The 144,179-nt window shown below is 43.3% G+C and overlaps 2 protein-coding genes across 4 annotated transcripts; one reads left to right on the top strand and one right to left on the bottom strand.

Moving 5' to 3' along the window:
- The first annotated feature begins 30,219 nt into the window (after positions 1-30,219).
- On the top strand, positions 30,220-86,713 carry ARHGAP20 (Rho GTPase activating protein 20). Its single transcript, XM_058800160.1, has 15 exons — positions 30,220-30,318; positions 40,238-40,323; positions 57,972-58,142; positions 63,201-63,350; positions 65,193-65,234; positions 66,140-66,224; positions 68,838-68,915; positions 72,399-72,465; positions 74,393-74,575; positions 78,674-78,852; positions 81,783-81,944; positions 82,928-83,037; positions 83,269-83,458; positions 83,907-84,018; positions 85,614-86,713. Exons 1-15 carry the CDS (start codon positions 30,220-30,222, stop codon positions 86,711-86,713), a joined length of 2,814 nt encoding a protein of 937 aa, XP_058656143.1.
- Positions 86,714-112,243: 25,530 nt separating this feature from the next.
- On the bottom strand, positions 112,244-127,666 carry FDX1 (ferredoxin 1). 3 transcript variants are annotated; one of them, XR_009275992.1, is made up of 5 exons: positions 127,449-127,666; positions 121,706-121,830; positions 118,777-118,906; positions 113,036-115,295; positions 112,244-112,607 (listed from the first exon to the last, which is right to left on the bottom strand). XR_009275992.1 is itself a non-coding variant. In XM_058824663.1 (4 exons), the coding sequence occupies exons 1-4, from the start codon at positions 127,616-127,618 to the stop codon at positions 115,181-115,183; spliced, it is 540 nt and encodes a 179-aa protein (XP_058680646.1). In that variant the 5' UTR covers positions 127,619-127,666; the 3' UTR covers positions 112,244-115,180. The 3 variants fall into 3 exon arrangements, 1 of the variants encoding a protein (XP_058680646.1); XR_009275993.1 differs by having other exon boundaries at positions 112,244-112,574; XM_058824663.1 differs by having other exon boundaries at positions 112,244-115,295.
- Positions 127,667-144,179: the final 16,513 nt, after the last annotated feature.

Genomic DNA, 144,179 nt, shown 5'->3' with positions numbered 1-144,179 from the left:
GTTGTGAACTTAAAACTCCAGAGTATGAATGTTCCTTAGAGATGCTGAATTAACTACAAATATGATAGTCCCTGCTTTTTCCCTTGATTTAGCTTCAACATTGACCTTCATTCAAGAATAAGGGACCAGATGTACAAAGGGGTGAATATTTTAATTCAGAATTAACTACTCAAAGAAAAACCCCATAATTCTGAAATCCTGTCATTTGGTTAATGTTGCAGAATATAATGAATTAATATCTTAAGTTAAAGATGAATTCATCACCAAGAAAAATTAATCAAAAGCAATTTAAGCTGTTATGCTAATTTTCAAATCTCAGTTGGCTTGTGCTATTCCAAAATCAGTATGCTGCTTAGCTCCAGAGCTGGATGAAGACTCTTGGGGAATGGCATGAGCTTGTTTGGAGCTGGCTGCTTTGAGCACTTTACAACTTTCAGATTCAATTATCTGTATTTTTGGTAGCCAAGAGGCAGTCACACTTCAAATTGTGAATTGTCTGAATCTGAAAGCTTTTCTTATTATATTTGGTTTGGTCACTAGGTATCTGGGAGTGTTGCAGAAGGTGTTATGGTACATTTTTATCCAAAGGTGCTTGCAATCCCTTAGCTTGACTTGTCAGCTGGCACACAGCAATGAGCTGAGTATTGAGAGCTCAGTGGTCTCTGCTCAGGACAATGGTTTCTTTACCCACCCATGGTCACAGGTCAGGGTAGGATCATTTTTATTATGCTCTATGATTTTATATGACATTTTCTTATGTCCTGTGACTCTTACTCCTTTTGCTTCTGCACAGGGCTGCTTAGCAGACCTCTCAGTCTGCATTTCTCTCTGAATTTGCCTCTGAAAAGCAAGTAGCCTGCTGTCAGAAAAGACAAATCACTGCAAAGTTGATGAATAAGAAATGTGAGTCAAACCAACTGATTTGATTTATCTGGCTTATCACAGTGGCTGCAACTTTGGGGCTGACTTTAGACATGACTCACATTGTACTTGCAAAATAGCTGCCTTAAAAATATTTTGATAGTGTATCTCAAGTAATTGGCAGCATTTCTGTTAATGCTATATGCTGTGCATGCCAGCCAACCTTTAAAAACACAGCTCAGGGCAGGTGGAGAGGAAAAAGAGAATTTGCACTAATTTTGCCAAAGCTGAAATACACGACAGGAGCTGACACAAACCCACTGATCTGCCTGACCAGCTCCTTGTCATGCTCCACCTTGCCAGGACATCTTGTGCTAGAGGAATCCAGTCTTGCATGAGGTGGGGGCATTTTGACAGTTAACAAATGGCTGATTAACACAAGCTACCTACCTAATTAATCATGAGCCTCAAATTAAATGACTGAGGGACTGATTCAGGTCAGGAGCTGTGCAACTAAATGAAGGTTATTGGGGTTACAGGCGCTGATTTGCAGTGGAAACTGTTCATCACCAGAGGCTGGAAATCAGCCTGGTGTTTGAGATCCAAGCATATCACTTTGCCAGTTAGAACAGTTTTTCCAGGCAAACAAATAAAATTTAAAAATGTGATGATGAGGATGGTCTGCAAACAGTTATCATTGGTGTCCAGTGATGTGAGCTGCTGCATCTGGGTCCCTGGAACGATGCTGACTGGTGTTCCATCAAGATCTGATGTCCTGATCTTCAGTAATCTTCATTATCTTATTTTACAACCTCATCTGGCGTTGTGCGGCTCCTTGAGCCTAATGAGAGAATTGTAAGCTGTGAGGGGCTGACTGCAGGCAGCACACCCACGGGGCACTGTGCCACCCTTGTGCTCTTCCCAGGCAGGTTCTTTAGCTAGTGTCTGAATTTCATAAGGGAAAAAAGGAAAATAAAATGTCTGGTCTGATATTTGGTAATCTGTTGGTCATGCAGAAAATGATGAAGAGTTGAAAACTTGTCAATATGCAGATCTTACTACAGTGTGACTGTATGGCTGGAAAACTGTTTCTGTTTTCCATAATCATTTCCCTCAAGTGTCCTCAGCCTTCCAACATCTCAACTGTTTGGGAATCATAACATGTGAGTTGCTTGGGCAACCAAAATCTGCCTGAACCCCTATATCCAGCTGACTGGAAGACTCCACATTTCAGAACATGGATGAGTCTTGGAAAGAAACGTTGGCTGAATGTGACACAGCTTCCCTGTCATGGACTCTAACAAGGCACTCACAGTAAGCTGAGAGCCATGTACACCAACCACCTCTAGGTGAGGACATGGAATTGAACTATTGCAGTACACAGTGGTGGTAGGGTTTGATACTCTTGACACTATTTGGCACGATTCCCCTGTTTAGGATGACATGGGTCTGTGCTACAGGCATGAGGAGACTCGGGGACTGAACGAGGTACATCAGCAAGGTGTGCACTGTCGAAGGAATTGTGCTCTGGAAAGGAGCAGGAGACAACCTAGCAGAGTCCCTACCATGAGATCCCTGCTCCTTCCCTCTGTTTCATTAGAGCTCAGACTAACCTGCAGGAAAGGACCCACTCTGTCGTGCTGCCCAGTCCCTCTGCTTGCAGTGCTTTCAATGCATGTGGGATTTTGTCCATCCTCTTTGAGAGCTCTTCTGGACTTAGCTTGGACCTAGAGCTCTTTGTCCTGCTGCCATTGTGTGCCCGACCTCCATGCCATCCTCCTCACACTTGCCTGTTCTGGTGAGGAAGCATTGGCCTCATTTGAGAAATGGGAACAGAGATCCTGTGTCACCAGAAGACACTGAAAAATCTCTCAAAGAGTAGGGCACTAAGTGCAAGGAAATACTGGAGACTCAAGTATGACCTTTCTTAGATTCTGCTCTGTGCTCAGAAATGAGACTTCAAACTCTGTAGGAAAAGGCATTCACCATTAGCTTCACTGAAGCTTCTAGGAGCTTCATTCAAGATTTCATTGGAACCAAGGACTTACCCAGTGAGATCAGTAATAACCAGCATCTCTGCATAAAATGGATCCTAAAGCATAGTTAGATATATCTTATACAGCAATTGCATGTTTTTCTTAATTTACATTGGATTTTAAAAGCACAGCTGGATTTGTGAAGAGAAAATCCTGCAGTGCCTACATAGGATGGTACAGTGCCAGGTGGCACTGCTGATCCTGCAGCACATCCATGTTAACACAGCTAACCTTATAATCTGTATCCCCAGATGCATCACACACCCTGCCAGACTCCTGTCTGATTATTCTGTCTCAAAATCACTGCCATTTCGTTACTGATAGGTTGAATGATCAAATAAATTTGGCAGATAGTGGATAGCATTTTTTCCTGACAGATTCAAAACTAGTTGCACATGTCCTTTCCCCATAAACTGTGGGCTATCTTACAAAAAAAAAAACAAAAGGCAAGTAGATGAACTTTTTCCCAGGAACATTAAAAAAAAAATTGTTGATATTTTCTACCATGAACTGTTAGACTATAAGGAACAATGAATAGAACACTTAATCTTGGGAACAGAGGGCATGAGCAGCTCCCCTAGTGCTGGACTGGACCTTCATGGTTTTCAGGACATCTCTCCTGATGGTTCTTTTTTGTAGGTTTAGAACTCTAAATTCTGATTTGGTTATTGTATGCTGGAAGGTTTCAGCACATCCCCTGAAGGTACCAGAACTCTTCTCCTCTCTGATTTTCAGAATTGATGTCATTCTGCTCCTTCTTAATTAATCTGACCTGTTGTGCTCTGCTACTGCTTTTGCAGTTAGGGCTTTAACCACTATTAGAAGCATGATGAATCATTTATCTTTTCCTGGAAAAGTACTTGAATCTTCCACAGAATTGTCTTCAGTTCATCTTGTCCCTTCCTGTCCAAAAACCGGCATATGTTTCTGCTGTGCTCCTCGGCTGGAAAGCGTTGTTGAGTTCAGGACTGACTTGGTCTGAGCAGTTCTAACTGCTTATAATGCTCAGAGTTGTTATAACACAATGTTCTTTTGAAAAATAATTGTTTTCCCTGCTTTGTCTGAGAAGACATGCAGCGATACCAGGAAAAGTGTGAGCTCCTTGCTCCAGGTGTTTGTCCTGCCAGAGCGTTTCAGCTAGGCGGGCTGAGGGCCCGTGGCAGCAGGTTTTGCATGAGCGTGGCACAGATGGTCCTAATCCAAAGTGCTTACAAGCTAATTGCCATGTCTCTGTACTCATTAGCGTGCGGGCACTTTTCCCAGCCGTGGTGCCGGGCTGTACGTGTGCCTGGCCAGCTGATCCCCACAATCACAGCGGCACTTCCCCGCTTCCCCTGCGGCGCTGGGCTGGAGCCACCAACCTCCAGAGCCGTGTTCACAGCTCCTCCATGTCCTGGGGTCATCTCCTGCACACAGAGCTGCCACACAGAGCTTCTCCATCCCTGACCTCTGCCAGCTTCTCCTCCTGGGAGCGGTGACTCGGGCAGCCACAAGGATGGACTCTGCTGCACTTGCTTGACCCTGCTGCCAGCAGCAAGAGGCACTTGAGGACTTACCTAACAGCATGCAGATTAACCAGGAAATGTTCTGTGCTGTTACTGACCCAAAAACATTCATGTTTCTTTAAGTGGTGGTAGCATCACATAATAAGTGAACACACACCTAAAAAGGCACTTCTTTCCCCATTTGAGGAGAATTGTTTCCCAAGACTCACTTGCCCTCCTTTTGTGGCTTCCTCTTGCTAAGATGGCTGTCCTGTTTCTCTCTTGTTTTGCACACTTCTGATTTGCTTTCTCTGAAAAATATCTGCAAGTAGTTACATGGTGCTAATATATATCCACCAAGGGATGCTGTAAAATCTTTAAATGGTGATCGGGCGTTTGGCAGGCAGAAGGTGAATTGCTCTGTCTTTCCATGATCTCACACGTCGCATGAAGGGTGAACAAGGAATTTTCTAAACTGCAAAGTCCCAGTGCTGCTGTCATTCAGCAAATGTTTGAGGCACACACTGAACAGCTCCTATTTTTACTGGAAACATTTCACTAGAGCAAAAGGGAGTTGAAAACCAGAATGCCATCCTGTTTCTCAGCCCCAGAGGTGGAACTCTTCAGGTCAGGCTCAAGCAGTTCTGGAGGATGCTATGGTTGGGGAAGTTTGCACTGCTGTGCTGGGAGGATGAAATTCACTCCTAAGGACAGGAATTTTTAGGATGTGGTTAGCACCAAGGTCTTATGTCTTCCCTTTTTACTGACCTGTTCCACCCTGCAGGAACAGAAGCTATCCTTCTTCAGTGCCTTCAATCTGAAAAACCATGTTAATAGTATGTAGAAATAAATAGCCTCTGTCTGTGTTAGACCAGAAAGACACTGCCACACAGGCTGTGGTGCCCTTGCTGTCACCTGTGCTACTAAGTATCATAAGCTCTCTAGCCTCCCCAGGACCAATAAAAAGGAAAAAAGTGACACACAGTTAACTCTCTCAGTCTTTCCAGTTTTAGCTGCTTCTGTGCAGAGTGATTTATCTTCTGTTTTCACCTGCTCTGAAATACACTAGCAAGGAGTGAGGACAGAATGGCTGCTTTTCAGTGCTTGGGGCTGGAACAGCTTTATGTTGATGCTGAGCACGTTTATGTTAATAATAATGACACATAAGACTCGTTCCTACAGAGAACCATGTCCAAATTAATCTCATGCATACAAAACCAAGGGAATTACTCACCATGCATAGCCCACCAAGATGATTAGAGAGATGGAGCTCCTTTCCTATGAGGAAAGGCTGAGAAAATTGGGGTTGTTCAGCCTGGAATAGAGAAGGCTTTGAGAAAACCTCATTGCAGCCTTCCAGTACCTAAAGGAGGCCTACAAGAAAGATGGAGAGAGGCTATTTGCATGGGCATGTAGTGACAGGAAAAGAGGAAATTGCTTCAAACTGAAAGAGAGTAGGTTTAGATTAGACATGAGGAAGAAATTCATGACTGTGAGAATGGTGAAGCACAGGTTGCCCAGAGAGGTTGTGGATGCCCCATCTCTGGAAGTGTTCAAGGCTGGGTTGGATGGGGCTCTGAGCAACCTGTGGAAAATATCCCTGACCATGGCAGGGGCATTAGAACTAGACAATTTTTTCTTTGGGTCCCTTCCAACCCAAACCATTCTATGGTTCTTTGAGGAGATTAAGGATGCATGTATCTGTGCAGAAGCAGGACTAGGCTGGCAGACAGCAGGACATGTTGCAGTTGCACACTGTGTGGTGATGCCAAACCCCTGTGTGCCACCCCCAGCCTGTGCAGGCCCTGTGCAGGAGCTCCTCAGGTGTGGTTTTGCTGCACAGAGAACAACCTGCCCCAAGAGCCTCCATACAGGGTTTGCATCCAGCATCTCAGGAGTGACAGCCCAGCCCAGCTGACCTCCCACTGCAGATGGCTACATCCCAAAGTGCAGCTTCCCTACCACCAAAGGAGAGCTTTCACCTGCTTCCAAAAAGCTCTGTTCTGAGCCAGTCTGCTACACCTTTATTGTCCCTGTGGAGCTGCACATGCTTCAGCAGTTTCTGGAGCTGTGCAGGGCAGAAGCTGGGACTGGAGAAGCTTTCTGAGAAACCTTTGCTTGCTGGAGTGGGGAAGGGGTGAGAAGGGGGCACAACAGATCACAGGTTAATTCCTGGGGCTTGCCTGAAAGTGATTCCCCAGAAGGAAGGAGAAAAAAAACCCTTGCTTTGTCCCCTTTTTTTTTTAATGTAATCTGGTACATAGCAGTACATACCAGCATCTCATATTGTGGGTTGCTTCATCCACACTAAATATCACCTCTTTTTGCAATCTGTCCTGACATATTTCTCTCAGATTATCTCATTTTGCTGTGTACAAATGCATCTGTGCCTGTACCTAAAATTAAAAAGGAAATATGATAAAAATGGGTTATTCATGCCAAAGCAACCAGAAAGTAAAGCTTTTCTTTAGTGTCTAAGCACAACATTCCCTGTAAGTATCTTTGGTACTAGAAAGCCAGTTTATTCAAGTTAAATATTGAATGTGGGTCACAATTCATCAAAAGACATTCTTAGCTTCCAGTCCATGACTGTCTCTATAGATGCCTAGTGAAAAACATCAGGATGTGCTGAAACCCTTCTGAAAACTTGCATAATTTGGGAATAAGTGCCTTTTGTGCCCTTGCTGCTTGAGTCTGAAAAACCCGGAAGCATGGATGGCAGTTTTTAGCTTTGTGAATCAGTTTCTGCATGGATGTCTTTAGCAGCCAGGGTAGGGAAAGCCTTGAAGGACTGGGTGCAGTGGCCAGCAGCTATAGTAGTCCCACACTACACAATCTGTAGTATCACCGACATGCTCTGCCAAACCCCCGCGCTGCAGCGTTTCCAAGGAGACATTAGACCATGTTAGTGTCTCGTAGGAGTTTGAAACCTGCTCCATCTGATATATTATTTAATATTTCCATTAATAGACCTCGGGGAAACTACTAATTTCTGGTCGAGCTTCTCTCAGGTCAGAGGCCAATAGCTACCCTTGCACATGAACAGGAGTTTTGGTGCTCACATGTGAAAAAAGTGGGAGAAAGTAGAAAAGAGAACTTGAAAATACTTTGAGGTTATAGAGGGAACTTGCAGTGAAATTCCCAAGCTCACTCTTTGGTTTGCAAGGGGCAGAAATGGGAGCAGAGACTGTCAGAAAACTCAGGGAAACAAATGGAAAAAATGGAAATATTTTGTGTTTTGTAACACTTTAGTAATCATGTGTTTTGGAGAAAAATGCATTGAAAGCAGAATTTTGCTACTTAAAATTCACATTTTTTTCTTTCTCTACAGGGACATCGCATTGCATAGTCATGAGCACGGAATATATAAGGGACAAGCCCTGGGCAGACTAGGAAAGCTCTAGTCTGCCCTGGGCATGTCCCTTGTATATTCTGTATATACACTCCTCTCCTGGGCCCATGGGGAGAGATGAGTGGAGCAGCACTGCTCACCTTCATGCTCTGAGATGCTCATTTGTTTTCCCATCTATTCTTGTCCTCCAAAAAATGTGACTGTGTCAATAACAGTTTCACTAGTAAGGCAGTAATGAAATACTTACTTTGGCCTGGATTTTGACCCTGAACCCCTATAAAATACCAGCGAGATCTCAGAACTCCTCTTCTCCATTGTTACATGACTTCCCTGGGGATCAGACTGGCACACAAGCGGTAGTCAGCTATATTTTGCAGCTAGAGACATTTAATTTTACAACTTTCTAATTAGAAGGATAATTAAAAAATTTTCAAGACAAGGTCAGAGAAACATCCGTCAGGGACAGTCTGGATGTCTTGCAGCCTGTCTCAGTGTGGGGTTTGGACTGTGTGATGTCCCAAGGCTCCTTGCAGGCTTTCACACCTTCTGGCTGGAACAGTCGGACGCAGCACCCTGCCTCACCAGCTGTGCTGTGGGAGGCTTCTGCTGACAGGGAAAACGGGAGCCTCTCCAGGTGTGAGAATGTTAAAAGCAAATATAATCTTGCATTTGAAGTGACAGAGACGAATGCCTTCCCACCCTTGCCAGAACCACTCACGAGTCACCTCACCGACATTAATTTTACTCTCACTTCGTGCTGGAGAGCCAGACTGGGTTATGGATGATGACTGAAGAATGTTACTGTCCTTAGGAAAGCATTTGGGCTGCATGCTTCTGTTTTCCAGCCTTGTGAGAGGCTCACTGTTGCTCCCCAAATTCATCAGACCTGATGAATTTGCTTACTGGATTAGTGGACAAGGGGAAACAGTACAGTTCATCCAGCTGCCAGGGGTGCATTTAATACTGCATTGCGCAACAGATTGATTTGCAAGGTCAGAAAGCATGGCAGAGAATAGGCAAGAAAATGTTGAAAGGGATTAAAAAGATGGCTTAAGGGAAGAGAAAAGGCAAAGCCATTAATGAGGAAAATTTTAAGCAGTTATCTTTACTGTCGTATGGCTCTGGGTTTTTTTTTTGTGCCAGTTCTCTTGAAGAGGATACTTGGAAAACAGTGAAGGGGGAGGATGGTCCAGCCTGGCAGGATGGCAAAGGATGCAAATGCAGAGTTGAGGTGCCTTCCAGCATTATCCTTTCTGTCCTCAGGAACTGGGTACCAGTTTGCATCAGATTCAGACTGAACGCAAAAGCAGAAGTTGATGAGCAAAGGAGTCATCCTGCTTCTGTGAGAACCCAGGCTCTTGTTTGCACACACAGCAGGACCGAGTTTTCCCCCTTTGCTTTCACATTTTCTCCCCAAGATCCCCTATTGTTTGAAAAAAAGATATGGAAATACTGGATTTCAGTTCAGCAAACAGATAAATCTTTCCCCTGGTGATGCCCAAGAGCTGGTCTTTGCCACTTGCATGGCCAGGCCAGGCAGTGCTGATGTGCTGGAACTTGGAGAGACCCTGCAGAATGACCCTACACAGCTCCAGATCCTCTGCTTTGTAAGAGCCTTTGAAAAATTGGTTACAATGGGTCACTTTGAACATACCTGGGCTGTAGCCCTCTTTGAGAAGTTCTGAGACCTTCTTGGCTTGAGGCAAAAAGGTGAAAGTGTAGATTATTTTCTGCATGAAGTGATTAGGAAACATGGCTGCGACAGCATTGCGTTTGGAAACTTAGGGCCTTTTTTCCCTGCTTCTTCCTGGTTTTCAGATTTAACACATTTTCTTTTTTCAGCTCTATGCTAATTAACATCAAACTGTAATGAGATAGAATAATTTAAAAAATAACTTAAACGAGCCAAGAGTTATAAAAATAACAAATCCTGTGGGTAGCATCCAAAAGACTTTCTATCATGCTGACTGATTAGAAGACTCACTGAATTGTCTGTATGGAAATTTTGTGTCACCAATCCCTGGCATTCAGAAATTTTGAGATTTTAAAATTATCAGGCTCACATCACTTCTATTTGCTTTTTGACTGATTTTGTAACCTCTGTACTGCAGGCTCCTTTGTTTCAATATGAGGATTTTTTCTGAAAATTCAAGGAATAGAAGCTTTTTCAATTCTTAAAGGCAAGCTGAGATTCTCTGATGTTCACTGGGTTTCAAGAACAGAGGTCTTAAAATATTGCAGATGTTGGGCATGTCACAGAGGTTATAAGGAACTGTAGGAGTTATTTATTTTCAATATGAAGAAAATACACAGATTTCAGTTTCAAAAATTTTCCTTTAAAGTGTTAAGACATTTTCATCAGAAATTGGACTCACTGTGTGCTGTTGGGCTTTCACTAGACTGGTGGTGCAAGGTGGACAGCCTGGTTGGAAAAGCAAGCCACACAACATGATTTTTCAAGGGTTGCATCCTGGAGGATTTAAATTCTTCATTCCTAAAATGACTGGAAAGGGTCTGATCCAGGTATACCCATCACTGCCTGTCATACACACTGGGACGGTGCCCCATTTGTCTGGGTACAAGGGGTGTTTCCACCTCCATCCCACTCCACTTGTCTTGACTCCTGCAGGCCAGGGCTGGGCTCTCTCAGCAGTCATCCAGATGGGGCCAGGAGATGGATGCCAGGGAGAGCTGGACTCCCCAGGGAAGTGCTGGCAGCACTCCATCGTGGGAGCTGGACCCCACTGCAGCACTGGTTCCTGGGCAGAGAACTGAAGCTCTGCATGGCTGATGCCTTTGGGAAAAGGGATGTCAGGAGCACTGATGCTGCAGCACACATTCCAGGAGACCAGGTCTGCTCAAGGCCCTGCTGACTGCAACCAATACCTCGGGTATTAAGAAGAACTGGGAGACAACCAGTTTATCTGCCAGCTTCTTCCCCCTGGCTGGAGACACCTGTGGTAAGCCATGGAGAAGGGTGCTTTACAGAAGCAGCCCCAGTAGCAGTTAAACTGGCCACAGACAAGCTTTCTTCCAAAGTTCATCCTTCCCATTCCAGAGGGTTTACTTAAGGCAGGGAATGACTTGAGCAGACAGGCAGTGCCTGAAAGCTCAGGAGACAAGGAGAAGTGACACAGGAGGGACAGAGCTGTGTCATCATAGCTGGTATCAAGCATGGCTGTGGCCATAGCTCAGCTTTCTCTATAATGGCGTTGTTTAAAAACTGTGCTCAGGCCAGGCTCTCCTTGGTTAAGAGCAGCCAGATGGACACCATAAATCAGCTGGAAAACTCTGGGCCAAACTCCATGCTCACACTGATTCAAACAGCCCTATTTAATGTCACAAATGGGATTTGTGGAAAAGGAGCCCAAAGCAGAATTTGGCCTTTCGTGTTTGTTTAGATTAAGAAATTTGGACAGTAAAAGCCCACTTATATTCTGGCTAGCAGGGTGGGTATCAGAGCACTCGAACAGTGGGAAGCCCAGACAGATGGTTGCATGAATCACAGAGAGGCAGGTCTGATTATCTTGATATTTTCCATGAGATAAAGCGGGGGGATGTGGTGCCATATGGTGGAATATGGCTGAGGGACTCTCAGCAGCTGGGCAGGATGTGAGCACTTTCCAAGGCAAGTGGAAGAGTTCTCAGAGGGTCAGACAAGGAAAAGGTCGCTTTCTGGGACAGCCAGGGATGCTGAGCCACTGGAGCAGCAGTGTCCTGAGAGAAGGATGAGAGAATAAAACCAGACAGGATGGTCAGTGCAAAAGCACTGCAGCATGGAGGGAAACAGGGAGGAGAAAGGTAAATGTGTGAGGGCAAAGAAAGAAGGAAAGAAGTTTTGCATGGAGGAGGAGGGAAGGGAAGCCAGTGGCATTTTTGGGGCTGAGTGCCTACAGAGAGGGCAAAGGGAACAGGAGACCAGTGCTGCTGGTGTTCTCTGTCTCCAGAGGCTGCTGTTGTTTTGCTGAACCTCACAGTTATTTCTTATAGGGTACACTAAAATAAAAACAGCCTAGGATTTGCCAGTCCATCTTATCCTGAGGACTGCAGCCAAAAGGAAATTGCATAAAAGAAGTGAATTTCCACAGACATCTTTAAAAAGTGACCTTGTGCACAGTCATTTAGACTCACTTCACTTTCATGAGCTATTGGCTGGGATTGCTGGTCCAAGGCTTTCTGTTTTGCTTGCCGCAAATCTATTTGAAGAATACCCATTTTAAATATGCTACCTAAAAGCAAGGAAATTTACTCCTCTGAGGTAATCAAAGGATACAGTGGATTTATTTTTTTGAGCCCAAGAGATGCAGGACACAGCGGGTTTATTTTTTTGAGACAAGAACTCTCTGGCAGACAATGCTTAGGGGCCTGCAGGTGCACCAGGACAGTGGGTGCCTTTCACACAGAGAGTGTCAAGGAGATGACACAGTGCCACAGGACCTACCAGAAATAGCTCTCCACATCAGTAGCAAATCCAGATTATAGTGCTAAAAAACATACTCAAGAGGTTAAAAAGATTTTAGCTGCAACTCATTGGATAACCAAGGGTGCAAGGGGCTGATCCAAGGTCTGGATACCCAGAGTGGAGGCAGGGGCTTGAGATGCAGGGAGATGTGCAGTGCTGTGTCGCAGCTTGACCACTGTTTCCCAGAGAGGATTATTTGGTGTTTTTTTTTTCCCAGTGGCTGGCAGGCAAATCTCACGTGTTCAAATTGGGGAAGTGTCATAGATGTTGTTTGGGTCTGGTCAGGAAAATGAGGAATGAGCTTTCTTTTGTTTGGGTTCCGTGGTTTGCTTGAAGCCAGCTGTGTGTTTAGCAAACCTCAGAAATGAGGGTAGATACGTCAGTGAGCAAGTGGAAAAGTACTGGGGAGGAAGTGTACTAGGGCTGTCTGGAAGATGCCACATGGGCTGGCTGGACCAAAGATGCCACATGGGCTGGCTGGATCACAGGCTGGGTGAACCAAAGCTCATGCCCTGCAGTGCTGGATCTGGCTGTGGTCACGAAACCCAGGGGACACAGCGTGTGAGCCCTGGTGACACTGCAGCAGGGCCCCCTGCCTCCAGGCCTTCCAGCAGCAGGAGCCAGCCCAGCCTGGCAGGACAAACTGGAAAGGCAGCATTGGAAACCTCTTTAGGGGGCAAAGTATCAATAACTTGAGTAGTAAGGAAACAGCAGACTAGATGACTTGCTGGAAGTAAAATGGGACAAATAGTTTCAAAGCAGGTGCCTAACTTTACTCATCCAGCATGCAGCTAGTTGCTCTGATTTATTAACATTAGCTGATGTCCAGCAGTACAATTCCAGAGGGAAGCCATAATTCCCACCTTCTTTATAAGTCTCAAAAAGCTACTGGGAGTACATGTGCAGGCAGCACAGGGTCAATTTTCAGAGTGAATTACATGCTGCTGTTTTATTCTAAGAATAAGAAAGAGACTTTACATTATTTCTGTCAAGTCATTGCCCCATAGAAGGGCTGATTGTCTCTTGCATGCTGAGGAAATAGCAAATGTCTCTTTTTTTCTGTCAGAAGATCAAATAGACAGATTGCACAACAGAGGAACTGGACCCTTTGCATGGAGAAGTAGCTGTGTGAAGTAAGTGACAGCCTTTTGAGTCAGCAGACAGCTTCATCAAGAAATACAGGGTATATTTGCAGGGATGTAAAAGTGCCAGTGTGTGGGCAGACTCTTACCAGAGGCAGGTAATATGAGAGGCCCAAGGGAATGGAAGTAGTGAGGGATAACCTTGTTATGCTCCCAAGGTGGGGCTCGTGTCATGACACATGATGTGAAAAGTAGGAATGATTAACTGTGGATGTAAAAAGGCAGGATTTAGGGTGAGAAAAGGGAATTGATATCAGATTTAGTGTATGAGGCACTTTCACAGAATGGCTCTGTCAATTTGTTAGCCAGATCAACGTATGATTTCTTACTTCAGAAATGTTCATCTCTGCTTGACACGCCGACGCAGGGATGGATGTCAGTGAAGACAAGAAAAAGGACTGCTTTGCCTTATCTGGCCTCTTTTGCAAATGTCTTACTTTCAGCAGTTTATAGCTTCCATCTTGTCCACATAATTCAGAAACATCTCCAGACAAATCCTGACTTCAGAGGCCAAGCCACAAAATCCCTTTCCAGTCGTGACCTGGTATGCAGCAGAGCTGTGAACCAGTCCTCTTGCTGTTGCTATTGCCAGCAAAGGCGCAGTGAGAGGCAGAGTTCTCCTCCCAGGAATCCTTTGAGCTCAGGGACAGGCATTTGAGGGATTTTGGCACACTCCCAGGTGATGGGGTCTTCATGCAAACCAGCTGTCTGCATGTGCTGTGCGAAGCTGAACTCTGGGCAGCAGGACTGAAACGGTTTCTTGGAAAGCGATGTGGACTTGCTACTTCCCTGGAGCTGCTATGACTGCAGTAGAACAGCATGTGTGCTCTGATCCAATGGCAATTACCCAGTCTCAAAGCAGAGGTCATGGTCATTAATGCCAGGGACCCTTTCTGGCCACAAACAACACAGTAAATAACAACATCCATGCAGCCTGCGAGAGGAGCACGGAAAGCACAGTCCCAGGTTTGATCTTCAGGATGCTCAGCCGCACCTGGGGACTGTAGCAGCTCTTTCCCAATCAAGCTGCTCTCCTGCTTGTACCACCCATGAGCTGGACTCATCTGTCCTGTGGAGATAAAGTTGTGTGGGTTATGAAGACCATACAGTTTGGATTTTATGATCGCAGACATCTCCAGCTGCAGGAGGGCAGGATACAAGCTCTCTTCCCAGCTGGAAGCAGAAACCACCTGCCTGGCTCCTGTTCCAGCTGCCTGTGGACAGGCTGAGCCAAAGGAACATGCAAGGGCTTGCTGACAGAGTAGGGCAAGGGCTTGCACAGTGGGACAATGCTGCCCCACAGGTGGCCAGAGCCCTTGGCTGAAAACTGCAAGATGAAACCAGAGCAGGCAGGAAAACAATGGACAGGAAAGTGATGAATCCATCTAGGTGTCTGTGCACATGAATGTGTGTACATGTGGCTGAGGAAAGCGCAGAGCCAGAAATGCATAGAAGCAAACCCTCCAGGACGAGGACAGGTTATAGAGCCTCTCTTTGATTTACTCTAAAGGAGGCCTTCCCATTATGTCATGGGGGAAAGAAAAATGTTATTACTGTTTTATGGTGATCAAGGTAAAAATGTGTTGATCTGCCACTCTTTTGATCCAGAAAGCCTGAGCTGGTATGGTGTGATACTGAGTTTTGACAGATGAAAAGAGGGAAAATGAGCAGTGCATGAACACACTGTGCTAAGGAGCAGTCACACCTGGAAAGGACAAGGGAAGCATTCCTTTCTTTTCTGATGGTGGCAAGTGGAAAGCTCACTATAGACAGGCACAGACAGAGATGTCATTTGCAATCACCTTGCCCATGGATGACAACAATCATAAACAACTGGAAAATATGTATTTCATTAGGCTCACACACAATTACTGTCTATTTTCCACACAATTACTGCCTATTTTCTTTTCTACATTTGCATATTCATTCCAAATCCTTTCATACACAATTTAACAGATAGAAAAGAAACCCTCCCTCAAAATTCTTTGTTTTTACATAAGAAGTTAAACTGTCAATAATAATCACCATTTCCAAAGACAGCTTAAGCAGCAGAAAACTTGTGGAAGGCCATGGAATTTACTTTTTTTGTTGTTTGTTTGAGCCATATTCTTATTTAATGAGAAATTTATAGAGTATCAGTTTTCTATAAATATGTTTTCGTTGTTACCTTGTGAGATTATTTCCCCCATCAGCCATCACTAAGGTGGGAAGGGGCAGACCACAGCATCCCTGGTTTGGGCTGTTCCTGCAGGTCTCAGGATAGGCAACCACAATATTGCTGGGAAGGTGCAAAGGACACTTGAGACTCCCATTACTGCAGTGCTTGTGAGATGCTTTATTACCAGAATACTTGATGACTTGACTCTTTCTGAATACTAGCCAAGACAATGCATCAGAAGGTGCATGGATTTTCACAGCTTCTACCCATTCAGCTGCATTTTATTAATTAGGCTGTATTTTAGCAAGTTTTTTAACTAAAGTGATGTTCAGAATCTGCAACATTTTAAAGCTTGGCTTGTTTGAGATGGTTTTTTACATTTTTAATAATGAATTTAGTGAGACAGATTTCTCTCAAACTTGAGCCTGATTACCCCCAATTATTTATCCTACCTTGGACATTGTCCCTTCCATTTTCAGCTGGGCACCACTGTTTCCCATTTGGCTGCCTCTGATGGTACCATGTGAGCTGAGCTAATTTATCCAAGTGCTATGATTTCAGAAAATAGTATTGAGTTAATTTAGAGGCTGACTCAGCAGTTTTCTGAGGATAACTTTATTTAGAGACAGTACCTGAATTGTCCATCCCTGAGGTATTGAAAAGTTGCATCTCTTTCACAGGTGGCTCGTTGCACGTCCCAGCCAAGCCCAAAGTCTGCCTGTCCAGGCATGTGGCATCGTCATCAGTGTCACATCTGGCTTCTCTGAAAGTGCAGCAGACTCAGTCGAAAATATTTCTGGGACAAACTTACAAAAATGCTGATCTGAAGATAGTTGTTAACCTTGCCCTCAGGACAACCGACGTAAAATCATGGTTTAGAACTTGTGTGTAGCAAAAATCCCACAATGAGGAAAAGAAACAAACTGTCTCTGTCCTGACATTTGCTATGATTATTGCTGCAATGCTCTACAACACGGCTCTCACCTTTCCATACCAAGTGGATGCCACAAACTCTAAATCAAGTAACATTAGCTCTAACATTTTGGCTATTATAGTAGCAGACCAAAAGATTTATATTTTGCTCAACATAAAATAGTTACAGCTTGTCTCTGCTGAGGAGAAAGTCACAAGTGGAATTTGGTGTCATTAAAACAATTTCTTTCTCCTTAAAACAAACCCTGTTTGTTATGGTGATTTAGCTCAACCTATCTCTTGTCCTTACCACCTGCTGCTTAGAGATGCCTAGTCAGCTTTTGGCTGGCAAAATAAACTTCTCTAGCAAGTCCCACCAGTGTTCTCATTCTATCAAGTCAAAAATAGACTCTATATGAAGAAATTCAACTTCAGACATATCAGAAATTTGAGCCACCCACCCCCTTCCAAACAACAAGTTCATTTTTACATTATATACTGAATACACATCTTTCATTTCCTCAAGGAAATATATCTGTAATATTTCCAAAGGCAAAAAATGTATACACATATACATCTTCAGGCTTATAGAAACCTGAAACTCCAATGTATTAACTTGTCCTTGTCAGTTCTCTATCACGTGTATATGAGCTAATTTTGAAGCTTGTTCTCATTGCAGTCAGTAATAACCTATGCAGAGGTAGCAGAGTACACCCACAGTAATCACAGAATCTGCAAAGAGAAAATTCTTTAGTAGAGATAATACATTTAAACCTCAGGAACCTCCATGCTTATGTACTCTACATTTTCAGAGATGTAAATATACCTAAGAAGGGACAGAAGGGTATAAAGGTTGAAAAGGGAGTTACCAAATTTGGACTAGTCTTTTCCAATGTGTCAACATCCAAATGCTTCCTGCTTGTCACCCTTTTTCCCTTCTTGTAGGGGATATGTGAAAATAACTGAAAGAATGGAAGTAAATGGGAAAACGGAGAGAAACCAGTGCAACAAATCTCTCCCAAATCTCTCACACATGCCCCCTTCTCACATCCCATGCATTGTGTTCTCAAATTGGCCAAGACTTGGTTTACTGATTAAAAGCTACGCCTCTCTGCTAAATGGTGATGAGCCATGGTGTGGTGGTAAACCAGCTCTGTGTATAGAAAGTTCTTGAAATCATTACTGTGTTGGCATCCTTCATGCATTTTACAAGTATTAGGTCTGCAATGCAAGTTATGAGAGAAATCTTTTTTTGTTTGTAAAGTAGTAAACATCTGGGGGAAAGGATAACCTTCTCACTGAGAACTAATGACAAAATAAACAAACAGCCTAAACCACATGGAAAAATAACACAGCTCCCTTGCATATGTGCTCTACATTATAGGAAGTCTAAATGCATAAAAAATGATTGGTCAGGTATGAAACAAATGTGTGTATGTACCTCCCTTTCCTCCACATTAATACAACACTAAGATTGAAAATATGATCATGAAACATCAACAGAGCAGCGGAATTATGTGCAATAAGCCACATGTGTTTCTAAATGAAAGATCTTGCCAAACAGTCTTGATTACATTTTATGATGGTGTTTTACTATCACTGGACAAAAGCAATGACGTAAAGGAAACATTCTGGGATTTTAGGGAGGCAAATGATAGGGTATCTCACACCAAAGAATAATAATCAAAACTGGCCTGGAAATGAACATTGTCACATGGATTAAAAACTGGCTGGAAAGCTACAAACACAAAGCTATGAGGCATAACAAAACACTTAGTAGAAAAGCCTCATGATCAGCCAACCTTCAATTCCTTTTGCAGAAAAGCAGGACAGGCTAACAGCCAGGATCAGTGGTAGCCAACCTGCAGGTCAGGGAAATGTACAGAACAAAGTCTCTGGCCTCCAGCCTGCTTTCTGCTGCCAGCTAGCCTCAAAGTCCTCCAGACACAGGCAGCATGTGAGAACCACTGAGAACAAATGACTAATGCTAGCAGTTATTCAGAAAGATGAACAAACAACAAACAAAGGTGAAACAAGGGAAAACAATTTGGTTTGCGCCTGGGAAAATATCCCTTGCTGTAGGTAACTGTAGAAGGCAAAGGGGGAGAAGTAATATTGTGGCAAGAAAACTTAAACTTTGAGATCAGACAAATGAAGAGTTCTTGGAGGTTTTTGGATACCACCATCCTTGTCATCCCTCATGCAGGGCAGCTAAGACAGAGATGACTTTTTATCAGCCACAATTGCTCATCTGAGCTGCACTTCAATTCTCATTTTACTTTTATTGCCATCCTCTGAAATTTTCTACAGTATTGTGGGAGTATTTTGCTCCAGTAACTCTATGGTCCCACTCATAAATGAACATTACAACTTTATTGGTAAGCATCATATGAAAATGCTGACCACAGCTGATATAATGCTCCAGTTTACAGGGACTGTGTAAAATTGCAGTGCTTTATGCAGAGAGCTGAGTGGTTTGTGGGCCAAGAAAGCTCCTGGTTCAGATTAATTCCTACTTGAGAACAGCAACTGCTAGTAGACAAAATTATATTTACTCCAAATTGATCAATATACAGGCCAGAAAGAAAAAAACTTTTATAATGAAAATCCTTCCATAATGTGATTTAGGTATTAATTTAGCAGCAGAGTATTATTATTCCTTAACATGGTATTTATTTTACTGACAGATTTTATAGTATTCAAAGCCCTGAGTAAAAGAAGGAGCTCTCAGTGATGACTGTTAGCTTTCTGGTGTGACTGTCTGGAAGAGCAAACCATTTGTTATCCCCATTGCCATGCTCATAGCTCATTACCTAACACTCTTAGGACAATTATACTTCCATCCATATATGCTCACTAGGCAGTAAAGCAGCCAAAGCCACAGTCAAGCTCACCTTATTTCCTGCAGTCTTTAAGACATGGAGCTTGAAGAAATACCTTTTTGGGTTGGGTGAATAGCAGCTGGAGGCAGAGCTGAAAACACTAATCCTCTTTGCTGAGTGCCATTCGGTCTATAGCGAGAAATGCAAGGTAGCCATCCCAGAGCAGGGGGGATGGATGCAAGGGGGGACAAGGATGGAGCATGCTAGTGGGGGGAAATACCACCAGCAGCACCCTGTTTTCAGAGGGTTTGAGAGAGGAAGAGACAGACAGCTGCAATATTCTGGAATATCTCTGTCATGTTAATGAGTCTGTAAATAACATGAATCTGCTGGATAGAGTGACGGGCTGTGGTTTAAGAGACTGGTTTTTATGTCACAACTTCAAGAGCTGGCATTATAGCTTCAGGTCCAGACTTAAGAGGCACAGGGGCAGCTCCTAAGCCCTGTGTGCCACCCCACCAGTTCACAAAGCACCCACCACATTTCCCAGCAAAGCCCTGCAAGGCTGTAGCACAGCTTTGCATCAGAGCGCTGGCCTCCTCCCTTGCCCAGCTCTGGGAAGGGGTCTTAAATGAAAGGCATCTTTCAGGGGGAGTAAAAAGCTTTTCACACTGCTGGGGTGGTCTGGAGGGGCTGGCAGCAGATGGGAAGCAGCAGGGCTGTGGTGCTTTGGGATCCACATGGTGGAGCAGCCAGGGCTCCAGAATTTGCAGAGTAAACTATGCAGGAGGTGCAATGCGGGGCTTTTGTTTTTCTGCCTATGGAAACTTCTGAAACAAAGAGAAAGGGAGAGCTCTTGCACTGATGTTATTCCAGGAGTTTCCACTGATGATTTGCAGCCACATATCAACCTCCTTTCTGCACCAGCTCCTCCTCAGACACAGCGCTACCCCAGAGGTTTCATTAACATCAGATCACAAACCCCTGTTAAAGAAATATGATTTATGAGCATCTTGAGTGTGAATGCAGAGGTGGAGGTTTCCTGGACTGTTTTTAATGGGTTTGCATTCAGGTGCAGGAGAAGGAAAGGTAAGCTAGAAAAGGCTTGGAATGTTGATGACTTTGTGGGTGAAATAACCTTCCTCTAGCAGCTTTTTACCTTTCCTCACCAATCCAGTGAGGTAACTGTAAAATTAGGGTATCCAAAGAAAATTGCAAAGCATTAAAAAAAGCACAAAGTCAGAATATATTGTAGAATGAGTGATCATGTGATATCCATGTCATCTCAACCTTTTGAAACCAGCAGAATTGTCCTGGGGACATAAAAATATGTGTCATAATGTCATACTGCAAAACACTGGAAATCCTGCAAAACCTAGAGTGCACATTTTTACACATTTTAATTTCAGTTCAATTGAAATGGACTTTTTGCTGCCTTGGTTACTGAAATTGGCCTGATAAGCACAAGACTCGGCCAAACCCCATAATTCACTCATTTTTCTTGACAGGCCTCTCAGGATCAACAGTTTCCACTGACCTGTAAGTCTTCAAGCCAAGAGCAAATTTCTTCAGTGCAGAAATTAATCTGTGAACCTTGAACAGCAGGAGAATCAAACTGATAGTCCTGTGATAACTACTTCAGATTTCTTTTTAATAAATGCCATATTTATTGATTTAATAAATAAGTAAATAAGTGCTGTCCTTGAAAATAATTTTAAGCTGTTTTTTTACATTTCTTTTTTATTTTCATGATCAAGTACACATCCCCACAGGCAACTATGCTTTGACAACTGCAAATACATAAGATGTGAAGCTGGTAGGCTTACCATGCTGCCATGTTCCATGAAGATAGTCCAGGAGCACCTGACAGTGATTATCTGTGCTGCATGCTTTATTTTCTCAGGAATGACATTAGCTTATATCCCAGTTACAGTAAAATAATTATAAGGTGTTTCTGTATTGAAGTTGTGTGCAAAATGTAATGCGTGGCACTGCTGCATTGCTGATGCTGCCCAGCCCCATGTCAGAGAGCTCCCTTGAGAGAAAACTCCCTGTGAGAACTAGATCATCTAAGTGCAACATTTAAAAAGAGTCATGGGGGAAAAAAGCCATGCTCCTTGAAGAAAATCATGACTTTCAGTGAAGTAATTTTAAAATGCAACACCCCTGATGCCCCCTCTCTCTGCATGTGGCATTTCTTGACTCAGAGCTCCGTGGCTGCCAGCTCTGGGCCTCTTCTGCCTCCCCATCTCCCTCCACCCCTTCCAGTCCTCTCTGCTGTTACTCTGGCCCAGATCCTCTGCATTCACGGCAATGAACATTTTCACTCTTCCAGCTTTCTGAAGAATCCTTCTCCCAAAATGTGTTAACCATTTTTTCATATTTTGGTTTCCCTACTTTAGGTTTAATATTTAACAAAGTTTATGAAACAGTCTTTTGTTTTGAAGGATCTGGCATTTATGGTGGAGACACTGAAACCCAATGACCTTTAGGGTCCCTCCCAACCCAAACCATTCTATGGTTCTATGATAACAGTAACAAAGCTTTCTTTTTCCTTAAGCTGGAATCCTAAAATAATTCAAGCCCACTATTGTTCTGCAGCTTAGCTTTCCACCCAAATGTGTGCACCTCAGTAGCAATAAACTTTCTGTTAATTTGAAAGCAATAACCATTTAGCTTTGATTTGTAACCCGGGCCCATGTCCTGCTGATTCAGGAGAAATGCTGGGTCACAGCTTTCATATTGAGAAAGAAGCGTGATAGGAATATCTGCTGGAATCTCGTCTAAACTTGAACTATCCAAATATTTTAATAGCTTTGTGGATATTTTCTGAGTTCAACAGTTATAATGTCACTTAAGAAATGTAAAATTAATGTATTTTACTTTGCTAAATGGCTTTCCATATCATGGAGAATAAGAAAATTTTTTTGTAAAATATTAAGTATGGACTGCCAACCTCCCCATACCTCTCCCCACAGCTACACCTGTCTTCAGTTAATAAAAAAGCAGGGAAACATTTGGGTTGGAAGTGGGGTGTGAAAGGAAGAGAAACATGTGCACATCATCCTTACAAACAAAACACATCCTGCTTTGGAAATGATGATTTAGAAAGGAAACGTATCAAAACGGAAAGAATTCAGAAAACAAGATGGATTGGAGGATCAGGAATCATGGACTGCAAGGAAAGCTGGAGGATTTGGTATTGTTTAGTCTAGAAATAAGGGTTGTGGGGACATAGTGTCCAAATATGTAGAAGGTAGCTCTAAGGAGGAAAGAATAAACCCTGTTCATATCCCCTGGGGTTAGGACATGTTGTCATAGGCTTAACTGAGGAGGAGATGGTTTCACCAGGGAAAATAGTTCCCAGCTGAGGTGACAACAAAGAGACAGGCTCACAAGGGAGGCTGCACATCCTCATCACCCCTCACTTATAAGAACAAGTGATTGAGAAAAGACCGAGGGAAAGCTGCCTGATGATGAGGTTAAGTGATCTTCTTAAGTCCTTCCTAAGTCTGCTTCTTAAAATTACCACGTTGGAGTTGGGAGGAGCTCGGCTACACTCTGAAACCATTGGTTTTTTTGTTTAAACATTAGGATGCTCTAAGTAGCAGCTGTGAGGCAGAGTGACTGTGGTAGGAGCCTGGCAGAGATTTTGAGCACTCCTCTGCCTTGCTCCTGCTGGCCTCCCCTTTCTAGAAATTACATCCTCTTACATTGCAGTGAAAGTCAAATTCCATTTGGAGGTTGACGGTCCTCATTGTCCATATCAGACAGAAGATCCAGGGATTTCAGCCCTCAGTGTATTTGGTTTGTGTGGCAAGGTTTTGGTATTGTGTGTGTGGAGGCTATGGGGGTGGCCTCTGTGAGAAGCTGCCAGAAGCTTCCCCCGTTTCCAACAGAACCAATGCCAGCTCCATTCAGACCCACCACTGGCCAAGGATGAGCCCATCAGTGACAGAGAAGAGCAATGGAGTGGCTTTGTAAGCACTTAGTATCCAACCAGGGTCAACCTACCCCACTTTTGTATCAGACCATTTAATCTCTAAAATGCTGGGGCTGCTGTTATGGCTGAGAAAAGCAGGAGAGCAAAGACCCTGCTCAATGGAATGCAGTGAAGTCTGGGCTCCCACCTTGGCTTACAGAGGCTGAAGATATGTGCATCAGCTTATATGGAGGAATTCAACACTCTTTAAGAAAAACAGAGCTTCCTTTTGGATCCCAAGTGAGTGGGAGGATGTCTAGTTCATTTTTTATTCATCTGAATCACTTTTGAAAGCATCCTAGTCTTGCAGTGAAACATTTTGCAGTGCGTTATGAAAGGACAACTAAAAATCTTGTCCACCTTTTTTTTTTAATGTCTGTCATTCTCAGAGTGGCAATCCTACAAGCTATTAGTAAAAGGGAGTCCTCTATGGTGAATGGAAAATAGTAAATCCAGGGTGGGATCAGAAGTACAATACAATCCATCAGCACGTTAAAAACACAAACTGACAAAAAATACAGCCCTCAGGGTTCTTAAACACACTCACAGTAAAAACTGTCTGGGTTATGAATTAGAGACAGAGAAAGTGATGCCTGAAATGGATACAGAGCAAGGAAGATAAGGTGACAATTTTTATGGATGAGTGTATATTACACTCGAAAGGGTCCCCTGTCCATGGGAGCTTCCTTCATGTTTCCTGAAGAGCCAATGTCAACAGTCAACTTTCTGCTTGCAGTAAATTTAAGTCCCATCAGCCATAAAACAAAGATGCCCTATTCTTAGTGCAACCTCAACAACTTCCCGTTCTAGTCACTATAAATGTTTCTGTTACGAATGTATAATTCTCACCAGTCCCCTATATGCCAACCTGACTCATGTTACCTAATTTATCACTCTGTGCCTCAAAGCACTGAAGTGGGGATTTGGCTGTCTATGTGGCCAGTGCTTTGTGGAGCTCCAGGGAGTCTGTTGGCAACACCTGGCTGTAACACAAAAAACAGTGCAGGTTATTTATGACCTGTATGCTGATAACTATGTTTCTCAACTGCAATTTTGGGACAAGCATCTGAAAACACCCTCCCCCAGCAAAGTTTAGGTGATAGAATGTCTTTTCTCAAGAATATGTTGAATATGAATAGAAACAAACCCTGATGCTGAGTATCACTGTGAATGCTGAGGACCGTAGGTTTTCCAGGACTCAGGGAGTGTAATGGGATCACTGAGATTCAGTAAGGCTCAAGCTTATACTGAAGAGTTGTGCATTCTGCCCATATCTGAACACTTAGTAGATGTTTCCTAAGGTCAGCCTCCTTTGTCTCAATGGAACCTACCTTTTGTACTCAGATTAAGCTGTGGTTCCATTTCTGTGCGTTCCCACCACTACCCACCTACCAGAGAGCAAAGTTAAACAGCTCCAGGCACAAGTGCTCAGATTAAGTTTGGAAATGTTGCACACAAAGGGAAGAGATTAGGCCTTATCTTAAATGAAATGCTATCCTTTCATGTCTGATACTTAGCTCTCCTGAGGTCCTTGTGGATGTATTTCCCGTTACTGACTTTCAACTTTGCCTCGCAATTTGCAATTGAAAGACTGAGCACTGGACCAAGACACTAAGAAAATCTTCAGTGCAGAGAAACCAAAAATAAACAATCTTATGACTGTATTAGTGTGAATGAAAGAAATAAGGCATAAAAAAAGAGAAGGAAGATATAGGAAAAACAGGGAAAATGTGCATGGTAGGAAAATTCAAATGTCACTTGCTTCTGGGAGGTGTTAATATTGGGCCATATACACACTGAGATACTTATGCCAGCCATCTTTGCTCACAAGCATAGTACTGGTTCAACTACACTGATTAAAAAACCAAACTTAATTAAATCAGAGCAATGTTTGCATGCAGGAAGCATGCAGCCCTTCAAAGGCAAATTTCCCTTTGATGTGCTGGACTGAATTTCACAGAGCATAAGGCTGAAGGGAATATTAAGAATTGGTAGAATCGTTGGCTGGTTCATCCATAAGGCTGGGACATAAAAGTCTTCCCTGGGCATTAGATGTAGCCATGGGAGGATGGCCCTAGATGGCCCTAGATGGTGATCCCATGTGGAGCACCCAAGCTCAGACTCTCCCTGTACTGTGCTGTGCCTGTTCCTACAGCTGAGCTGTCAGCTGAGCTCCCCATTCAGCTCCACACTCATCCCTGCTGCTGGAAACACACCCCATGCTGCAAACTTGGACTCCACATTCACGTGGGATCACCTGTACTTCTGGGATAGAGAGAGCAGGAAGGTCTCTATTTATTTGACAAGCCTTGGCAGAACAGCCCAAGCGAGGTGTTTCCCAGCCCTTAAGGAGCCTTGAGGCAGAGCATCTGGCACAAAAGGCCCTGTAAACTTTACTGCTTGGGAAGGGACAGGATGGGGTGCTTCCTGTTAACGTGATACTATCTGCACAAAACATTAATAACTGCTGTGGCCTGAATCCCAGGGCGTTCATGAATTCCACTTAGCAGCTACTCACATTGCATTTAGCAGTTTTATTAGCAGTTTGCTATCAAAACAGAAGGGCAGAGCTTGGTACCCGGGACACCTTCTACCCAAACCCTCTGAGACCAGAGCACAGAGGATGCTCTCAGGTCACCACAACTTTTTGGGAAAGGAGCAGCAATAAACACCATGAAGATGAGCAATGAAGGATTCACACTGTAGGGCAAATACCTGCCTCTAAAAGCTCCTGTGCTGAGTTCCAGCATCCATTCCATTCATCCTGTGTTCTTCTCCAAGTTTTCATTTCAGCTCAGCTTTTCTCCATCTGAGTAGCTCCAATCTGTCCAGGATATGGTCCTATTTTAAGCTGTTCACAATGCACGAGCAGCACAAGATTCTAGGTACTGGGATATTAAAACAGAAAGTCATTGCATCAGATCTCATTGAAATACAACTGCCCCTGGAGATTCCAATTCAGATCAACTTCATGTCTTTAATTGCATGGGGCACTTGTGTGGTTCATAAAATTAGTGTTCAGGCAACTGTGCCCTTTTGGGGCAGATTTGATAGAACCATGGGTTTTTAGTGCAGGTTAAGTACTGTTCATTCATTTATAGCCGCACATAGTTCCTCAGATATCATCATTTTCTTGGAAGGGAATGTCTGCTAGTGCTAATGTGCTTGGAAAGCTCATAAAACCCAGAGGTAGCAGCAGCCTGTGCATCTTGCATTTGCTGACAGTTCACTGTGGGTTTCTCTGATGTGGCAGATTTACAGGGGTCATATTTCCACCTGGATGAGCTTGACCATAAATAATTCTCCCATCTTGTGTACAAACGTGATTTTCCTACAACACCCATATATTTCTCTGTCCCAATTCTCCCCCTGTCTCTCTGGTATTTTTCTTCAAACCACACCGTGGTCAAGGCAACAGAAAGAAAATCTTTTTATTAACATGCATGTTATTTTCTGAGCCTTCTATGTCTTTTTTGAGGGGGGTAGGGCTCAAGCAGGATTTTAGCTGGTGGTGATAATGGTGCAGTTTAAGGCTGATTAGGTGCAATTATACACCTTGTCTTTTCATTGTTCAGACCAACTCCGGCCAGAAATCCCCAGGCTCATGTTAAAACCCTGATAGCACGAGGAGCAGCACCTAGTAGGTGCCCCACAGCCTGGGCAATGTCGCAGTGTGCCTGCTTTGCGCTGTGGGGTGGCTTAGGCAGCAAGAGCCCTGTCCTCATGCCTGGCCTCACACCAGCCCATGCGGGATTTTCATCATCCTTGGACAAACACTGAGGGAGAGCTGGGTGATTTTCCCACTGGGAATCTCTTCACAGAGGAAGGTTAACCATCAGGCAGGGGCAGTTCTGGGAATTCTGCACAGGCTGCAATTGCATCCTGTCCCCAGCCTTGATCATGCCCTCAATTTTCAAAGTTCTCTCAAATCCAAATGAAATCCAAATGAAAACCAAAAAAAGTCATGATCTGCCAGAAAGAAACTCTTGGTTAAACTCTGAACAGTCTTTAGGGAAAGCCTATTTTTCCTGTTTCCCATTTTTGGCTGTTCTTAGCAGGTTCATTTACTTTTACCCTTTGAGATTAATCACGGTAAGGCACGAGATCCACTTGCTGCTCATGTCACACAGGGCAAGGAGCTCCAGGCTGCCTGTAGATTGCTCCTGTAGTCTGCATGCTTCCTCCTGGTCATTTCTGCTCCAGCAAGGGAGGCTTGTAAAACCCTCCCAGTCACTCCTGCCCGTTCACACCTCCTGCTCCAAACTTCCTGTCCACTTTTCTGCCAGAGGAGGTTAAGGAAAGGTGTGGAAACATTGGATGCACAGAAGAACTGAAGCTAACAAAAACACGTTGTCTGTATGTTTGCATATGTAAATATATTTGTGCTTCAAAGAGAAGAAAGCTTCTCCATCTTGGTCACAAAACAGCAAGATTTTGATCTATTTGCCTCTGTGAGAAGGTGAAAGTCAATATTCAATGAAGACTGTGGGAAATGTGCTCATGGTAGTAGATAAAAGAACACCTCTGTGCACGTGCAAGCATTTTGGAAAGCTTATGCAACATTTCCTTTTCAAATAAACAGATACATACAGCCCTGTTTCCAAAATGTCACCGAGAATATCACTTGCAAATGTTTTTGGAAAGGAGGTTGCCAAATTGCTAAATATATTCTGTGCTTAGAATAGGCATTTTGTACTGTTTCCTTTCTACCCTGATAAATCTTTTCTAAGCCCTCCCACAGAAACTCAAAGACCTGCCTGGGGACAGCATCCCGCTGCGTTGGGTGCTTGTCCCCACGTGTAGAGCTGGGTGCTGTGCCAGGGGAGGCCCATGGCCCTGCTCATGTCCACCTTGGTGCCAACCCCTCGCAGCACCGGCACCGTGGAGGAGCATGAAGGAGGAGAAGCAGGGACATGACCAAAGGGGTGGGAGTGGAAGGGCAGGAGAAGCTGTGAGAGCACCAGCACAAGCTCTGCACTGCATGGGGATGGTGCTCCCAGCTGGCCTGTGCCAAGGCCCAGAGGGGCAGAAACCAGCTGACATCATGGCTTTCAGAGACTCACGCTTTAAAAATTCAGAAGGCTTTTTAATATACTAGTCTGCCTCAGTGATGAATGGCCATCTGTCTGTAAATTAGTACAGGTAGCAAGAATGCATCATTTCAGGGTTTTTACACTTCAGCTGAAAGACCTTACACATGCAAAGAGGAAATGGTGCAACTCATGACATGTTAGCACACACACTGCATACAGACCTCTGCCCTACCCATCCACTGCTTTCCCAGGGATATCAGGGACAGCCTGCTGGGCTTTCTGGAATCAGACAGTGTCCTCCAAGAGCTATTTCCTGGTGGTCACAGGCATCTATGATTTTCTTTTTATTGGTCAGTTGTACAGTAGGGAGAAAAAGTCAGGTCAGATCCACGAAACCCCAGTGCTTCTGAGGAGGCAGAAGAACTCATTCTGCATTCCAGACTTAAATATTTAATCTTTCCTTACTTACATGATTCCACTGACTCACAAAAATAAGGGCACAAGGAGAGGGCAGATCTCAACATCAATCTCAACAAAGAGATCACTGAAGCACTATTACATTGACATGCTGAGCCTAAATAATGCATCCAGGGTAGCCACATAACATGGAACCAAATTCATAATTTACGACTATTTTATCATATATGGCAAGAGCCACCGCCACCAAGCTGCAGAAGCAGCACATTCATTCGTGCTTCCAGGAGGAGAACCAGATTGGGTTCTCCAGATGTAAAGTAATCTTGTTAAAACTGAATCTCTTCCCAATCCAATTCACCACGGGGATGTAAAAATTCATCTTGCAGAAGGAAAGACAGTGAAATGCTGCACATGAGATGGTAGGGTCTCTGCTTTTCCTTTTGTGATCAACGTGGGAGAAAATGCATTTAGAGTCTATAACAGCTAGAAAGGCTGGAGATAAAAATATCCTTCACAACACGTAGGAAGGGTTGAAAAGAACCTCCTGGGTGATCAGGAGTAGCCCCTCACTGCTGAAGACACCACATTTAATGAAGGTATACAATAATGGACGGCTGTATCAAACCACCACCATTTGGAGCGCTACACCTTCTGCTCCTGGCTGGCAGGGATCCTCCTCCCCTTCGGATCAGTACGATCAGTACGCTTTCTTCCCTTCACCAGCTGAGATTAATTTATAGCCTACTTACAACCATTTGTTCTTGAGCCAACACCATCCATTAGTGGAACTAGCGGTCCCTCCTCCTTATTGCTCACGGCTTCCCAGAGCACGATGGCATCCCCTTGGCGATGGCATCCCCTTGGCACTGGGAGCGCACTGGGAGCGCACTGGGAGCCTCTGGTGCCGTGGTCGCCGGGACCCCCAGAGCTGCCCCCAGCCCACTGCTCGCTCCTCAGACGGGAGGGCTCAGGGGAGAGCCATGCCTGGCGCTGAACCGGCTGTGCAGGGACATACGGGGCACCACAGTTCTGGCAGCACCCGCGCCACTCCTCCCGGGACCGCACAGCAGCTCCCGGTGCTCTGAGCCCGCACCGCCCACCACAGCGCCCTGTGCCCACAACACCCGCGCCACTTCGGGCACCGTGCAGCGCGCCCCCAGCGCTGTGACCCCCGCCATGCCCCGCAGAGCTGTGTCCCTGTCACACCCGTCCCGTTCCCGGGATCCCTCAGCTCCCGGCTCGCCGCCGTCCCCGCGCGCCCCCGGCCCCGCAGCGCGCGCAGGCGCGGGACGCGAGCGCGCGCACCGCCGCCCACCGCCCTCCCCGTCCGCCCGCGCCCCCCGGAGGCCGCGCATGCGCGCCTCCGCCCTGCCGCTGCGGGACCCCCCTGCCCGGAGCGGGCCCGGCGCGGCGGAGGGGGCGTGGCCTGCGAGGGCGTGTCCATCGGGGGCGTGTCCCGCGCGCGGGGGGCGTGGCGCGGCGCGGCGCGCCCTGTCCATGGTGCGGGCGGCGGCGGCGCGGGTGTCCCCGCGGCGGGAGCGCGGCGGCGCGGGGCTGTATGGACGTGATGTCCCCGCAACAGGAGCACCTCGGCCCGGCCCGCTCGTCCTCGGTGAGCGGCGAGACCAGGGGCTTCGCCGCCGCCGACAGCAAGAAGGTGAGGCCGCCCCCGGAGACCGCACGGGAAAGCGCCCCCCGGTCCTCGCCCGTGTCCCGGAGCTTCCCGCGGCGGGCACCGCCGGTCAGCGCGGCCACACCGCGCGCTCCGCCGCGCCATCTCCCCGCGTCCTGTACGCCGCCGTCGGAACCGGGCTCGGGGGAGCCGCTGGCGGAGCCGGGGCTGTCGGCGGGAAGGGTTCGTGCTCCCCGGGGAGCCGGTAGTGCGGCGGTGCCCGGTGACCGGTGGATAATCGGGCACCTCGGGGGTGGCTGCACGCAGGTCCCGGCAGCACGGGGAGGCTGCTCCGGGTGTCCGGGGTAGGTCCGGAGCGCCGCTGCTCAGCTGTCCCGGGCAGCTCGGAAGGGTTTGCCGGGTGCTGTGCGGTGCGGGCACGGGGCCTGGCTGCAGGGATCTCCCGGGCAGCTGGCGCGGAGGGTGCTGCTGCACGGATGTGCGGGACCGATAAAAGGGTTTGCTACATGGATCTCGTGGGGAAACCTAAAGGACGTTTTGCTGGATGTATTTCTGGAGGTTTTGCTCGGTGGATATCGGAGCTGGGGAATGGTTTGCAGAGCGGTTATCCAGGGGATCGAGGAGGGATCGGCTGCATGTGTGCCTGGAGAGGGCGAGGGAAGGGTTTGTTGGAGATGAGGGTGTTTGGTGGCTGCTCTCGCACGTGCTTTGTGCAAGAGGAATATAAGAAGCTCCCTGAAGAAGCACCTTGTGCACGGTGTATACAATTGGTAGCAGAGGAATCTCATCCCGTCTTCAACACTGGTTGTAAAATCTGTTTGATGTCTCAGATTGTTTTTCAGCATTTGACACAATCAAGTGCAAAATGCTGTCTTCTGCATACAGCCAAGCACTTGTTTCTGCCTTTTACTTAGCTGTAACGAGCTGTGATAACCAGATTCTTCCTGCTGTATAAAACAGGAATTCTCTTTTTCTCTAGGGTTTAGCAAGTGCTGAAATGTTTTTCTATCCAAAGTAGAGCTGGTACCTTGCTGCCTTGCAGATTTTGCTTCACAATGACATTTAAATCTATTCACTGCCTTGTCTTTAGAGGTGCACTTCAGACCACTGCCAAATAGGCTGGCAGGATTAGAATGACTGGCCAGGTTTCAGTGTCTCTTAGTAAATCTGTCCACCTGGTGACAATTTAGGATGGTAGTAAAGTCTGAGCTTGTGTCCAACGCTGTGGCTGAGCAGTCCCTGGGATTTTGCTGGCCGTGGCACAGCAGTGCTGATGGGTCTCTTTGGACTGGGAGGTGATGCTGTGTGTTTCCATGGATTGTGTCCCACCAAGCCACATAGCCACAAGTCCAGCCTGACTGCAGCCCTGGGGACCTCTTCTTATGGCAGCTGCTGTCAGTGGTGGAATGGTTGCCTGGAGAGAGTTTTGCCACGATTTCTACTACACTTAAAGTACTGCAGTTAATACCTGATTGGTTTCTGAACTGGGCATGTGATACACCTACACAAGGTGGTGGAGTACCTTCTGCTGCCCAGCTGGGCAAAATGATGGAGCAGATACTCACTCTTTCCAAGTGCTGTGATCTAATTTCAGATGGCTACATGTGCAGCTTTGATTTTTATCAAACATTTATTTCATTTTTGCTGAAGACAGAACACCTTGTACCTTCCAACCTGGCAGAGCCCTGATGCTAGGCACCCAGCTGAAATGAGAAGTTATGTTCGAGTACTGCGAAGATGAACGCTTTTATCGTGCAAGTTCCACTTCATTATTCAGCATTCTGAGGACAAATATTAATGGTAGCACTTGTGTTTCCCATTCCTGCTCCAGAGAGCCCACAGTCGAAGGAATGCAGACCTTGTTTTTGCCAACGCTGACAAGAGAGCAGGGATATTACTTTTTACGGATCTTGGCAGCCCTTTTGGAATTCCTCAGCGTGGAGGCACATGCAGCGGGGGTACAGATGGAGATCCTCCTGTGGAGAAGCAGCTTGAGACCCTGGCTGGGCCCTGCAGCATATGGCAGCTTTGTACACCGTGCACAACCAGCATAGGCAGCCACCAACATCCAGCCAGCAGCCCAGCTGCTTGTCCACAGTTGTGGTGCTTCCTTGAGACGCTAGCATGTCACCTCTTTGTGTCTCTCTGGGGAAGAAGATTCCTGCCTTTATCCGTGTACAGGAAGGGAGTACTCCTAATTTTGCCTGAAGCTGAATCTCAGTGACAGTTCAAATATTTCTTTTACTGTTTGGGTCCTTTGGACTCTATATACGCCTCTTTCTTGTCTTCTACTCAGTGCCAATGCATCATTTTTTCACAACATGGAAAATCTTTTTTGGTAACAGGGATCTTACCTTGTTTGTATTGGTTGCATTCAGTGAAATGAAAGAATGTGTTAGCAAGAAATCAGTTTTGATGCTGGTGACACAACATGTCAATTAAACAATTTTGTTGCAAATATGTATTTAACAGCACTGTTTTGCTTTCTGGCAAAAGCTACCTCTAAATATGTGATGCTAGTCGACCACTGAGCCTTTCTCCCTTTTTATTATTGTGACTATGTTTGCTCAGATTAGCTGAGATTTGCTGCATTGTTCTGTGGTTTCTGAACTCCTACTTCATCTTCCACTTGGCTGTCAAAACCAAGCTGAAGGATCACGTGCTTGATCACACCACAGAACCAGAACAGGGACAGAAAATGTCTAGGGCTTTTTTCATGTATTTTATGTGACCATTTAAACTAATATCCTGGAAACGTTTCTGTGCCTGTTCTTGGCATGCAAAATAATTTGCACTGCTAACCTACCTCACAGTCAGTGGGAGGTTCTCTCTGTTAAATGCTTACAACACTCTGCTAAAAGGTGACATTGAAGTGCAGTGTTTTAGTTAATGCTTTTGGAAAATTCTGGGCTAGTTTCCCTCCTTTACTGGACTTACTGGAGTCACTGGAGTCACCATGTGTGATTGACCTACAGAGAAGTTTTGTATTGACGGTTTAGCTTAGAAACCAATACCAATAAATTGATGCAACTGAAGTGGATTGCAGTAGCATGAGTAAAAGTGATTATACTGATAGAGCTTATTTCTACAAATTTGTCAAAACAAACCATGCAGCAGAGATGTCTTTTATGCCAATGTAACTGTGTCAGCAGTAGCAGCTGGGTCATTTAACCATATTTATAATTTCCTGGTGTTTCACTTCTCTCTTCTCAGAGGGGCTAGATTCCAACCAACCCTGAATATTTTATGCAGAACAATATCTGGTAGCTCAAGGAGTCAGTCCTAGGATTTTTGCTGCATCCTTGAAGATTTCAAGTAAATTCTTATAATGTTTTGGAGGCTCAGCAATTAATATTTACATCTACAAAGTGTGCAAAAAATTAACCATTTTGAATACTAATCAAAGTAGCATTTATGGTTTGAGACTTGAAATCTGGCAATTCCATCACTGTAAATACGTGTTTCTTTGTGATTCTGGTCACAAATGCAGCAACAGTTTACTGGCAGGGAAAAGAGAGTTCTAGTGTTCCTCAACAGTGTATTAAATGGACAAATTCAAGCAAATTAATGGCATTGGAAGAGTAATAATTCATAATCTTCATCCCTTGTTTTACTCTGAAAAGATGAATCAAGTATGTATTTGCCATTATATTGTATGATACCTTGATCTCATGCCAAGAGATTTATCTTTTTTAAGATAAATCTCCTTAAGCAGGGATTTCTTCTTCCTGCAAGATTCTGTCCTGGCTGAGGATGTGGTGGGTTGTTTCTAAAATCACACCTGGTAGTGCTGGAAATTTCAGACACATAGAAACACTTCTGGCATTATTTAGTGAAGTGATGAACAATTCCTATCATCCTGCAGATATATCCTGGAGCTATTTTGTCTCTGATGAGGACTGAAAAAGCTCCTACTTTAATGAAATCACCTGCAAAGTGGGTCATTAGGTTAAAATCACCTTGGTAGGGTGTGCTGGCTTGTGGTAACTTCCTGTGGTGATGTGCCTCCTGGTGCTGATTTAATTACTAACTAGTGTTAGCAATCCTTCATTTCTCTGTCCATGAGAGAACCTGAAAATTATGCAGAAAACAATGTGTGCTAGTTCTTGAGTTTCCTATTCCTGGGTTTTTTGTTTGCCCTTCCTGGTGGCACTAGGAAAGAGAGGGGCACAGTAGGTCATGTGGGATGTAACACCCAAGAACCACAAATAAAAAATTATTGCCTTTTTACTTAATGTTGCTTGAAGTAGGGATGTGGAGTGGGGGGAATCTCCTCTCTCTGTCATCTCTAAACTGCTGCTGAGAAAGTCTGTACATACAGAAACTGGGGCAGAATTTTATCCATGTATTAACCTTCATGCTTTGTGGCAAGCTTGAAAGGAAACTTTGGGCTTCAGCAAGACCATCACAAACAGAGTCACTGGTCTGAACAGTGCCCTGACTCAGTGCAGGACCCACAAGCAGCATACTCAATGTTCCCCTCCTCTGTGATGTGTTTCCTGATCTTTCACATCTTCATCTTGTGATGTAGATGAGTGGAATCTTATGAAGACATCCATATAAGTGCTTCCAAAGATTTGTATCCTTCGGGAAGAATGGTGAAACATGTTTTGTTCCTGGTTTCTTTTATCCATTTTTCTTTCTACTCCGAGATAGCCTTCAGCCTTTGCTGTGCTCTCTGGCAGCTGCTGTTCCATGAGGATGTGCTTTTGGGTCCACTGTGTTGGTAGCTCTTTTGTCTTGTGCCCCTGCAATTGTTTTCTGCACAATTATCCATCCAAAAATGGCTTTCTTTCTAGGAAGGTCCTTGTAAGTAAAAGTATTCTGCCAGCATAAACAAAAGCACATAGTTTTGTCACCTGCTCTGCCCTTATGGTAAATGGGTCTCTCTACATCTCTGCTGCTTGAGCCAGCAGTTCAAATGCAGTCATCTTCTCACCCTGTTTTTGAGGGCTCAAGAATGCTATAGGTCAGCATAGGTCCATTTCTTCCTTTAACAAAGTATAAGAATTCTTGTTATTTTTGGTACTTTTTGACAACTCTAGTCTGTAAGTCTAACAAATACTGGATTTTAGTAGGTAGGAAAATATAATCTATTGCCTCTCATAAGTGCTCCAGTGATACAGGGGTAAGAGTGATGCCCAGCTATTCTGCAAAATTAACTGCTATATGCTGAGGGTTGTTGTGATTTTTCTGATTTTCAGGCATTTAGGTGAAACTTAAAAACTGCCCCACAGTTTCAGGTATGGATTTGTTGTCAGTGCTTTGGTTGATATCTAGCTAAACCAGGAGTGTGTGCCACAGATATGTTTTGTTGCTCAGACAACAAGAGCAGAGTTTGCATGGGTGAAATCCCTTGCAGTTAACTTAAATACATTTAGAGAGTAGGATTTGTTAAAATCGGACTTCCTTTCGTTAGAAAAATAAAGCAGTGAAAGGGAGAGCTTAGCCACTTGAAAGCAATCCTCAGCTCGAGGCATTGGCACATCTGAGAGCTGTCCCTGTCACCCAGTTAAATGACCCAGGCAGATGTCCCAGCCTTGACCCATTTCTGGAGTGAGCCTGTAAATCAGGAGCCTGAAATCCTTCAGTGTCTGGGGAGGCTTTAACAAGGTTATCTGCACATTGCTGAGGAGGCATTTCTGCTGTGTTTACCTGTCACTCAGGAACTAAGTAAATTTTTCGACTGTTTTGTGTGTCTGTTCTTAAACAGACATCAAGCAACATTTTCTCATCCTAAGCTCAAACCACTGCAAGAAGACAGTTCTTCCCTGAGTTACTGAGCATACATGTTTTTCTATTCCCTGTCCTTTGCTCAGATAGCAAGGAGAGGATTGATGATGATTATTTTCTTGGTCACCTTGCTTTTCTTTTACAGTCAGTGGAGAAAAACTTCTTCAGACAAGATGAGCCGTGCCCTAAATTGTCCTTTTCTCTCTGTCAGCTCTAAAAGGAGCACAGGGCAGACAGCTCAGGTGTGTGAGTCAGAGGCTGGGGAGAGGAATCTTCCTGCCTGTGTCTCACCATGGCACGGGTCAGGCAGCACAACCTGGCAATGTGGGCAGTGTGTTCCTGGGGATTCACTGCACACAGCCCCTGGCTTAGCCTGCCTGCTCTCACCAGTAGCTGCAGCAGGGTATCCACTTAGTGCATAATTTTTAACTTCTCTAGACACTTGAAAATATTATAAACACTCTATATGCATTACTTAACACCACAAAATAAATAGTAAGTACCATTATTTTTTTTCATACATTCTTTATTTAATTCACACTCTGCCATTCTCTTTAGAAGCGTGATATAGTAAAGTGATACATGTAAAGTGCAGGAACAGTTCCAGATTTTTTGGTCTTACCATGTGTTACCTTTCCACAGTGGAAATCAATGTTGCAACTTGGCAATATATTGATTTATATAAATTTCAAATAGTGCCATCATCCGCTTCCACTGTGAGGCAAATTAGTTGAATACTGGCATCCAGGAATAGATTTTTCCCCAAGCTGATGACTTGGGAGATACTTGTGCAAGTTTTACTGTAACCCATGGGGGTTTCTGAGGAGAGACAACATATTTTCAGTGATGTTTTGCAAGCTTTCTGTCTTCAGCATGGTGGGCTGGTCTGCTCATAAACCGCCTACCATCACGGTTTACAAAACAGTGTGTCAGATTGTAGGTCTGATTGATATCTGATGTAAATTCATTCTTCTCCAGTCTACAGGACTATGACTTTTTTTATACCACAGGAGAAACTGGCCAAATACTACCACCAGTCCAACAACTGAAATTGCAAAACCTTTTTGTTTCTGTTAAGAAGTGAAGACAACCACAACCAGAAATGCAGAAAGTATGAAGTTAAACCTGAATCGGAGGGGAAGGGGCAGCAACTCCAGCTTTTGGATGTGAGGAAGACAGAAGTAACTCTAGTTTGTCCTGACTGACACAAGATTATCATCTTTGCATCTGGCACACTGTAAACATTCATCATTGATACTGATTTTATGATACATTTCACATGGGCGTGACTCAGCCAGCAAGTATGAGAATTTCTGTCTGTGTTGACCTTTCTAATATTTAGATGAAAAAATGGGAGGTAATGATGTGGGACACATGTTGAGAAATGCTTCTCTGTGTCCCATGCTTAGATAATTGGTCAGTGCATCTCCTTTTCCTCCCAAACATCTGCTCTCACAACAGCTGTTCAGGATATATCTCCTCTTCTCCACATTGCCATCCTTGCACATAATAAAAGCAATATAAATGAGGATAGCAGGCAACTGGATCCAACTTAAAGAAAAGTGAATTTATCCTCTCCCTTCTCAAAGTGAATCAATTCAAATTGTCATAATGGTCACTTATTTTCTCTTCCCAAACTCTGTACGTAGCAAAACAGAAATAAAACACCCCTTTCTGTCTGTAATCAATGTCTCTGTGTAATGTGTTTATTTGCATACAGCTGACCTGACTCACTTGAGTGCTGTGAAAATTTTCCTTTTCTCATCAGTGATCTTTTTATGTTTTGAGGCTATTTTTTTTTCTGTTAAGATATGCTTAGTAGCTGTGCTAAGAGTTTGCCCCGAGAGGCTGTGGAATCTCATCCTTGGAGGTGTCCCAGGGTGGCCTGCTTGAATGGGTCTTGCTGTCAGCAGGTTCAGAGAGGCTGGCTCACAGACCTCTGGGATCCCCCTAACCAAGATAATCTCTGCCAGTTATTGGAGCTCTTCCTAAATTTGCTGTAGTCTAGACTTTGCTTTGGTCTTCAGACATTTGAGTCAAGACTAGAATCTCGCTGGCACAGGTGCTATTCAGCACTGCTAACCCAAGCATGAAAAATAATGCTGTAATTGCCATAGATTTTAAAATACTGCAGGTTTTTTCCCAGTGGCTTTCTTTTCAGACCTGAAGATCTCTTTCAAAATGTAATCAAACTTCCACTGCATTTGCAGGAGCTGAGATGCTCCAGTTTTTATGCCCCCAAAAAGCCACCTGCCCAGTAATGTGTAAATTGCAGTAAATTTCCCACTGGGAGGTGATGCTTTATATTAACTTCTGAAATCTGCCTGTTGTGTGACATGTGGCTGGTCTTCTGTGGCATATTACACTGCATTGTTACACAGATTTCCTTTTGTCTTTGTATTTGCAGGTGTGCTACTTTTAAAACCTCTAACAGCTTTTCAGATTAGCTAGCAGTAAGACAAACAGATTTAATTCACTAGAACAATTTATCTTATTTAGCTATTTAAAAAACTATTTAAAAGGGACATTTCTTTTGTTAGTAATCTCTTAGTATCCAGTTATAGTCCAATTGGAGGCAGCTAAATGTTCCAAGACTTAATTTATCAGTCTTCTCTATAAGAGAAGGTTATTTTTTGATAAAATATGGAGGAGGAGATAATTTTTAAAGGCAAATTGAAATTACACAGTTGAATTTATAACAATTGCTGCACAATAGCTGTAACTGAGTGGCAAAACAAACAAGCGTGCTCTGCATCAATAAAGAGAGAACCAAAAAACTGACACAATAACAGATGGACTGCAGTGAGTAAAATAAATGCACTTGTCACAAGTGAGTAAAATATGCAGAGTTTCTCCGAGGGGAGCACACTGTGCACCTGCCCAAACAGAACGAGTGCCACGTCCAGCACATACATTGGCAGAAGAATCAGTTGTTCCCACTGTCCTGACATATTTGTCCTGGTAGTCAGAGGTTATTTCTGGTATGAAGGAAGAGAGTCATGCTCTGTGATTAGCTGAGAGCAGGGATTTCATGGCTGTCAGAGGTTCACCTGTTTGTGGGCTCTCAGTGGTGCTGTAAGGTACCACTGCATCGTTGGATATTATCCTGTCAGGGTCTCAGGAGGAGTTTGACCCTGGTTCTTTTGTTCCCCAGTTTATTCTGAAAAGTATTTGAGCTAAATAAGGTAACAGTCACCCTTCTGGTGGAGGGTCAGTGAGAGGAGAGGTCGTGCACCTTGGCAGCAGGCTGCACAACCAGTTCAAGACAGCCCTCCAGGGTTAGGGCCAGGACTGCTCTGCTGGTCCTGCTTCTGGCTGCAGGAGGGAGACTGAATGCATTGTGGTGAACACATGTGCGTTCAGGAAAATGTGTGTTTTTGTCTCCTGTGGGTGCTTTTGAAAATTTCTACCTCTGGGGAAAACTGTGGTATTTATTTGCTCAGAATTTTTATTGTAGTGTTCAACTTCACTGACTGGAAATCCATGCTCTCTTGTTAGCTACTGACATTTTCATCTCTTCCTTGTGCTTTCTTTTTTTTCCCCTGCGGTGTTCTCTGTCTTTGAGTGTCTCCTTTTTCCCATTCTCTTTCTACTTCTGTGCTAACAACTGTCCTGTCTCTCCCCATTTTATTTTTCTCATGCATAATCAGCAACAAAAAATGTGTCATTGTTGGCTACTGAGGGGTAAGATATGCTCCAGATTGAGTAGTAGGGAAGGAAAATGCTCTCATCTCTAAAGATTTGTTAAAAAGAGGTAGCCTAATATAATGTTTAAGGTCAGGTGAGTAGAATACAAACCTTAAATAATGGTAGATGTCAGATGTGACACAGAAATGTATGAAGTATTTGAAATTTAAACCACCATCTGGATATTCGATAAATACATCTTACTAAGGGACAAAAAAGTGGATGAGGACCAGCTCTATGTGTTTATTTCGTGTGTGCAGGGTACCTCAAGTATCTGTGTGTAGACGCTACTTTTCAGCTTTTCTTTACACTGGCTTTCTTGTAATGCTCCTGCTTTTCTTACCATATTTCCCCCTCCAGGGGGAATTTCTCTGTGATATTTTCCCCCTCAAGGGTTGCTGAGGGCACTAACAGCCTTTTTCCCATGGCCTGAAATTGGAGTGTGGCTGTGCCCAGTCTGTATGCATGCAGTTACTGTTCCAAATTTCACCTGTGATTTCATTTTGTTTCTCTTTCCAATCAGAAAATGAAGAGTTTGGCCCAAAGACGTCAGTCTGCACCATCTTTGATCTTTGTCAAAGCACTCAGCAGATCTAGATCGGCCTCCAGGTGAGTCAGTGACTTTTGCTGGCTGTGTTGTTTTGCAGTTTCTCAGCCCAAAGCTTGAAATGTTTTTGAACTATTGTCCGCATCGGGTTGTTGCACACAATTCAGGCTCCTCGGTAGCTGCACAGCTGTAAAGGCTGCTGAAAGATGTGACAGAACCAGCCCAGGCACCTGGTGGTCTCCTAGAAGGGGTTTCCCCAGTGCTGCCCCACTGAGCTGTTTATACCTGTCTGGGTGGGCAGGGCTGCTCTGCGGTTTGTAACCAGGCATGTGACGTTTGGGCTGCTCAGCTGTGAACAGTTTGTGACTGGCTTTGATTGCATGCTGTGGAGATGGCATGGGCAGAAGAAGATGAGTGCTTGCTGCCTTGGGCACTTCCACACTGTCAGGCATAACTCTGGATTGTTCACTGTAGAAATGCACAATTTAATTTGAGCTAAGTTTCTTCTGTCATTGCCTGCTGCATGGTACAGCCTCTCCAGGGCTCTGGAAGCACCTGCCGATTCAGGACAATGATGTGGGCCAGGATCTGGTGATCACAACCTTCCCCTGTCCAGTATTAGCACTTGTGGGGCTGAATTTGTGGGTGTTAAGCATTCAGCCTTTTTTGTCCTTTGTCTTCTGCCAGCACCAGCCATCCTTCCTCCCTCCCTCTCTCCTTCCTCCCATGTAAAGCTGCTATAGAAGTGGAAGTTTCTGTGGAGCCAGTCCCCTGTCCAGCCCCAGCCCTGACCTGCCATTTGAACCACTCTGCATACATAACTTTTTTCTCCCTGCACTGCAGTTCATTAGACTTTAAACTTACAAAACGTGTTTATCGAGAAGTGAACCATCTGGTCGGCTGTTAATGCTTCCAGCTGTGTACTGCTCTTTATGAAGAAATGTTATGGAGGGAAATAAAAGTATGGCTTTGTAAGGAATATTTTTTCCCACTCTATGGTGTGTTAAGTAATCAGTACGTGAGCTGTGGAAAGTTTTCTGTCTTTGATCTAATTAATATCTGGTTGGCATAATTTAGAATTCCACAGTATTTCAGAAACCTGTGAAAGTATTCTGTGAAAAAATCAGAGTTGCAAAATAGGAAAGTCAAAATTCATTTACCTGCTGGTATTCAGGCAACATTTTTCTTCAATTCTGCTTTTTGAATTTACTTTATTGCCTGCTCCATAAGTATCAGAAATCAGAAATAGCTGGAGAGACACCGACTGTAATACACATTACATTTTCACCTAAGAATTTTGTGCTTTCTGAAGTGTCTTGCTTGTATAGCCCAGATCAGAATTATTTCCAAATCTAGTGTGTGAAAAGATTCTCTCCTATGGCCAGTTGGCAGAAGCTATGTGGTGGAGAGGACCAAAGAGGGGGATGCATTTCCTTGTTCTGCAGTAAGCCATGCTTATCCTACACAACAACTGATGGATGCTGCCTCAGTCATGTCTGTCCTCTGCGTGTGGCATGGAACAATTTAGCTGCTTCCATTGTTTCCAACAGAAGTCTGTGGCCTTTGTGAGAGGTATTGGGTGAGGACTCTGAAGTCAGAGCAGGCGATTTTGTAGCTTCAGAGTCTTTCAGTTTAGAGGGTGGCACTTTGGATGGTGTTTATTATTGCTCTCAGGAGCAGCAATTCTCACCTGTGCCTGACTTTCTTGTTTGGCTGTGCAAAGTACATTCCTCTTCATCACCAAACTGATGGATGAGTTTGATCTTTCCACTCCGTTTGTTGTGTAAATGCTTAACTCTGGTGAAGTGCTTTCTCTGAAGGAGAGCTGAAGAGCAACAAAATGACTTCTCATGTTTTCTAATCTCCTCCAAATGTTTTACCTCAGACCTGTCTCTGCTCTTAGTTCTTACAGACACAGCCAGCCTGTGAAATCTATCATTCTTCTCTGGCAGTGAACCTTAATACTGGGACTCCATAACACTTACTTGTTAATGGTTGATTAATGATTTGTAGATAATAAAGCTCCTATCTGAGGTTAACAAACATCTGTGAGGGATTTATTTGAATACTCTCACCTCAGCAGCTGGCTCACCTCAATATTTGTTGAAATTAATGAACAAGTGCAAAGTTTAAAAGGGCAGGAAATACTTAGCCGAGTCAGTTTGTATTTTTATACCACTTTATATGTCAGGTGTCCCTGGTTTATATACAGGGCACTTTCATAAAATGTAGTGGCACTTTGGACAGACTTACTCTGGGGCATTTTAAAGTTTACTTTGAATAATATAAATGCTATTTATTCAAAGAAACCATTGTGACATCTGGAGATGGCTATTTAGCATTCAGAGGACTAAGGTTTTCGATGGTGGTGTTATGGTAGCTGTGATGACACAAGCATGTGAGCAAGACAAGAGGATCTAGCTGGAAAAAACAGTGCTTGTTTGTGCCATTGTCCTCTTATCAGTCCTGAAAGAGAAGCAAGTCTGAAAGCGTGGTGTGCTTAAAAGCTTGTCATCTTTTTCTCCAGCTGTATCATTGGGTTAATGAGCATTCAGCTTTCATTACAAATCTTTCCTTGCCTTGTCAATCATATAGAAGGAGTTACATGATATTTGGCCTACAGAAGAATTCTGGGATGGCTGTGTGGCATGGTGGTGCACAGAAGGGAAACCTTGCTATAATCCAAGCCTCACTTGACTTGTACCTGCACGCAGAAGAGAAACATAGTAAATAGTACAGATATTATGGTGGAATTTGGGCCCTTACATCCAAGAGATGAAGATATGCAGGCCACCATTGCCACATTGTTCTTGTTTTTCTTCCTTTTTTCCCTCTACAGCTCCTTTTTCATCACAAACTTGTGATGAATAGCCATGTAGAGACTCTTCACATCATCAGATGTACTCTTCAGAAGCACTTTGAGCAATGTTATTGTAGAAATACATTGGAAAAGTAAGCTTTTGGTGTTTTTCTTGGCTCATATTTAGGTGCAGAAAAAATAAATTTGATTTTTAACTTCGTTAATGTGTATGAAATCAACAAAGGATTTGGGTTAGTTATATTTGTCCACAGACTTGTTCCACGGTTGTAATCTTCCTCTTACTTTTTCTTGGTGTCTTTTAGTGAAACCTGCACAACTTAATGATACAGTTCAGTGCAATGCAAATAACATGCTTGAAACAGAAATGTCTGAGGCCCAGATTTAAAGCAATGGGTATTGTCATCTCAAATAATTGACACAGAATAATAAAGACTTGTTTCAAGTAAAATTTTCAGCTTTTGTTCTGCCGTTGCTCAAAACAATTTTCACATGTGACAAAACCCAAATTTTTCCTCTGCATTGGTGGTCTTCTGCTTGCATCTCTAATATTTCACAGGGACAGCCAAAGTCTGTGCTGCAGCTGCCAGCAGCTTCCCCTTTTCTATTGCACACCTCAACAGATCTTTGGAGGTGATATTTTTACATGCTGAAACCAAGTAATATAATCTCACAATTTCTAAGTCTGGAAGACCATTTATAGATCTGTGTCTCCACACATTAAAGGTGTTAAAATACTGAAAATGTAGCAACTCTTTTTTGCAGTATGAAGAGTGTTTATAATATTATTTTGGTGTAAGCTGGAAGCACAGGCTGTTTTTAAAAAAAAATCCCAAAGGATATTTTTTAGAAAGTTTTATGAATAAATCCCTAAAGAACCTGAAAAGGAAGTTCCTAAAATGTTACCTCTACTCAATTTTGTTATGTGGCTTTTATGGTTGGAGAAGGGGAAGGTAAAAACTGGAGATTCGACAAGTTTCCAAGGTGTTTCCTCCCCTTGTTTACATAGAAGTAATGTTATGCCATTCACAGAGAGTCTGTTCTTCCTTCTTCCAGTGCACAGTAAGTGATTCTGGCATGTCACTTCTAGGGGTCCTGTGCCAAAGGCTAAATATCCCAGATAACGAAGATCATATGTGTAATCTAGTAATACATTCCACTTGGCGTGAGGCAAATACAGAGTGTTCCCGGAGCCTTGGACATTGTGTTTTCAGAGTTTTAGTCAGAAGAAATGTGGATGATCCAAGCTATGGGACTAGAAGAAGACAAAAAAATAGAGACTTTTAATAAATGTAAATTGCCAGAAGGCCTTAACTGTCTCTTTTTCACGGGGAAGTTGAGTAGTTGATGTTTCAGGCAAAACTGACGGCAGGGATGAAAGTTCATTGTGGGTAACCAGCTTGTTATATAGATATTCCAGCTGTGATAATTTTGCTCGTTCTTCAGTCATTTCCATGCTGGTGAATAATTTGCCTGGCAGTGTAATCTCTGTGAGGCAGGTTTGGCTGGTGAGGCAATGGAGGGGGAGCGCAGGCCCCTGGCGTGCACCATGGCCATTTTTACCTGCTGGCACAGGCTGAGGCCCTGATGCAGAAGCTCTCCTGCCCGTGCTGAGGTGGGTGTTGCTCTTGCACAGCCCGCAGGCACCATGGCAGCATTTGCTGGAGCCTGGGCTGTGGATGGCACCTCCCTGGCAGAGGCCGCCCGTGCCGGGCGGAGGAGCGGCCACCATGGCCTGGCCGGCCGATGGCGCCGCTGCTGGTGAGGGCATGGCTTGGGCCAGGCAGTGCCTCGCCAGGGAGTTTGCAGAGCTGAGAGGGGCAAAGGCCGTGCTGTGTGTGCCTGCCAGTTTCCAGGTGTGCCTTCCATGTGTAGTCGGTGGGGATTTACCTCTGGAGCAGCTGCACGCCGCCAGCAGGGCTCAGAGGCAGAGCGGGAGTTGGCATGGCCAGGTACGATCCCGGCTGGCTCCAGGCTCCAGGCTCCAGCCAGTCATCTAAACTGAGTCTCCTATTCCTAGAGAGTCAGTCACCAAAGCAAAGGAAGGTGTGTCTTTGCTTCTGGGTTTAATTCTTAGATTTAATTCAGCCTCGAAAAACTTGATCAGGATTTTTTTTGTGAGGTTTTTTATTTCATTAAAAGTTTTGATGTTTTAACATTTTGTGCAGAAATCTCTGTATGAGAACTGCCCTGGATTTCTCCCCTCAATACGTCGTGTTTCCCCATGTTAGGTAAACATATATGAATGTAGCTATGATATTTTCTGAAAAATCCTTTTTTTAGGATTTTTCCTCCTGAGAAGCTGAGAGGCCTCAGGAACAAAATGTAAACAATGATTATCTGCTGCTGTGGAATGCAACAGGTGCATCTGTGATTGGTCTCATGTGGTTGTTTCTAATCAATGGCCAATCACAGTCAGCTGGCTCAGACTCTCTCTCCAAGCCACAACCCTTTGTTATCATTCCTTCTTTTTCTATTCTTAGCTAGCCTTCGAAAATCCTTTCTTCTATTCTTTTAGTACAGTTTTAATATAATATATATCATAAAATACTAAATCAAGTCTTCTGAAACATGGAGTCAGATCCTCGTCTCTTCCCTCATCCTCGGACCCCTGTGAACACGGTCACATATGAATTTGTAGAAAAATTGTAATTTAAAAACCTTGCTATTTTGTATGCTCTTCCTTTTTAATGGAATTATCATTAAAACAGCTTGTGATGATATTCTACAAGTTGTCAGTTTCTAGTATATCTAATTCATGCTTGATTAAAGCTAATTGTAACACTGGAGTATTGCTTCCTTAAGCCATGTGTTTGAACACAAAAGTTACTTTTACATAATAATAGCCGAGGATAAAATTTTATTAGCTGTTAACAAGGTGAACTTTCTGAAGCCTCAGATGGCCTTTTAACTCAGAGATTGGCAATCCTGCCCTTCTGCTGTGTTTTTTCTGTTTTGTTTTGTGTGAGTATATGTGTGCATATGTTTGTTTTTGATAAAACTCCTCAGTTCTTCATTTACGACCTACAAACTGGCTTTTAGCGATGTTTGTACATCTGGAGATCAAAATGAGCTGCGGCTTTCGGAGATATGCTGCTTTTTTATTAAAAGGAAAGGACTGGAGGTAAGAAGGAAGGCTTGGAAACAGGGTGTTGGAGGGATTGGAGTTTAAATAGGGGATTAATTTTACAGTAAGTGGCTAATAGTTTAATGCCAGTGCCTTAAGCCAATTCCCTTTTGGAGAGAATTGTGGCAGTATGAAGACAGTGAGGGGCAGTGCTCATCAGGATGCGTGCAGGGCTCTGCTTGTCCAGATGTCTCAGTGTCCACATGTGCTTTTGTCTGCAGCCCATTTAAAGGACTTTTTGGATTAGGCCTTGAGGTCTGGCAGAGCGCAGCTGTTGTCCAGCCATTGTGTATTGATGATTTTTAGACCATAAAATCTCTGCCAACTGACAGTCTGGCCAAGCAGTTTGGGCAACAGCATACCTGAGGAAATCACAGACCAACTTGCTCAGTCTGCTTTATGATCATTTATCTTGTGTAAACAAGCAGAAGGGCTCTAATGATGTGCAGGCTGATGTGCTGCCTCTGGTGCTCCCACCTCTGACAAGGGCCAGCGTTGCTGGCATTGCTTCTCCTTGTCCAGCTGTGTCCTTGTGGTGCACAAAGCTGCTAGTGAGGGGTTTGTAATCACATTCTGGGAGTAACAGTCTGTATTTAGGTATCTTCTGTGCCCACTCTTCAGTGTTTGGGTACGGGGGGCTAGATCCAATAAAGGATAATAAGCCTTGGGGGCAGGGCTCTAAACCCATGACAGAAAGACATTATCTCAGAGGCTTCCTGACCTCTCAAGTGCCTCTGTTGTTTAGACACTGTCCTGCTGACCAGACAGCTTACCAAACACCTGGAGTTTTGCTTTTGCACATGCCAGTGGAGCATAGCTGTTGGCAGCACTGAACAGGTAATTATCATCAAAAGGCACAGAGATGTGGGCGATCCTCTAACAGCTTTTCTCCCCAGCTCAGATCACTTGTGGAGTAGGAACCTCTGACTAATCTGCCTGAGTTGCTCTGTGAAAAACTTGTTGAATAAATAGGTGGGCAGTGAGTTATGGGAGAGCAAACAGGTGCATGTGGCTCCATGCATGTTCACAAGGAATCTAGGTCACTACACTTGCCATAGCTGGCAGCAGCAGGCATATTAAGTAATCTCTTCACCGTAATAAGATAATTCCTGTGCCGTAGTGAAAGTATCAAAATATAATTCAAAGCCCTGTAGGCACAACAAAGCCAGATTTGTTCCTGTTACAACTGGACAGGTGAGGTGACAGCCCTGTCTTCCATGTTGGCACCCAAATTGGTCATCTCTCTTAGAGGAGTGGTTCTTATACACTGCAGCCACTACAGGGGCTGAGCAGATCCTCTCTGCATGTCTGTGGTGGGGCTTTGTGGAGTTCACCCCACTGTGTCCCACAATTCACAGACTCATAGGATGGCTTGTGTTGGAAGAGACCTTGAAATCATCTACTTCTAAGCTCTTTGCCATGGAAAGGGACACTTTCCACTAGACCAGGTGGCTCAGGGCCCCATCCAGCCTGGCATTAGACACTGCCAGGGATGAGGTAACTGTAGCTTTTCTGGGAAGCCTGTGCCAGTGCCTAACCCACAATCACAGTAACAATTCTTCCTAAGATCTAATCCAAACCTACCTATCTGAATTGCTTCTTCAATAATGGGAAAATCAGACTCTGAAGGGGAAGGGCTATTGGGCAGTGAAACTCTGAGAGACCATGAGCAGCCTCACTGATATTGCCCAATGATTGAGTGGGCTGACTGACAGGCAGTGAACCCAGGCAGTCAACTAGAAAATACCATTTCCCTGTTGAAAGGACATGGTCACACCAGTGCCCTACTCTTGCCCGTCTGCAGCCTGTATGACACAGAGCTGGAGATGTTAGGGTCAGCAGAAACATGTAGGCTCACTGACAGCCTGTCATGATGGTCCAGAAGGGATTTCTAAAGATGTCTACACCAGTCTTTTTACCTCATGTGCACATCAGCTTTAAATTACCTGTTTCTGTAGAGATCTGCAGGATGTCCTAGCTATTTTTGGTCACCCAGGATTCCTGGCTGTTGCATGACCTGTGCTGAACTCTTGTAATACACTTTACAAGAAGATGTATGAAAACACCTTTTGAATAAAAGATCGGTTTCATCTGTGAGGTAAGTCAAAGTCAATGGAGTTGAGCCAGGCTTTTAAATGTTCCAGTTGTGATTAAGTAGGATTAATTCTCCTAACTGAAATTACTACTTCTCAAAAAAGTTAAGGTAGGACAAAACCTGTATCTCTTCAGGCAACTAAAACAATACTGGATCTCCTACTGGGACTGAGATCCCAGAGTGCTCCTCTGTATATCTCCTCAGAATGGGTAGGAAGGAGTTTTGTTGGTAGTAGCAAAGATAGCCTGTGCATCCAGGCTTCTTGTAGGCTATGAGAAGCTCCAAAAGCCCAGACATCCATGGTAGAGCTGGGGTGTTAGGTTTTGGGCTTTTCTTTTGCCTCAGTTCATCCTACTTTTTTTCTTTTTTTTTTTCTTCATTATCTTTGTTTTCTTTATTTTTTTTTCCCACAAAGGTCACTTTTTGTGATCTTCTTTTTTTTTTTTTTTTTTGGTCTGAACAATAAGATCTCTGTTTGGGTAGACAGTGCCTGGAATGGCATTTCCCTGGTGCAACTGCAAAGAGAGAGTAACTCAAGGTGGTGCTGCTATGTCGGTCAGTTAAAGTGAGTGGGAACTGCAGTGGGGAACAGAGGATTGATTCTTCCAAGGGCCAAAAAGCTTCTATTGACTTCTGCATGTGAATGTGTCCTCTCCCAAACGTCTCCCTTGCTCAGGGAGCCATAGACCAAAACTCCTTGAACTTGCTGGCTGACTGGAGAACACCCACACTGCAAGAGCTTTTCAACAGGATTTACATCACTTGCCCTAAATTGTTTTCTGGTGGAGATAGGCAAAATATGACCAAAACGTGTGGTGCTAATTTATACTAATAGAAAATTTTGCCCTTGTGTTAAATTTTCAGAGTAAACACCTTGCAGCTGTTTATTAAAATAAAACAAAAAGCCTTGGAAGCAAACCAAACCACAAGCGTGTTTCCTGTCTCCAGCCTCCATGCTGTGGTGCATGCTTGCTCTGCAGAGGATTGTGTCCTTTTGGCTATGTAAAAATTACTTAAGTGCAGCTTTGTTTACAGTTAAGCTGCCAAGCTTCCAGCCTGAAAAGTGTGAGGATTTTGTTTTAATGATGCATTTTACCCTACAGCTATGTGATATTTTACTGCCAGACTACAGAAAAGTAGTCTGTTATGTGCCTCTGCACCTGAAACATGTAGTGCAAACCACCACCTTATTATCTGTAGTAATTTTTATTATGTTTCATAAGGTTTTGACATCATGTAGAGATGATACAAGACAATTTTTAGAATCCTATTATAATTTAAGTTGGAATATTTTTCTCAATAAATATTGCATTACAATGTGCACGCTGAGTTTTAGAAGCAGAGGAGTCATATCCAATTTAATAAATATGAGCTTTAACCTTGATTTCTGCCCTAAAATGTAAATAAGTCAATTTATCTGAGTAAAGCTTGCTCCCAGTCCCAATTAACATATATCTTCCTCCCATTGTCCAGGCTTGTGCTTGCCCTGCCAGTGCGGAGAGTGCTTTGCAGCACATTTTGGTGGGAAGTCTTTGTGACCCTGCTGGGACTCACTGCTTGGTCTTGGGTATAATTTTCTGGAGTCCAGCTGCTTGCCTGCATAGAATGAGGACAGCCCTGTGCTGGAGGCTGTGAACTGAGGGTGATACTTGCTCCAGGTCAGAGGAGTCCCTGTGAGATCCAGGGGCACAGTCCATAAGGGAAAATGCAAGGGTGAGGGGTGACTGCCCCCTATTTGTTCGAACACATTACTTGTAAAAAAGAAGCTGCAACCAGTATAGAACACTTCTAAAGTAGAATCAGGCATTGTAAAACTTAGCAACTAATGCTCTTTGAAAATCCAAGCAGATCTCACTTCTTTCATGGTACAAAAGCTACTGTACCCACAATGGTGATGGCCTAGGGGACTTTAAAGGAGTGCTGCAGAAAATAGAACTTGCTATTTCTGGAATGCTGCACTGTTTTCACAAAGTGCTGCTTCAACTACATAAAATTTAGCAGAAATAACAGCATGCAAACATGCCCAGCATCCTCAGAACGAAGCTGCCTTGGCATAGCAGGGATCAGTTGACAGCAGATTCAGAAAAGGATTGGCAGCCCATGTGATTAAGAGAGTTTCATGCTTGTTTATTCAAGTCCCTTCTATAAATAGTCCGTGTAAGTTTACAACTGCATACTACCTTTGTGCTGGCCCACATCTTACCTACCACCTTCCTGGAAAACACTCCTACCCTCCAAGCCCATATTTTTTGTGCTTTCTTTCGCTCTCCAAGTCTAATTATTATTTATTACAATAAAGTGCGATACAAATGTAGATGAAGTGCATATTCAGGATCACAAAGATTTGGAGTGGGCAGATCCTGAGCACGTGGGTGACTCACTGAGGGCACTGGTTGTGGTTCAGAGGCAGTGGCAGAAAGGAGCAGTTAGCACCTTTAAAAATGCAGAGGATTTTATATCTCTATCTCTATATATATCTATAGCTATATATATCTGCCTAAGTAGGGCTCTGAGTTGCAGATTGCTCCGTGTGGGTGAGCCTTGTCTTGTGTTACCTCGTTCGTGGCAATGGGGGCTGTGAATGCTCATCCCTGAGACCAGCAGGGCTTTGTGTGGTTGTGCTGAACAGGCAGTGGAGATGGAGCAGGCTGGACTGAGCAGGTCATGGGAAATGGGCATGGCTGTTGGCATCCCTGTTTTCAGCACCCTTTTCCATCTATAGATAGTTTGTGCCATGCCAGAACTGTCACAAGGACACCTCCAGATAGATAGCATTACTATGAGGAGTACTGTGTTATGTCTCCCTGTTTCTTCCCTTTTCCATCTACAGCTGGGAATGATCAAGAACTTGATCAAGAACTTTCCATCTACAGCTCAATAAACAAGAACATTTGAGGGAATGATCAAGAACTTACACAGGGCTTTGCTTGTTCCTCAGCTCTTTTTCAAAGACAAAGCCCCTGGCTGACAGATTTTGGAGGTAGGTCTGCAAATGGGTGTAGTGCAGTTGTAGCCTCCTTTCTCTTCACGGCTGTTCTAGCCTGAAGAGTGATTCTTCAAGCCATGTGCTTTAATAAGCTGCCAGCATGATAGAAATTAAATTCATCTGGAGCATGAACAGGACTATCTCCATTGTCCTGTGTTCAGGCCCGAGCATGGGCAGTTGTTTTCAGTGTACAAGAAAAGCTCTTCTTTCATTTAGTTTCTCACTCTTCTCCTTTAGCATACCGAACACAATGATCTGTTTTGTGTGATTATTTTGGCAAAGTCTGGGATGATTTTTTCAAGTTGGCTATAATGCAGTTCAAGTCACATCCAGATTGCCATTTATGATGAAATTCAATGAATGTTGAAGTTCTGAAACCTTAACATTGCCCTTTGGTGCACTATAAGGAGGGCTGCAGTGTGAGTCAGTACTCACTCCTGAGCTACAGATTTGGTTGCGTTTTTTGTTCCACCCTATCTCACCTTATTTGGTGAGCCCTTGCACACCAAATTGGACCTGTTTGCTTTTGGTTACTTAAATAATTGTTCTCACTGCCTTAGTAAGTTAATTATCTTGAATGCAAAACACCCTCTTGCCACAGGATAGATAACATGTCTGAGTGTTAACTGATTTCCAGCAGTAAACTATCTTGCCTTCCAAGCTCCAGTTAGCAGGTCTTGAATCATTAGCAAAAAAAACAGGCAAGGAAACCATCTATTAAGCTCCTATTGAAGTTCCTTCTCAAAGGACTGTTTAGGAGCTTAAGGGTCAGAGTAGGAGGCACAGAAAAAAAGTGCAAATACTGTTACCTGATTTCCAATATAAGCTCTGTTAAGAAAGTGGAGGAACTTACTTTCTAAATCTTGCTTGCTTTTGGGGGTATCTCTGCTGGTCACAAATGACATGTTTTCCCTTACTGGTAATCCATTTTGGCAAAAATACATAATGTGGGCTGAACTGTAGGCATTAGGGTGCAGATAGCTGCTGTTTTCACTAGCCTTGAAAGGATGTGGGTAGCTCCTGCTTCTCTCAGTGCGCTGCTGTAGCCCAAAGCTGTGATTCAGTGATGGTAAAGTATTTTACTGAGAGACACTGAAGTTGATTCATTGGCTTTATTATTCCTAAAGGATAAATTGTTTATTCTTTAGAGCCATGCAAAACTGGCCTTTGAGGTATACAAAGTAAGTCTGATGTCTTTGAACATGGTGAGGAAGGTTAGCAGGTGCTCTGCTTGGTGGCTTCTCTGGCCTGTAGCCAAAGCAAGGTTAGATTTATGCTGCAAGCTGCAAGCTCTACACCTCTAGGCAGATCCTCTTCATTGTCTTCATAAATGACTTGGACACAGGACTTGAAGTTACACTTACATCATTTTGCTGATGATACCAAACTGGAAGGAACTGTTGCCTCCCTGGAAGGCAGAGGGGCCCTGCAGAGAGACGTAGGCAAATTAGAGACCTGGGCAATGACCAACTGCATGAAGTGTAACGTGGGCAAGCGCTGGATTCTGCACCTGGAACGGGGCAATTGTGGATGTATGGATTGACTAGGAAGTGAGACCCTGGAAAGTTCCAGGAGAAAGGGATCTGAGAGTCCTGGTCAATGACAAGTTGAATATGAGTCAGCAGTGCCCTGGCAGCCAGGAGGGCCAAGCATGTCCTGGGGTGCATCTAAAGCAGCGTGGGCAGCAGGTCGAGGAAGGGGATTCTCCTCCTCTACGCCACTCTGGTGAGATCCCACCTGGAGTTCTGTGTCCAGTTCTGGGGTCCTCAGCACAGAAAGAACATGAACCTATTGGAGCCAGGAGAGGAAAGCCATGAAGATTACTAGAAAGATGGAACACCTCTCCTAAGAGGAAAGGCTGACAGAATTGGAACTCTTCAGCCTGGAGAAGAGCTCTGTGGAGACCTTAGAGCAGCCTTCCAGTACCTAAAGGTGGCCTGTGAAAGAGGTTTCCTTAAGGGGTGTTAAGATACCCCGTGCCTAGAAAGATTCAATGTCAGGTTGGTCAGGGCTCTGAGCAACCTGATGTAGAGGAAGCTGTCCCTGCTGTTTGCAGGGGTGTAGGACTAGATAACCTTTAAATGTCCCTCCCAACCCAGGCTACTCTGTGATTCTGTGATTGAATGATTCTTGTGGGTCCTTTCCACGTCAGGACATTCTATGTTTCTGTGATTGATTGTATGAAAACTGGAAAGAACTTCTGGTCCTTACTTGAGCTTCAGCACCAGTGGAGGCATGCAGGATTTATACCTACAGTACATATTTGTGAAATGAGTGTAAGCCGAGTTGTTCACTGTAAGAGGAATTTGGAAAGGTATTGCGTATGTGTTAGACACACCAAAAGCAGCCTCAAACGTGGCTGGGCTAGTTCAGGTTTCAGCCTTTTGAACAGCTATCATTTGACTGGTCTGCTGGTGAAAAGGTGAATTTCTCACCTACATCTTGAGAAGGCCTTCAGAGGTTAAAAAGGGAAATGGCAATTTATTTCAATAGGTATCAGTCATGCAGAGAGCACTGGTGCTGCACCGTAAGAGGAAATTGACTTCTGTGGCTGCAGAGGGATCATTGGTGGAGGAAAGTTCTGGCAGAGAGCAACAACCAAACAGTGGAATGGGGTTTTGGGTGCATGAGCAGTCTGTGAGAAGGATGTCATGTACCTGAGATACCTGCAGCAGCTCATTCCAGCTTAGCTGCCTTGGAACAGGTTGTTCCCCTGAGGCATCTTAGAGCTTAATCTAAACCAATGATAGGCTGAACTCATCATCAGCTGAAGTCGGGGGAAAGCTTCCTATTGGAATAAATGACATTGGGATCATGGATTTAGTAACCACTTAGCATGGACTGTTTAGCTCTCCTTCAAAACATATTTTCTTTCATTGTTTTTGCTACAGAGAATAAAGCTGACATCTCCATTAACACCAAGAATAAACATTTTGTGGGTGATGCCATTCAGCTTTATTGGAAACCCCAAGGAAGCTCTTCAGGGGAAAGAAGTATTTTTTGTGTTTCTGTGGTTTCTGGTAAATGCAAGATCAATGAAGTGAGCTCTGATGTTTGCTTTCACACTGAATGCAGCCACGATGTGTTTTTCAGTATTTGGCTGACTACTGTAGATTTCACCCTCATATGTTTCACCTACAAATTTGCAGTGGTATTTTAAATCATAGTGTCTTTTGAATAGGCACGAAACGACTATTTTGATTAATTTGCAAAATAAGAAGTATAAAAATTTATGTTCTGTAAGCATCCAGAGAGAAATCTTCAATTATCTTTTTACTAATTTCATCCAGCACAGTGATTTTAGTCTTTTCCTGAAGAGCTCAAGAATATCTCTGTATATATCCTCCAATTACAAAATTTTCTCCTTAGCTAAAATCACACATGAAAATTTCAGACTTCCCAAAATAGCACTCTTAGAAAAAAATGTCCACTCAAGACTGGAGTTTTATAATGGCAGTGCCTTCAAAACATCAGTGTCAGCCTTAGTTCTTCACAAAATGGAACATGGTTGATTGCTGGCTCTACAGGATCCCCATCTCACCCCATCTTTCAGGAATCAGTTCACAGTTCCTTCTTAACAAACCTGGATGACAGCTTTTTTTTTTCTTCCAAAATGGAAAGATGTTACTGTGTGGGTTTTTACTTGTGCTAATCATAATCATAATCATGATTTTAAGGGAAACACAGGAAAGGAAGACAGAGCCCTACATCACTGATTTTCATTTTCATTTATATCAGAAATCATGTTGACCTGGCTTTTGTCTAATTTTAAATAAAGGAATTTTCAAAGAATCAGTATTTATGTACTTAGCACTTTGTCAGAATTTGACTCATTTAATGGCCAGAAAAATCATTGAGCCATTAAAAACTGAACTGCAAAAATACTTCTCTCATATAAATCCCTATGCCTGAGGATATTGCTGATCTGCATTTTCAATGTAACAACACTTGGGTTTCATTCATGTCTTGTAACAAAGGAACATTAATTGAGAGGATCAAAAGCCTGGTTTCCAAAAGACATTTTTGTCACTGCTGACATAAATTTCCTCCATGTTCCTTGTTCCTGGGATGTTAGAATATTGTGGCTAAATTAATGGCTTTGATTTTTTTTTCCACTTTGAAGAAAATATTGGCACTTTTTTTTTTTTTTTTTTTTTTTGATAAGGCTTATCAGGTAAGGTCTAATGTTAGTGTATGTAAGACTGCTTATTGGAGTTCAGCTGACAGGTGTGCTTGAAAGGCACTGGCTCAAAAGACAGTTCAATTCGCTTGACCCTTCTGGCAGTACTAAACCTACCACACCTTAATTTGTGTACCAACATGGCAAAGATTTTGCTTAGTTTAATTTGAGAGGCTCCTGGGCTTGAATCATGATGTAGAAAATGTACAAATAGGAATAATGAAACAGAATTGCCTATATGGAGACATAAAAGCCTGACCTTATGATTGTAAGAATGCTTACAGCGGTGTAACATGAAAAGGGTTTTCCTCACATTTGTTGTTATTGGGTTCAAGTACAGGTGAGTGTATTCCTGATTTAATCTTTGAGGTAAAAGGCATGCATGGCTTTCATGCAGGTGGACTCATCAGCATTCCTGAATTCTGCTTGAGTTTCCGTGCTGAGTGCTGCTAGGGAGTTAATGAATTGGAGTCCAGTTACCTAACACTCATTGATGAACTGGTGAGGTGGCAATTTCTAGTCCCATGGGGGTGGCAGGGTAGGAGAGGAGCTTGTTGTTCCCCTGTCTCCTGTTGCTGGCCACACATGTGTACCCCTGTTATGCTGGACCAACATTCCTCCCTCTGCTTTAACCTCCACGCTCCTGGACACCCTTTCTGCATAGGAGTGACCAAATAACTTACATTTGCATTTTTCATTCTGTAAGTCATTCCTCTTCTTTCTCTCTTACCTGAAGGGGTAGGTAATGAAAGACAAGATTAAAACACAGTTTAAGACAAAATAAGTTGAGGAATTCTTTTAAAAATTGAAGACTTCCAGCCATAAAGGGGAATCCAAGGCCCTTCCCAGCAGGTAGGGATCCTTGCCAGCTCTTTATACATCAGTGAAAGTGTGTCCTGCTAATGTAGGCCAATCTTGGAGCTTATCCTTTCTCTCCCAGCTGTCAGGATTTCCTAAATAACTTTCTGCATAATCCAGCCACAAGTATCAAGGAGAGGAGGGTCATGAGTCATCCAGGCTCTAACATAGGTACAAGGTTTATGACCTCCTTTGAAAGTTTCCTGTCCTTGTTCCTGTTTTCTTTCATTTCCTCCCCATTTGTTTTGTGACTTTCACCATACAAGCTCCATTTCTTCTCCCAGAAAAGTCTTTAGGTGTTTGTCATCCATTCCAATGGGACCAAGAATAAACTGGAATTGCAAAGTTGTTCATTTCAGCCTGCCCTTGCCAAACTGATCCTGCCAAGTGTTTGCTTAATTTTTTAACAAGAAAAAAATAAGTAAATTATATTTGAATAAAAATTGAACTGATTTGTTTTGCCAAAGGGAAATGGTTCATTTGGAGTCATCTCTTGGGAAAGCAAATAATTGCAATGTTGGATTTCAAAATCATGAGTAAAGATACTGATGGTACCTGGATTTAATCCAGAAATTCATTATTTAAGGTACACCAGGGGTATAGGAGACCCAGGTTCAGTTCTCTCAGCTTAGTATGAGAACTTGAGGCCATGCCTCTGGCTTTCTAGACCTGCTACAAGCTTCCAGGGAACCCTAGAGAAAGAGTGTCCTCCTCTCAGACCATCACATTCATTTGGTTTGGCTCCATATAAATGGTCATTTGTTACAGCAAGGCTCAGAAGGTAGGGATATCCTGGCTGGGTGAGTAAGCTGACCATCATGCTAGAGAAAATCTGTTTCTGCTTCAATAACTATTCAGCTGCTTTATGTAGAACAGTTAGATCAGGAGAGTTTGAGAGAATCATGTCTCCACCCTGTGCTGCAACTTACTCAATACCTCCTTTGAATAGATCAGTGTCTTCCAGGAGAGAGCCTGGTATTTCCCCCACAGGCTTGGGTTTGGATAACCCAGCAGCCTCAGATGAGCATAGCTGTGCTCCAGCCACACAACCAAACCCTGGAGCAGGAGCTTATTCAGTGCTTCTGGGTTGTGTACTGGGAGAGAGAAAGGCTGAGCAGCCTTCTCATGTTGATAGTATGTGGTGTGTCTCTAGCAAGGTTCAGTAACACCTTATATTTGTCATTGTTTCTCAGTAATTTCTGTAAATGGCTTTTAACCCTGAGTATGAGTCCTGTTCTGATCAAGGTGGGTGTGCGGTTCACTGTTCATCATGCATTATGTGTCCCCTCTCTATTTGGAGAGCCTACAGGAGATGAAAGACTTCAGTACAAAGGGAAACAAATACAAATAGCAAAAATGGGGAGGGCTGTGTCTATATTATTGTCCTTTGCTAAATGCTACTCATGCTAAATGCTACGGGTTTTACAGCTTGGGCTGTAAAGGTTCAGTGAGGACAGTGCCTAACAGATTTTGTGTCAGAATCTGACTATTGAATTATCCTGTAAGTGCCTCTCACCTTTCACTGAAATGTGGTCAAATAAATTACTTTTTGGCAGCAGGTATGGGAAGTCACTGCCTGATTCTCACTCTCAGGCAAGTAGCTGTTTTGCTTTCCTTTATTCCATTTGTTTTATGTCCTTTTGCAGGGAAGGCTGCTTGTCCCCCATCAGCCCAGAGTCATGGCCCCTTGTGCAGTCTTTCATATGCCACAACCGAGTGCTCATCCTGGACGGCCACGTGCAGCTGAAGACGAGTCTGCAAACCCAGGAGCGACACCTTTTCCTCTTCACAGACCTTCTGGTTGTTGCCAAGTCCAAGTGAGTAAGGCCCCTCAGGTGCTGCTCCTGCAGAGCAGACCTTTTCTTCAGTGGAACATAGCATGGATTTCCAGAATGCTTTTATAGTAGCAAATCTTCCCTAAATCATAAGGAAACATTTTATTTTGACCTCTCCAGGGACCTTTGAAAGCCTCATAGCCATGGAGGAATTTCAAAATGCAACATTTTATGGAAGTATCAGATGTTCTTTCATATATTTCTTGTTTTCTGTCATCTTCTCCACTTTGGGAGTGCAGTGTCACAAAAGACTCATTGGCACTCAGCTATGTCCAACGTGCTAACTTCAACTTCTTGTTTTAGACAGGTCATCTACATCCTGTGGGGTTTGGATAACACCAGTGGTTGTGTTGTAGAGGGATTAGAGGTTTTAACCCTTACCTGGAAGCTGCTTTGATACACACCAGGCATGAGCAGCTGTATAAAAATAGAGATTGCAGGCAGCGCTGCGGTGACTGGCTCTGTAGGTTGTCCTGTGCCAGAAGGAAGGAGCATGGGGAAGGGGAAGCCATGCTGAGCAGTCTGGGTAGTGTTCATGTGTAATCAGGCTTGCTGTTGAGCTCTGATTATTCACTCTACCATTCACAATTAAATCACATTTACAAGCTGTGTCGAGCATGCCAGCTTCATGCGGCATTTTTGGTTTAAGACAGTTTTAGAGGGTGCTTTCACTTGTTGTTATGGGTTATGAAGAAATAATAATAAAAAATCCTGATGTAGCTTCATTCTCTGTTAGGCACTGTGTTGTGGTTTCACAGGGTGGGCAGTCTCAATGTGAATCCTGGGCTTTTGCAACGTGTCATTTTGCTTAAGCAATTGTTTCAGGGGCTTCTGGGAAAAGCCAGAAGAAGTCTGTGTTTTTTGTAGAAATCTAAGCTGTGTCTGTTTGAATCACACATAGTAAACATAAGCCCCCCAGCTGAACTCCCTCACTTGATGTGGTGTGACAACACAGAGGATATTTTACACAAAACACGTTCCGCTGTGGGTGGGTGGAGAACATAAGGATGTTATGGGGAAATCTTGGTGTTCTACCAGCACCAGCAGTAACAGCATTGTTCTGTATTGATTTTTGTCTGTTGCTGGTTTAGGGTGGAATCCACCTCACCTAATTTCAGCTGTAAAGTGAAATACTTGCAACTTACATACGCTTCTGGGTTCCTCTTACAGTCACTGAGGCAAAACCAGCTCCTGACTGTGGCAAACTCACCTGTGCTGAGAGAGCATTGATAGTTGGGAGTCTCTCTCTCTGTCCACTGGCCATTCAGTGGGCATGGTCCCCTAGCTTAGCTCCTTAATTGTAGAGTAGTCCAGTCAGGAGGGATAGAGCCCCCTTCCCTGGTCAGCCTGCTGAGCGCAAGCTGTGTTAGAGCCCCTGAGCTGCGCATTACTGCACGTTTGGCTGGGTCCCAGTGGGACTATTTGCATAGGAAAGCACTAGTTGGTGTAACCGCACAAAAATCTGCTCCCCAGGGAGTAATAACAGCTCCTACAGCATGTGATTTAATGTGGTGAAGAGAAACAATGTTAAAAAAGGTGGAAGAGAACAATTTGTGCTTTTGCATGTGAAAAAGAGGGGGGAGCAAGTCTTTGCTAGGAATGGCAAAAATAGTATTTTGAGTGATTTTACTTCATGTATTTTGAAGAACTAATTGGGATGTTCTCTCTACAGCTGCCCTGTCAGCAATTAAAGCATCAGAGCTGTCACTAATGAATGCTTCTTAAAAATCAGCATTTTTAAAGCTGTCTCACACTAAAATGCCAATGCTGATTCCTAGAAGGAAAACCCAAGTGTGTATTTTGCTATGTGGCTGTGACTCTTGACTGCCATTGACTTTTTAATAGCTGGTACAGAGTCAAAGCAGTAAGACTAGCACAGAATTAGTGATACTGTTGAATCTGACTTAACTTCAGAATTATTCCTTGTGAATAATTCTGTCTTAAGTAGTTTTTCATCTTGGGGCATATGAACCCCTAAGGTATCTTTGGTCCATCTGGGCCCATTTGGGTGGGAGCTCAGCTGCAGATGACCAGTCACTGCACAAATGGAGCTCATGTACAGTCAGGCTTTGGATGGCCAGCAAATGGGGACAAGTTTTTGCTAAAGAGAACAAGTGTCTTGTGTCCTCTGAGCTTGCTGAGTAAACTGCTTGTACAGGACTGAGCTCCTGCTTAAAGGCAACAAATTGGCATTGCTCCCATTGGAATTTGTCCATAACTGGTCCATGTATGACTTTGGACAAGGGGCCTGTGGGTTCATTTTTTTGCTGCATTCTAATAATATCTGAAATACAAACTGCTACGGTTTCCTATGATGCATTAGACTAGTTTGTAAAAAATAATAATGATACTTACATGCTGTGCTCCTCTGCTGTCCTGTCCATCACTACCTTCATGTGAGGGTTAAGTCACAAATGAAAGTTTTTCTAACTAAACCAAAGTCAAGTATGTAAAATGTTATACTCTTTTCTATGTATTGATTAGATTTCTTACAGAGAGTGTATGTCTTTATTTGTCAGAGTAAATATTACAAGGATCTGTTAGTTCAGTGATCAAGGTGTCTCACATGTGTTTTTGTGTGAGAGACACAGAGAAATTGTTTCCTTTTTCTCCTTTGTGATGTACACCTGCATACATATACGTGCCTTTTAAGGGTGTTTTCCTGAAGTGGCTGGACATAGAAATGAATGGCTGAGTTCATACATGGAATTATGGCAGCAATCTCACAGTAGATCCATAAATGCTTTTGTCAGATAATTCAGTTAAGGAGATTAGCAAATCTGGAGAGAAATTAATCTCCCATCTGTTGTCGGCTGCAAGGAATCCAATTGTAAGCGAAAGGAACTGTGTGTACTCTGCAGAGGTGGCATAACTTGGGGTGTGCCAGTATCTACAGCACTGGTCTTCATGATTGTTCTGTTGATTTCAGTTGATTTGGAATCTGCCTGATATTCACAGTAACATTTGCTAGGGGACTTCCTTAAAAAATATACAATACTCATTAGATTGTTACTGCACCCATTTTTAAAATGTTCTGTCATGTTTCTTCCTTAGTCAGCAATATATTGATTTCTAAAGGTAATACTTTGGCATTTAAATAGAAGACACATGTTTCACAAATGCTAAGAAGCCATGGATTGCATAAAGGACATGGCAGATAGGGATAAAATTATACTTCAGGCTCTTTAGATGTTAGTGGAGGCTACTGTTTCAGCACCTCTGGAAATCAGGCCACTTGAATACTGATAATAGCTGAAAGCTGTGACTAGGCATGGCAAACAGGGAAGAATATACATCAAGCATGACTGGAGAACATCCTTGTGTTTCTGCCAACACCCTGCTGACACCTGCTACTGGCACTGTAGGGATCTGACTTTATGGACTGTAAATATTAAAAAATGAAACAGCATGTAGAGTGTTCAATGTACTGGGTAATGGCAAAAAGAAGTTGAGGAGAAAGGGAGGGTCAGCAGATTGATTTGGTGGTGGAGTCAGACCAGACATCCATTTATTAACATCTACATTAGTATTCACAGCTGTATTTTTTGGTAAATCTACATTTTCACAATTAATTCAGTGGTCAGCCAAAATACAGTTATTTTTGTATTATTGACAGACCTTACTTGTTGCATCATAAACTCATTTGTTAACAAGCATGTTGAAAGGTGCTCCCGTTCTTTAAGTTTCTCTTTAATTGGGTAGCAAAATGTAATAAAGAGAGGTGAAATGTGCAGCTGATCAGGAGACACCATAGCCTTAGGTTTGATAAATATTGATGGTTCTTTCTTGACCTTCCTCTGAATGTGCTGCTCTGTCCCACCACACCTGTTAGCACAGTGTCAGCTGGAAAACTCAGACCAGCCAGGTTCATCTCTGTCCTCTTTAAAGCCACAAGGGTCAGGTGCTTTCATGTTTCAGGCTGTGTTAGTTCTGTCTGTCCCAAATCAAATACCTTGTAAACGAGGCTAATCTCAGAGAAGGTAGTCCATGTGTGCCAAAGCCCTAAGAAACTGCTCACCTGACATATTTATTTATAGAGCACTAATCACTGTGATGCCCAGCACTGTCCCTGTCCACATTTGCAACACAGTGGTGAGCTGATGTGCTCTTGGTTTCAGGGAGGTTTCTCCTCCAGCCTTTCCCTGCTGGCCCAGGAGAACCATAGCTCAGGTAATTCTGCAGGGCTTGAAGTGAGTGGCTCTAGCAGTGCTACAGAGCTGGATTGACTTCAGGAATTTTTACTTGTTTCTCACATTGCACTGCCACTCACTAATCCTACAAAGGAAGGACACTTAAAAAGAGAAATCTATTGGAAGAGTTGAAGTTAAAATGTGAAATTCTGTAAATTTGACCTTTACTCAATTTTTAGCTACATAAAACATAGGAAGGGCCACGTTTTTAAAAATTGGGCAGATTATGTCTCTTCCTTGTAGATGAGTAATTATTTTGAGAATGCACAAGGTCATGCCTCATTCTCCAGGTGATATGTTCCTAAAGCTACCATGTGGGAAGTTTATGAGGGCTGTGTGGTGACCTGTGCTATAGTTAACACAAATAGCAATTTTCTGCTTGTTTTTTCTTCAGGTTTGCTTCATTTGCCCTGGCCTAGTTGTCACTACTTAAACTCATCATCGTTTTTGACCCTGAGACTAAGCAATAGAATTGTATTGTGAACTCCTCAATGGCATTAAAGTCACTGAAAGCAGAGTCAAATACAAGTGGCAACCTTTGCCTCATAGGAAGATTTGGAGGGCAACTCTAGACATGGACAGCTTTCCCCCAAGAAGGGGGATGTCCAGGGATGCCAGAAGCAATCTGTTTATCCCATAAATAAGAGATTTGTTGATCCCATTGAAATGAAAAATTGGTATGTTTTTATATGCAACCCAATAAAACATTTTCTTCAACTGAAGCAGAAGAGCTTCTTCTATCAGCTACAGTGCAAGCCTCACATGTGCCTGAAGGAAGGAAAACTCTAGTTGTTTAATCTGCTGTCTGTGTTTTCATGTGTGTGACACACCTGTGAATTTCCACCTGCAGGTCACACTCTCATTTCAAGCTGAAGTGCCAAGCGCGTCTCTGTGAGATGTGGACAGCATTTTGTACAGAAGAAGTGTGTGAAGGCAGCACAGACCCAGACAGGTCCTTTGTTTTGGGCTGGCCCACCACAAACTGTGTGGCAAACTTCAGGTAAGAACTGAGATAGATTTTATTTAACAAGTTACGTAGATGTTTCTAGGCTGACATGCCAGCCTATCACAGATTGATTGAGACTATCACAGATTGATTTCAGCACCAGTGAATGTGGGGAGCAGGAACTTAACTGATTCTCAAACCAATTCCTTCTACTGCTCTGAGCGAGCTGCCCTCCATACCTCATCTTCCATCTCACTTATCATTTTAAAATTTGAGAAAATACATAATTTGAGAAAGCACTTTCTGTGCTACAAACTTGGTCAGTGAAAATTACCTTTTTTTGCTATAACTCGGCAAATACCTTGGCTAATTAATAAGATGAACTACAAATATTAAACAGCCAAGCTAATGAAAGGATCAAAGACTCTCTTATATGACAATTTTAAACAGAAGGCCATGTATTGGAAGTAGCAGAAAACTTACAGTGAAATAATGACCTTCGTCCTATTTATCTTTTTTGATTTAATTGTGCCAGAGAAAATGTCAAAATTCCTCTTAAAGCAGAATCTCTGAATTTTAATATCAAGAAAAAATTTGGCTGTCTTTGCAGCATTGACTGTAAGACACATCAGGGCTGTAGAGGTAATTTCAGTGATTAGGATAATTTTAGTCTCAGCAGGAGGGCTCTTTCATTGCTTTGGATGAGGGGAGGGCACCATCCCCCTGAAATCCCAGCTGCTTTGCCTGAGTCTCAGGAATCACATTTTCTTCTTTATCAACACAGAGCAAAAGCTGGAGTATCTGGCTTAATTTCTATGTCCCATTGTCCATATCTAAGGACAATGTTGTCTACAAATTGCACTCTCCTGAGCTGGTTGTGCTGTTTGTTTTTTACACATAATAGTCCCGAAGCAGAGATGAAATTTTCTGTTGATTTTCAATTGAAGTCTTGCCAGAATTTCAGGAGCTCTGCTCTAAAGACAGTATGTGATCCTTTATAGATAACTGAAAGTAGTTGAGTAAGAAAGCAATAGCTTCAGTCAAAAACAGCTAGAGATTTACAGAAGTGAAATTATTTGATGTCTGGTACAAAGAAAAATCTAAAGGGCCATGCGTGAGTGCATAGATGTCTGTCCAGCAGAACTGAAACAACCAAATCAGAATAATTTTTTTAACATTATAAAGTGCATTTTCCTCACAGCATCAGTGAGTAGGTTTGTAGTTCCCTAAATGCCTGCTGTGTAAATTTGAAAAACTAGATTTGCAAAAGCAGCAATGGAAATAGCAGTTACATTTGGGCTGGGATTTAAATCAAGAAAGTTGAAGCAAAATTAGGTTAGATTCCTTGAACTGTCACATTATTAGCTATATTTTACTGGACTGCTTTTTATCCTTCCTAGGATACACATGAGATAAAGAGAAATGAGATAAGCCTCAAAATGTCCAAAGTTAAACCCTACTAAGTGCAGTGGACTTTTATGTACTTTGTGATGTGCTGACAAAACAAGTAATAAATAGGAATTAGAGTGGAAAGAAATCTGTGTACCTGAGGAAATACCTTTAAACTTTTGAATTAAGCTTTTTTTTTAAAGTGCCTTCCTCTTCTATTTGGACATTACTTTCAGAGTTCAACACATTTCCTACGAAATTCACTGGTGAAGCTTTACCTTCTGTGGCAAAAATGGTAACTGGGGCTTTGGATCGCCCTGGCAGGCTTCTCAGCTGACTTTTCTGAGAAGCAGACTTTTCATTCAAATCTGGGTAAACCTTTTAGGTTTTATAGGTATTTATGAAACTGCAATCAAGAGAAGGTGCATTCCATTGTTGTTTCTAGAAGGACTGTTTTGGTTTTAGAATGAAGGCTGATTTGTCCTGTTTTTCCTTTAATTCTTTCAGGTCTGCAGAACAAAAGGAAACATGGCTGTCTGTTTTGCAAAGGTACTTTATTACATGGTCTCTAAAGACACTGGAAAGAGTCCTGGTCTAGACCAGTGATTCCCAAGCTGTGGTGCTTATGCCATCATGATAGATAATATTAAGAAAAATAAAATTTCAAATATTAAGAAAAAAGAATCTCATGTCTTCTCCCTCAGTAGATGTTGTGTGCTTTATGCAACAATCCCTGTGCAAGGAGGAAGTTGCTTCTCTGTGCTCAGCAGAAAACTGGAGCAATTCCTATCACGCGTTGTTCCTTCCCAACACAGCAGCAGGAGCCTCTGCCACCATGGCTCAAGTTGAGCCTGGAGCTCTTTCCATTGTGGTGGCATTCAGGCAAGCCCAGCTCAGAAACCTCTGCTCTAACCTCTCTGCTGCTCAAGGCTGGCTGTATTTTGTCCTGAAAAAACATGCCCAGTGCTGGAGGGTTCTGTTTTCTGGTTGCCCAGTTCTTCTGGTTGAGGCTTTTGTCTTTACCTGCTTCTTCAGAGTAGCTGGGTTGTTTAAATCATCCTTGCTGGGATGATTTCCAGTTCACTGTTCTCCTGTTCAGTCCTTGGAACTAGTCTGTACTGATGGAACTGATTCCAGTAGGAGTCTGTAGTGCAGACTCAGGCATCACAATGATGGGTAGTTTTAGCTTGATTTTTTTTTCCCATTTCTTTCTCTGCTGCTTACTCTGATTTCTGCAATGAACTTCAGTGCAAGAGGGCATTAGGGGGTGCCACAGTCAGCCTCCCTTCCACACACTGCTGGATACTTTCTTGTCCTCAGAGATCTTTCTACTGCAGCACGTCTGCAAAACATCTCCTTCTTACCAAGTTACTGCTTGATTGCTGTATAAACTACGTCTTGCTATTTATGTGTGCAATATTAAAAACTTACTTGTTTTGTTCTTGTTTTGTCAGTCGGATAAGAGAAGAGAAGGAAAAGGACAATCCTAAAAGCATCCGCCTGACGATAATTGCAAAGGACGTGGGGACTTGTGCATATGTAAGTGTTCTTGAGCTAAACTGGGCTCCAAATCCACATCACCTAGCAGTGCTAGTCACCTGCAAATCCTTTGCATATTGAGAGGTTTCCTTTGGTTTGCTATCTCCTTTAAGGATTCAACCCCTCGAAAAGTCTTGGCATAGACAGCCCTGTTTGTTCCCTATCTTTAATATACAATTTCTGTTTTAAGGCAGTGTGCTTGGTAAGAAATACTGGTTCTGGCAAATGAGCTAAAGACGAGAGTGTGAAGTCCCAAGAAACACCTCTAGTAGAATTTATGCATAAGCATCTCCAGAAATGTCAGTTACAGTTGTTATATTGTTTATAATAATCTTAAGTCAGTAAATCAGTGTATAAGAGCACCCCAAAATTGCCTTAAGCATGTTAATCATCAAATAATAGATTTTGGTGGATTTATAGGCGAAGAGTAGATAGTAAAGGAAGGCCACCCATAATGTGATTTGTACCTTTTTGACTATATAACTTTTAACCAATTTAAGCTAAATTCTTGTATGTAGCCAGTTCCATAGAGATACTCTAGCATTCAGTGATAGTCAAACCATCAAACCATTCTTCCTCTGCTTTTTGTAATTTCTTTCTAACTGTGCTTGTGGCATCTGTATTTCAAGCTCAGAATCCTAAGGAGCATGGACAAGGGCATAAGAAGTTTTCACAGAAGTTAGATTTCACTGTAAGTCTTTGCCCAAAAATGACTCTCCACTTAGAACTCTATATTTGCATAGATGTAAGCATAAAGGAGTCTGCCTTTTTCTATTTTTTTTCCCCCCAGAAAAATCATTATTAAGTTAAACAATGACAGAATTGCCAGGTTGCTAAGACAAAAGTTAATAAGCAATACTAATAATTGTGACAGTTCAAATGCAGGACTGCAGATCAAGGTCTGCTCAGGTGTAAAAGTCTATAAATCATACATGCACTCAGGTGTTGTAGTCTTGTGCCAGGGTTTGTTGGGGCTTTCTGCAGTGTCTTTTCTCCTTAGCTATAATTAGCTCTTGTGCCATATATGGTCCCTTGATGCTGACAGTCCTAGGAACAACACTCTGTAGTCTAGATATTATCAGTAATAGAACAGTAGAGGAACAGATGGAAATTTTGTGATGCACATAGTTCTTATGGTGCTGTGGTTCCTGTGCTACAGCAGCTGCAGACACCCAAGAATTATTGCATTTTTGGACAGTAGGGAAGGCTGAACACAAGGCACAAACTGTATTCTAGCCAAGAGCAAAACTTATGCAAATGTCCTGACCTACTCCTGAGAGCCAGATGTCATTGCTTCAGGCAAATGTTAAATTTTTTATGGTATGAGCGTTCAGATCTGTCCTGAAGCAAGATACACAGTATTCTCACTACTTTCCTTTCATTGCAGTGGCAGCTTGTTACTGCCAGGGTCTTACACAAAGGTACAGCTTAGATATTTTTAAAATGCAAACTGTCAGGGGTTTGTTTCACCTGAACTTCTTATGGCCAGCATAAAAGTGATGTGCTACAGGGTATTGCAGACTCTCTTGGGACTGGCAGTAAACATCTCCATCCCAGCTCTGCTGCCTTCTGTTCTTTAAGGTGGGCCTGGGTGGTTTCCTGCAGTGCGCTTGCCTTGGTTCTGCCAAGCCTTTGGTCTGACCATGAAGCAGCTGCAATCCACAAGCTGTGTGGTCCTGGTGGCAGAGCCAAGCCAGCCTCTAACAGGGCTCAGTGACCTGTGCCTGGTGAGTGGGAGCTGGCTGGGAGGCCAGGCCAGCATGGGTGTGGTGCTGTAAGCGTTGGAGCAGCCCATGGGGTGAGGCACGGAGCACTGCCCTGCAGGACAGGAGCCATGCTGCTGCCAGGCAGCAGGTGCTGAAATCTCCCTCTGGAAGGACAGCTGTGGGAAGTGGCACTTGGGCTGACACAGAGCTTGGCATTTTGTGCTGGTCACTGTAGCTGGTTAGAAAGTGGGGTCTCTGCTGCTCTGTGCTTTTCCAAACTGCCTATCTGCAGATTCAGGAGGATGCTGGAAAGGTCTTGTTTTAACTGGATGGAACATTTCCAGGAGGAAGTGCTTCTGGTACTAAGCCAAATCTAGCTTTGAGAAATCTATATAGAATGTGGGAAAGGTTATGGGGATGAACAGCCTGTGTACAATTCTTTCTTACCACAGAGATCTTCAGTTGAAAAGGACGGAAATTAACAATTGATATTTCACTGAAAAAAACTCCCTGAAATGTTTCATTGAAACTTCCATGCTTTTAAATTAATCAAACCATTATTCTTCCCTTATGCAGTGTCTAAAAGTGCTGTTAGTGGTTCTGACTTCTTGCATATTTTAATGTGGAAGTCATGTCCCAGTAATTGTAATACTCTCTTCTGATTGAGCTGTTGGGGAAGCAGGAAGCAAATATGGAAAGTGTGTGACAAAGCAGAGGAGTCAAACCCTGGTTTCAGACAGCTGGACCTTTATCTATGTAGTATAATTTATTTATCAAGTAAAATTTTAACAGGATATTCTCATTTTTTCTAACAATGAATTATGCAGAGCTACTGCACTACTCAGATACTCTTTGCAAATCCAAAATTTTAATGCCACTTTCCCCTTCTCTTTTTTTCTGTTCACAGTCAAAAACCCTAAATGTAACCAATGTTGATACAGCAAATGATGTCATTCTGATGGCTTTGCAGCAGCTGGGAATTAATGTAAGTCCTTGCACCAATTTTAATGAATCTTTCTTTGTAGGTACTTTTAACAATCAGATCTTCCCTTGCACTTTTTCCAAGTTTTAGGATATGAACATTAATGAAATCCTTTAACATAGTAGTCCAGAGTTGTTGAAATGCAGCAGAAGTGCCTTGTTAACATACAGACCTCCAGAGATTATCAAGTGCCTTAAAATTTTTGAGTGAGACTCTCATCCCTGTAAGGGATCAGTCATGTTTCAAGTTACTTTTATATCAGGTTGCTTTTGCTGATGCCTAAGAGGAGATACCTTGACACAAGGAGTGAGAGTTTGATAGAGCTCCTTTTGCATGCTTCAGTGTGAGCAAGAAGCCTGCTGGTCTGCCTGTTAGCTGGTTTCAGAGTGTGCAGACATGCATGATCAGCTGTGTCCCCAGATTGCACTGCTCCCAAGTGTCCCAGTCAGGTATTCTGAATATCCGTGGACCTCTGGAGTTATGTAATACACAAATGTAACTAGTGATTGCGTGGAATCTGAATGCACCCAATTTAAACAGTGTCCTGAGACTGTTTTGGAGAAAGGCTTTTACAGAACTTACAATAATGCAAGGTAGTGTACCAGATAGATGCAGTGATCCCTGCTAGATCAAGTGCTGCCTCAGCTGGCTTCCTTTGCCCTAACCCAGACTAGGTAGTGCCTCAGGTGTGGTAGAGGATCAGTGCCAGGGACAAGAATTCTGGCTTCTCACTGTGTTTCACAGCATGGCTCCAACCAGTACCAGTGATCATCATACACAAGCTCCTGGTGACAGCTTTTTAGCTGGTCTATCAGCTTGCTGTTTGGGTAACAGGATTTTTTAAAATGTTTTACTCATGATGCATACATTCATCTCATTGCATGGAATCTGACAAGTCTTTCCTTACCACAGCCCTGAGTGTGAAGAGTTAAATATGATGAGGAAAATGCCACTGTTATGCTTCCCTGGGGCTTCTGGAGACTCACAGCAAAAGTTGGAGTAACCTCAGGATTTGCCTTCCCCAGCATCCATTATCCATAATTTACACAGGCTTTTAATGCAGGAGTCTATTCTGCTGGCTTGGCGTTTCCCAGGCACAGCAATTTGTGTCTGCCCATCTTGTTATGGCTCAGACATCTCATTTACACCAGGGCTGGGGCCCTGGCTCAGAATCCAGTAGTCCATTTAATTAAGGAATCTCTGGAGTCGATAGAGGGATTGTAAGGTGAAAAGGATAAAAGGTGAATTAAAATTAGGATTTTAATTGCAGATTGTCTCCCCTGCTCTGCACCAAAAATCAGGAGACTGAGTGCTATTACAGCTGCAAGTCTTTATTGTGATGTGCTTCATTTTTACCCATTTTACGGGAATCATTTGCGCTTCCTCACTTTGTGTACAGAAAAACCAGGAAAATGGTAATATTTAAAGAGAATACTTGGAGATTAGCAGGACAAGGAGCTGGTTGGGTTTCAGCATTGTGTTCTTTTGTATGTACCACAATCAACCTTTTCCTCCTCTTTACGTTTTTATTTCAAGTAGAAAAAGAATGAAAGCCATATGAAAGATATAAAACCTTGCCTGCAGAATTATTTGCCCAGCTAATATACTACATTTTTTACTGCGTCTTTATAGCAGAAAGCTTTTTTTTTTCATTAGAGGCGTATCATAAGATTAGCAATAAAATCAAACAAGCTAAATAAATTAAGCTGTAGCCTGCATATCAATCAAACACCCAGCCCCCTGGTAGGATTGTTCGGGCTGTAAGGAAGCTCTGCCTTACGTGCTGTATCAAGGTTTTTTATTTCCGTCCACAGAGAACCACTTGAAAGGAGCTCCATGACTTTTCAATGGCACTTATAAAAACTACATTTCACATATTGTGTGATTAATGGGGCTATTACTTTGGCTGAGTTCACTCTGGTTTAACACATCAGGGTTTTTTCCTCTGTGGTTTCTCTGGTGAAATGACAGCTAGCTCGTGCAAAATGGCATTGATCATCTGCTCCAAATTATCAAGTGGGGCAGAAAGAAGGGCCTTGGGTTTCTCAGCTTTGTAAGTACACTTGCTGACTTTTCTGGGACAGTCACATTTATCCTGACAAATGGCCTCATAAAGCCATAAAGGACAGGATTTGCAGTCAGAGATGAGCAGTCTGCCTCCTGCAACCATGCTTAACTGGCCCTTCCCTTCCCTGCTTCCCCTTCACAGCAACGAACCCTTTCATATATGTCTGTGAAAGGAAAAGCAAATACCCTTTCTTGTGCTCTTCAGCTGTATTTATTTGCTCCTGGCTGCTTGCCCCAAGGCATCAGGGATGTCTCCAAAGCCTATTTATTTTCTTTCTGCCCCCTGCTAACTGACTTAACAGCAGTGCTAATATGGGCCAGAAAGCTCTGTCAGTCAGAGAGCAGACTGCAAAGGCTTTGTTGGGTGTATCAGCATTACATCAGGTGCATGCAGCAAGTAGGAAAAGTCTCAAAAGCCTTAGGAACGCTGGGTGAAGGTCCAGAAAATGCAGGATAGTAGGCAAGTCTGTTTGAAAGGAGGTAGGAATTAACTTTGGATCTAAGTAAATGCTGTCATGAGGTATTTATTTCTTTTTATAGCCAGAAAACTTTTTTATTTTGAACTATTCTGATTTAGTAGTCTCACCAAAAAGGGATTGAAGGTAAAATAGATCACTTTTAATGCAGTGTATTTATCCACCTTTTTTTGGTACATTTATGCTAAAGGCAATATTTAGAGCTCGCTTTAATTTGGTTTGATTTAAATGAGAGGTTTTCACAGCTTTTCCCAAAAACATCACATTCCCCAGTCTTTTGAAAATGGTCTCTTTTGATGTAAATTTATCCTCTCTACTGTACACTTTAAAAGAGGGCTCAGTAGTCTTAAAACACCATCCAGCAGTCCCAAGCCCTTCCACACATAAGGGCTGCACAAAAAGGCTGCCAGCGCCCTACAACAAGATTTTGGGGCAGCACTGAGTGCCAGGAGCCTGGGGCTGCCACCCTTGCCTTGGCATCATTAGCGTGGGCTCACGTGGAGGTGCTCCTGCCCTGTGCTCCAGTGTCAGTCACAGGATGCTCTCAGCTCACCAGCATGAGCTCCTCCTGCTTAGAGATGTGGAAAAGCTGTGGAGAGGGTGGAGCAGAGTAGTGAGGGGGTCTGACATCCATCCCTCTGCTGCCAGGAGGCGCTGCAGTCCGAGGGAAAGAACTGGGGGCAGATCTCCCCCTTTTTCTTCAGAGATGATGGGCTCCAGCACCTCTCACTGCTCGGAACTGAGCCCAGGTCACATAAACCACACTACATACGACAGACACACTGCAGGAATTTTGCTGGTGGCAGACTTGGGCACTGCAAAAGTAAAGGGGATTCCTTTGACCCTGCTGGCAAGGTGCAGATTATCCTTATATTGTGAGAAACTTTATCTGAGAACCTGTCCTTAATGGCTGACAAGCTGATTCTTAGTTTTGGTTTTAAAGGGCTCTGAAAAAGACTACAAGCTATGGGTGATTTCAGGAAGAGAACATGCTCCTTACCCTCTTATTGGTAAGTTGTTGACATTGTTTTGTTTTTCAATATTCACTCAGTTACTGCTGCTGTAGGGACCAAGAAATAGAGAGAAGACTAAAGTTCAGCTTCCTCTTTTGCTTTGTTTTTCCTGTTTTTTCTCTTACTTCCCTATCACATGAGTTTGCCTCTCTGGAGTTAGGGAAATGGTGATCCTTTGTTTTGAAGAGCAGATGTCTGCTTGTGTCACTAAGAGGTTGAAGAAGTTCATTTATTTCTGCCCCAGTTTTGCTGCATGAGCCCCAGAGTTTCTGCAGAGTTGGCCTCTCAAGTCACCTCCTCTTCTGGAGGTTGTCCAGCTTTCCCATATTTCTTCCTACACCTCCATAGCATTGTCCCCTCCTCAGCAAAACTCAGCAGAACTTTGAGAAATGATTTTTCCTTCCACAACTCAAGTTAACTGATTCAATCCTTTCCAATCCTGTATTTCTCATTTTAGCTGACAGCTCCTCTCTGATTAGGAGCAAATTAGTGTTTATTAATTTCTAAAATGCATTTCAAAACATTTCAGGACCAGGAATCAACACAAATCTCAGAAGTGATTGGATGGAGTGATTTGATTTTGGCCCATGATTCACTGAGAACAAATCCCTTTCCATTACTAAGAACATTTTCCTTTAGAAGCCCAGCATTACTTGTGCTGCATGAGTTTGCAGATAATTAGAACAAGAAAAACTTGTGGATTTTCTGGTTTTTTCTCCTGCACATCTAATCCCAGTAAATCTTAGCATTCCTTCTCAAAGTAACCTTAGCTACAAATGCTTCACTGGAGTCAGACAACATTAATATTTATAAAGTGTCTAACTTGTGCACCTTATAGAGAGTGCAAACTGTTTTGCCTTTGAAACATACCAGACTTTGGGTTTCTGACCATTATTGTGTATCTTCTTCAGATCAAATCACATCCATGGCGTTAAACATAAAACCAGAGAATTCAGAAATGGAAAAGGCCTTTCTAATTGACTGACTCTCACTGCAAATTCAAGTTGCAATCCTTGGAAAAGAAGAATCTGACATGAAAGTGATGCTTTTCTTGATACTTTTATGCAAAGGTTTATTAGATAAGGCAAACTTTTATTACAGGTGCACGTCAGAAGCAGAGTTTGCCTATGCCATAGCTTCTTACTATAATCTCAAATAACACCTCTTCCATTCTCTTAGTGTTCAAGTCTAACTGCAAGCTAACAAAAACATCTTAGCATTGCATCCACATTTCATATATTTAACCCACCAGGTCTTCAGACAAGTTGGAAAAGCATCTTTCCGGTGGCATTTGTGAAAGCTCCTCCAGAAATGAATTGCCTCTGTGTAGTCCCCAAAGATGCTGGTTAAGCCAACAGAGCTCATTTGCATCAGCCCTGTGATTAACGTTTCCTTCCTGTTTCAGCCTCAGACAGGAACCATAATTGTGTCTCATTTGACTGAGCTGGTGGCTGTTGGACTTAACATGCTAAGGGAGGGAAGATCACTTCCATACTGGAATTTTTTGGTTTTGCATGCTCAGCAGAAATTTGACATGTCTGATCCCAAAATCTCATTTCCCTCCAGAATGATGTGAGCAAGCAGTACCTAACTTTCAGTGCCACAATAAAAGCAGTAGAAAGAGTAAACGCTGAACTCAGAAATAGTCACTTTTATTTTTTTTTTGACAGGCTTTTTTATGTGATACAGCTGTAATAGATCAGATTTTACTTTTACATCTGTTTAACTACACCAAACACGGTAACTCCCTATCTGCCAGTTTATGATTTATGCCCATGCAAATATGGAGAAAAGCAACAATTCTTAGATTACTGAGAAAGTGCTGCGGGCCAGCAAGCCAAATCTGCTTTTCCTCCAGGGCAGATGGAGTTTTGCAAGTCTCCAGTCAATCCAACAGAGATGATTTCTATTTCTCTTTGAACAGGCCACGAGTATCCCTTTGGAATCACAATGAGCCACATTCGTGACGCCATGCCCCACGGATCAAAGCCCTGTGCCTGCCCCAGGCAGCTCCAGGGCCCTTTCCTGCCGGAGCAGCTGCCCCAGGAGCTGCAGTGCCAGTTTGTGCTGAAGCCCAGCCAGGTGGCCGTGTGCCAGCAGCTGAACGGTACGTTGTCCCCTCAGCCCAGCTCTGTCCCCACACACAGCCTGGCCACCTGGCTCTGCTGCAGAAGGCACATGTGCCGGGCTGGGGGCACAGAGGACCGTGCAGGTGTATCTTCCAGCTGCTCTGGGGGGGTTTGCACTCTAGCACTCACTGATCTGAGTGTGCTGTTGTACATGTGTCATCTTTGGAAGTTACATTGTGACAAGCTGCCTGTCAAGTGATTGTTCTCAAGTCAGCAAAAGAAAGAATCTCTCCCCTGCAATTTTTGTGAGTCTTGTTAGCTGAGCTTCTCTCTGCAGCCCTTGCTGTGCTCTGCAACAAGGCAGGATGGTTTCACAGTTCAAGAATCAAGGCTTTGGCACAGAATTCCCATGGAACATTTGGGAAATCCTTCATCTTATAAAGTACTTAGGACAACGCTCTGCCTTACTGGGACCCTCAAGTGGCAAAGTCTAGGCAGGTACCTGGGTACCTAGATGAAGTAAAGTGAATAGAACTGAGCGGATAGAACTTTATTTCAGTGCTCTTTGAGTAAAATAAAGAAGGTAATATTTTCTTCTGCCTTTGGCCTTGATGCTGCAAAAATAGGAGCACCTGCTGTCTGTTTTGTACTCTGTTGTCAATGACACAATGACTGTGCTCTGCACATGATAAAACAAATAAGGAGATAGTGACAGGATTGGGAAATTAGACTTAGGGCAAGGATACATCCCATGGTGTGTTTTTGTTGTTCTGAACACCCTAGCATTTTCAGCTCAATTAGGTGCCTCACTTCACCATTAATAACCATATCATAGAAAAAATAACATCCACACTGTTTTCTTGGGCACTCCCCAATACTTAAAATCTTCCACAATATATGAATATTAATAGAATCCATTTGTAATGGTTTTAGAAATTAAGTACAGTGAAGCTATACCAGAGTCCATTACAAATTATTTTGGAAATTGATTATATTTTATATAAATTAATTTCCTTTCCACATGCATTCATCCACCCCCCTCCCAGTAATTTGTATCATATATTACTTCATGGCATATTTTAAGAATGAGGCAATCTAGCAAAGGGGTGTAATTAGGTTTACAGGCCCTGCTTTGGCAGCTGATGTTGACTGGCAAAAGAAAATAGAAATGCAAATCAGGCCTGTAGAGTTCTAATGCAGATGTGTTATCATCAGTGCTGTGCAAGCTGTAGGAGTGGAATGAGCCTGGCTTGGGGCAGCAGCAGCCTGGGGCAGCCTGCAGGTCATGCACAGAGACTGTGCTAAATGGGAGAAAGAGGCTTTTAGTGCATTCACCTTTCCTTCTTTCATTAGACAAAACCTGTTGAAGCGATGTATAGGTGTAAATGCTTACAAAGCAGGTTATCTCACATACAGTGCTGTTCCTTGTGCTTTTCCCGACTGTTTTAGGTTTGGAAAATGGCAAAAATTACCTGCATGCAAGCCAAGGCAATGGTCTGGCCTTTGAGCTTCAAATCAGCAAGCCAAAATCTGTGTTGGGTACCCACTGGGCGCACTGCCACATACAGAGTGAATATACAGAGTAAATTCAGTATCTGTAACCCCACACTTCACTGCCACATGATGTGCTGCCCTCCCTGCCATCACTTCCCTGCAGTGGGACACCGCTGTGCAGGATGTGCTGTCCCTGCTGGAGGCATCAGGGACCAGCTGCCAGCTCCAGCAGTGTGCACCAGGGTGGGACAGCAGTGCAGGTGCTGACAGGCTGGTGTGACTGAGAGCTGGCCCTCAGGTCATGTAAGTGGTTCTGTGGACACCAAATTGCATCAAGTGTCCTGGCAGGATGGTTAAAGCAGTACAGGAGAGTTTTCTGTGTGGAATAAATGGGGTCTTTCTGTTGCCTCTGTTGTAGCCTTTCAGCGTGTAACAGGAATGGTCACCTACCAGTTAAACATAGCCATTAAATTATGCTCATGAGCACATTGTTAAGTAGAGCTGAAGATTTATTTAGAAGTTTCTGATTAGTTTCAAGGAGAGGAAATGCCATTTCCATGGCTAGGACATTAACTATGACTAGACATTCCCTTCATGTAAAATATGAGCAAGAAGAGGTGGCTGCTGGGAGCTCTGACCAAATTTTTCCAACAAACTGGTATTACTTTTTTCTGATTCTGGCTTAGAATAATCCACCGGAGTGAGGCCATGAGGTCTTTGTGTGGAAGTACTTCTGCAGAGCAGTAATTGGCATCTGTCTTGGCTGAGAGGAGTCTGGCCTTGTCCTAGTATTATAACTTTGCAGAGGTTCAAGGAAAGAAAGTGAACACTCACCCCTTCTCATCTCTTCTTCAGCTTAAGACTTGTGAACACCCTTTAAAAGGGGGTATGAAAAGGATGAGTTTTCCTGTTTTTCAGTGAATGTTAGTTTTTAAGGGACAGGGCATTTCATTGGCACACATCAGTTGTTGGTTTCTGCCCTGGTGTGCTGAAGAACTGGCTGAGATTTCCTTCCTGTCCCAGGAGAGAGCTGCAGTTCCTTGCAATGACCCCTTCTTCACATTCTCAGTTTGAGACATGGCTGATAAGGGGGGAACAATTAGTAAAATACTGAGAAGAGTTCCTAATTTTAAAACTCTTTTTCTTCTATTCCTTGTTCTCCAAAGTAACTTCTTCATTTTTGCTTCCACTGAGATCTACTGGGTGTACAGAAAAAAACACCAGTATGTATTTGCTGCTGTGTCACTAGAACGCTGGCAAACCTTTGTTTGTGAAGCAAACTTTATTCAGGTGTCAATATCTAGTTCACCTGAAGGAAAAATTATCATTTTTCAAAGTTACAGGTCAGATATGGTCTCCCAAAACATAATGTTAGACACTGCCAGACTTGCATTTCTTGAAGCTTTGGACTGTTTAAAATGTATGTCCTCATTATTTTTTATGGAAAGCATTTTTCTTCAGGCTTTCACATTCATATGTTCACGTTTGGAGTTAAACTGTAACTTTTCATCCTGTAAGCATCTAATGAAAAGACTTCCACTCATTCCCAAAGGGAGCATGATCTGGAATGGAATGACCTATAATGAAAATCACTCTTTGAGCTAAAAACCAAATTCTAATAAAGTATTGGAGAGAAAAATCTGGTATTGTACCACAATCCTTAGTTCTGCAAGACTTGGTTCTGGCCTCCACGATAGCAGAAAGTAAAATGTTTGGGAGAAACATCTAATTAAAATGTCTGTGGGGTAGGCAAGAAACTAAATCAATGCTGATTGGCTTTGAAAACATCTCAGAAAGGAAAAATATATCAGATTCAGTTTTTCCCAGTCAGCACTTCTGTCATAAACAGTCCACCCTCCTTTTCCCTTTAGCAGTAACCCATGCTGTTAAGAAGACTTCACAGTGGCTGGTGTTGAGAAAGGTCATATAAAACTCCCATTTCTCTGTCCCAATACCAGTATTTCCTTCTCTCCACCCTGCAAACAGGAGTTTCAGTTAGTTGATGTCTGATGAGGTATGTTACAGTGGGGACAAGCAGAGCCCATCAGTGTGCTGGCAGCGTGCTGCAGTGCTGGAAGGCAGTGATTGAAGGGCAGGCACCATCCTTGGGCCACAGTCAGCAAATGCTTGGAGTGAGGACACTGATGATACTCCTGCTTTGTGGAGAAGAGAGCAAAGGCTTTTCCTGGTCTGAAAATGCCCCATCCCGTTAGCTGATTCTCTGTTGGTATTTGTGGGGAGAGTCTCCCACATTGTCAGGAGAGCTAGGATGTGCTGAGGTGAGGGCAGTGGATTTGCGCCTGTGGGTGGAAAATGAGTTATTTAGCAGAGTGCAGCTGTGTGAAGTCAGCAGGCTGAGGTTTGCCATCCTGCACTTGGTGGAGAGTGCTGGCATTGCTCCAACAGTGCAGGGCAGACCCTGGTGATCCCCTTCAGGGCATGAGTGAGGCAACACATTCTACACACACACACACACACACACACAGAGGTATGTGCATGGTGGATTAGGCTTAGCTGGATGCAAGGAGTTGGTTGAGTTCATGACATTTTTTCCTTTGAAACCATAGCAACCACCAAAACCCAAATACTGGAACTAGAATTGAAATGCATTTCTCGTAATAAACACCTTTCTCTTTCCCCAGACTTAAGCCAAAAGTCATTTAAAAGGAAAAGATCTATCATAAATTGGGCTTTTTGGCGTGGCCCAGGCACTCACTTGGACAATGCACCCCTCTCCTCAACATCTGCTGTTCCTGGGAAGCTCTTTGGCCTCTTACTAACAACCATCTGTGAGGATGACAACCTGCCCAAACCCCTCTTGGTGAGTCCCAGGCTCAGGGTTGGGTCTTACAGTGGTGGGATTTCTCTGTGTGGTAAATGAGGGTATGTTTGTAAAAGGGACATTGAAATTACCCAAGCAAAGAAACCAGAAAGCTTTCCATAGGGAAACCTCATTTGTGAGTCCCAGCAAGAACTTTGGTTTTGAACATATTCTGTGGTCAGGCCAAGTTAACAACAGCTTGAGAAATGCATGTGATCAGTCTGCTGCTGTGGGCTATTTCTCCTTTATAGCCCATGCTATAAGGCTGGTTCCCTAATCCTCACTCACACAGTGTAAATAAATGCCACATTCACACATATTTTTTAAACCACTCCCAAGATCTCTGTAAAATCCCCACATCCATAAATGTCTCATCCACTGTCCCATATAGGCAGCCCACGCATGCATAAAATGCCACCTGCCCATAACCAGGCAATTTCAGAGCCTTTCTTGAAGTCATTCCAGGGCAGACAAGCATCCTGAGTCCTCATTTTTGGTCTGACAGCACCCCTGCAAAAAATAGGTGGCAGTGTGGAGGCTACAGTATCATCTTTTCATCCTGCCTTGAGGGAGCTCTGGTGCTGTGGGTGCTCTCAAAACCAGCCTAGGAGCATGAAAAAGGTTGTCCTAGAGCCCATTCCTAGGCATAATTAAGGCATGTATGTGGCATTTTTGGTCATTAGAAGGCCCTGTTGTCAGTACAGCAGATGAAGTAGTTACAAAGTGGGAATGAGGGCCCTTCATCCTAGCAGCCTGACTTCTGGCTGGAAGAAATTGCCAGAACCCCACTGAAATCAGTGGGGTCACACCAGTTTACAAGAGGAGGTGTTCTGTCTCCTAAGCTGGTGCTTGATGTGCTGCTTTATCACTGCCTGAATAGTGAATCATACCATGTTTCAGGTCTTTTAATAGTGTTTTCTTTTGAAGAAGTGTGCATTTTTATTATTTAGGTTATTTAAATAAGCCCTACAGAGATGGACTCTGTGTGGCTATGATCACCTGATCTCTCCTTCTCTCTGTTTAAGAAATGAGCCAATGCTGCATTTCAGAAATTTCTCCAACACATAAATAATAGTAAATTTTATTTGAAAAAAAATCCCCAAAGTTACTAAGCAGAGAATCACAGCTTGGTAGACTTCGTGCTTTGAATTTTAAACATGGTGTTCATACCATAAAATAGAACTTCTGAATTCATGCAGCATCTCTGGAGAATAGAATACTGGGGAACTGAATGGGATTTACTTGCAAGAGAAAAAATAGCAGGGATGAATGCTGCAGGCATGCTGGATAACTGCTTCAGAGCTTGCAGCTTGCTTTCACAGCTGAAGGACTCTCTTTTAGTCATTGTCACACTGAATTGTCTTGCATCATAGCTTCATTCATGCAATTTCATCTGGGTTTGTTAGTTTAATAGGGGCTTCCCATTTTTATCTTGTGCATATTTTGTTCAAAATGTATTTTGAAAGGGTTTATTCATGTGCTAACACCCTGTGCTGTGGGAGTCAGCTTGTTTTGATGGGAGAGCTGTAAATTCCTGCAAAGAGAATGAAAATGCTGACTTGAGTCCTGCTGCCATGAAGGTGCTCCTCCAAAGTATCTGCACTTCCATTAATTCTTGATCTTGGACTTCTGCAAGAGTGAGAAAGAAACAGGAAAGAATAAAAGCAGAAGTAATAGCTTCCATTAGAGTTACTTGCTCTGCTGTGTGGCAGGAGAACCTACCTTACAGCCCAGTCTAGAAAAGTCCCCAAACTCCATTCCTTATCCATTACTGTTCACTAATTCAGTTTAATGATGATGGACCAGTGTCCCAGGACCCCCCTTTGGTGTCCCTTCTCTTGCCATCATTTTTGATAACTTGGTCCTCAGGCCACTGTGTGCATGCAGATAATCCCAGGGTCTGTGTGCATGTGTTTCCCCTTTCAGAGGGATAACCCTGACAGATTCTCCATGGCATGGAGCAGGCCTGCAGGAGTTCACCTGCATGTCTGAGAGATGGCCCTCAGGAGACTGCAGAGAACTAAGCATCAAAATAAGCATCTGGCAAATATCCTGAACTTGTTATCTCAGGAGAAATTTCTGCATTTCTTTTTCTCCTTGTTTTCCTTTTATTATTTAACAGAAAATATCAGTCCCTCCTATTATTTTAAAGGCTAGGCAGGAATCTGCTTGTTTTCCCTTCTCTAATAAGCTGTGTGCTTGTTTAATCCTGTGCAGCCTCACTGGCTTCAGGGGAGCCACAAGCTGAACTTTGTCCCCCTTGGAGTGACCTCCCAGGCAGGAGCACCTTGCCTCAGAGCTGGTTCTGCTGACAGCCCTGAGCTGCTTGCAGAGTCTGATACTGCTCACAAGCAGCAAAGGGGTAAAAACCTGACTCTGATCTGCTGTAGAAGTGCAGATATGTATTAACAAACAAAGCACTTTCTAGTTTAGATAAAAATCACTTTTTTTTTCAGATATCAACAGTGAAACAGAATTCTGTCTGTGGTTGGTGATAATATTAGCTACAGTGATGAGCAGTGAGGGTCTCATACCTTTCTGCAAAGCAGTGTCTGACTGAGGCCACTGTCAAATGCAAAGCTTTGAATTAGATAGACCACTCTCCATTTCCCATACCACAGCATTTATATGTTTAAATGACTTGGCTGAAACTTGCACGGGTCCTGGAAGGTCATAAAGAAAGTTAGTGCTCAGCAGTGGCAGCACAGTATTTCTGAGGGGATGTTTCCCAAAATGAGATCCCTAAATCACAGCTTTGCTGTGCAATTTGGCAAGATCTGGAGAGTGAGCCTAGATTGTGTTTGATTTCTGATATGTTTTAGGATGAAAAGGTTTTCTTCTGTGGCAAAAATGGCAAAACTACATTTTAGTGGCACTGGACAATAAAATATATTTATGGGAAATCCTCTTGGCCTTTTTAATTTTTTTAGGACATGCTTTCCCTCCTTTACCAAGAGGGGCCTTCCACCAAGGGTATTTTCAGACGCTCTGGAAGTGCAAAAACATTCAAAGAGCTAAAGGAGAAGCTTGATTCAGGCACTGAAGTGGACCTGGCCCATGAATCCATATTTGTGACAGCATCTTTGTTTAAGGTATGTGAAGATTGTTCCTGTCTCTCTTTTTGGGTGAGCGCAGCACAGATCCTGTGCTCAACCAGGGAGGGCTTTTCTCCAGGGACAGGCCCAAAGAGGAATGAATTAACAAGAATGGGTGGCACATTAACCTTGTGAGGATCTCCACAGGAGGCTACCATTGAATTAGCATGAGGAAGAGAAGTAGCCAGCTTGTTTTGCTGACAGCTTTCCTGAGGTCTGTGCTACAGCCTGGTCCTGTTACCCTCTGCATATGAAATACTAAAAGGCATGTTTGCAGACCTGTCTCCTTACACATCAGTACTACCCTACACTGCAGATCCTAGTGAGTTTATAGTGCTGCCATAAGATTTTGATTATTTTCTCCATGCATTGTACAGTCTTGTATGTCAAAACCAATGTTCCTTGTGCAAAAAAAGCATCATAGCTTCCCTCAGCCTAACTATTTTGGGAAGCTAGGATTTGGCCTTTTTCCTAAGCTGCAACAATTTCCATGTTCACGGTTGAAGTGTTAGGAAAGAAGAATAGCAGGACAATCAATGATTAGTTTAAGTACTCCATTGATTAGAGGAAGGAAGGTATTGATGCCTTGGAGTGCTTATGGTTGGGAGGTATTTGAGCTTGTCAGCTGAGGAGAAGAAACAGGGACTACAGATGAAGTGATAAGACAGACATTATGCAACATCAAAATAACTGGTCTCACTGCAGATTTTTTAGTTCAGCAATATCAGATGAAGCATTCAAATACCTCTATTTTGACAGGAAAAGGTAGAGAAAGGCTGGAAAATAATCACTTTAAGCATAATCTAAAGTGCCTCTATCTCAGATGATTTTCTTCTGTTTTTGGTGGTTGTATGTAACAATATACTTGCCAGCAAGTGCTGTCCTATTGATACATCCTCTTGTATCTGTGTATGTTATTCCTACCCCCTCACATGCCCCAGAACAGCTACTCACGTGTTTTGTTTTTTTCTCTTGATAAGGATTTTCTTCGCAACATCCCAGGCAGTATTTTATCATCCCAGCTGTGTGATAAGTGGGTCTCTGTGCTGGATCAAGGAAATAATGAAGAGAAGATAAAAAGCATCCAAAGGTGGTTATTTATATTCTCTACATTCTTTTCCTACAAATGTATATCCCAGAATTCAGAATCACAAATATTCAATTTGCAGGTTTTTTTTAAACAAGAACATATCTTTGACGTTCTCCCTGGTTTAATTAGTGGACCATATTACCTTGTTTCTGCATTTCCATTATCTTGACTGGTGTATATCTATGGAAAGTGGTCACTGATGTGAAGAACTCTGTTTTTATGTGTTTTCAGGTTACTAGAGCATCTCCCCAGAGCTAATGTTGTTCTTCTGCGTTACATCTTTGGAGTGCTGCATGGGATAGAAATGCGATCTGAAGAGAACCAGATGAATGCCTTTAATCTGGCTGTCTGCATTGCACCTAGCCTGCTCTGGCCTCCTGTACCCTCCACTCCTGATATAGAAAGTGAATTTATTAAAAAGGTGAGAAACACTTTGGTGTAGCAGAAAACCCAACCAACCTTCATCCCATTCAACCAGGCTGTTGGTTGCAAACATGAGAAGCTTGGTACCTCTTCAAATCAGGTCTTGTCCTCTTATCAGGGCTCCAGAAACATTCATCAGTCCATTCTCATAACCTTCCTAGGAGAGGGAGAGAGAGGTCATAAAGCAATGTCCAGTGTGTCAGCAAAATGCTTCTCTCTTCAAGAGGATCTGTGGTTGTGGTGACCCCTGAACAGGACAGAGTAGAATGGAAAACATGTTTACAAGGATGTTTACCAGGACGGTTTATTGGGTCCAGGAGACCAAGAGAGTAGCTCCTGGCTGCCTTCATGGATGACATTTTGCTCCTGTTCCTCATCTGTATGGTGAGCTTGTCCTGAGTTTAGAATAGAAGATCTGACATCTCTCTCCCATTGCTTTGTTGCAGATTTCTAGTCTGGTACAGTTCCTCATTGAGAATTGCTGCAGGATTTTTGGAGATGAAATTGCCTCCCTCTTTGGAGAAATACTGATGACATGCAAGAGGGAGAACAGCTCAGGTAATGCAGATTGACGTTTTGATCCTATTAAGACAGATAAACTCAGCCAGGCAAAAGACTGGTATATTCCATGGAAGAATGCTGTTCCTTCTTCATGGGGTGTTCCCAGATACTGCTGTTCTCTTTCCATTCAGTTCCCCAAAGAATTGGTCATAATCACTGATTCAACTTACCATAGACCTGGATCATGTCACAAAATGCTTTCACAAAGACTCTTGCTCCTGTACCGGTCATCTGAACCACTACAGTTAAAAAAGGAGGGAGGGGAAACAAAGAAAATTTTAAAAGAAAAAATTTGGTGAAGGTTTCCTCTCAAATCTAGAATTTTTGCCTCAGCCTTTGTCTTCCCAAAATATCAGGAGTGATCAACAGTGGTCATAATACAGCTGTCACACCATTACACTAGGGTTGAAAGTGTCTGTTCATTATCAAAAGAGAGAGATCTCCAGAGTTTCAATGGGACATCCAGATTTTGCTGCTAGCACAGAAAAATCATGGAACTGGTGACTGAAGGTGTTTGGCAGACTAGTTGACAGAGCTTTCCAGATTATCATTAATGCTTTTATTTCTCCAGCCCTCTGATTTTGATGAAGTTTTGTGTCTCTCTTTAAAGTATTTCTGAAGCAGCATTTTTGTAAAATAAATTTTGTCACAGGTGGCCTGTACTAAAAGTGGTAATGGCACTTGTGTCAGCATGTCTGACTGACTGTGTGTGGCTGTTTCAAACTCCTGATGCTCTGCCTCCAGAGAGATTGGGTGAAATTTGGCCTGCCCCCTTCCCAGGAGTGAAGCACATAGGGTCTGCAGTGCTGGGATGTGCTGGCACTGAGAGCTCAGACCCACAACAGCAAGGTCACAGCAGCTGAATGAGCTTTCAGGCAGGCACTGAGGCACGGTGACTGCCCGTGCATGAACTGTGTCTGCTGCAAATGTGAGATAAGACAGCTTAGCCTAACCCAGAGCAAAAGAAATTTAATGTAATTCCAATTATTGCAGGTGCAGGATAGGGTCCAGGTGTGCACTGCTCAGTGCAAATGAGGTGGCTGTTTAAGCTGAGCCTAAAACTTCACAGTGTTGCTCTTAAAAATACTGTATTTTCTGGAAGAAGTAGAGGTAAGAAATATATACCCTGTTCTCTGCATTTGTCTAAAAGAAGGATAGAAAGATTAAATGCTGCTTTCATTGTCCAATAATGAAAAGAAAAAATAAATAAATTACCAAAATATGTATACCATATATGTATCTATGTATATAAATTATTGTTTACAGCTGGATTAGCTACTATCCATTTAAAAAAACCAAACCAAAGCAAAACCACAACAAAAACCCCCAAGCCTTATTTGTGCCGTTATCCTGTATTTCTTGACTGAACAGTAGCTTAGTACTCACTTTAGCTTCTCCAGTTCAAAATTAAGGGAGCAATTTTTTATTAAATTCTTAGTACTTTTGCTTGAAGAATCTTTAAAGGGCAAATGCTCCTGAAAGTAAAGGATACTTGCCGGAAAAAAAAAAAAAAAAGGAAAAAAAAAAAAAAAGCTGCTTGTCAGGAGGGCGGTTCAGTCACTGATGTGTTAACACTTGGTTTGTCCTTGCAGATGTTGCTTCTCTCCATCAGAACGACTCTTCCTATGACAGCCTGGAAAATGAGGCAAATGATGAAGCTGACTCTTCCTCCAGTGACTGGATTAAAACCTGTGATCAGGATTACAGAAGCAGGGAGTCTGTCTTCACTCTCAGCGACGGCGATTCGGAGCAGACAGAGGTGGACGAAATCCAAAGCCAAACCAAGCTGAAGCAGTTGGAAATTTCTGACGACGCGCACCCGAAGTTTTCCTTGCAAGACAACTCAAGCAAGTCTCCCTACTCCAGTGGTTTCCCCCCGGGAGCTGCCTCGGGTGCTCCCAAGGCTGTGCGGAGGCAGCGGCGCTCCTCCGAGCCAACGGTTGGCCTGCAGGCCCGCGGTTCCGGCCGCGCCGAGGACGCCGGGCCACGCGAGAGGGCCACGCGCAAAGCCAGCTGTGACGTGGTCCTGCCTCACGGAAATGAGGAGTGTCTCTGCCAGCGCCGGTCGCTGCAGGTGGAGAGGCAAAAGCTCAGCAATCAGAGCTTGCTTGTAGGGATTGATGTTGGTAGAAGTGACAACACAAACAAAAACGTTGAAAGGAAAGACCTGTCTCATGGTCTCCTGCCTCCAACGCCAGAGGGATTAAATACTTGCTCAGGATTTAGCTCTTTTAGCCAGTCTTCTTCTGGGACATCTCCATCTGTGTCGTCAATTTGCTCCCTGGACAGTGCTTTCTCCCAGTTTTCAGACCAGGCTCTGTTTACTTTCAGTGAAACCTCCTCCCCTTTCGACAGCACTTTCCAGTTGCTAAAGAAACACGAGGATGCTGCTGCTGCTGCCGCTGTGGCTGATGACTGTTTCCTTCCATCCACCACAGTGCCACCATCTCCACAACCTACTGACACTGGGGCTGAGAGGGGCTTGGTGGGGCCCAGCAGCAGGTCAGCACCCCTGAAACCTACTGATGGAGGCCGTGGCTGTTGCATTAAGCCCGACCTTCAGCCATTGCCTCTGAAAGTCACTGGGAGAGACGGACTTCATGAGCAAAGAGGTGGTCTAGAAAAGCATTACAGCAATCCAAAGTTTGAAGAGACTGACCAAAGCTTTTTGCAGAGGAATTTTAATGCTTAAAATAAACACCATAAAGAAAATGCCTTTGGTGTTGATGTGTGTTCATTTTAAGTTTAACATCCAGATTGTTCAAATTTAATTGAGCAGTCCCCGGACTCACAGGTTTTCTTTTTTTAGGAAACTGAGTAATGTTCCAATATGAAGCTTTGCGGGAACATTGCAGGAATAATAAAAATTGCTGAAAAGCAAGCAAACAGAAATCTCCTGAAAATCTGGAAGGGACCCAGGAGGTAACTAAGGCCAGTGTCCTGTTCCCTGACCCTGCGAGGGCAGCGGGCTGCCTGCTGGGCCTCTGTCCTTGAGCACTCGAGTGTTGAGCCTTGCAGATGTGAGTCCGAGTCCTTTGTGCTTTTGATGTAGCGTGCAAAGTCAGCATAGCTTCCATAACTGTGGTACTATACTACTGTTCTGAAACTGATAAATATGACCTTCATTGTCCTCCAAGGAGTGTGTTGTTTTCTGTATGTTTATACAGTACGTTCAATAGGTGTAGTTATTTCTTTCACGCTGCAAAAGAAAGAAAAAAGTAAACCCAAAAATATGTAAAGGGAAATGCTGAATCTTGTAACTAACACCTTGCAACTCTATGTTTCATTTATTGTGCTTTGTTGGCTGTTTTGTTCATGTTTAAGTTGTGAATAGTTTCTTAACATTGCTGTAAATGGCATTATGTATTATTGCAAGCAGAACACACGTCATTTTATTATGCAAGATCTAAAACATAAAACCACAGAATGGATTGGGTTGGAAAGGACCTTAAAGATCATCCAGTTCCAACCTCCTGCCATAGAGACAGGGATACCTCCCACTAGACCAGGTTGCTCAGAGCCCCATCCAACCCAGCCTTGAATACTTCCAGGGATGGGGCATCCACAACTTCTTGAGGCAACCTGTTCTAGTGCTTCACCACTCTCTGAGAAGAATTTCTTCCTAATCTAATCCTGCTCTCTTTTAGTTTAAAACCTTGCCCCTTGTCCTGCTGCTATCTGCCCGTATAAAAAGTCACCTCCCTTCTTTTTGTAAGCCCCCTTAAGGTAATGGAAGGCCTAAGTGAGGTCTACCTGAAACCTCCTCTTCTCCAGGCTTAACAATCCCAACTCTCAACATTTCCTTACAGAGGAGATTTTCCATTCCTCTAATGTTCTTTGTGGTCCTCCTCTGTACCAACTCCAGCAGGTCCCTGTCCTCCCTGTGCTGGTGCCCCAGAGCTGATGCAGCCCTGCAGTGGGCTCTGAGCAGAGCAGAGGGGCAGAATCCCCTCCCTGGCCCTGCTGCCCACCACTGGATGCAGCCCAGGACACGTTTGGCTCTCTGGGCTGTGGGAGCACACTGACAGCTCATGGCCAGCCTCTCATCCTCCAGCACCTGCAAATCCTTCTCGGCCATGCTGCTCTCAGTGAGTTCCTCTCCCAGTCTGTACCTGTATCTGGGCTTGCCCTGACCCAGGGAAAGGTGCAGCACCTTGCACTTAGACTTGTTGAACCTCCTGAGGTTCTCATGGGCCCACTTCTCAAGTTTGTCCAGGTCCCTCTGGGTGACATCCCGTCCTTCTGTTGTGTCAGCTGCGCCTCTCGGCATCCTGTCACCTACCAACTGCCGAGGGTGTGCTCAGTCTCACTGTCTGTGTCGTACATCATATAATATATTGGAGTAATGCATTATCTAAATGCTTTGAGTTTGTATAATATATCCTGTTTAAATTTTGCTATTATATATGTTCTGAAAAAAATGTGTATTTTTGTACTTGCAAAAAACTGCTGCTAATTTTACAAGTTCTGTTTTGTTGTTACGGCACTGGTATTGATGTGTATGCATTCAATGCTATATATTAAATATTTGTTATGTCATAAATTCAGTTTATATTCTGTGGAATTTTTTTATGTGTCAGTTCTACAAGCTATTGCTGAATTCCCAATGATAGCACTGCAAATCTTGTGTGATAAAGGACTGAAGCATTTTTCTTCCACTTTGAGTGGCATCATTTCTACTGCATGCCATCATCCTGTTGATTTTTGTGAATTCTAGTAATTCTCAAGCAAGAATTCCTACTCTTTTTCTCTTAATCTAGTGGTAGGGGAATGTTTTCAGCTAATGGGATTCAGTCAACAATATGGAGGTGAAGAGAGATCTCATGGGATAATACCTATTAGGATTGGGAACAAGGAAGGGAGGGGAGTAAACCAATGAATGAGAGCAAGATTTATTCTTTAATATTAGCTGATTCTTCTTTTTCATATTCAGCTGTTTTAATAAAAACAGTAGTATGCAGGATCTGATCTGTAACAGTCACCTTCCAAAGGTAAAATACTTGGTATGCATTTTGAGACCTGTCATCTAACAGCCCTACATATCCACCTCCTTCAAAACAAACAAAGGAACGGCTGATTGATGTGATGCTATTTTGAAATAAAACAGCTACTCTGCATTTCCATTTTTTTTCAAAACAGTAAAAAGCGTATTGCCATGCTGCCAAGATTACATTGAGTAGCAAATACTGATTCATTGCATCAATAATAAAGCTTTAGAAAATCTCTAGTCTCTGCAACATAAATTTTCTGTCCTGCAAATGGTGTCTTCCTACAAGTCATTTATCCCTGCTGTCTGAAGAAAGAGTATATCAAAGTACACTTCCATATAAAGTGAGTTATGTGTCTCCTTTTGAGCTGTAGCTAATGCTGGAGTGATTTCAGTTTTCAATGTATGGCAGACAAGCTGGATGTAGACCCAGCACAATTTGAAATGCACCCTTACAAGACATACACCCTTCTGCTGCACGAGGCGTGTTCCGTGACAATCACAAAAAGAGCACTAATGGGGAAAATCACTGTCTGCAACACCCCTGGGCTGGGAGCACACGGTGAAGGAATTGAATGCTGCTCAGACCCAAATGAATTGTACTGAACCTTTTTAGAGTGTCAGATGCAGCTCTGAGCACTGCAGTATGCATCCTGTGGCTCTGCTGTGGGTCTCCTCCATGGGCTGCAGGGAGATCTGTGCATCCCCAGGGTCTGCTCCAAGGGCTGCAGGGAGATCTGTGCATCCCCATACATCTCCGTGGGCTGCAGGGGCACAGCTGCCTCCCCATGGTCTGCTCCAGGCGCTGCAGAGGAATCACAGCTCTGGTACCTGGAGCACCTCCTGCCCCTCCTCTGCACCGAGCTGGGTGTCTGTAGAGCCATCCCTTGATGGCTCTCTCCAGCTGACATTGTGCATTTTTTGGCCTTTCCTTAACCCTGTTATCCCAGCTGCTGCGCTCAGCCATGACCAGCACTGGGACCATCTTGGAGCAGGCTGGCTTTGGCTCTGTTGGATACAGGGAAGATTCTGACAGCATTTCCCCCCCACAAACACATCCCTCCACACACCCCCCCACACACACACACATTCTTCTGTAGGCCCCCAGTACCAAAACCCTGCCATGTACGTCCAACACCTTCTGTGAGAAGGGGGTGAGCTAGAGGTGGCCCCAAGCACTGAGCCCCCTCTCCTGCCCTGGCTCCAGCTGAGTGTCCCCCACACATCCTGCTCACTGTGGGTCACCTGTCTCCATAAAGTCCATGTAAGCTTGTCTCCATAAACTAGGGTGCTGCTTTGGAGGAGCTGCTCAAGTTCTTGTGACAAATGGTAGGTGAGATGTTTCCCAACTGCTTACTTCTTTGGTGAAGTACCAAAACCTCACAGAGAAAACATAAAATAAAAAGATAACTGAGTTAGGGAAGAAACAGTGGCTGTGACTTCTCATTTACTGCTGTCAAAGACAGAAAAGGAAGCAAACTGACAAATTACCTCACTACTGGGACTTTCTGTGCCACAGGGGTTAGTGTTCTCATTGTTAGTGAGCATCCTGCCTCTGTTTCACAAGTGCTAGCCCTCATTCTTTTAAGGTAATTTCAGAGATTACTAAAATGTAAATTTAGAGCAATTTGTTCTCAGCCTTCTTTAAAGGTTTTTTGATTTTGATTTTTTTTTTTTTTTGGTGGTTTTTTGGGTTTTTTTGGTGGGCTCTTCCATTCTTCTTCACCAATCTCATAAATGCTATTGCTTCATCCCTGCAAGTTTTATTTCTCCAGCATAGCCCAATTCAGGAAGCAGGAAGACATGTACCATCTAATCCTTATCTAAACAAGTTTGTAGAGTTGCAGCAAAATGGATTTAGATCCAGGAAATGAAGCATGACCTTTAAACTGAATGTGTCTCTCTATCCAAAACTCCAAATCACTGGATTTCTGTTAATAGCTGTTGTTTCACACCCTTTTTTGTTCTGGGGACATATGTTGTCCCAGGACCTGGTAGTTGACATCTCATTTCCAGATACGATCTACTCTATGATATTGGACAAATTTGTTTGCTTCCTCTGCTGCCTGTTTTGCACCACTGGTCTTTTCTCTGAGTATCCTGGTGTGCTGGGTCACGGTGGTGGTTGGTGTTTCCCCTCATCCTAAATATAGTGGTTGACCCAGACACGGGGGGCTGGGAGGTAGCTGCTGCTTTTGGGGACCACATGCAGAAGTGCAACCACACACATATGCACACGGTGAGGCTGCCATAACCTGTGCAAACAGGTTCGTTTCATGTCTTGCAGATGAGCCTGTGCATCTACAAAACACCCCAAACAATCTCACTGAGTTGGGCCTGTCAACCTCCTCTCATTTTTATCCATGAAAATACTGGGGAATGGAGGAGTTCAGGCTGCAAGGGGCCTTGGGAGATGCCTGGTTCAATCTCTTGCTTGCACATCCATGTATAATCATAGGATCATAGAGTTGTTTAGGTTGAAAAAACCTTTAAGATCATCATGTCCATTGCTAAACCATGTCCCTAAGCACCACATCTACACACCTTTTATGTACTTCCAGGGATGGACTCCAACACTTCCCTGGACAGCCTACTTCAGTTCTTGACAGCCCTTTATGTTTTCCTAAAAAACATAAAGGGTCTAAAACTCTCCTGGTGCAACCTGATGCCATTTTCTCTTGTCCTATTTTTATTTGAGGGAAGAAGCTGAGCCCCACCTGGCTGCACGCTCCTGTCAGGCAGCTGCAGAGAGTGCTGAGGGCCCCCTGAGCCTCCTTTTCTCCAGGCTGAACAGCCCCAGCTTCCTCAGCTGCCCCTCACAGCACTTGTGCTCCAGACCCTTCCCCAGCTCCGCTGCCCTTCCCTGGACACGCTCCAGCCCCTCAATGTCTCTCTGGCACTGAGGGGCCCAGAACTGAGCACAGGATTGGAGCTGTGGCCTCAGCAGTGCTGGGTACAGGGGGACGGTCCCTGCCCTGCTCCTGCTGGCCACACCTGGCTGAGCCAGGCCAGGATGCCATCGGCCCTCTGGGCCACCTGGGCACACCCTGGATCATGTTCAGCTGCTGTTTGCCATCATCTCCAGGTCCTTTTCCACCGGGCAGCTTCCCAGGCACTGCCCCCAGCCTGCAGCACTGCCCGGGGTTGTTGTGACCCCAGTGCAGGACCCAACCTTGGCCTTGCTGAACATCATGCAATTGGCCCTGGCCCTGTGGTCCAGCCTGCCCAGATCCCTCTGCAGAGCCTTCCTGCCCTCCAGCAGATCAACACTCCCACTCAACTTGGTGTCATCTGTGAATTTACTGAGGCAGGTCTCAATTCCTTCACCTAGATCATTGATACAGATATCAAACAGAGCTAACTGCAAAACTGATCCCTGGGGAACATCACTTGTGACCGGCCACCTGTTGGATTTATATCTATGCCCCTCCACTCTCTGGCCCCACACATCCAACCAGCAGAGTTCTCACTCAGCAGAGTTCACCTGCACAAGCCATGAGCAGAATGTTTGCTCCAGGTGAATGCTTCAGGTGACAGCATTGAAGGCTTGTGTCAAAGACTTGTAGCTCGTGTCCAGATGAGAGACAGCAATGTTCATCACAGCTGGAGAAATTTAGTTAAAAGCAGCTGCCTCAGGTAATTAAATAAACATAATGTTTTGGAACAATGATTACAGAATCAAGTATCACAGAATATGCTGAGTTGGAGGGGACCCACAAAAATCAACAAGTCCAACTCTTGTTCCTGCACAGCACCATCCCCAAGAGTCACACCATGTGCCCAAGAGTACTGATGAAGTTGTCTTAAATAACTCAGAAAAGGTCTAAGAAACCAGCAAAAGTTGTAGTCTTACATCCAATCTTCAGGTTATCCCAACAAACATATATTAGGACCAGAGACTACGATACATTTTCCCTCAGTATTTAGCATCTCTCCATATCCTGTGTTTGGAATACCTGAACATGCCTAAGGACGTTGCCTCAGTCCAGAACACCAGTGGCCATCCTCAAGCACTCACATCTGCAGCGAGACCCAAGGCACCAGACACGCTGGAGGCTTTTCCCTCTCCAGGGTCTGGTGAGGGAAGAGGCAGAGCAAGGGGCCGTGGCTGCACTGAGCCTCATCTTTGGCATTTGTGCAAGGCCACTTCTGCCTGGAAGAGTCCTTGGCTCCGGCCAAGTGTGAGGGGCACTGGAGCATGATGTCTGCCGGCTGAGCAGAGCCTCACAGCAACATCAGGGGAGGGAGCCAGCTCTCCCTTTCACAGACCTGCTTGCATGATTGCACTTGCTCCCAGGATTAGTTACCAACATCCCTGCGTTGAGGCCACTGTCAAGCTCAACTGATTGACCCCCTGGTGTCCAAAGGGGAAGATTCTTTGGTTAAAGGTGTTGAATATTTCTGTTAAAGCGTGGTTGCCACACAAGGCCTAAAGGTTTTGGACATCATTTGTGTTTTATAAATATGTACAATGCAGTCTGTGCTGTCATTTTTCCTTGATAGTAGGTTTGCTCCAGGCCCTGTTTTGTCGGTTTCATTGTGGCTTCAGTGCAAATGTCAGCAGTTCCTCCAGGACAAGTACTCGGTAGCTGCTGCCAGTTTCATTAAGTTAAATATTTCAGAATTTAGCCATTCTGTGACCCTGTATGGGAGAGGTGGTTCCAGTACAGAAATTATTTCTCTGCACATGATTCTCATGTCACAAACTATTTCTGTCAATGTGCTACAAATCTGCTCTCAGGCTCGGCAATAATTCTGATATAACCATTGAAGGCAAGGCTCTCCTGCTCCTCCTCCTGCTCCTCCTCTTGGCTTTTTAGAGTTTCCACAGAGTTCCCTGCTGCCCCAGAGGCTGGGATGGGGTAATGGGGACTGGGTGGTCTGCCAGCCAGGAAGGGAAGGGACAGGAATGTGCTGCCAGTGTGCACAGCTGAGGCTCCACCATCCCAGCTGGGAGTTCAGACAATGACCTGACAGTAAGGGCTGATAAAGACAGAGTGATCAATGACCTGATGGTAAGGGCTGATAAAGACAGACTGACCTGTCTTTAAAGAAAGTGGAGAGGGACCCACTGGTGGCTGAAGCCTGGACTCAAGAGGATCCCCACAGGAGTCAAAGGGCAATGCTGGCTGTAGGATCCCAGTCACTCCTCCTACACCAAGGGGGCCCCATCCCATTCTCTTGGACTGTTGGAGGAGAGTGGGCAGCTCAGGGCTCCTGCGTGAACCCCACCAAGGCATTAGTGGGACCCTGCAGGAACACAAGGCTCATGGGGGGCTGTGTGGGAGAAGTGTTTGAGGATGCTGGATGGACAGCCTCTTAGGAGGTGTTCCAAGTGGGCTGTAGCACTGTGCCAGGCTCATTATGGGATGTTTAGGGTAAGGATCAAAGGCAGGGACAGGGAGGGATTAGGATGGACAGGGGAGGAACCAGCACAAAAAAAATTGAGGGAAAACAGGATTAAAGGGGCTGGGGTGGGTGACAGCTGGCTGGTCAGAATACAACCCTCTGACTGAGCCTGTACCTCATGGCCACAGCCTGCCCTACTCTTACTAAATATGCAAAGGTAATGATGTAACTAACTATATATTACTAGTAATAATCACTGCTTCATTCTCTCAGTTGCCTTTCTATGAGCACACCCTCTACTCTGAGTCCATGTGAGACACCAGCACCTGCCTTCAAGCCGGACAAATGGGCAGCTGCAACTGAGCCAAGTGCGAGCAGCTGGAATGAGACCACAAACCTCAGACTGAAGGGTGCCAGTGCTGTCTCTGGGGCACGCTGAGTAGCCAATGCCAGACACTGGAGAGACCCATTTTCCATGTGTGTGTGCGTATTTGCCTGGTGGATGTCAATCCTGATGAGCTGGAAGGAGCAGCACCTGCCACGTGTGCTGCTCACGTGTGCAAGTGGCTGCCTCACAACAGAGAGAGCAGCTTTGAACAAGAAGGGAGTTTAAAATCTAAAGTGCTCCATGGACAGCTTGCAGAGATGTAGTGTAAATTGCTTTGAAACGACCTAGTGCAGGAGAGAGATTAAATCCCTCCCCAAATCCAGTCAAAGCCACCAAGGGGTCACTCACCATTTGCTACAGGGAGCAGCTCATGTGCAGCCTGACCTTGACAAGGCAACAGCAGCTCTGTTAATGCTACAACTTAAATGTTTTCCCTGCAGAAATGGTTTTTGCCTGAAACACCACTGAAAGCACCACTGGAAGTTCCCTTAGCAGAGCTGGGGCCTGACTGGGTAGGGGTGGCAGGAAGGAGGCAGGGCTGAGCTTCATTGTTTTATTGGCACAACTGCTCAGGAAAGGGACATCTGACACCACAGGTGTCATGACTTGAGGAACCTGAGGTGACCAGGCAGACAAGGAAGTTCATGGCCCAAAGTCATCTTTCCAAGAAGGACTTGGTCTCCACGATGGCTGTCATTGAAAGATGGTCTTCATTGCTCAGGTCCAACTGAATACTTCCATGGCATTGCTATCCCTCTGAGGAATGCCCAAATACTTGCAGAAATGTGCAGCATCTAAATGATGTCATGCTTTTCATCCAGAGATAGATGAGGAATCTGGAAGGTCACCTTCAGCAGAGTTCCTGGGCTTGGGCTTAGCTTCTATGTGTAAATAGTCCCAGAGAAATCCAATAAAATTGCTTATGCACTTAAATTCCTTACTGGGCTGGAGCCATGCCTGTTTTCTAAATAAATTAGAAACCATACCAGATGTTCCTGTTTTATTGAAAAAAAAAAATTCCTATGAAGCTTCCATTTAAAATTTTAATTTATATTACAGAGATATATCTATTTGAAAATGTAGAGACTCCAAAATATTCTTTTATGGTGTAAGAAATAATAAAAAGTACTCAATACTTACGCATCCTGTCTAGATATAACAATAAAATTTTAAAAAGAGAAGGATTTGTCCAATAAAATGTTTGGCAAAGCCAAAGTCTGAATTTTTTCCATTTTTTTACCTTGGGATATGAATTTACTGTCGACTTGTCTGAAGTATGTAAATTCAACATACACAGTAATTGGTTTACTATGCAGAAACTGAAGGTTTGGACTTTGCCAAGAATTTTTACTGTGTAAATTCTTCACTTTCCTCACATTCAAAAAGGCCATAAAAGCCATAATTCTGAAAACAGGTATCAGTGAACAAAATCTCAGCCCTGCCTCAGGGTGAGGAGACCCACATGATGTGGGTGCAGAGCAGGTCCCACTGTAAACTGGGTTGTTCCAAGGTATTTATGGCCTTAACACAGTCCCCATACTTCCCTTTCTGTTAGGAATGCTTAGACTCCCATCTCATAAAAAGATGAGCGCTCTCAAATTTGATTTTCTTCTGTGGCTGATGCAGAAGCAGGCCCTGAAATCTATTTATTTTATAACAAATTGATTTTATTTGGGTTTATTGCAATGAATGGGAGAAGGTGGGATTGGCTGCCAAACTTCCAAAAGCAGGATACAACACTCTCTGCTCTTCAGGTCTGTGTCACTAATTGGCTGTGATATACCTTCTGAGGAGGGACAAGGAAAGGACAGTCCTCCGGAGCAGGACAGGGACAGAGGTGGCTGGGAATGCCAGGAATCTGGATTCAGGCCCAGAACAAACATTCATATTCTTCTCTGTCCTTGAAGCATCCCAGGAGATATTTTGCTGCTTGTTTCTAAGAGAAGTGGTTCAGAAACATCTGAATTGTTTCCTGGAAAAAAAAACCAAACAAACAAGAAAAGGTTTATGGGGCTTGCATGGCCAGACCTGTTTCCTGACTGCACTTTCTGTGTACAATCCATGCAGGACATAAGAGGGAACTATCTACTCTACCCCAGACTGGTAAACTGGTAACAATGGACAAGGACAAGGCTGAGGTACTCAGCAACTTTTTTGCCTCATTCTTCAATGGCAGCCTCTCTTCCCATGCCTCTCACAGGGGTGGACTGCAAGATGGGGGCTGGGGCAGCAAACAGATTCCGACTGTAAGAGAAGATCAGGTTCACGACCACCTGAGGAGCCTGAATGTACATAAATCTGTGGAATCTTATGAGGTGCATCCCCTCATGAGGGAATTGGCTGATATAGTTGCCAAGACACTCTCCATGACGTTCAAGAAGTCATAGCAGTCAGGTGAAATCCCAGGTAACTGGAAAAAGAAAAAAATTACCCATCTTTAAAGACAGTAGAAAGGAGGACTCTGGGAATTGTCAACCTGTGTGAGAGACAAGATCCCATCCTTGAAGAGAAAAGCTGTCTCTTGGCATGTGGATCATTTAGCTCATAGGAGAGAGAGTCCATCACACCTGCAGTCATGAGTTAGCAGCAGTGTAAACCATCAGATCCTGGTGCTCCGTGTATACCCAGTGACAAAGTGGCTCCAATAACACACTTGTCATCCCTGCTGGAAGAACTCACCATCATTCTGTGGTTGCAAGCCCATGGCTCCTTTGTTTCTGCCAATCTCCTTGACCTCCTCTCCAGGTGGCACTGGAACAACTGAAGTCCCCAGCACAGAATGTATCAAACCCAGCAGGCGAGGGCTCAATTCCAGCAGGTGAGCCCATGGGGAGGAGGAGCTATTTTACCATGGATTTCCATATATTTGGAAGTCAAAATGAAAACATCCTACATGGATTAACTGAAAAGGGAATTCAGGAATGGAGCACATTTGGGAAGCCTTTTCCTGACATGGAGAATCCTTGCTCTTGTCATCCCTTGAGCATCACGTCCCCACTGAGCCCAGCCCAGGTGTCTGATCTCTCCTCGCTCAGTGCTTGGAGGGCGTTTAGCTGACCACCCAACAAACCCAAAATAACCCATCAGGGTAGAGGCAGAACTACTTCCATTTATTTTCCTATCAGTAAATATGATTACAAAATACCAGCCCAACAATCAGATTCAGCCCATTCCCTTGCTGATTTCAGGTTTCTTTAGGTGCCTGTTTTTGGTTACAAGGAACTGACAAAAACATGCACCTATGATTTCTTTTTCTTTTTTTTTTTTTTGGTTTAGCTATTTTCAAAGGGAAAGAATTTGTACAGAATGATCTTTTTAAAGAAAAACTCAAACAGTTCACACAAAGGTGAGCTTAGTTTTTAAAGGAAATAGGCAAAACAACAAAAACCAGCAAGCAGATGTTTTAAAGTTAAAAGCTTGGAAATCATAATTTTCAGTCATGTATTTATTTACCACAATACTTAACCTAGAGGTTTAGTGAGACTTTGCCCGGAGTTTCAGCTGTTGATTGGGGAATATCCATGTCCAGCCCAGCTCCTAACAGGGAGCCTCCTGGAAAGGGTCCCCAGTGGCCACCAGATCTGGGTGGTTCATTGCTCAAGAACACCCAGACACACGTTAAACACTAAAGTAGCCAATGCTCTTGACAAAATTGCCCAGAGCAGCACCTGCTCCTGGAGGTGGGAAGATGAGGACAGGGCTGCCCCATGCATCTGCTCCATGATGGGATCTCCATGTGGGAAGAGCCTCCCTGCAACACTGGGGTTGGTGCCAGCACTGGCTCTGCCCCGCTTCTCCCTCCTTGGGGGCAGGCAGTGAGGACATGGGAGAGGAGCAACACTGTGGTGGTGGCTTTTGCCTCCTTGCTCAGGTGATGCCTGCACATTTCCATGCAGGGGAATGCTGCAAAAAGCTTTTGGCATGAGATTTTGGCATCTTGGACTTGCTGTAGCAGTGAGTTCAAGGCTGAGCTCTGCCTGCATGAGAAAGGTCTCTGGGGGCTTTGTTCCAAACCTGCCGCCTGCAACAAAATGCTGATGAAGGGTTGGCTAAAACCACAACCAAGGTTTCAAACCTGCCCCCTCCCCAGGCCTAGGGCATCCCAAAGTGGACAGGGATCCCTGGGATCCTGAAGTGGACAGGCCTGAAGCTGTGCGCTGTAGGACCTTGCAGGACCCGGAGCAGTCATGTCACACACAGCCTGCTGCTTTCCTGGAGCAATGGAGCTCACACTCTTCGAGCAATCAGAGCTTTTCACTGACTGAGGGTGCAGGGGCGAGGTTTTTATTGCCTGGATATCAGGGAGTGGATGAGTTCTGTGTTAGCATTTTTAGCTTGTCAGAGTGACCCCAAGAAGGGTTCAAAAGTCTCTTTTCCCAGCCCAGCTGCTTGAAGAATGAGTCGGAGCTCTTCATTTCTTGATCTCAAGGTTGTTTATTGCATCTTATCTATAAAAAAATTTTCTCCTGCCCTGCCAAGGTCCGTTCAGCAGGACAGTCCGAAGCACTCTGCCTGCCCCAGCGTGGTCTTACGTCTTTATACTAAAAACTACGTTTACAATGTTTACAATTACTTTCCAATACCTATCACCTATGTTAGAGAGTGAGCTTCTACTCTAAGCCAATCTAAAAGTGCCAACATCACAGCAGAAGATGGAGGCCAAGAAGAAGAAGAAGGAGAAAGGCTGGACATGTCCAGATCCCTTCATCTTGCCCCGCTTAATCCCCATTCTAAAAACCCCAAAATCTACTTTATCACCTTGTGATAAATTCACTATCATTCTACATAAACTGTTGTGGCTTGCTGGCCTTCATCTAAGGTTGGTAATTTGTTCCACGGGTCATAATCAAAACCACAGTCATTCTGGGCTCTGTGCCAGGGTCTCTGAGACCCCTGGCAGGGGTTTGGCTGCTCAGGACAGCCAGAGGGACGTCCTGGGTTTCCACAGTTCTGTATGCAACATTGAGCTTTATACCAAAAATCAGCCCAGAAGGATGGCGACTGAACCCCTTATTTGCCAATTTACTATATGAGATTGGTCTTAAATGGAGTCTGGGCACTTGGTGAGAAAATGCATACGGAAAGCTACACATACATATACATATAACATATATACATATACATATACATATACATATACATATACATATACATGTGCGTGTATCCACCTCTGTGGGCAGAGGAGCAGCACGCTCAGGATTGCTCATTGTCTCCTTCTCCCTTCTGAGGCCGGCTCGGGGCAGGAGCAGGATCGGGATGGATGGTGCCGCTCATCCCGGGGCAGGAGCAGGATCGGGATGGATGGTGCCGCTCATCCCAGGGCGGGCACACGCTATCAGCCAGCGGCACCGAACCATCCTGCACGGCGGGGCAGCTGCTCCAATTGCTGCAGAGACAGCGCTGGCTGCGGAAAAGGGCATCAAAGAGAGCGGGCTGGGCTCGCAGGCAGTGAAAAACAGGACTGTATTCTTCAGATAATTTATTTGCAATGAATAATTCAGCTAGCGGTAGCTGGGAAGCTGGATTAAATACAGAGCATTAGGCACACTGAGAGCCCCCAATAAAGGGCGCTATTCACTCCTAGCACAAAGGAATATTATTTACTATCATTAATTAACTTCCACACAAAGCCACAGCCATTTCCTTGGGTTCTGAGAAAGAATAAGAGGAGAATGTGGGCACAGAGCTGCTGCAATTTCCCTTTGGTTTCCTCTCTGCAGACACACACTGGCTGCAGGCTGAGCTTTGCTCTCCAGGGTGTTTTTGGCAGCACTGTCCCTGTGCTGGAGCACAGGCAGGTCGCTCCTTGTGAAGTGATGCATGAGCGGAATCTGTGCTGGGGGTCCTGCCCGGTGCTGGGCTTGGGGCTGCCCCATCCGTCCCTCCTTGTCCCCCCAGCTGCCCCATCCATCCCTCCTTGTTCCCCCGACTGCCCCATCCATCCATCCATCCATCCATCCATCCATCCATCCATCCATCCATCCATCCCCCGCTGCCCATTGCGGCTGCAGAAGCCTGGCACACGATATAAACTGGCACTCCCGACGCTCCTGCAGCTTGGGGATTCAGACTGCTAAAAGCCCAAGGCGGCAGGGAGGCGTTTGCCTTTGGGAAATGGGTTAAGAGTCTGGATGCTCCATCCAGAGCATGTTTTAGATTTAATGAACCGCTGTGCTAATTAGTTCTCTGAAGTGACTGCTTTGAAATACCAAGCTTTAGGATAAGTAGAAATGCAAATTCTTGGCAATTATTATTACTGCTGCAGTAGTGACTAGAGAGCAGCAGCTCTTTGCAAGCAGAAGGGGAGACAGGCAGATTGTGCTGGGTGGTTACAGAGCTTGTTTTCATCTGTCACATTGTGCTCTTGGCAGGTGATGCTGTAGATCACACAAAAGGCTGGGTGGGGATTCTTGGTCAAAATATTTTTCTGTTAGAAGACAAGGATTTAAGTTATATTGGAATATTTCATAAATACACATTGATTTTTAATTATTTTTTCTGTTTTAGTGCTGAAGCCCTGTTCTCTTCATCCACGAAAGACCACATTTTCCTCTGAGATTTTAGATGAAAAAGGCAAAATGAAATTCTATGTCAGATCTTGCTTCAACGAATGACATACTTTTGGAAATGTCAAGAAAAGAAGTCAGAAAATTAAGTCTCAAATGGAATTAGAGGTTCCATTTGATTCCATGTGATTTCCCTCTACTTTTTTTTATTTGCTGAGAAATCTGGAGGGCTTTGCAGCCCAAGCATTCTGCTGGGAGAAGGTTGTGGGGTGGCTGAGTGAGGAAGAGACCTGCCAGCAATCCCACAGTGCTGCACCAACCAGCTGAGGCTGAGCCTGGAGACAGACCCCTAGCATTGGGCAGGGTGTGGGGTGGAATTAATTGTCTTCACAGTGGCTGGTGTGGGAGAGTGTTTTAGATTTGTGCTGAGCAGGGGGCTGATAACACAGAGATGTTTTTGTTGTTGCTGAGCAGGGCCCACACAGAGCCAGGGCCTTTTCTGCTTTTGCACTGCCATGCTGGGGAGGGGCTGGGGGTGCTTGGGAAGCTGGGAGGGGACACAGCCAGGACAGGTGACCCCAAGTGACCAAAGGACATTCCAGACCATCTGACATCATGTTCTGTGCTTGAAGAGGGGTAAAGGAGGAAGAGGAGGACATTTGCAGTGATGGCTTTTGTATTCCCAAGTCGCCATTACACGTGGCGGGCCCCTGCTCTCCTGGGGGTGGCTGAACACTGCCTGCCCATGGGAAGCAGTGAATTCCTTGTTCTGCTTTGCTTGTGTGCATGGCTTTGCCTATTAAAATGCCTTTGTCTCAACCCATGAATTTTTCCATCTTTCACCTTGTGATTCTCCCCCTGATCCCCTGTTGGGGCAGTGAGTGAGTGGCAATGTGGGGCCTGGCTGCTGGCTGGGGTTACACCATGACAGAGACGTGGCACAGGTGCCATGCCACACAGGTCTAGGCAGGAGCCTAAGTGGTTCCCTAGGATTTAGGTGCCTTTAGGTGGATTTAGGTTAAATCCCATTGTAGGTAGGATTTAGATGGCCAGCTGTAGCCATTGCTACCTCTATTTTACCATGTGAAGTGCACTGACAGGCAGTCACAAACCTGTTAGACATGCCCTGGGTGTGGTGGGGTGATGTGGGAGCGGGTTTGTGCACTGCCCATCCCAGAGGCTGCCTGAATCCAGAGGTGCCTTTGGCAGAAGCCCTGCATCCCCCCCTCTGGCAGCAGCAGCCAGCACTCACCACGTGCCCCCTGCTTTGGGCTGCCAAGGGGGCTGCTGTGTGTGCATGGGCCCTTTGGACCCCTCCAGCTGCCCTTCTCTTGGTCCGGCAGAGGTAAGAGCAAGGTGTGGTAGGGAGAGGGAATATTCACACAGAGAAACCGGGCACAAAGCAGGAGTTGAGTTTTCTCATCATGGTCCTTGCTGTTCCCACACAAGAGCTCCATTGTCCCACCGAGCTGCTGAGACAGGGAACAAGCTGTGATCTTTAAAAGTAATTGCCTGTGGGAGATATTAATTCTATTTTTATCCTTCCCTGTAACAAAAGCTTTTCAATAATGTCCTCACCACTCATCAGCATTACCCACTACATACATTTAAATAACACAGTTTCTGTCTATCCTTTTAACTCCCTGCTTGCCTCTTGATTTTTGGCCCAAGAAATAAATGCCACATTTCTGTTTCCAACACTATTGTACTTAGACACTCTCAGGACACCTTCCAAAGATCATTTCCTAAGATAGAAAGGTACTCTGTTGTGAAGGGGACTATCCTAACCTGGAAAACAAGAAAGTAGCACATACACACTCAACCCAGAGATCAATTGAAAATGTACATGGTAAAAAAGAAGAACTTACGAGTCCATCTGAGCTTCAAATTCAATTTGAACAAAAAAGATTAGGTAGAGAGGATTAATGAAGCCCCTTGCTTGCACAGTCCCTGATAAAACTGGCATTAGCAAATATTTTGAGCATAGACCTCCATTAAATATAAAATATAGACCCACCTAAATCACACACAGGCACAGCAAACACACAGTGAGCAGGAAGATCTGTCATGAAACACTGGGCTAGACTTGAGGCGACTGTCAACCTTCATCAAAACTCCCCAAACAATTTAAAAAAACAAACCAAAAAGCCTGCCTGCAGAGATTAATGGGAAAGACATGAGCCATAAAGACTCCTCAGATCACCCTCTATCCTGTGCCGCTGTTAGGGACTCTGCCTTGGTGGTCACAGGGCTGTGAGAGTGCCCCAGCCCTGTTCCTGAGCCACAGGCTCCCACAATGGGCCAGCGAGGCAGGGAGTGGGCACACAGCCCTGGGAGCAGAGGTGCACAACATCAACCCCCTCCACACTAAACCAGCCCAAGATCCACAAATGGAGAGATTAAAAGTCAACCTTCCAGCAGGGGGAAATGGACCTAAGGGTTTGCACCTTCTGAGGCACAGCACAGAAATTCCTTGCCCATGATGAAGATGAATCACAAAAAAACCCTTGGATGCAGAGCCAGGGGTGATTAAAACTCTCTCTAATCCTCCCACTCTAAGTTCCTTAATTTCCCAAGAGAAATGATAGCATCTGGGTATTTACATACTCTGTGCAGACTGACGGGAAAACAAAAAATTCCACCCAAGATCACAAAAATTTCTCCTTCCTCTGGGTACATCTCGAAAAATGTTGAATAATTACAACCTAGTTGGAAGACCATACTTAAAAATAACTTTTCTTAGACCTGTGTTGGGCTTTTTTACCCACAACCCCTCCAGGCACCTCCCACCCACTCCAGTCTCATCACCAGAAGCGAGATACGTAAGATTAGAAATTATTTGGGTAAAAGCTAAGTGACCATTAATCACCACACCTGACTTAGAGGGAGAGCTGATAAAGCTCTCAGCTTCTGATTCTCAAGGGATCCAGCTGATTTCAAAAGGTAAAACTTCAAAGAGAAATTTGTGATTACTTCAGATATGAAAAATTATGTCTATATTTCCAGCTGAGTGATTTCCTAACAATTATCATTTTTCCTTCTCAGACTTGATCTCTGAAGAGCTTTCTCTCGATTTTGTTTTTCTTTTGCTAGGAGAACAGTTTTGTCTTCTAAAGCCACTTATCCCCATGGTGGTTACTCAACTCATGCCAGAGTAGGACACATTGGGTTCACATATGTCACACCAGAAGCTCTACACTAAGAATAACCTTTGAATTAACTCTTCAACTTAATCCTTATTCCTATTTATATTTATGGATTTATATTTATGAAAATATTTTGGGATTTATATTTATGAAAAACAGCAATAAAACCGCTTTTAAAGCCCATTGAGAAAATGTCTTGGTATCCTGGAGTATTTTTTTTTACTTCTGGAGTAAAAAATTGTTAAGAAGAACTGCTTGATAACGTACCATTAATTATTTAACATATTAAACCAATAAAGTCTGTGAAAAGATACCAAATTTCAGTAATCAATTTCCTCAAAAAAGTCAGGACAAGTTCAGCAATAAACTTATCAGATACACTGGAAATTTTATGCAACAAACTTACCAGATGCACAAAGTTTATGCAGTTGCCTAATCAAGTGCACTGGGGGCTGAAATTGGAGGTATCTGAACATTTCTTCCAGCCCAAACTCTTCTGAGATTGTGTGACTCCCAAGGGGCCAGATACCTGGGGTTTATACCCCTCTGTTCTTCATTTTGAGAAATAATGCAACATTAGAAAAGACCTGTTAGATCCTGTGCTGCAGAGAGATCATTTCAGTACTTACCAGACTTGGATGTTGGAATCCTGGATGCTGAGAATTTTAAACTTTCTGTGCTGAAAGGCACAGACCCACAAGAGAGCACTGCATTTGACCTGAGGCTCTGGAGAAGTCTTCCAAAATTGATGAATAGCACAGGAATTGTGGGTGTGTAGTTGGTTAGAAGTGTGTAATATCACAGGGTGGAAAACTTAGAGTTTGGGGTTTTCAAATATAGAAATAAACATGAAGGAAGATGGAGGTTTTAGGGAGGAGGCAGGTTGTTCTTTACCTTCTTCTTCTTTCTCCTTCATGGGTTTGGGTGATGTTTTGTAGTTGGACAGAAAAGTCTGCATTGCAGGCTTCCAGGGATCAGTTATTGGGTTAAAGGGGCAAATAATCCAGGTGTCATTTCTTAATTGGATAGTTTAGTCTTAAAAGACCTTGTAACAAGAGACAGTTAGCCATTTCATGCCTTGCTAATGAAAGGCTGCAGAACTCATAGTTGTGAGGCTGTTTCACTGATAAGAAATAAAAAACACCTGGGTCCAAACATGAACTACTGCCTCAAGTGCCATCATTTCAGACCCAGAGAAACCAACATTTGGAAAACAGTATGAACACACTTACCTGAATTAAATGGTATCATGTGTTAACCATGATTACCAAGAATTTATTTTCTGCACACACGTTCTAAATTTACTGCTTCACTGAAGAGCATGTGTGAAGAGCAATACAAAAAGAAAAATATCCAGATTCCACACTTTTTTCCCAAAGGAAAAAAAGAATTAGGAAAAAAAGAATTAGAAAATTTCAGCAGATAATTTACATTTTCCACAAGAAGATAAACATGGTAATTATGAAAATTCTGTAGCCTGAAATTCAGTTTGGAAGGTAAAAATCTCCCAGACAGGACCTCCAGAAGTTGTCAGCAAAGGGATCTTTTTCAAAATCCCTACTACCAAGGCTATGAAATTAGAAAAAGAGCAATTTGACATTATAGATGGCCTCAGAGCCATGGATAACCTGGGAGAAAGTAGAGAAGTAGCTTCAGACTTCTGCTGCTTCATCTTTTCAGAAGAAGTGATGGTGATTTTTCCAAGGAGCACATCCAAGCCAGCAGCAGGAGCAGAGAGCCCTGCCTGGCAGAGACAGTGTATGGAGGCTGTGGGGCTGGATGGAGCTGTTTGGATGTGGCTTTTTTGTGCAATCACCAATTAAATTGTCTCCAGCTCTCTGCCCAGCCACCCAGTGCAGTTCCAGCACTTCCAGCAGGAGTCTTGGCAGAAGCCACGCAGCAGAGACCTGAGGTTTTCTGGCTTTGCATGGCTCTGGGAGTGTCTGCTCCATGAATTCCTTTGGGCAGCTCCTCCAGTGCTGAGCTGTGTCATGCTGTGTCATGCTGGGGTCAAAGCCTGGGTTCCTCCTGCAGCTCCTGGGCATGGAATAGGGGACACAGCCAGTGATGTGGCACTGCAGCCAGGAGCTGCTCCTGCACCCCTTCCCTGTTTCCTCTGGCAGCTCCTGCAGAGCTTGTACATGGTTCTCTGACTTGGAAAGTGAGATAGAGCTGAAGATTTTCATTATTGGAATGAGCAGAGCTCACTTTCAACGCAAATATTTGACTTGTGTGGTATAAAGAAATTTTTTGCAGCACACCTGATGTCTCTCTGACAAAGGAACACCATAAAAAGGACATAGATTGAGCAGAAGGAAAACCTAACAGATGTACCCTCTGAGTGAGTGGAAGTCACGAGAAGCTTCAGGCAGTGGAGTGGGAGGGAACAGTCAATAAATCACAGACTCTCCTGCACAATCAGTGTGGGAAGGAACAGCAGAGAGGGCTGGGAGCTCAGTGCATGCCCCAGTGGGGCCTGGCCAGGTGGGCTTTTATGATATCTAAATATTCAGTGGGCTCTTGAAGGAATATTGTGGCTTTTGCTTTTGAAATAGTACCGTGACTTGTGTCAAATGCAATTTGTTTAAACACTTTTGCTAAACCAAAATATACCAGCCTGTTTGTTTTGGAGAGATGAGGAGCTAGTGGCAAAGATTGGCAAAAGGTCTTTTCCTTCCCTCAGTGGATTTGGGTCAAGTGTTTACAGATTCACAGTCTGTCAGAGCAGCATCCACCCAAATTTCTGGCAGGAATGAACTCCTTAATTAACACGAGTCTCCATCCGGGCTCGAAGGTGAACATCAGTTTACAGCAAGAGGACCTCCCTGTGTATTTTTGAGTGCACTCTAGACTTGAAGGAGCTAAAAAATCCTTATTGGTTTGGTACACAGCACCTCATTGCAGAAAACACAAACTTCTGCCTGTGCCTGCGTTGGGCAGTACATCAGGCCCTGGGTCAGCCCAGGTTACACTGCAGCTCAAGCTGAGCTGATTTTTGACTCACTTGCTGAAAGATTTGGGGAAATTATTTTGCAAGAGACTAAGAACTTCTGGTACCTGTCCCGCAGGGGAATGTTAATATTACAAATTTCCTGTGATTAGAGCCATTATGGAGACTTTTGAGCTGGAAGGAAGTAGAAATGGATTAAAAGTATTATATATGGTGGCTTTGGAGCAGCCCAGTGCTGGGCCATGGGCAACACTGATTAACCAGTCATATAAGCAGGGAAACACCACAGCAAATATCTGGTGGCTACTCTGTATTTTTACTCTAAGAATTAACTCCTATTCCCCAGTAATTAGCTTTTCCCTTCATTTCTGTGCGCTGCTGTAAAGATCTCTAGTGTCGTGTGCCCCCTTTAAGCATTTTTACCTCCAAAAGTAAGGACTACAACAGGCAACTCAGAAGCTAGGTATCTCCCAACCTTTTTAACCAAATATTTGATAAAAGGCAAAAGAGTAGAGAATAAAAGACCAGTGATGAGGTGTTTAATGAAGGTAATATTTAATGTGAAGCTCACATTGAATGCTCAGACACAAGCTCTTCAAGCTGTAAAAACATTTTTTGTATACATCACTCAGCAGGGGGAGACCCCAGATTCCTGAGCTTCCCTACCAGGACAACATTCACCCTCAGGGCAGCTCTGCTCTAATTCCCCAGGCCTCTGCCTCAGAGACTCCTGTTGTTGCTCTCCTCCTTGAAGGACAGCCCCAGAAGGGCAGGAAACTTCAAGACAAGGGACGCTGATTGCTTTTATTTCTCCATACCAGGACAAAACATGTTTTTCCTGATTTTCTGATTCCAAAATTCTAAAAGCTGTGATGATCATAACAACTCAATTAGGCTGGAAGAAAAAACCAAAGAGTGCTGAAATCTGAAGCAGACTCTCCTGCTCCAGCCATCCCCTGCTGTGCTCCCTCCTGACAGTCATCAGTCCCTGGAACTGAACCACAGCCTGAACAAGCTTCCCTGTCACTCTGAGCTACCATATCCCTTGTCTCTGTGACACCATTTGTTTTCTTTTATAGCTATTTTCATCTGTTGCTAAACATTCCTCTGAAATGACACCTTCTCCTTTAATCTGTAGCCAAAACACATTGCTTGCTCCCTGGGTGGGACATGTCTACCTCTTTCCTGGATCTGAGAAGCTGCAGCTGCATCACAGTGATCTTGTGTCTGGTCTCCTTCTCCCCTTCAGTCAGAGTTTTCTAGAAAGGGAATGCCCTTCTTCTTCCAAGCCATTCCCAGTAAAGCCTGTGAGCAGTCCTCATATCAAAAGCTAGTGCTAGCTTACCTGTGCAAAGCAGGGCTGCTCCTTGAAGAAGAGTAAAATGAAAAGGAGCTGCTAACCTGCCCCTCAGTCTGCTCAGGTGCACTTGGATGGAGTAAGAACATCCAACTCATCTGCATATTTGTTTGATGCAAAACTGGATGTCACTACAGGACACGAAACAACATGAGCGCACACACCGCTGCTCTCAAGGTGAAGAAAAGGGAAGTTTATTTGTCTGACTCCAACATTTATAGTTTTTCAAAAGTGACAGTGGATTGGAGGGTGAAAGTGCCACCCCTCCAATGACACTGGACAAACCAACAGTCCATCAACTTTCTCCTCCTCCATAAAAGAATGCAGAAAAATAAGCTATTTACAGAAAGTGTGTGAGAAACTTCGTTGCAAGAATGAAAACATCAGAAGGCTTCGAAAATCTTAAAAACCAGGGTGACAACTGGATCCTTAAGAAGAGGCATTTTTCATCAAACACATCCTGAAGGAGGAATGCTGTCTGTGGCCTGGTATTTCCTTCAGTGAGATGGCAGACTTCTCCAAAAACAGGGATTTCAGCCCCCCAGCTGCCAGTGGCATTTTGCTGCCAGCAGGAGGAAAATTGAATCAGCCATAGTTGCCAGCAGGTACAGTTGCCACAGGTGCCTGCAGATTTCCCTGGAGTATCTGGAAGAGGTTACTTAACATGGCACCAGCATCCCTGGTTGTTACCACTTCTCACATGTCAATAATAATAATAATAATAATAATAATCATCATCATCATCATCATCATCATCATCATCATAAATCGTGCTGGAGAAACCAGGAGCACAAATGTCCCACGCTGAGCAGCGTTGGGTTATGTGATTGATGGATCCCTGCCACCAAGACGTGGAAGCAGACACACTATGACAAGCAGGGGAACCCCATGGTGGCACCGGGGCCGCCTGAGCCCGCGCTGGGGCTGCTCCCGGGGCTGTCCCGGGAAAGCAGCAGTGTAAGATCCGTGTCTCTCGGGCTGTTCACGTCCAATCCGGTAAGCTATGGACCCCAGCCCACACGATCTTACATGGACGAAAGCAAAAGACCAGAAGGACTCCTCTCCACGTGGGGAACGAATGTCCTCCGTTCATTGACTTGAGAAGCACCACAGGGAAAAACCCACATGGAAAGAGGCCGGGCAGCTTCCTCTAGGGGCTTTTGTACCTGAGGAAGGGGGGCGGAGGAAGAGGACCACAAGCAATGGGATACAAGTGGGGAGAGACGAGGGGAGGGACTGACCAGGGGAGAGACTACCAGGGGGTACTGGGGCGAGGGTGGGTGAGGGGAAAAGCATGTGATAAGAGGGGAAGAACAAGCCATGTGATATAACAGAAACTATTCAGTGCAATATAAAGACTGGTCAGTGCATATCCCCAATCACCCAGTGCAAAACAACAACTAAATAAACTATTTAGTGCACTATAACACACCAGTCCTACACCAGCTCCCCGGCAGCTCACGGCCGAAGGTGCGGCTGCCCGTGGGGCTGGGGCTCACGGAGCACAGGGCGGGCGGCGCGTTCCGTGTGGTGTGATCGATGGCTGTGTGTCCGATGGCTGTGTGTCCGTGCAGCTGTGTGTCTCCCATCAGCTGTGGCTGATTTGGCTCACAGCCAAGCCTTGCCGCAGCCCGGCCTGAAGCAGCAATGGCGCTTTTCCAGTGCCAGCCCCGCGTTCCCTGCACTGCCCGGCTGCAGAGCGAGCAGCTCCCTCCAGGGCGGCGCTGAGCGGGGCTGTCCCACACGGCTGCTCCGCTCCCACGGGGAGTTTTCATCCCTGGAGCGCTGTGCTGCAGGGATGCACCGCCTGGGGTCAGCACCAGCCGAGGCGATGTCGGAAACACAGGCTCTCTGAAAGAGCCACAAACGGGACGGCTCCGCTGTACCTGAGCGGACCCGAAGGAGGCGGCATCGAGTCTGTTCAGACCCCGTTCTAGACTTTCTCATCTCCCGCAGGTGCCCTAGTGCCGGCTCGGGGAGGGGGTAGGCGCAGGGAACAGGATGCCGGCTGGACCTGGCCACATGGAAGCACAGGGGCAGTGTAAATGCACGGAACACCCTTTTCCTGGCCAAGCTGGAGTCAAGGGAATGAACTTCAAGGAACCTTCCAGAACTGTGAAAGGCAGCCCCAGAGACGCTTGGCCGAGCACAATAAGCCAACAGCTTTTTGATGAAGAGTTGAAGTTGCAAATGCTAAACCACTGCCGGCTAGAAATGACTTTTTAAAGACATTTTGAAATGTGGACTAGTTCACATCAAAAACCTCTGCTTAACTCCATAAAAAGCAGAAGTGGTGGCCAGTGGATTAGAAAGTAAATCTCAGGGTTACTTTTAATGCCATCGTTTATACTTTTAATGCCTGTTTGCTTATGGATGGACCGTGCCTCTTGTCACTGTCCTGGCAGCACAACAGGGAGAGAAAGCCCCGAGGCACTGCAGCCCAGAGCAGGACGTGGGGCTGCACAGCCACCCTGCGAGGCCACAGCCCCGGCCATGCAGGAAATTCCCACTCTCCCATCTTTTCAGGTCACTTGAGGAGAAATCATCTCAAGCAGCTGCACTCTTCCTAGTGTTTTCTACCACTTGGTAACTCACTGACTCAGCTTGAGCATCTCTTCTCCTCCTTTTATTTCTCCTTTTTTCTCCCAATACATAAGGATTTTTTGTATGCCCTATCTTTGCATACCATATTGTCCATTCCAAGGGCAAAATATAGGCTGTAGGAAATCTCCACACTCTAGCCTGGACCTGTGAGAAGGGCAAGCACTGCATCTTCCCTGCAGCTTTTTTGGACACAGCCTTTTCAACTTGCCCCCAACTGGGATGTGAATTATGTTTGAACACAGCTGTCTTAAATCCTCTGGAGACCCATAGCCAAAAAAAAAAAAAAAACAAACTCTCAATATTTAGTTTTTGTCTGAGAAGTCACAAACTGCCTACAGAACTTGCCTTTTTCAGTCTCACAACAGCCTGCAGTCCAGATAATGGGAACTCCTGAGAGATGAAGATGTGGTGGTGTGGGAATGATGCAAGGCACACCCTTCTTCCCCCTTCAGACACCACACAAACATGCCACAAAATGTCACAGACTGCTGGCTTGGACCTGACTGCAGTTTAGGGCAGTAGAGGGGAGGGACAGTGTAGAGCCACAGACAAGTTCCTCCACACTCCTGAAAAGGCAGAGGGATGGTTTTGGCCTGACTTTCTCACAAACACGACCCAAGCTAAAGGACCTTTTTACCCACCAGCAACAGATGACACTGCAACCCACCACTCCCTCAAAGCTTGTGAAGTAAAGATCTGTGCCAGCCCCAGACTTTGAGTATGCTTCTAAAGTTTAGAACACAACACAAAGGAAACTGTCAGTTTTGATTTGCTCCTCATTTTTTAGGGGGGAGAGACAGAAGAAACCCACTGACCCCATCTTTTAATAAAGAAAGGAAATGGTTTTAGAAAGCAAATTACCTGTAATCTTTATTTGAACAGGGAAATAAACATGTATTCAACTAATTTGGATGCTATAATTGTGTGTCACTACACAAAATTTCATACTTACACTTTAAAGTGCACCATTAATGGGTAAGGTCCATTTTCCCCCTAGAAATACATTCAATAGCTTATAGAAGAAGGAAAGAAAAATCCACAAAACAAGAGGTGTCAGAAAGAGGTTAAAAATAAGATTTATTTGCAAATAATTTTGACAATAAACTAGTATCTCTGAGATGTGCATTTTGGGGACTACAAGTCAGTTCCTTTGTGTTCTGAGATTTCCATTTGCATGCAGTATGGGATACCTCCAGAATTCAAAATGAACTTCGAAGTGTCCTTTTTTTTGCCTTGCTGTGATGAGTGATTCATTCCACAGGCACACTGTAGGAGAGTCAAAGTCTTTGTAACAAGTTGCTGTCACAGGAAACACACAATGAAACCACCTTGGCTTAGAAAGAAAATTCACTTGGGAGCTGTTCCACATTTGTTTAACACAGTGTTAAGCACTTCAAGATTCCCACAAGAAGTACCTGGTGCTGTATTAAAAAAGCCCAAATAATCCAATGGAAAAAAACCCCCAAAAACCTTAAAACCAAACCAAAAACACAAGACGAGCCCAAAACTCAATAAATATCAACATCTACCCCTAAACTTCACAGGTATACTGAAAACTTATATTTCTTTCTGATACATAAATGCACAACACATCTGGTCATGACCCAGTTGCCCCTCTTGGAAGCTGATGAGCTGTCTCATGTAAAAAACCCCCAAACCTCAAGATTCAATAGTAATAACTGTATATAAATGAGCTCAGGACAAAGGCAATACAAGGTAAGATTTACCTTAAGGTCTGACTGTGTGAGGGCAACCTCCCAGTCACGGTTAGTGTCACAGCAGCAGAAAAAGAAGACAGCAGCAGTCTGAATCAGATTACATCAGAATTGAATTCTGAAACCTCTACACGATTAGGTTTTGAGCAGACCACAATTAGTATACCTTGCATTAGAACCAAGCTGAAAGGTAACAGAAGGAAATAAGGCAACTAAGAGAGGAAATAAAAGAATCTAACCCAATATTTGACACTGGAAAAATATTTTTTCTCTCCTCCATACATATAATAATACAAGAAAAGATGTCCAGGTGGCATTGTTACCAGTTCACACAATTAATGAATGTACTATATCAGCCAAATGTAAACAAAGATGGTTGTATATATATATATATATATGTATATATATATATATAAAAATGCCCAAAAAATCAAAAGTTAATTACTACTGGTGATAACCAGTACACATAAGTATTTATGTAAAGTTGGTGATAATAGCAGTCTTAGAAACATTATTTAATTTGAGCTACTTTAGAAAGACTAAACCTATATTCAGCTGGAAGTTCTTTATCATCAATGCAGACATCTCACCACAGGGGTTTCCCTACACCTTCTGGAGAACCTAGTCCATTTTTATGAAACATATCCACTTGGTCATTTTGCATCAGCCATTACTGAAATGATCCTGTGAGCAAGGCCCAGAATCAAGTAATTTCTTCAAGCTGAACACTCTAGCTAATGTCAGACTGCCTCCTGCACAAGCTCAATTTGTGCAGGAGGAATAAAGATTTCAGAACAAATCTGATGTTGACAAACATTGCCCTGTTCAATCCCAACTCAGCTATATTCAGAGAACAATAAGAGTTTGTGATGTGTAAATTGTAATTCCACCGGGCATGTTCTCCCATTACACAGTTCCAAGGACTCATTCTTCTAAGCCTGGTCTACCACAGTATTTGTGGTATAGTCAAATGTAAATATTATTGAGGTTTACTGACATCTTATTTGGGCCAGGGTTAAGCTGCAGGTGCCAACATCCTGCGTCAGCCTGTCCTGGTTTCAGCTGGGGGAGAGCTGATTTTCATCCCAGTAGCTGGTACAGTGCTGCTTTGGATGCAGAATCAGAATAATGTTGATAACACACTGGTGTTTTAATGTAAACACAGCTTAGCCACAACTCAGTCAAAGCCTTTTGAGACTCTCACCTCCCCTCGTGGGGGTACACAAAGCCAGAACTGCTGACCCCAAGTGACCACTGGGAGGTCCCACAGTCTATGGTGTCATGCTCAAAATATCAGCTGGGGCAAAAGCTGGCTGGGGACACTGCCTAGAAACTGGCTGGGCATCAGTCATCAGGTGGTGGGCAATCGTGCTGTGCCTCACTAGATTTATGTGTTTTATTTGTCATCATTACTGTTGTTTTCCTTTCTGTTTCTGTCCTATTGAACTGTCTTTATCTCCACATATCAATGTTACTGTTTTCCCTCCAAGTCTATCCCCTCCATCCCATTTGGAAGGGGGAGGTTGAGCAGTGGTGGGGGGCAAGTGAATGGCTGTGTGGCATTTAGCTGCCTGCTGGGTTAAACCATAACACAGCTCCTAGAACTCATGGATTCAGCAGTATTTTCACAAGACAACATTTGCCACATCTCATTAAGATTCCAAAGTCTGAAAATTCCTATCCTGAAAATCTACTGTTTGCGGAGGAAGTACCATATTTACCAAGAATTTAACTAGTTCTGAGCACACCATCTTTCATGGCAACACTTCAAAAAGACCCCATACAGTCCTACAAGTTCATTTCTCTTACACATTCAGGTCTGACAGCTAGAAATGCTCAGAGTTTGTTTTAGGAGAAGTCCTGTACAAGTGATCCAGTTTTTAAATGTCATTAAATGTTTTGGCAGAATAATGTTATATGAAATCTCTAATACATTTGCTAATGTTTATAATACAATGATTACTTATAAGAAGTATTATTGCATTTTAAGCGTAAAAATATAAGAGGTTCTATAAAGAAAATTAAAATACCATTAATCTAATATTGATATTCATATAAAATAACTCACAATTATGTAAGTTTCCATATTTAATTACACATTTAAAAATAAGTTATAAAAATAGTTAAGCTTCTTTAAAACCCCTAGGATATTTTCTTTTAGGAGTTTTTACTCATATCTACTGATTGTCTAGCATCAGCCACAGCTTCTGGTACTCGAACAGTCATATCATTCATTGATTTCTTCAAGCAGATTTGGCAGCCTAAACGTGATCTGTGGGGAAACAGGACATCATTGTTAGTTCTAGCCCACCAGCAATCTAACAGCATTTACCCCCTTACATCTCCAACACTCAGCCACCCCAACAGACCATGGACTAGGAACAGCCACTCTTGTGCAGGGCCTTAGTCCAGCACAGAGTGAACCACGTGCATCAGCACAAGGATCTGTGTGGCAATAGCCAGGATTTATGGCCAGAAGAGAGCTCAGCACACTGGAAAGTCCCACAGCTGAGTACTTCCTGCTCACTGAGACAATGCAGGGGATGGGTGACCCTTCCCTTTTCAGTGGGTCACTAACAGGTCAGTCCAGTGCAGGGAGTGATGCTTGATCTCCCAAGGGACATCTGGCACCTCTGAAGAGATAAAGGCAATGACTCTGAATGAAAGCCTCAGAAAAAACAAAGCCTAGCCCCTCCATCCAGAATTCAATGTTCTTAAACTAAAAAACTCAAGATTAGGGGTAAGCCAGAAAAGTAAGAGTGAAAAGACAAGAAACAGGAAGGAGAAGGATAAAACACTCAACACACCAGAGGAGATGTCATCCTTCATTTCTATACCTATCATTCAGCACAAGAAAACCAGATGTTGCTCATGAGCAATTAAAACCAGATTCAATACTACAACAAAACTCTGCAGACATCACAAGCTGCTTTTATTGCTGGGATAACTTTAATTCGATGTCCATGTGTCCGAATTTAAGTACAGAATACTAAAGACATCAGCAAGGATGGGCAATGTTCTGGAGTACCACAGACACTAACTAGCTGACAGCCTGTTTCAAGACTGTAAAGTTCTCACTCTTTTCTCCACCTCTCCATATGCATTTATTTGCATTTGTCTTTTAACTCCAAATGTCATTTCCTATTGTTCAAGAGCATAAAATCCTCCTGCATGTTTTCACAGGCAGGTGACATTACCACAGCACAGTAAACAACCTTTACTCCTCACTGTGTTTTCCTAAGTCTTCCAGAAGGATGCTCACACTAATTAAAACCTAGCACCCATCACTTTTACATCATGCTGTTGATCATATACTCTTACCAGGCATAATACTTCTTATTAAAAGATTGGGGGGGGGAGGGTGGTTTAACCAATTACTTAGCCTTTACAGGGCTTTTGCTCTTATGCTGTTGCACCTCAAAATTTAGTGAACAATCTCTAGACCTAAGTAAACTACATGAACTGCAGATCTTTCTTCATTTCAATAAGTTATATGAATAATGTAAGTAATTTTTCATTTTTTAATTGGTATGAGTAACACTATATCTGTGGACACATTAGTTTGAAAGAAGGTCACAGAATACACCAGGACACCCCCTGCAAAGAAGCCTTCCAGTATGCGGACAGCCCATAAAACCTCTAGAGAAAAAAGCCAAGTTTCTTTTGCATTATGTTATCTTTTTCTATTTTACGTTCACCTTCTACATCACCCATTGGCTCAGCACGTAGACAAAGTTTCCTGTTGCTGATAGGTTAGAAACAAAAGTATTTGCCTACTTTTTGCAAGCTGTTTCTCATCTTATTTTTTGCTTTAGTATTTTAACTTGCCAGGGTTTGCAGTCCCCTATCTTACTACTTTCTACTGTTCCACAGTTGATCAAAAGAATTTCATTTTAACCAATTAATCCTTCATTTTCAAAAACATGAACTTTCATGGCAGTTGCTGGCTGAAACTTTCCCAGATAAAGAGTCACTGACAAGAATAAGCTGCTGTGCTTATACCTGTGACAGAACAGAGAAGTACATCTCCATGACACAAATTTACATCAGCACAGGAGTCCAGGTAACGTGCACCAAATACCAACCACTTAGAGCTCCACCTTTCAGAAGAGTCATCCCCTCACATAAATGGAAGGTCCCTGGCCATAGGAAGAACATGTGATGCTAGGAAAACCTAATAGAAGTACCAAACACCTTCAGAGGGTGTAAAACTTCATTTCATATGAAGTACTTAGAGGAGAAAATAGAAACATTTAAACAGAGAGCTCTGGTTTTCTACTGTTTTCCAATTCCTCAGTAAAATCTCCTTGCTTTAAACATTTACTTAAAAGGTAGCCAAAGAAAAGTTTTAATTAATCATATGCCTTCAGAGCTATTCAGGAATTATTTTGGCCCTGAACCTAAAAGTTACTCTTTTTATTATGGTAGGTGGCAGGCTTAATAGGCTTATGTTTTTTTTTTTTTTTTCAAAAGTGAAAATGGGTTTTTGTGAGACAGGAAAAATGATAAAACAAAAGAAGCTACAAGTTTCTCATAGCTTGACTTCTTTGCCCTTCCAACTTCACATAAATGCTCAAATTTGGCTTGAGAAAGTGTCATGTAGAAATAAATGATGAGTATAGGATTCCTTTTACTGATATAAGGAGACAGATCAGTTAATTCAGAGTACTTCTTTGCAGAGACAAACTCTATGCTATATAGACCAGGTATAAAGCCTCTGACATCATTGGAAAGATTCTCAAAAACTTCAACAAGCAGTTCTGTTGAAACACGAAGGAATGGGCTTATGAAACCTCAAAAGGCACAGCTGCCTACTGTTTGTGTGAGCATGTTCTGTGGTAAAGGCACTTGTGCACCAGCAAGTATAAGAGACCACCAGGAATGGGTGGGTCTGTGATGAGGATTAACACCCTAACTACAAGATGTGTGATGGTGGGGGTGATGCAGAACAGAGGCTTACTTTGGAGCACCACTAGTCTAATCCTAATGCCTCTGAGCAGTCAGAGCACACTTCAGGATCAGTTTCTCCCAAAAGGGAATGTGGCTTGTGTGCACAAGGATCACTATGATAGGAGTCAAGGCATAACAAGTATGTTCACTGACATCTCTACGCTGTTTGTCCTAGAGAAGGCTTGGAGGAAGGATCTTCGCAAACCTGGGTACATAAATACCACAGAGGTTGGATAAGGTGGGGTCTCCATCCTTGGATATATTCAAAAGCTGTCTGGACATGGTGTTGGGCATCAGATCTAGGTGATCCTGCTTGAGCAGTGGGTTGGACCAGTTGACCTCAAGAGGTCCCCTCCAATCTCAACGTTCTGTGACTCTGAAAAGAAGATCTGACCAAAACCTAAAACACTGACATAAACACATTAATAAAATACATTAACTAGCTACAGACTAACAATGGAGAGGAAATAGAGAGAATAAGAAAATCCACACACAGGACAGCAGTGGCAAAGCTTTCATGGAAGGAACTGGGTTTCCAGTCATACTTTAGCACTAACATTTCTGCACCAGACCCCTCTGAAGACCAAGTACTGACACTTTTCAGTCACAAAAACAACGCTGACATTTTTTAATACTAATTAAGACAAACAAGATATAAACTTGGCAGTCCCATTTGTGTAACAAAATCCATCTATTCATTAAAAGCTGGTTAAGGTGCTCCAAGAACATTGGATTGCCCCATCTGCAAACCTTTCTTCCCATTCTCTGAAGTAGTAATGTAGGGAAGTGTTATGTCGCCTTACGTTTCTGTGAGGCCATAAGCCAGGTCCAGCATGTCCATCTCTTCATCAGTAATTGCATCTAGTTTCTCAAATATGTGGTCTTCAAATATTAAATGACAAGTTGAACAGGCTAGTGTTCCTTCACATGCACCTAAAGAAAAATAAATCAAGATAATAGAAAACCCAGTTTCAAATTGCAGCTGAATTTCAGAAGAAATACTACTTGTGTTTATTTCATACAAGAAGTCTCAGTTGATTAGCAAAATTAATGTTCTGTATGTTCCCATATTCATATACCTACTCTGCATTCAACTATTAATAGCATTTCTACAGTTACTATAGCAGTAAGATTTACTTAAATGCTAAGTAATTACTTTAAAAATGCTATGTAATCAGTTAAAATATGCTATCTAATCAGTTAAAATACTTAACTAATTTCCTTCCCATTATTTAAAGAATAGCTTTCTACTATAAGAATGCAAAAACAGACAATGCTGTCAATCAACACTACTTCATTTGTTTCCAATGCTGATCCTTCTTATCTCTCTCTTTCCCAAGGTTTTGAGAAGGTTTTCTCCAGAAGTTCAACAGCAGACACCTGCTACACAAGAACAATTCCTTAGAAGTACAGGGAGGAGGGATTTTATGCTTATTTCTTCTCACTTAAAGAGAACAGTAAATGAGAACAACAAAGGTAGTCAGGCTAGAAAGAGATGGCCTATGGATGGATTATGAAGTGCTCCAGTAGGAGTCAAGGACCTAACAAGTTGCTGGGGCAGAGCAGCACAAGCACCAACTCCACCTACCTGCTACAGCAATTAGGTCACCACAGCACAGCACAAGTTTGAACTGCAACAAATTTGTCTCTGTCACTGTACTGGTCTGTGTCTTGGGCTGGCACCAAGTTGAAAAAGAAATATGCAATTTCAGGAAGAGTGGGACAGCTAAATACTGTGGAGATTACAAACCTCGGGCTCTGATTTAAATTCATAGAAGAGAATCAGATAACACAGCCAATCTTCACTTGTTTACTTATTTCTACGGAGAGCAGGACAAAATCTACTGTGACCACATCACCTCTGTAATCATGGAAATAAGAGAAGCAAGGCTGTATGTATAACCACTGCTATGAAAAGAAATAGTGGAATTCATCACTAGACCTTGAGAACCACACAGAAAGCATCATGCTGCTACAGAACCAAAAGCATGTATTCAAGGTGAGCATGACACTGTAATACAACATTTGATTTTTAAATTATATCATGTCTTCAAATACATGAAAAAGCAGAGCTTAATTAAAATGTCAAACAAAATTTGTCCTATCAGCAGCTTAAGGATCATTTATGTTGGGGAAGTGAGGGAAGGGGTGAGGGGGGAAGGAAAGAACACTGACCAGTCTCTTTGAACAGTGGAAAGTCTTTCCACAAACATAAAGCCATAAAACTGGCAACAAATTGAGTGCAGCTGAAGCTTTCAACAGATCTGTAAGCCTTTATACAAAGATAAATCTATTATTGTTAATGCACATGGGATGCCCCCTAGTGACAGAAGCAAATAAGCAGGATTTTCCCTTATTACTTTGTTCTTAAACACAGAACATACATTTTTGCTACATTATTTCTCTGCCCTAGTACAATGTTTCATTAGCAAGCAGTTATTGAAAAGGGACTAGCTCGCATTATAATTAAAGACTGTAACACTATTCTGAATTTTCAGTTTGACTTCCTTTTATTGACAGCATTGCCTTTTGCCACTTTACCACAATACTCTAACACAGCTGATATTGACAAGAGAACACTTACTGTAGAATGCAAGCAGACCAGCCATAAACCTAAATGAGTAATAAGTGATACATAAAGCCAGTTGCATTACAGATTTTTGAGACAGTTTTTCTTCCCCAGACATATGCAACTCCAGACATAAACGATATCTCGATATTAAGTATAAAATTTTAATCCTACCAAAGATTTTATCACTAGCAGTAAAATTTATTTGCACTTAACTAAAACACACATCAAATTTAAACTGTGCTACAATATTCTGCTGCCTTTTTTTTTCCTACCAATTGCTCCACATTACGCATTCAGTTCTGAAAATTGTACTGCGACTTTCTGCTTTAGATCTATTAATTTTTCAGCTCATGTTCATATAAATACCTTCCCAAGGTATTTCATTGCAATTACCTAATACCTTTGAGCAATGTGGTCTTGTAGTTTGAGCAACAAGGGCAGGTGGAAGATGCCCATGACAGGGCGGTTTGGAACTGAACAATCTTCAAGGTCCCTTAAAGCCCAAACCATCCTATGAGTCTAACTATGGAAAGTGAAAAATTCTGAAGAAATAGAGAGAAGTTGTAACTTCATCCTGTTTTGATTTTAAACAGAACTTGTACCAAGTTAGAATTCCATAAGGTCTCCTTTACTCCAGTTCTTTAATAAGAATTAAACTCCTTGCTCTTCCCTGCTAACTGACATGGATTTGGCTGTTTCTTTCACTTTGCACTTCTCTGCTACAGATATGGAGGTGCTACAAAAAGCCTGATAATAAATTGAGACAGTCTGGCACTACAGAAGTAACCAGACACTTAGAAATGCACCATGTCTGTGTTGCCTCCAGAACAGAACCTTTGAGCTCAGAACAGGTCTGCAGGTGGCAACTTTCAGACTCCGCTTTGACAGCACTCTGGGCATATTCTCTGTTTTAGTACTCAAGCCCAGATCACCTCAAGTACTTTTTAAAACTTGAACCAAAATATTCTATGCATCTGTAGGACAAAAAAAAGGGGAGAAAACCCAAGTGAAGTACAGCTAGGTTTTATATATAAAATATTCATTTACAGTGGGACTCAATGATGTTGAGGGTCTTTTGCAATCTAAATTATACTGTAAATATTTATGCATAAAGAGAAAATTTCTAGACACTGAATAAAATACTCAGTGAATCTACTTACCAAAACCATCTATGTCTAGATTATTGTCAACAACAACATCCAGCAGTGAATCCCCAGGTTTTCCCTTAGCTGTCAGTTTGTCACCGTCACGGTTTATGAAGTGAACAGTTATTTTATCTTCTGAGCTGAAAAATAAAATTATATAATATAATTAAAGAATGCTAGAATTTTTTAGCACTTTAGAATTGCTTGACTACTACTTAAATAATAGCTGATACTACTACTACCAACTCCAAGAAAAGAGAAATCAAAGTTATTGGCTTTTAAAAGCTTTAACATGTACAGGCTTTTACTGTTGTACATTGAACAAAGACCATGAAAAATAAAAAAAAAAACAACCTTGGTGTTTGTTTTGTCACTACAAGCCATATGGGATCCAGATGTTTTGCCTTTCACCAAAGACAAACAGTTTATTTTAGGCACAATATTTGTATTTTTAACAAATAACTGAGCTTATTTTAAATGTTTCTCTCACCACCTTTCTGTGAACTCTTGCTTAGGATTTATGAATTTTCTGTTGCTCTCATAATTATAATTTAAAATAAATTCTACATTTTCCCATTTCTGCTTAGTGTCTAAGACAGTTTGCTTTATTAATTCCAAAATTTAATCATTCTCTCTTCCCATAAATGGCAATAGTCCAATAACATTGTGCTGTTTTTAGGCACAGATTCTCTGAGGAGTTCATCTTCTAAATATTAATTCTAGTGAAGTACAAGGTTTTTGCACTGGTTTCAGGGAAAGAAGGTTTTGCATTTTTTGCCTTTTCTTTCCAGACAATTATTTATTTAATACAAAATTCAGTCTGCTCAAAAATGGCTTAAGATTAGAGCTTTTAACATTAAAAAAAATTTTTTTTGCATTCCATATTATTTTATTTCACACACAAATTAAAGGAAAGCTTTAAATATACTAATAACAAACAGTATGTTCAATTTTAAATAGATTATTTTCTTTCCTACAGTAAGTAACCAAAACAAAAACTTGTTGGATAGACAGTGAAGAAATCTACCAAGAGATGACATAAAAATAGAACAACTAAAAAGCCAATTAAAAAAATTATGTTTCCATCTGAAATCCATGTTTAAGAACCACATGTTTTATATTACCCACACTCTTCTTAACTGTGGGACTTGAGTGATTTATGACATAAGACAAGTCAAAAATCAAGTCATCCCCTGGAAAACTCTAACCTGTATATCTGAATATTAAAGAAAAATTTTGAAAATGGCCATGCTAAAAAATCAGTGAACAAATTATTTTTGTAACTGGCTGTAAAAGAATGTGTTTTTAGTAATCTGGGTCCTGGCTTGTTATGAAACAACAACAAATGTTTGTTGCTACAGACTTCATGCACTTCCCACAACTCTTAAGTTCCATTGGCACCAGTGTGCTCTGTGATTATTTATTATGATGTCATGTTCAATTCTTCTCCTATCACCCCTCAGTCCACCCTCCAGAAGGCAGCCACAAGCCACTATTAACTATAAATTCATTCCAAAACTATAATTGATAATGAAGGCTTGACCTTGCTGACCTGCAGAACACAATTGAAGCACATGCTATAAAAAAATTCAGAAATTTTAAAGATATATCTTTACAAAATATGATTTATGTTGCACTGTCACCTGTGATATCCAAGGGCCACCACCAAACCATTCTGTGGGGGTTTAAGAAAGCACTCTGCTTTTCATTTTGCTCCTCGGCTATGTTAACACCTCCCACAGCAGAACCAAGGAAACAAGCACCCACTCAGACAAACAAGTACAAAATTCCCCACCTCCTCTGGGAGTTTAGCACAGATGGGTTTAGACTGCATCTGGAAAGGTACAGATCCACATTCTGAGAGCCTAAGCTAACGTCTGACAGTGTAATTCTAGACTGCCTCAAAAAACCCTTCCAGAGCTCAAAGTTCACTCTCCTTTGCTGAAATATTGCCATCAACATGACAAAAGTAATGCTGACAGGAGACAAAATGTAATATGCACTTGCATTTCTGGGTATGCTCTGTCCAAGTTATAGACATGGCAAGTACTAAATATTTATTCCAATATCCTAAACATGTGCTTTATTATAAGATTAGGCACTTACAAGTACCATGGACCAAACAGTAAAATGTCTGGGCATCCATTAGATCCCTGCAACTTTTGTAAATGACAAGTGAACTCCCTCCCAGTTTTCAAAACACACTTGAAACTGGCTTCATCTGTGGTTACACTTGAATCTGATAGAACACCACAGTGCCAGGAGAGGAACAGTCCCGCCCCCGCTCCTTTGTTCCTCGTCTCTCCAGCGCTCACACTGTCCTGCAGTAACCTCCGTTTGGGAATGCACTGGCGGAAAGCCAAGGTCAATAACCCCACAGATGTCAGAACCAGCAGTCAGATCTGACCCTCGCATGAAATTTACACCAGTTTACAATGGCTGTGTTACTGCAACTTTAGGCTGCAATGACACAATCTGGGTTTCATGATCAGATTAAATCAATCTCTTTACAGTATAAAAATGTGGGTTTGTGTGATCCCCACTCCAAATCACCCTGCCATCGTCCTTACACCAGTATTACCACAAGTCAACTCCTTTTGCTCATGTGGATGAAAATCAACCACAAAAACAAAGAAGCAGCAGTGGGATCCCCTGGTCAATAGGGGCCATCTGATATCTGCTTCAGCCAGCTGGGACCTGCGCTGCGGCTGTGTGTGGCATGCAGCAAGGCGACAGACAGAAGGACCACCACCGGGTCACTGACTTGGTAAAAACTGACACAGACCTTAATCTTTTGACAGGACCTAATCCACCCTGATTTGTAACTGTAACTAAAACTTATTTATTTGTGCAAAGTTAGATATAGCCTTCTCAAGTCTTTCAGTAGATCTGGTTTTTTGCTATAGCCACCTTCTATCACTCTTCTATCATATACCACTCCTCTATCACTTAGCCAAAATATTCAAAACATCTCTGGCGCTTTATTTGGTGGAAATACTTTCAGAAGTGTACGCATGCAATAATCAGACTAGTGAGACATTCAAAACACACACTGAGCCAATCTTCTCAATGACTGGGGGATACCATTAAAAATATAAAAATCTCACCCACATGAAACAATATTTAGGCTTGATAAATTTCAAATAACATGGGGTTGTCCACTCAGACATTGTTTGCATCATGATAAACAACTATTCAAATACCCACATGCTGCGAACCAGTCACAGGCAATCAACACGAAACACGAGCCAGGCCCATGCAAGCATGAACAGCCTCAGGATTATCAGGAAAAACACAATTTATTTTGTGTATCCACATGAAGCATAAATATCCCAATCCATGCTCAGATAAATGCTTTTCACCAGATGTAAAATATGATTAATTTCTTCACATGGTTGCCACCGTCCTATCAACATTTTCTATCAAGTTTGACAAGGATACCCTAAATCAGGCATACTGCAAAGGCACAGAGGAGCACCAGAGAGCTGTAAATGCTGTTTGCTGCTCCTCTCATGCAAATAACAGTAAATACTACAAAAGTCTCAAGAGCTACTTCTTACCCCTTAAAAGAATTAGCCTTTTGAATGTTCAGCTATTAATTCCAAGTTATGAATCACCTCTTACATTCCTCCAAACAAAACATAACTTTAATCTGGTATTGCACATGGTAAAACCAGCTCTGTTATTCTTAGATCTTTTAATAAACAGCAAATCCAACAGCCCTAATTGCCTGAGGAGTTCCATTAATTAAACTATTATACAGGCCTCAATCAACAGAAGTTGTAAATCTGAACTAATCTTTAAAGCATGCAAGTATTATGCTGTGCACCAAAAACATTGCACAGATAACCAGACTGGTATAAAAAGAATTCTGAAATAACTACTGTTCACCATGAAATTAAAAGGAAGGATAAGGATAAAAAAGGAGCAAGAGAAAGGAGGAACTGTAAATGAAAACACAATGCCTGATGCTCCACTGAAACCCTTGGAAACCTCTGCTCACAGGAACCACCCCAGGTAATGTTTTGTACAGTGATGTCTTCATCTTCTAGACACAAATATAGCTAATTTCACACATACAAACAATGATGCATGTTTTTTACTGAAATAACACTGGTGGATTATAAAAAGGTCAGGAACTGGGTCTCAAATATGGTGCCCAGAGAAAGTAACTTATGCATAAATGGAGAAAACAACAATATACAAGAACTTTCCTTTTCTCCCAACTCACTCAGTCAGGTTATGATACTGAGTATATAAACAACATTGGAAATACTTGTTTGCATAAGTTTTTTTGCTGGTGTGCTTGCAAAATGAATGTAAATAAATGCCATTCTGTATTCAGCCTGTTTGTGAAAGACATGAGGGGATTACAGGTCTTACATTACTATTAGGTAAGGAAACTCCTTCCCTTTATAGGATTCTTTTTCAATTATTTTAATACCTTTTAAAAAAACTTGTGAACATGTCACATCTTTAATTTTTGTAATTAAAAACTGCAAATTAGGGACCACAAAATCAACTGATCATCAGCAGGATCCCTCAGAGAGATCTGACTAGCACTTACTCATCTCATATGGCAGGCTAGAAAAGTTAAGTCTCTCTCTCTCTCCACATTAAAAGTATCTGCTGCAACAAAGTCAAAGATCACCTGCAAAAGAGTTCAAAAGCAAACTATTGAGACAGCTTTGATGTCGAGGGCGCTTAATCTCAATCTTCTGGAAACAGGCCAGGCTACACCCCTGATGCTGGGCTGCTGATTGTGAGTCCTGTTCCAAGTCTAGGAAACTTCTCTGGCAACCAAGTACATCAGGTTTTAAAACCTCTGCTTTTTAAATACTGAAAGTTAGCTGTAGACCTGACTGATCTTTGAATATACAAACAAGCCAGAGGGCAGTGCATAAACAATCTGTAACTACCTGTAATAAGCATCAAAACTACAGCCGTGGACTGTGTAATATTACATGTCCACAGATGTAAGGCATTCTGAAATACCTACTCATACACACTGGTGGGGAGAGGAGGAGCTCTGCACATTTAGAATGGACCACAGAATCAATTATGTTGGAAAAGACCTCTGAGATCATCAAGGCCAAGCTATTACCAGATATGACCATGTCACCTAAATCATGGCACTAAGTGTCACACACCATCCTTCCACGAAGAAGGTTGCAAAAGGGCTCTTCAGCACAGAAAAACTATACCAAAGGCAGAAGACACTCTAAGTATTAGGATTGCTCTGATATGTGCTGTACTTCTACCACAAGCCCAGCCACACTTTCACAGGAAAAAAAAAAAACCCTAACAAAACCAAACAACAGAAAAAAAGGAAAACGAGCGCAACTTCAGTAAGGTCATAACCTCTCAGAAAACCAGTGTAAGCACCAGGCACGCTGGTTTAGTGTTCCATAACGCTGCAAGCCATGCCAACGTGGTTCCAGGTCACACCGACCCCGAGCCTCACCCGCGCCGGGGCCGGTGCGGGGCCTCGCCGGAGCCAACCCGCAGCGCGGGCACAGCCCTGCGGGGCACAGCTCGGTGGAGGGGCCCGAGAGCGCTTCGGTGCCACCGCCAAGCACCCGGAGAGGGGCGGAGGGGCCGGAACGGTCAGGGGCACGGCGGGAAGGTCACCCCGCGCCGGCCGGTGCCACGAGCAGCCGCTGGCCCCGGCTGCCCGCAGCGCCGAGACCCGGCCCAGCTTCTCCGGGCAGCCGCGCCGGGGACCCCGCCTGGCACTTCACTGCCGTGACCCCCTTACCTGAGCACCGCCCGGGCAGACAGGCTGAACGGCCGCGCTGCCCTCCCGGCAGCGGCAGCACCGCTGCAGCCCGGCCTCGGCCCGGCTGCCGGCGAGGTGGAGGAGAAGAGCCAGCGGCGGGAAGAAGCGGCGGCGGCCCGGAAGAGCCGCACCGGCCCTGGGGCGGCCATCGCGGCGGGACGGGAGCGCTGAGCTCGGCGGGGCGGGGCGGGGGCAAAGTCCCGCCGCTTACGCCTGCAGCGCGCGCGGCGGCGATTCTCGCAGCCGTTTACGCAGCACGCGGCCCGCCCCCGCCCCGGCGTGACCGCGGGGTTACGCAAAGTGCGCGGCAGCGCGCGGAGGGGCGGGGCCGGCGCGAGGCCCCACCCCCCGGTGCCCTCAGGTGCCCTCGTGCCGCCCCTCACAGTCCCTCATCGCCCCCTCCTCAGAGCCTGGCGCCGGCTCTCCCCTCCCTGGAGAGCGGAGACATGGAGCCCAACATGTGCTGACCCTCTGCCCGGCTGGGTCCACGAGGGGTTTCTTGTCACAGCAAGGACTCGGCGCTGATACGCGCTGGAGTCACCCAAAGGGTCATCGCTACTTCCCAAATGCTCCTTTGGGAGGCCCCGCCCGTGAGGGAGCGGGCTCCAGCTCCAGGCTGGGCAAGTGGTCGATGCTACTTGGAACTGCCCTGAAACAGCTTATAATAATGTGGAACTCCCGGGGAAATGGAGCTGGCAGCTGAGGAGTCTGAGCCGGCCGCCTCTGCTGTCCAGGCAGGACCATGGAGAAATTCCCAGTTCCTCATTATGTTTCTTATGACAGAGGATCCAACTTCTAAAACACAGGCATCAGCAAATGTCCACTTGCAGCAGTGCTGGTGTCAGAGGGTCTAGCAGGGGGTGAACATGATTCATGGCTCAAGTGCCAATATGTCCCACAGGAAATTTTGAAACTTCCTGAGCAATCACAAACTGCACATGCAGGCATAACTTGTCTCTGATCTTTGATCAGATGGTTTTGTAGATACCCTTCATTCTACCACACCCTGACTGGAGAGTTCTGAGTGAATAAGGAAGAAATATAACAATTACTTTGAAATTGTTCTTTCAAATGGGAATGAAAATGAATGGGGAAAAGGAGGAGGGAATGATACCTCTGAAACACTTGAGCTTGCAAAGATGATTCTTGATGCCTTATAATCTTGTTGCATCAGAATAAGATTGAAGAGGGAGATACTATACTGTATAACTTGATCTTCTGTATTTTCTTTAAGGACAATAGTAGGTTCTGGTGGAAATGTCCTGCTGGAATTTTCAAGAGCCTCCAAACTGTCTGTGCATAAACCAAGTGACCATTCTGATCTCATTTTCATTGGGTTTCACTCTTTTGTACTACAAGAGAATGTGGCTGTGAATAATGCAGTTTATTTCAGTGCTGTCATTACAGCATGGGGTTATATATGCATAATCTTCAGGCACTATACAGCTAAAGACATACAGCTCCAGCTGAACATTAAATATTGTAAAGCCAAAAGAGCACATCACATAATCTTGACTTCAGCCAGACATCTGCTCATTGTAAATTAATGGTTAATGCAGGAAATAAGCCTGAAAGGGACCCTCTGTACTTTCTAATGTAAACCTTTGCTGTCACATTCAACTCAAGCAACTAAATAAAGAAGTATTTATCTATTTCTTGACATTTTCTTTCTCATATTAATTGCACTGAAAAGCAGTCTCAAAATTTCATTCCTTACAAGTGGAAAAAGCCTAATTATTTATCAATTTTCAAATAATTTATTCATTTAGTTCTGAGTATAGAAATATTTATGTCAATTTTCCCCAGACAGGGCTGCTCACTAATTAAAACATTTTCTGTTCTTTGTGACATTCATGATGTTCACCCCATCATTTGTTTACCTCCTCCAGCCCTTTCTTTTAGCCACTCTTGTTACTAGTCTTCCATAATTCAGGAAACTCTCACTGTTCTCCTGGTTATCCCACGGAGCCATTTGTGCATATGTTAGTTTGAGTTCCCCATTGTTAAACATGGGTGACTGTCGCAGACCTCTTTTCATTAAAAATCCTTTCTTAGGATTTTTCTTCCTGAGAAGCTGAGAGGCTCCAGGAACAAAGTGTAAACAATGGTTATCTGCTGCTGTGGAATGCAACAGGTGCATCTGTGATTTGCCCATCCTGGATGTTTATAATTAATGGCCAATCACAGCCCAGTTAGCTTGGACTCTCTGTCTGAGACACAAATCTTTATTATTCATTCCTTTCTCTTCTTAGCTTAGCTAGCCTTCTGAGATGAAACTTTTCCTTCTATTCTTTTAGTATAGTTATAATGTAATATATATGTCATAAAATAATAAATCAAGCCTTCTGAACATGGGGTCAACATTCTCGTCTCTTCCCTCACCTGAAAACCTCTGTGAACTCTGTCACAGGTGTCTAGTTAAGACATTCACTTCAGGTCTCATAGGGTGTCCCTAGTACATAATGAGTCTGAGTGTCCCTAATAGTATGACACTGATATATCCTAGGAATGTGTTTGATCTTTTTTTTTCACGTACAAATTAAATTAGTCGCCTCAAATCAGTGAGAGTCAAATCAGTGTGATTAATTAGTAATCCAGATGTCCTTTCCTGCTTTTCATTAATGAAGCCATCATTAACAGCAAGAGTCCTTGGCTTGCCCAAACTGAACAGAGTGAGGTCTTTGAACTTTGCTTCGGTCTACTTTCATGTGGGGTTTTCACTCATGCTCCATTTTAACACAAAAGACCAATTCCATGAACCTGCTTCCCCTGTGCTGGGTATGTTCCACAGCTCTGTTCTAGCCCTCTGACTGCCGTGGCCCCGAGCACGTTGCCCCTTTGCAGAAGTTTAGTTGGCAGAGTCCAAGGTCAGTTTCTTCACTGATAAGAGCAGCTGTGAAAAAAGCCAGCAGCAGGGCCTGGCTGTCCCTCGAGAGCCACTTTTAAGCTGTGGCTTTGTGCCAGCCCTCACCTGTGCCACAGGGCAGCTGTGCAGCAGCTCTGTTCGCGCCAGCTCGCACCTCCACGGGTCTGGCCCCCATCCACACTTGCTGGCTTGGCATCCTGGCTTGGCCTCGCACCTGCCTTGCCACTGCAGCCCTGCTGGGTGACCATATGGGCTGTGTCTGACCTTGACCACCGTCTCTCAACCTAATCTTGGCCCTGGATTGCTGCTCTACATCCTGGCTCCTTGTTGATGAAGTGACTGCTTTCACCTGCCTTGGTATTGTCCTTAGTTGCTGGCACACCTTCTATTGCAAAGCAGCCAAATCTTGCTGCTTCCTGACATCCACCACCCCTAAACACAGACCCCCCCCCCCAAATTTTCTCATAATTTCTATATAATTTTGCCCACAATATAATAATTGCCCACAATTTTGGGTGGGCAAGCTTGAAGAAAATGGTGGAGCAATTTAGGTCAGGACTTTTCAATGAAATAAGAATACCAGAGTGAAATAAAGAGGAAAATTAAAAACCATGTATACCTATTGTCTCTGTGAATCTCAGTTGTGTGCAAGTCTCTTTTCCTTGTCTCTGTGGGGTATTCATTCTAATGGCAAACATTTTGCAAGAGGCACTTCATAATTTCTTGTAATTTTTTTGTTTTGGCATAAGTTCTTGCACATTGGGGAACTTTTTTTATTTGCAATTATATCCTCCAAGTTTTCACCATTTTTAAGATTTTATTTATAGGAGGCAAACAAACCACTAGATGGCAAACAGTTTCAGCAAGAGAATTAATGCATGGGTATTGATACAACCTTCTGTTCTCAGCCTCATCATTCCTTTTCTTGTCCAGCTTTGTGAGATGGACCTGGGAAATCTGGGTTGATACTGACATAGTCCTTCTTCTCCCTGCCTGTCCCTCTCTTTTGCTGTTGTAGGATTCATGAGTCAGGTGTGTGGTGGATTCATACAGGTGATTTTTGCAGAGACTAAAAAGAATTTAAAAAAAACTGTCCAGGTAGGACTATGGAGAAATTCACAGTTCCTCATTATGTTAGGAAAAGAAGGAAAAAGACGAAAGCAAGCAGTTTCCAGGCATTTCACTTCCATCAGCCAGCCTGGAGACCCACTGAACAAGATGTATCCTGGGAGAAAATCAGTCCCAGCTTGGGTTGTTTTATGCTGCTAAGCAAAGGTACCCCATATTCTTTTTTTTTTTTTTGGACCTAGAATTTCAAGATTCGGGATGATACAAACATTAAATATGTGTATCATCATCAGTGGATAATTTGCATAAATTACAACAGAGGGTCTCTCTGAGTGCTGTTTTTCTATCTGAAAGAAACATGGTATGAATACATATTTACAAAATAGAAATCCAACTTTTTTTTTTTAGAGATTTTGAAAATAAAAAATAATCCACCAAGTAATCAGACTTCTATATACCATTAGCTTTCCTGGTCGCTATCAAGTTCTCTGTGAACATGTATTTTAACCAGGATTTTCTTGGAAGTAAAATTGTGTCAAATTATTCCTTTCACTTAAAATATTCAGGGAGATCCAGAGAAAGGAAAGAATCCATCCAACTGTAAACCCGTGGAGTGTCCATCTGTAGCTGAATGAGTGGGACACAGGCTCTGTTACCCTCAACCCAAGAGCACAGGACTTTAAAGCTGTGAGGTCTGAAGTAACCCATGCTTGAGAAAGGGCAGAAATGTGAAGGAGAGATCATCAACCAAAGAAAGATTAATGGACAAGCACAATGCTTACGGGGTGGTTGTTTTTAATTTGAGAATTATTGTGGCTTGTAAGCCTTTCTGTAAAGGGCAGGTAGTCCAAGGATCATGAAAGTGTCTGTAGCTGCCAAGTGATTCTGGAGCTAAAGGGAGATCTGGGAATTTTGGCACTTTGTTGTTGAGGATCTGGTAACTGCGATGCAGGAGGGTGGGAGCGTGTTCTGTTTGCAATTGCTTTATCTTTGCTGGTTTCTCTATAGCACCTGAAATACAGCTGGAAACAGATAGAAATGTTTGGAGTTTTGTCTTTCAAAGAGGTGGCACTCCAGGAATAAGCCAGAGAGCCTGCTGTTTGTTATCCACTCAGAGGGGAAAGCTGAGGAGGTGTGTCTATCTTATGACAGGAAGGTGAATTACTGCCAAGAAATTCTGCTAAACTGTAAATAATCCATTGCTTCAAAGCCATGGTTCTGTCATACATAATAGACTGTGAAATCTGTGTGAGAATTTGCATCTCTGATTTTAAAATTAGTTGCCTGAAAGTCTTGATACTCTTTAATAGAAAGATGTGTGAGTTTTTCCATAGGAAAACTTTCTTTATGCTTTTGAATTTCTGAAATTCTTCAACATCATGTTACGCATAACATTTCATAGCAACAGTTTCTTCCTATGATAAGCTGAAAAAGTACATGGACAGTGTAATGTGAAATTTTCAAAACAAACAAGAATTTATCAGCACTGAGCTAGAGCCACATTTCCATTGTGATTATTTGTCTCCATCAATAGGGGACCTTGAAGTGTGTTCAAAATGTAACCATACACTGTCATGGGAAGGGAAAACCACTATGAAATACAAGAGCACCATGTCTAGCTCATGTCTGAAATCCTTCACCTGCATGTTGTTGGTAGATGGGAAGGTATTCTGGGGAAACCAATGCTTGCTTCATTCTTAGTTTCTTTCTCAGGTGGCAACTTTTAGAGTTGCTGCAGACAAAATATGGGGCTTGAGGGACCTGGGTCTAACATAAAACAGACTGTTCTTTTGGTCTGATGCTTTCCTAATTTTCATATGTATAATAACACCCTGAAGTTGAACTTGTTGTTACTGGGGGACAGGACTTGAGGACAAAAATCCATGACAATTTCCCTAGTAAATTTTGGCTGGGCCAATCTTTTCCACTACTACCAATGTCATAAATCATGATCAGGACAGTAATTAGAGTCTCCAATTAAATAAATAAAACCTTTCCAGATGCCTAAGTTTGGTGTTGGCAATGAATTACAGCCTGACATGCACTCCTCTTGTCTGCTGCTACCCATTTCTCTTCTCTGGATAATGCTGTTATGAATTCTCAGTTACACATTTCCACTCTCTTCCCAGCAGTCCATACAGTTGTTTTGTCAGAACATGTGTAACAAAGTGTTAGTAAAATCTCTCCATCAAGCAAGGATGTCAATTTCTCTAGATGCTGCAAGACCTGCTGTGCTAGTAGTAACAAGTGAATGAGTGATGTATAAGGTCCTGCAATGCTGATCTTTCCTACCTTTGGAAAATACCTCTTCGTATAAACCTCTATGAAGGAGTTAATTTCCTCCTAGTGGCAGTCTGTTGGTTTGGAATGGGCAATTACACATGAGAAAGGCTTTAGTATAATGTTCTGAGAGAAAGAGGCTGGTCAAAGGTGGCGAGTGCACTGAGGCAGGGGGTTGTGTGTCCACCAGGGGGCACAGCGAGCTCGGGCTCCGTCTCATTCACAGTCCTGGACATGCAGCGCCTACCAGGAGTAAAGAGGAGCAAAAGTGTTCACCTGATTTTTACAGACGGAGGTAGAAAATGTGGAGAATTGGCAAGAGGCTGAATGAAATGCATACATGTAAAAATTTTGTCTGGTCAAAGGCTATAATTTCAAATAAACTTTGCTGCTGTTCACAGTCATTGGAAGTCTTGACAAAAATAAAAATGCTAATCAGCGTGTAAGGCAATATTGGGGCTGAGCTTCTTGAAGTACACACCAGCAGCTGTGTGAGAGGCCAGATTAGATACTTCCATGTATTTGATGGATACGTGGAGAAGGACAGGGTTAGAATTATTGAATCATAGAATATCTGGAGTTAGAAGAGACCATAAGATCATTGATCCTGGCCCTCCACAGGACTGCCCCAGGAATCACACCATGTGATGATGCAAACATTTATGGGTGTGAATGGTCATATCTGTTACATCTTAATAATATAAAAGAGGTTGCAAAACCAGCTGGAAGTTCACCAGTAAGTAGTTGTGCATTTGGGACTTCATGGGTAAACAGCCTGTGATAAGCTTATCAGTTATGTTTCTCCTCTGACAGTGTAACTGGAATTGCAAACAAAGATCCTTCTCTCTGATCCTAGAAGCATGTATAGCACATCAGGAATATGATCAGCAGTGTTTTCAAAGTTGCTAAATTTTGTGATTTTTAAAGTACTGTAATAAAATTCTTTGATGTATTTCAAAACCTGGTCATTAGCTAAGAACTGAAAATCTGAACCCAAGCAAGTAAGTTCTCTTCCCAGGCCTGAAGAGAGACCTGAATATAAGAATGTCGAAAAGAAATAAAGAGAACCCCAAACTATTATTAAGGCCTCATGAGTCTTGGTTTTATAATGCCAGCCTCATGACTTTCTGGGAAGCAACTTATTGAAAGCCTTGGTTTGACAATTCTGTACTTGGCTAGCTTGGGCTTGACCCAAGTTCCCTTTTTTCTTGGCAGCACTTAAAACAGTTGAGATGTAGCCTATGCCCCTTTGTAATCCAAGATTGCTGTGTGCAGTCAAGAACCTTTAAGCATGGGAAATGAATAAAATGATCCAAAGCCGTGGGGCCCAGCTGGTGGTGTGGGCCAGCAGGACTGGGATGAGGAGCCAAGGGCCATTCTGCTTCCATGAGACCAACTTCTATATGGATTCAGTCCTGCTGACACACTCTGGAGTAGAAATTCTGTTTGACTTTTAAATTGTGCTAGTTTAGCTGGCACTAGTCCAGCTGCTGGGAACTCGGTTGCATAGAGAGAACTCTGCTGATATTTCCAGTTCTTCAGCATTCACACGAGCTGCTGCTGCACTCCAAAGAGACGCAGTGTGCAGCCATCTCCTGCAGCAGGTCACGTCCTGCCGGAGCAGTGCGGCAGCAGCGCCAGGCCTTTTCGTGACCGCTCAGCAATCTCAGCAGTAAAGCAGCAATAAAACAATGCTTCCAATGTCCTCCACTGGCTTTGCCTGTCGGCTCTTATTTCAAGGCAGAGCGCTGTGCTGGCGTATACACAGCATGCAGTAGGTTTCTCCCGCGCCGCTCCGAGGGCTGCTAGCCAAAGTGCGGGCACAAGGTTGGAGTCAGCAACCCATAGCTGTGGTACTGCTGTAGTTCCACACTGCTGAGGGAGTGTCCTACCCTGTCACTCTTTTATACACTTCTGCTCTCTGTGTGGGAGCAAGGGTAACAGAGCCATGCAGCTCTCAGGTCTTAAGCCAGGCCAAATTCTGTGATATTAACAGGCACGGCTGTGGAGTTAGCAGGGTCCTGCTGTGCTGCACCAGGTTGGAGCTAGGCTTACGGTCCTGCTGTGGAGGCCTCTGCAAAGACAAGTAAATGAGTGTCTAGCTCCAGCTTTTATGCCCTCTGGAAGTAATTGTGATACTTTTTTTAGTAACCTTAAAAGCAAATGCCTGTCAAAGTTTCCTTGTAACATCTTGGTCTCACTGAGTTGCTTGCAGTTGTGATTTCAGGATGGGTGTTTTTTGCACTTGTCAGCTTTTATTTGTAGACTGCTGTCTTGCTAAGGTGGGAGAAATTTGAACTATGCCATCATATAATGTAAAAGCAAATGCCTTTCAGAAATTACTGTTTGTTTATTGAGGGAGGGTAGGAGTGCATGGGCTGTTTCCTGGGGCCCCGTTGTCGCAGCCATGTTTGTGTCTCTACTATTTTCTAGCTGGGACACCCAATTAATTGGACTGAATTTGTTTCCCTTTGTATCTACCTATTCTAGGTTAATAGTTTAGAGGCGAGAAAGATGGAAGTTTCTGGCACTGTGAGCATATGAACCCTTGCATTCAAAAGACTAGTCTAACTGCATGAAAGACCAGGTTGTAGCACAACAGCTACAGGAAAAATACTTTTGTTTTTACATCTGTTTTATTACAAACACTCAGATTTTACTGAAGCTAAAATACTTCAGTTCAAACACATGGCTCCAGAGCTCCATGCTTTTATTTGAGAGTATCATATTTTAGTGGGAGTAAACAGAAGTTAGCATTAGAACAGCACTCACCCTCCAGCACCACTCTGGAACACAACCTATATCAAGATGTGTCTGTCCCTCGTGGAGATGTCAGCCCATGTGACACCTGCAGAAATGCTCACAGGCAGCCCATGGGCATCCTGTCTCTCTACTGAGGCAGAGTGGTAGCCAAGGCTGAGCTGTACTTACTGAGAACCAGCCTCTGAGGTTCTCTGAGGCTCTCTCTCATGCTGCATGGCCAGGTTTATGCATGACAGAATACATTTCTTCTACAGGACAAGTGTGGAGCATCCCTCAAAAGGCAGCTGAGGTACAGCCCCCCCAGATAAAATATGAAACCAGAATTACCCACTTCTTTCCTCACAGGATCAATGTCTTAAGTTTATTTGCCTCCGCTTCACAAGGAAAAAACTCTAGGGAAAATCCTGGGTTCTTTTCTCAGACTTTTGCTATAGCTCTGATATATTGTGTAAAGAAATATAACAGTCACAGCTAAATTTAGGATAAACAATATCTTTTAATTAATCTTTCCTTGACTTGCTGAATTATCTTTTTTCCCCCAGAGATTTCTTTCTGGCTTTGCCTATTTTGTAGGAAAAATACCAGTCCAGTGGTTTAGATTTCACTAAAAATGGAAAAATTTAGATCACGAGTTCTGCAAACCAAAATGCATATGAGCAGTTCTTTGACTAAAATGATCAGTACTATTAATCAGACTCATAGCTCCTTTGAGACATACTTAATTCTGTATTTTATTTTACTGCAATAGAACATAGTGGGCTTTTAAGTAATAGATACCATTCCTTATTACACAAATATTTTTATAACTGATATATCTGAATATATTAAGATGCAGATGAGCACATTGAGTATCTTAAACTGGTGAACAAAAGTGTTAGCAATTAAAAATCTCTTCCAGGGATTTTGAAAATGCAATGCAAAGCAAATAGCATCTCATTATGCTAACATCTTGAAGAAGGCCTGAACCTGCTGTAAAGCATTGCTCTGAAGGCTTTAGCTTTGATGAAGAAATTTCAGCAGCCGTTCAGCAGAAGTGAAGAAGTGGGCAGAGAATGTGCCTACATGTGCATGTGACAGTACTGCTGCTGGTTTTACTCACAATATCTGGATTAAAAGCCCTTATGCAGACTTCAGGCATATCTTGATTTTGCTTGTAAAACCACCTTAACAATACAGCCTTCCTTGCTATATTTTGTAGGATGTGGTGTTTCTGTTTTATCATATAACTACTAATGAAAAAGACGCATAAGCACAAATGTTGTGCTCTGCTCAGCTGCCATTGGCACTAATATTGTGACCACACTGCTAACTGAAAGATAAGCAGGTTACAGCGAGAGCTGCACTCTCTTCTTCCATACAGCTGTAAAGCAGGACTACTGCCATCAGATTTTGGATATCTGGGAGAATGAATATCAAAATGAGCCTTTGCAAATACTGTGAACTATAAAGAATCTTGGGTGGAACCATGATAAATGCTTCCACAGGGAATGGTAGCACTTTTGAGGATCTTAATAGTTGGCTATTGCAGTTTAACTTAAAAGTTTAAATTTCTTAGAAGAGCTATACACAGAAATCCACCTCACCATTTTCATGGTCTGTTGCATTTGTGAACAAGGTTTTCCAAGCCCAAATAGTTGCATAGTAACATCTGAAATGGATCTCTGAATAAATGAATTTCCCAAAAGCCTAAGTAGCCTAAAAGAACTGACTTTACGGTAATGAAGGATTTTCTGAACAGTTCTGTAACATATATTTCTTACATTCCCCTAAAGGGTACATGCTCCTAAAGGGAACTGAAAAATGACCTTTCAGAAAAAGGGAGTTTGGAGCAATTACTTGCTCTTCAGCAGTCTCTTTGAAATTTTGCTTAACAGAATTAAACCTTAGAGATTCCTTCCTCTGCTTTTCCTTGAGGCATGTATAGTTTGATCACTGACGTGCTCTCTCTGTGGGCTAAACCTAGTTTCATTTCTAAGAAAATGTTGAGCTCATTGAAGCATATAACTTGCCATACTGCATTATGCTCATTTAGCCCAGCTGTGTATCTGTAACTGTTGTCGATTCCCAGTGCTTTTGAGAAGATGCAAAACCGAAGCAAACTCAAACATATTTTTGACAGAATTGGGGTGATGGAGACTTCATCCTAACTACTAACTTGTTTAAACTTTGTGTTTCAAGCTGCTTTTTTTCTTTTAGTACCTCTTATGTAAATAACAAGAATATCCAAAAGTACAGTAATCCGGGACAAGAGAATATTGTCCTCCCTCTTAGACTCCTGCTGTGTGTTTTGACTTTAATAACATCCTGGAGCAGCGAGTTTTGCAGTGTATTTCATTATTTGATGAAAAGACAACACTCAGAGTTGTTAGCTATGCAGCCTGCCTCCTCTTGTACTACAAGACTGAGAAAATGAAAGCTCTCAGACCAGGTTCTCTATGCTATTTTTGTTTGCAATCTGTTTGCTAGACCTTGAAGAAGAATCTATAAGGGAATTTTACTAAAAAGTAACCTTAAAATACTGCATTTCCTATTCAAAAACAGCTTAATCAAACAGGACTTAGAAAGGAGAAAAGTAAAGGAAGGGAACCAGGATAGCAATTACACTTTCCTTTAAAGACAGCAGTCGTAACTTAGTGTGGTACCCTGATTTCTTAGGGCAGGTGACAGCTACTTACTCCCTTAGGTAAATACTTTGTTCATTGACACTAAAGCTCAAGTCCAGTGTATCCACCACCAGCCTCAATCCAGGCTGGATTGTGTGTTGAAGCAACACCATGTAATTTGGGTTGGTTGATCCCAGTCCTTTGCTGTCCTTTACTACTTACCATCCTGATGGCTGTTGCTTTCTCTTAGTCACTTGTTAGAGATTTTGTGTTTTTTCATAGGAGATAACACATAAAGACACAAATAACCCTTGTTGCTCCAGGAAGATTGTTTTTTAGTCTTCCTTTCTAGGAGCTGCTGAAACCCCAGGCCTAAAGCTAGGTTTTAGAGTCAGATGACTGCTAGCCCTGAGCACATTTACACTGACTTAGTTTGCCCAGGCTTTTCACACATTACTGCAATTACACCACAATTCCAAATTTATACCATGTTTTCTTGCAGTGTCTGACTTGTTAACAGAAATGCAACAAAGCATATCCTTCCAAAAGAAGGTTTCAAGCCTGCTCCTTTCTGCTCAGCTCCTATTGTATCCACAGAATGCAAATGGAGCACTCACCCCCTCTTGATTTTCCATTCCTCCACATTGCTCAGAGAAGGGTTGGCTTTGTTTTTTTCAAGGGTTTTTGTTTGTTTGTTTTGTCCTCTCCTAAGCCTCAGGCCTGCATATTTGAATCTCTTCTTATTTATTTAATTTCTTAGGCAAAATGTTCTGATTCAGTCACAGGCCTTTATTCCATGCCAATTCTGTATCCAAATATCTCCTAATTCTGTAGCCTTCTAGACTGCCACAGCTGAGATTATATCATTTGTTCATATTATGAATCTTAAACATTTTCTTGATCATAACCGAGTACTGCACTGTCTACATAGACAGCTCTGTCTTTTTCTGGAAACAATATTTTTAATATATAATGCACACAATTAAATTTTTTATCTTCTCTACCTTGTGCAAACTTAAGTTGACACTGTGCTCCCTCTACACAAACACTGAAGAAATTTCCCCATTTAAGTTTCAGATTGACAACAGAAATGAAGTTTGCTGGCACCACTAAAGCAATGAAGGAAAAAAAATCTCAACTGTACTTAAATCAAAGGAATTATGTAAACAAACAAGAAAGGGCAGATCTTCAAGGTACTAAACCTTTATTTTCATGCAAAACCTCAATGATTTTGACTGGCTTCATGTAGAATAAACTTCATATAGAAGATGATGAGCAATCAGGAGGGCAACCAGAGTAACTCTCCTCTTGATCTGTTAAGTGGGTGCAAGGAACATATTTTGTTTTAAAAGAAACAAAAAGTGAGCAAACCAGACATCTTTGCAGGAGGAATGCTCCATCTCATCTAATTAAACTCAAAAGATGAACAGTTGGGCTACAGAGATGCATGCACCAGACAGATGTTCAACTTATTCCCAGAATTCAAGTTTGGGATGTAACAAAATATTGAATTTTCAGGTGGAAAAGGGTGCAACCAAAGAATGTAGGCTGCAAGTAGCATGTAATGCCAAATATCAGATTTAATAATGTGTTATCTACAGTCTAATCAGACCATTAGTTCAGGGTATAGGAAAAAAACCTGTTCATTGTTTAACAAGGTAAATAGCTCGGATTGGTATTTCTTCTGCCTTCATAGGGGATCTCAGTTTTATAACTTTATTTTCAGCCCAGATTTTGTCATCAAAGTAGGCTTCTCTGCAAGTTTACTTGATAACTTCAAAACCTGCTAGCCAAATTAAAACCAAATGCAATAAAGGTAGGAGCCCTGAAAAAAATTAATATCCTAGAAATGTTATGTAAATATACATCAGGAAAGAAGGAAAAGACAACTGAGGTGTTGCCAGCTGGGAAGGACTGACTGAGCAATCTAGTAACTTGGCTCAGAGGGAATCCACACCAGGCAGAGCTCTCAAGTTTGCCTCAGCCACAGGACAGAATCACAGCTACTCCAAGTCAGTCAGTCACAGGGCTCTGTTTCCAAGCACACACAACCTAAGTCAGCCTAGTTTTGTGCAGAAACTTCATTATTTTGTAATTTCAACTTCAGCAGCACTTGCAGTCTCAAGTCTGCCCTTATGTACCATCCTTTCAATCTCTGTTCACCAGGTAACAGAAAACCATTAGCAGAATTTAAATTCTTAGGGGGATTAATTTCCTGTTTCTGTTTAATCATATGTCATAGTTTTGGTACTTGTTATATTGTAGCCCACCTGGTTCTTCAAATGCCTTTGAGGTGTCCTTAAGGGTAGTCAAAGACTGCATATTTTAGTATTTATTTCCTAAGGCAAATAAATACTCTAAAGTCTTTCAGACCTTCTTTGTACACAGTGAAATGAAAAAGAAGCATCCTTTAAAAATACACTGGGAGACACAGCACACTGAAGATCTGAGCACCCTAGCAATTATCTTACCGTTCTCCTTTTCCTGCCTTGTTTCTCTTTGATGAACTCCAGCGAAGGGTGATTTGATCTGATAAGTTTTGATGGCAACATAGCTGCTGCAAAAGCATGTGCCCTCTTAAGACTAAATTACCTTCATGCCTCCAAATTACATCTTTGTAGGTGTGCTGATGGTAAAGTTCTGTGGTATTCTGGTTCAGCAAGCAAAGTGCCTTGATACATTCCTCGCTTTTTATGCTTGTGAGGTGGAAAAAATTAATCTGGGGGATATCTGCTTCAGCAATAGAGCTGTAGCTGGTTTTAATGACACATGCTTTTGGTAATATCAGCTCAGCCTTCTTGCTCCTAAATTCCCTCAGAAGTGTAGAATGTCTGTGCAGTTAAAACCTTGTACTCAGTACTGGCAGATTAACTCTGAAATAAGCCAGTGATTTCGGTGGAGGCATAGAACATTTAAAATAAGAGAGGAATTGTATTCAGTCTCTTGCTATCTCTTTACATAATGTTAATGTTGAGACATTTTTGGGGTTTTTGCTATTTTTTAAAGCAGTTTCATGACTAAGGTTTAGCTGAAAACAACTTTGGCAAAAATGGGTTGAGGAAACTGTTGTGGAACATCCCCTTTAAAGAAGCAACAGAGTGTTTCCTCCAGGCCTTTTTGCATCTTTTGTGATGCTACTGGAATGCCATCAAAAATGTCCCATATCTGGAAAACACAAACCTATTTAAATTTTCACTATTCCCCCTCCCTCTCCCCTCAATACATACAAGTATTAAAAAAAAATTCCCATGCTTAAAAGAGGCTGGATTTGGGGGAAAAAATGTACTTCTATTTTGAGGTTTTGACATCTATATTTTTGTAAAACTGGGAGATGACAAAGCATTAAGAATATATTTTGCCTGAAAAGTTGTAACACTCCTTCTATGGTTTTGCTTATTTCTACTTGTTAATAAAGAAGCAAGCAAATGCAGTAAAATTAGAAGGGACTAGGACCTTAAAATAGTCCACTGATGGATTCCTAGTAAAAAGCTCTACTTTTTATTATGATTTTATTTGTTCACAAAGTTTAGGGCTGTCTCTCAGAACAGTGTACACCCACGTTAGAAGAAACAAGCAAAAAGCCCCACAAAACACAAACCCAACAATAACACAACCCCTGAAAGCATTTGCTTTGGCTCAAACAGGTGTATACATTTTTCAAGTTTTCAAACACTTGCATTCAATTCCCTGGTAATCATATGAATTTTTTAGGTTTTTTTGCCTGCAGAAATAGATTCTTCAAAAAAGTCATCTGGATTGGTGCCCTTAAGTGCTTAGTACCTTACATACTATTATATTTTGTTATAACATTATTTTGCTGAAGTGCATATGGTTATCAATGACTTTGATTTGCAGTGCTATGGACATGACACAGCTCCTGCCACAATCCATCTAAATAAACACCACCACTAAAAAAACAGTGCTGTCACTACAGAACAACTTGTACTTGTCATAATAATTATAACTATGAATGAGATAAAAATATTAAGTGGACACAAGCAGGAAGTGCAGCTAAGTGTCAGCTGTTAGATGACAACTTTATGTAGCAGTGAAGTGAAGGCATGTTTGGGTGACCTGACACAAGAAATCAGACAGCTTGCCCCAGCCTTAACTGTAAGCAGCTTTATTTGTTAACCTATCTCTTGTGCAATTACTGAGTTGCAAAAAACAACAAAAAAAAAATCATAACATTATAAAGGTGATTGAAATAATAGATGGAATGTAAGTGCTGCGTTTTGTAATGAGCACATTATTGCCAAGTGATATGAATACTGATTCACTTAGAATGAATTGCTGATTGCTGAGATCCATATTTGGCACTTAAATAAACACAGTCTTCTACAAGTGATTCTGCTACTCCCTGTGCATTAAGATTTGACTCTGTGATAGGTGGACACCACTATGTTATGTTTGCTGTAGTACCAGAGACTAATTACCAGGGAAAAGCCAAAAATCTGTTGGTGGAAGAAGTCACCACGTGTGACAGACCATCAGCGATAAAGCCTTTGGGCTTCTTACTCACCTGGGTCTTAGGCTTCCGGTGAGCACAGTCAGCAAGAGAAACAATGTTCTTAAATTGTACACCGGCAGGAATTGATTGGGCTGCTGGACAAAGCTTTTCAACAAACCCTTTGGATTTTCCATGGGAAAGGTGTGTGCTGGCCAGCCAGGCTTCACAGTCAATAATAGAGGCTGTCTCCTCAGCCAGGTGATCAGATCAATGGGTGAAAGACAGAGCCAGCTGCCAACACTGCAGTAGATTACCCTGCCCACTGTGGTCCACGTGTTTTGTCCAGGCTTTCGGGTGCTGATTTATCCTTTCTGTCCACTGAGTGTCTCCGAAGAGGGAGCATCCCCCCTTCCATATGGCTTTTGGTACACTAGGTCTGTCCTCCCTCATTCCAACACTCATGCAGGGGATTATCCTGGACATGGACTCCTGGACTTCTTCACTGGAGCTGAGGATTCTGGAGGTGCTGCCCAAGTGCAGGATCTTGGCCCTGGGGAACACCTAAATAAGCTTCACACCCCCATGGTATTTCAGAGAGAGAAAATCCAAATTCCCCAGGATCATGCCATATTTTGCCTTTTGAGCTTGATCAAAGCTAACACTGTACATATGCATGCAAC

Source organism: Ammospiza caudacuta, chromosome 2 (assembly GCF_027887145.1).
Source record: "Ammospiza caudacuta isolate bAmmCau1 chromosome 2, bAmmCau1.pri, whole genome shotgun sequence".
Classification (NCBI taxonomy): domain Eukaryota; kingdom Metazoa; phylum Chordata; class Aves; order Passeriformes; family Passerellidae; genus Ammospiza; species Ammospiza caudacuta.
This window is presented reverse-complemented; position numbering and strand designations above follow the sequence as displayed.

Coding starts and splice junctions, on each gene's coding strand:
- ARHGAP20 (XM_058800160.1), top strand. CDS start 30,220: ATGGACGTGATGTCCCCGCAACAGGAGCACCTCGGCCCGGCCCGCTCG. Junction 66,225..68,837: donor ACGTGGGGACTTGTGCATAT/GTAAGTGTTCTT, acceptor TTCTGTTCACAG/TCAAAAACCCTAAATGTAAC. Junction 74,576..78,673: donor CGTGTGCCAGCAGCTGAACG/GTACGTTGTCCC, acceptor CTCTTTCCCCAG/ACTTAAGCCAAAAGTCATTT.
- FDX1 (XM_058824663.1), bottom strand. CDS start 127,618: ATGGCCGCCCCAGGGCCGGTGCGGCTCTTCCGGGCCGCCGCCGCTTCT. Junction 121,831..127,448: donor TCTGCCCGGGCGGTGCTCAG/GTAAGGGGGTCA, acceptor TTTATTTTTCAG/CTCAGAAGATAAAATAACTG. Junction 115,296..118,776: donor GCTTATGGCCTCACAGAAAC/GTAAGGCGACAT, acceptor GTTTCCCCACAG/ATCACGTTTAGGCTGCCAAA.